Raw genomic sequence first — 103,634 nt, 5'->3', positions numbered from 1 at the left:
TGGCTTAGAATTAAAACATCAGAACAGTTAGGAGTTCCCTAAGAGAGGGCATTTTTGGAAAAGGCACTGTGGTTGGGTGAAAAAAAATGGGCAGCACTGTGCGAGTTTCTGTTTGATTCATTTTTCACAGCTAAAGTAACAGGTCAGGGGAATCTGACAACCTTAGGAAGTTTTTTCACAGTTAAGGGGAATCCCTTTCACCCCTGCGGTCATCAGAGGTCTTGTGACAGCTACTCCACAGTGCTGGAAGCCATACACGAAAGCAATTATCTATTCCTCAGATGTGAATTTACAAAGAAATTCAGTCACCTTCCAGATGATAGAGATATCACTGAAGGCACATTTCTACATTCCTCACGTCCTCAAGCGACAGTACATATTGTCAGCAGAAAAATGGAGGGAACTAAGGTACATCTTTCCATTCTTAAGTAGAATTCTTTGTGCTATACTCTAAAGCTCACTATTTGAACACTGTTAAAGAAAAGGAATTCTAACCTAAATTAGTGTGTTTGTTATTCATGAAAATTTGACAAGTCCTATAGAGTACTGTCATTGTATGGATCATTTGGTCATGTAATTATAGGGATGAATGTTGGTGTGTTAAGGATTTTATTCATGTTGGTTCTGATAAGTTTAGAAATGTCAACATAACTGTTTTGGAAAATAATATGCAGCTGCCCTTTGGGAAACTTAAAATAAATGAAAGACATGCCAAACCCTGAATTTTGTCAAAAGATATACTTTGTCACAATCATCTTCCAAAATGTGCAAAAAGCTAGACTTGAACTCAGAAAATCTGAATTCAAGTTCTGGTTTTGCCACTAACTTGTTACACAATGCTGGCAAGTCACCTGACTTCTTTAAGTTTGTTTCTTCATGTCTAAAATGAGGTGGTCAGATGAACTTAAACATAGATCTAGAATGACAGGTTTCTGTCTGCTCCCCACTTGGGCTCCAGGGTCAGACAGAATGAGTGGTATATGCCTGTCATTTATCAAATATGTCTTGCAGGGACTTAAGGTGACTTATTATATAATTATAGCATTCCATGATTTTATGGTATAAATTTGAAGAATTTCTAAAGAATATGAAATCGTGAAGATACAAATATGTGCGAGCGCATACACACACGCATAAAATGAGATGTCAATTATTAGGTGATTTTTACATAGCTCCCCTGTCAGAAGTGGGGAGAGGGGAGCTTTACAAAACTGCTGTCCTAAATCTATTGGATTAATCTACCTTTCTACTGCAGAATCAAATGTAAGGAAACAGGACTTTTTAGAATTTTCAAAAGCTATTTCCATTGAGATACTTTGTGATAAGCAAAAGCCCAGTCTACATAGCTCTACCCACACATATTTATTCACATTAATGAAGGACTAATCTAAGGCAACTAATTTACAACTCAGATATATATTTCCCTTTACTTTCTTGAAAGATAAAAACACACTTGGACATGTTAGCATTAGACCAACTAGGCTTTTCTTTTTTAAATTAAATTTTATCTTCGCTCACTGGGCTAGCTAAAATTGCTCAATGCAGTCCTGGTTTGCCATTTTCCATCAATGTCTTGTTTTACAACATCTTCCTTTGCACCTCTTTTGAAATCCTCCTTTACTTTTCACTCGGTTCCCTCTTCCCTAACCAAAACAGTTTTTGCTCCGATTCAGCGCCCTTACCTGACGGACTGAATAAATGATTATCTCCTGGAGGCAGTTATATTTGAAGAGAACACCTTTTTCTAAACAAACGTCTAATTGGCCACAGTTCAGGCCATTTAACACTCTCACTAGATTACAGGAGTTGCCCATGTTCCTTACAGCACGTACTAGGTAATAGTCTAGCACAGTGGTCCTTCAAACTTTTAAAGCTATAGAACTCTTGCTTCAAACAAAATCAGACAGCAGTCCAGTATGTAAAAGAGATAAGGACTAAAGTACTCTGGCTGAAACTGGGATAGGGATCCAGAACCTTCTTCTCTCTACCAGTCATTGCTGTAGAGGCACACATCCCAGGACAACCCTGGGAAAAGGCCAGCCCATATTCTCATAGCAGTGCCCACACCAAAAATGAGAGAATGGGTGATATGCAAGCAGATAACACTCTCCAGTCACCTAAAGGTGCCTATAGATGTCTATTGCAATGGTAAATCACATTCATGCTTTTAACACTTTGAGAATGCATCAAAGTGAGAAGTGAACAGAATAAGCAATTTAGATTTTGCCTATTATTCTCTATTTCTATCTCATGGTTGAAACTTTGGCGTGTTACATTGTTGTGTTGTTAAATAAATATGGTCAACTAAATGTCAGTATTACTATAACTAGCTCCTTCAATAGAACTGGTTTTCCCCATATTTGGGTTTTCCCTTACTCAAACTTTGAGTTTAATCCAATCACCAAAACAATTGCTTTCTCCTCTGAAACAAAACTTACAGTGGTATTTTCCCAGCAGAAAAGATTTTGAAGATGGCCTCCAGAAAGACCACCCAGATCTACTTTCTGCATTTCTCACCCTGCAGGCAACTCTAACCCAACACTTCCCAAACTCTTTCCCCTTCCCCCCAAACATGTCCCTCCTCCTGGTTCATGGTTAAAAATTTTGCCATCTCACCATTCACAAAGCTAAAACCCTAGCCACCATAAAAACAGCACCATTAAATTACTAGGGCTCTAAGCGAGGCATGTTATATAAATCAGGATTTTTCAATTTCAGCACTACTGATGTTTGGGGCAGGTTGATTCTTTAATGGGGGGCCGTCCGGTGCATTGTGGGCGTTTAGCAGTATCCCTGGTCTCTACCTACTAGATGCCAGTAGCCCGACTCCACCCCCTTCACGATAGAATTGCCAAATGTCTGCTGGAGGCAAAAATTGAGGCCACTAGAGAACCCCTGATGTGGACTATGTCTTTATTCTTCACAACACCCCACAAAGTAAGTATTGTAACTTCATTGCACACTATGCAGATGTGAAAACTGGGCCTCTGAGAAATGAAGAGACTTGGCCTAGGTCATGTGGATAGGATGTGGCAAACCTGGGTTCAAAGTACCATACATACTGTCTCCCCTTCTCTCTGGCCCTCTGGTGCTCAGTTTCCCTTGTATCTAGTTTGTTATCTAACCATGTTAATGTTTCACTTGGAATGTCTTGATTCTCTCCCTGATTTCTATTTCCCAAGCTATTGCCTTAGCTCAGACCTGTGTTTCTTTCCTAGATTGTAATAACTGGGCTCTTAATTTATCTCCCAGATTTCAGTCTCTTTGTTTTTCAATCTCCCTTTTACATTGCCAGCAGAACTAGCTTTCTCAAACAGATGTTATCACATAAATGCCCTGTTGAAAAACCTCCTGTGACTTCCACATACCTATAGAAGAGGTCATGAAAGATGGTCTTGGGACCAGCAGAATCTCCTGGCAACTTGTTTGAAATGCAGATCCGTGGGCCTCATTACAAACCTATGAATCAAAAACTGAAGGGTTAGGGCTCAGAAGTCTCTGTTAATCCACCCTCCAGGTGGTTCCGTGGCTCAGTGAATTTTGAGAACCCCTGGCCTTCTTGCGAGAGCTCTCAGCCTTGGGTGCTATAGAAACCCTGACTTCCTTCTACCTAGCGCCTTGCCCCTACCTTCTCCCCTCCTGTCCTACGCCACACACTTGCTCTCCCTTTAATTTCACTCTTTCATCGACTCTCAAGCCTGTATTTCTGTTCTAAACACCATACTATAGCGAGACTGTCCAGCTCCTAAGTGGCTCGCTGGCCTGGGGCTTGGGTCCTCCAGTTACACCACCCCGCCTGGAGTTAGTTACACGCCTTGTCATTTTAAGTCAGAAACCACTGCTTGTCCCCTTCCTCGTGAATTCCTGTGCCTTTTGTGGCTCATTCTCCAATGTTCCCTTCCCTTGAATTACTCAGAGGGCTAATCTCTAGTCTGCCTGAGCCTCCACTGGCTTTCCACACCCTCCTGTTATCTCACTCCTCCCATGGAGGTATTAGCATCTGTTTATCTGTTTCCTAGAATACAGCTTATGTGAGAGAAGAGCCGCCTTCTATCATTTTTGGATAGCCAGCATTATGGCAGTGGTGATCAACCCAGCACACATCAGAAGCATCCAGGAGCTTTTGAAAAATACCCCCTAAGCGTACAGACGCAGAATCTTGCAAATCGGTATTCTAAAAGATGCCCCCACTGTAGGCGAACCACTGCACAGTGCCTTGCACAGAGCAGGTATTTAGTCACTCTTTCTTGAATGCCTGATCAGTTGCTTAGCAAGGCTGCCTACCCCTCAGCCTGCTTCTCCAGTTTTGTGTTTTCTCTGCTTTTGATTTCACTTTCCATTTCCGTTCCCTGGGAAGAACTTGCACAACAGTAGTGGGCGGTCATCACTGATACAGGGGAATTTCCGTTTAGATGATTTTAATTATTGACCTAATCTCTGGCATCTGAAAGTGAATGTATTGTTCACAGTCTCAAATGTCCTGCAGTAACCTCAAACTAGGGTTACCTGTTAAACAGCCTCTAAAGTATCTACTATCAGGATCCCTGACACCTCGCGGCTACTCACTGACAAGGTGTCAAGGCTGATCAGTTACCTTTACTATCCTCTGAGGTTGCTTGTGAGATTTTAAACCCACACACCTGTAGAGGCCAAGCCAGCTTAGCCCGGCAGGGGCGGGCGGGGCGGCTGAACCTGCGAACCGGTCAGGGGGCGCCTGCCTGGAGCAGGAACCGGGAAGTCCCCGGGGCGGGAGCAGTCTGCAGCTGGTGACAAGAAATCGAAACTCCGCTGTTAAAACCTCTGCCCCTCTTCTTGAGGATCGCATCTGGAGACTCGCAAAGCGTCCCAGCCCGCAAGCCTCCCGCAGCGGCGGCGGCCGGGACCCGCGGGCTCTGCACCATGTACACGCGCAGTAAGGTGGTGGGTTCCAGGCTCGGCGCCTCCGCCGCCTCCGACCCAGCCCAGGACCCCACTGGGCAGCGCCCCGAGCCGGACCCGCTGCAAGGCCCCAGTCAGGGTTTGGAGGCGGGCCCCAAGCGCCCTTCGCAGGAGAGCCTGGAGCACGCGGGCCCGACGTGGTAAGTGTTTAACACCCCGCGGGGGGTGGGGGCTGGGCCCTGAACATACTCATAGGCACCTCCTTGATCATTAGACTTCGAAACCACAGGGGCCCCAAAACAGGGGTTTTGAGAGAAGGAAGGCTCATTTGCCTTAACAAAAGCGCACTTATAAATTGAGTGTGCCAGTCTGCGTTCCTTTACTAAATATCAGAGCCCCCTTGCCTTTCAAAACCACTGTTCTCCTGATTCTGGGGCCTGGCTACAGGATTGAAAGACGTGGGTGTGTAGAAACTGCCTGGGCCTCTTACTAATTTTCCAGGTATCTCCAGGACTCATACTCTGAAAAGTATCAAAATTTTTTTCCTTCCCCTTTAAAAAAATCGGTGCCTTAAATGGTGTATCCACATCAGCTGCAAGACAGGGGGGAAGAGGGAATCTGATATGGGTAGGTCCGCAGGCTGCCTCTGGGAGCAAGCCTGAGTCCCAACAAAACTCCAGGTGAAGTGAGGACCAGAGGAGTGACCCTGAGAGTGAGGAAGTGACTGAGTTTCCTGTTACTTTCTCATGTTGAGGAGGGCTCCATACAGGTACTATTTACTCTAGATCTTTGACTCAGGGATGACAGTTGGTTTTCAGGAAACGTTTATTATGCAGATTGTCTGGGGTGCTCTGTTTCTGCCCAATGGAATGAGCTTCTGTAACTCAACAGTAGGGTTTGTGGAGACATTCTTGCTTTTGAAGCATTGCCTCTGTGAATTGGGACTTTCCAAATGGTTTGCTTCACTTTTAGTTTCCCTTTTCATCAACTAGTCACATAAAAGACAATGGTTGCTAAGGAACAACATACAACCTTATGACCAATAAACACATTTTCTTTCATAAGTACCAGGCTTTTAATATTATTCAGTTTAAGGTTACCCTTAGTTGGGGTGGATTATCTGGGTGACGTCAGTGAGAGATTGCTGCCCCTCTCTCCCCCTCCGAATAACAGGTACCTTGCCACAACTAGAAGCATATTAATTTCAAGTAACCTACATCTCTATAAGCTGTAGCATTTAATGTAACAGAGGTCGTGGACATACAATTTCAGGTTGATGATAAAAACACTCTACCTGCCTTTTTTCCTATTAAACAGCATCTACTTAGATATAATCATTTAATTACCAGCTCATCTCTCATAAACATTAGCAACTGCATCTATCTTTTTTTTTTTTTATGTGATTGTAAATTGCCCTAGAATCTTGCTGGATCAAATTGCTCAGAAAGGGGCAATTGTCTAATGAGTTATTGAGACCTCAATACCTGAAAACCTCACTGCATACTATTTTGTGATTGCTAGGGTTTGCTAATAGACCATTAGAGAATACCTGGGACAGTTCAGTTATCTTCTACAGGACCCTTTTATTTACGTATTTTCATGTGAACCAGTTGCAATAAGCAGAGTGTTATAAGGTACATTCTCTTTTAGGTGTTTAACATCAAGGTCTTGTTTGGACCACTCTGAATTCTTAGATCTGCATTGGTCACTTATGTCGACTGATTATTCTCATCTGTCTCCTTTAATGGAAGTGGGAAACCAAGGAAAATGGTTGCATCGCAAATAACATCTCAGTAAAAACAACAACAAAAAGCCATTAAGAAGATTTGAGTTATTGCTTTGGAGAGAAATTAGAAGCATTTTCTGATGGAAAATTAAGGAAAGGGGAAGAGAAAATTAAGTGCTGAATCAAGCTTCATTTGCGTACTCTCAATATGAGCTTATTTATATGACAAAGCCTTGAAATCTGACCCGGTATCCTCTCACATGTCCATAAAGGAAGCCCCAGTGTGGGCAGGGAGGATGGGCTTTGATGTCTGGCAATATCTTGCCCTATCGGGGGTCACCTTTCCGGTACCTTGACGTGTTCACTAATCAGGAAGCTCCCCAAACCTTATTGTTCAATAATTTTTATTCACGCGTCATTGCATAGGCATAATTGATTAAACCACTGGCCATTGGTGATTGAATTCAATGCCCCCGAGGTGGAGGCAGGGTGGACCTAAAAGTTCCAACCCTCTGATCATGTGGTTGGTTTTTCAGACCAAACAACTCCCACCCTGAAGCTTTCTAGAGGCCCACATCAGGAATCACCTCGTTAGCATATCATCAACACTCTTATTACTTGGAATTCCAGGGAGTTTAGGAGCTCCAGGGATAAAGACTACTTATTTTTTATTATACCACAGAAGTTTAGCCTCTGTGGCTGCCAAGGAAGCTTGCTCTCAGATCTCCTTCGAAAGAACTCACTGTGAGTTGCATAGTCAACTGACAGCCCAGCTGCCACCCTTTTGGATGCATCACATCTTTTCTTCTGAGAGCACACTTATTCTGCATCTTCCAGCCGGTGTCGGAGCATTCCAGGGTACTCGTGCCAGCCCATTCCTGGCCCATGTGGGACTCCTCTTTGGTCAGCTTTTGCCAGAAGACTCCCCATGGATCTATCTAAGATTTCCTCAGAACAGTGTAGCAGTCTATGGCTCTTCCTTCTCAATCCTGTGTCCCTTTTTCCTGCGCGTATTCTCCAGGCTTTCCCTGCCTACTGCTGTTAGTTTCCCTTTTATCCCTCACTGACATTCCACCCCCCCACCCCACCCCAGTACATCTCTGCAGGTCTAATCCTTGATGCATCTTGATGTCTGCTTCTTGGAGAACCCAGACAGATGACACAGCCCTTAAGATGCACACACACCCCTGACCACACAGCGTAGACACTATGTTCGTGAACTGGGGAAACCCTCTCTTGTTTCTTATTTCCTCCCTTGGGGCTTAGGGGACGTTCCCTAGCTTTCTTACTCTAACTTCAGTACTTTTCACAGCTTGTTGTGCTGCATGTGGGGAAGGAAATGACCCTGGTAACTGACGCTTTTCTTTTCCTTCATCCTCAAACTCTCAAAGAAGAATGAGAGTGGGCTTGGTAAAACCACTTATTAGTAGCCACTCCCTGGTTCTCTCTCTTTTCCCCTTAAAGAACACTGTGGTACATTCGTATTAAACATTTTGTAAATGTAAGATGGGATATAACGTGGGATATATGATAACCTAATTATTAAGCTATAGTACTAGTTCAATTGTTATAAACACCACTATTAAATTGTTGGGTATATTCTGAACCCTGAAGTATAATTTCTTACGTATAAAACAGATGATGAAAAATTTGTTCAGTCATTCTTGACTCACCTTGTTTGAATCCTAGCCACATGAAATAGTCTTAAATGGAGTGCCAGTTTTACAAACTTATGAGAACCTGGAAAAACTGCTTTCACTATTTCTTCTTCACTGCAGTGCTCCAGGTTTCTCTTCTGTCTCTTCTTATGACTGTGAGGAAATAAGCTTTTGCCTGTGGATGCTAAATGGCATGAAAGCATCAGGCCATTACTTCTCCCTGGAGACAGAACTGAATAATGCCAAACCTACTTTCGTGCTATGAAATAATAGTACATAGGAAGGGAAAATCTGTGATTGATTCTGATGAAACTCTTCTTATGACTCAGTATAGATGGCTATTCATTAGGGGACTCTTAAACCCAATCTCCAGGCAAGGCTCATAAGCATTCAGAAAGCTTGTAAAACAACAGATGGTATTTAACACATACTATCCTGTTTCCCTGAAAATAAGACCTAGCCAGACAATCAGCTCTAATGCATCTTTTGGAGCAAAAAGCAATATAAGACCCAGTATTATATTACATTATATTATATTGTATTATAATATTTTATTATATTATATTATATTACATTATATTATATTTTATATTGTATTGTATTATATTATATTATATTATATTATATTATATTATATTATATTATATTATATTATATTATACTTGGTCTTATAGTAAAATAAGACCAGGTCTTATATTTTTGCTCCAAATGACACATTAGAGCTGATGGTCCAGCTAGGTCTTATTTTTGGGGAAACACAGTATTTAATGAATTTCTAACTTAATGATAAGGCTCGATGAGCTGGGTAGGTGCCTCAGTGATTACCAGATTCTATTACCAAATCCTACTACCAAACTAACCAATAGAGCTCTGCCTAGTTGACTTATTTTTGAAATGAGAAATGTAATGAAGTACGGCAATACTGTGGTAGCACCAAGTGAATCAGTTGTGACCTGAGAGAGATTAACTGGGTCCTCCGAGAAATGAAAGCCAAAATAACAATAACTGGAAATAATGTCTAACTCTTAACCATGCTCTAGACCTTGCGCCTATTACATACATTGTTAAATTTTTTCTTCACAATAAATGTGTTGCTACTTTGTAGAAAAAACAAAACAAACAAACAAACAAACAAAAAAAGTCTTGAGAGATTAAATATTTCCCAAGGTCTCAGAACCAGCATTAAATCCAACTAAATCTACCACAGTCTGGATCCTGAATGTGACACGGGGCTGGAGGAGGGAGTGACGGTGCAGGTGGCTAATTTCCTACCAGCAGCCATATTTTCACATCAAGAAAATAGAACTTCTGTTGGCTAGAGGTACTATAGAAGCAGTATACGATATTTGTTTACAGTTTTTAAATGATTGGATAGAGCAGTAGTTCATAGTAAGAGCAAAGTTTCTGTGGGGTCCTCTTTTCTACTTTTCCTAAATGACAGCTCGGTGGGCTTGCATTAGAGCAGTTCTCGAGTGTCACTGTCTCTGAGCAAAACCTAAACCATTTACTGCCTTCCGATGATCTTTCAGACTTCTGACCATTGCCCAGAGTAAATGATTCATTTGATATTCACGACCCATTTCATGTATGGGTATGTATGAGTTTACATATAACTGAAAAAAGTTCGCAAAACAGTTTTCGCTCTTACCATATGTGATAACACTCTTGACATTTTCTCTTCTTATTCACTAAAAATAAACTTTCCATTAGTGGCTTACCACCTACAGTTTGAAAAGCATAATTCTATGCATGGCAGAAGAGATTATTGGAGTGAATGGAAAGAGCAGGCATTTTGGTTTGATTAGATCAAATTTACCCTCCTGTTTATGTAGGAAGGTGTACATTATGGTTGTTTTTAGAATGAATTTCCAAGTCTTCTGCACTAGATTCCTCTCCTTATTATGATATGCATTTGCAGTCTGCCAAGTCTTGGGAAGTAATCATTTTTGTTCAAATACAATATCATCAAAAATGAGCAGGCATTTCTCAAAAAGCCTTTGACAGCTGAAATAGTGAAACAATAAATCAACAGTACGATGAAAGCTTGAAAACACATAATACCTATAATAACCAGTAGACGCATTGCAGAAATGAGAAAAAAAAAAGAAAAAAGAAACTTAGTTCAATTAGGCATTAAGGTTCCTTACTACAAAGTCAGTAGAGTGCTGTAAGGTTATACATATTCTTAAGGTTAATTGCATCTATTCAGGATGTATTTGAATCTGAAACAAAAGCTTAACAGGAAAAAAGAAATCATCAAAGGGAGAAGACTGCATTTGAAGGGTCTATTCTATATCAGAGAATCAACCGATGATGGCTCCTTTGTTCTGTAATGTTTATAATTTCCCCCCCCCCCCAAATATGAACACTTAAAAGACAATCCATTAAAGCCCTGTAGAAAAACGGAAGACATTTACTATCATTAAACCTGAAGAGCTAGTGTCGTACGGTGATTGTTTTAGTATGGAATGAGAGAGCAGAAATGCTGGGCTACCTAACCTTGTAAGAAAATCTCAGCCCCTAAATCTTTAAATATTTCCTCATTTAAAAAATCTTTGGAATATTTTTCCTTGACTGTGAAAGTAAAGCTGTATCTGCTTATTATAAACACTTCAAAGTCCTATAATTCCCATCCTTAGAAATAAACACTTCGAAGAGTTTGATTCAAAGACATTTTTATCTTTAATGTGTAGATTATGCTCTTTGGCTCTTTATGCCAAGTAGAGAGTCTCAAGGTCATTGTGCCCTTTGATTTCCACTGCCAGTAGAAGGCAACGGGTAGAAGAAGATAAGTACTCTTTCTAATCATTATTTTAATATGTAATTGCTCTTTACCATACAGGCAGATACTGGTTTTCACATTGGTTTATTGTCTAGTAGTTGTACAAGGAAACAACTCTTGTTCTAACCACTTAGTGTTTGATAACACCTTTGATGATATACTCTTTCCAAAAAAATGTTTACCTGAATAACCAGTCATGAGGTAAATCATCATTTCCTCAAATTCAGATTGTGAGGCATTCTAAAAATTTCCTAAGTTGATTTACCTGGTGTAATAGTCAGGGTTCTTCAGAGAAATGAAACCAATAGTACATATACCGTGTTTCCCCGAAAATAAGACCTTGCCGGACCATCAGCTCTAATGCATCTTTTGGAGCAAAAATTAATATAAGACCCGGTATTATAATATAATACATTATATTATAATATGATATTATATTATATTTATGATATGATATGATATGATATGATATGATATGATATGATATGATATGATAGACCTAGTCTTACATTATAGTAAAGTAAGACCAGGTCTTATATTAATTTGTGCACTGAAAGACGCATTAGAGCTGATTGTCTGGCTGGGTCTTATTTTCACAGAAACACGGTATGAAAAGACTTAGTATAAGGAATTGGCTCACATGACTATGGAGGCGGAGAAGTCCCACAATCTGCTGTCTGGGAGCTGGAGACCCAGGAAGGCCGCTGGGGTAGTTCAAGGCCTGAAAGCCACAGAACCCCCAGTGTAGAACCTACTCCAAGTCTGAAGGCCTGAGAACCTGGAGCATGGAGGGCAAGTAAAGACCTCGGTCTCAGCTCAACAGTAGGCAGAGTGGTTTCAGCCTTCCTCTGCCTGTTTGTTCTATTCATGAATGTCCTCAGGGGATTGGATGATGCTCACCCACCTTGGGAGTTTATCGATTACTGAGTTTATCGATTCAGTTGCTAGTGTGTTCCAGAAACACCCGCATGAACACATCCAGCAGTAATGCTTAACCTGATATCTGGGCATCTCATGGCCCCATCAAGTTGACACATAAAAATTAATCATCACACCTGGACTCTTCAAAAATGTCACTCATAGAGGCAGGAAGAAAGTCAGGGACACTGTTTAGATTCTAAAGAGACATGTCAAACTACAGGAGGATGTAATCCTTGATTGGCTCCAGGATGAGGTGGGGGGAGGGAAGAATATAAAAAAATTGGAACGTTAGAAATTTGAATATAGACTGAATATTAGACAATATTATATGAATATTAAATTTTGTGGGTGTGACAATGTTATTATGTCTAAGTAGGGGAATGTTTTTGTTCCTAGGCGATACATGCGGAAGTATTTACAGATGATGTGTCACGACTCTGCAGCTTACTTTCATATGCTTCAGAAAAAATAAGAGAGAAAAAGTGAATTTGGCATAAAGTAGCAATTAGCAACTATAGGTCAATAGTATATGGATTTTCATTCTACATAATATTTTAATTTTGCTCGTAGGCTTAAAATTTAAGATAAAAAGTTTAGGGAAAGTAATTTAGATAATATCCTAAAGTTCATTGTGCCTCTCTCTTTTTTTCTTTATTCTGGAATCTGGAGCAGTTAAAAGAAATCTTGTCATGGAACTATAGACTTAAGATTTGTGCAGTTTACTCTAGTAATATTACACTCCAACACATACTTTAAGGAAAAAAGTCTGGGGTCAGAACCTTGCTTGCTTTCTTTTATAGGGGAAAACTATTTAGTGATCTTTAATGAGATGTTATTTATCAATATCATTTTGTTTCATGTCATGGTTCTTGTTACTCTTGTGCACAGAACACAGAAAAGAATCAGGAATCAGGATCTAGATGTTCGAGGGAAGAACCAGGAATGTAAAAAGACAATCTGATAAACTAAATTACACATAGTGTGGAAGGAGATGCAGCAAAGGGTTCAGTCACTGCATGAAAAATGACATGTGCTAGTGAGTCAGGCCTAGGTTCTATGTCCACATATAACTCTTGACTCTACAGTTGGCTTTTTGCATCCGCAGATTCAACCAATCACGGATCGAAACAGTATTTTCAATTCAAGGTGGGAATCCATGCTTGGGAATGCAAAAATACTATTTTGATCCACAGTTGGTTGAGGTTGGTTGAATCCTCGTATGCAAACGGCTGACTGTATTTATTGAAAAAAAACAAAAACAATCTGTATATAAGTGGACCCAGTCCCAACCCATGCCATTCAAGTTTCAACTATGTATACCAAACCGTGTGTCCTACTGTGGAGTTACCTCCACCTGAAAGAAGAGCCACTTTTTTTTTCTAATTTGCATCAAGATACCATGTCTCAGTAAGCCATAGCCCTGCGTGGAGGTCCTGGTATGGATGAGTGTGTACTTCTTTCTCATGTCCATTAAGGCTTCCTATGAACAAAGGCTCTGATGACCTGAAGATCTCTTGTTTATCTTTTCCCTTGGGTATCTACTCAGCCCTCTAACAGAAGCCATAAGTTATAAAACTAGCCAGCTTCCCATCGGCCTCCTGGGTGTGCAGACACTGTTTTGGGCTCTACATGTTCTGAAACCAAAGAGAATTCATGAGCCCTTCCACACTGGAGATTGCAGCGCTAGGTCAAGGCTGGTGCAGCAGGCTTAGGGGTCAAGGATGATTTACTCAGCACGATCTTGTCATTTTATATTTTTCTTGGAAATATGGTCTGTTTGGAAAAGAACTCTTGGAAACCTGAATGCCTCAAAAGTTTTGACTTATGTTGGCTAAAAATGGTAAGTTTCAGATTTCTTCATGAAAGATCATATAGTAAAAACCAATGTAGAAAGTCGTATCTGGAAAATGAATCTCTATCCAGTGTTTTTGATTAGCCAAAAATCCTTTTTTTCAATTTCACTCAAGGATAAGATTTTCTTGAACTATGAAAACCTCAAACCATTTTTTTTTATAGGACAGTAGATGTTATGTGTCTCCTATTCTGCTTGAAATTATGTTAGTACAAACACAATCTACCCCTTTCTGAATTTTGGTTCTTGACTGTGTTTTTCTTTATTCAGTCAAACCAGTGTTGTTCTTAATTAGAAATTTAAATTACATCTGCTGCAGTTTTTGTAGACACCAGGGGATATATCTGTGTAATCCTTTCAGCCAGCCAAGCTATTTTTCATAACTTCAACGTAACATTTTTTTCTAGAGTGCTTATTGATGAGACCTTATAAAAACTGTGCACAAATGTATGCAAGACAAGTAGTTGTGTGGCTCAGGAGAGAGCTCACAAGGAAAACATTTCTTGAATATGTTGTATTTATTTTTTTTATGGAGCAGGAAAACATGTTTCTCTTTGTCTCGTGCTATTCTTTCATACGTTCTCCTTTAGTATCTCGCTGGTATGTGCTGTTGGAAAGTGAAAACAATCTTACAAATTGAGATATTTCATTAAATTTCAATGAGGTAATTAAGGAAACTCATTTTCAAAGATAGACATTTATTTCAGTAGCTGGCGTGTTGCTTAATCAGGAAATGACCAGAATACTAAATCCTAAAAGGCAGGTTGGGCTTTTGTAGGTCAGCAGCCTTGAGAGTCAGGCTGTTGGAAAGGATGGCATGGAGGTGAAAAGAGCAGAGGCCCCTGCTGTGGGTGGAAACTAATTGGCTGAAAACATGAATAAGTTATCTTTGTTATTCATGTCAAGGAAAAGCTAAGAGAGAAGGGACAAATATCTGTACTTACCAAGGACTTATGCTCTGCGTTATGATAATAAAAAATAAAAAGCAGTTCCTTATTTAGACTTAAGCTCTTCTCCCTATAGCAAGGAAGAGGAATAGAAACTCAATTACTTAGCATTGCTTTCTTCTGAATATTATGTGTCAGATTTGGCATTTTCAGCCAATAAAATATTGCTAAGAAGGTGGCTAAGAAAGTCTCTAGCATAAAATATTTATTACTGGGACCACTGTCCTTGAGTCTGGGATTATGTTTAAATGGTTTCAATTAAAAACCTCTGATTTCAGAGCTAGGCAATTCTTCCCCTTTGTTCACGGCCCTGTACTGTGTCTGGGTCTCAGCAGCCCACACACATTGGCCGTAGATTGATTCCTAGGACTAAAGATTCTAGTATGATGTTATCGGACTTTGAAATTAATCAGATTGGATATCGTAGAATAAAATCTTTTACCAACAGATCAATTTTACTTTCCAAACCTTTTCCAAAAGTTTCATAAGAGAGACAGACCCATAGAAAATTCTCTAGGAAACTCATCTCAGCAACGTCCTAGCAAACAAACACTCTGCCATTTTCAGATCCTGTCTTTTAAGCTTCAAGTTGCTATTCTTCTCTGAAGTTTTCTATCCCGGTGGAGTCTCTGACTCTCCTCCATCTTGGATCTGTGGCCACTTCCTTCATATTTTACGCTTTCTACGTGGAGCTGAAAATTTAGCTGCAGACGCCCAGCTGGTCCAAGTCAGAAGTCCTGGGTTTGTGTCTCAGCACTATTGCTTAATCAATCTCATGAGCTTGGGCACAGGACTTAACCCCTGTGTCTTTGTCAGTGGTTTATTAATCCCTAAGCTTCCTTTAGTCCAGATGTTTGACTAAACACCTTGATCTACCTCAGTGGTTCTTGAAGTGGGGTCCCCAGATCAAGCATATCAGCATTACCTGGGACTGTTACAAATGCACGTTATCAGACCCCACCCCTGACCTACTACCTGAGAAGCGGCTCTTACAAACCCTCCAGGTGGTTCTGCTACACACTAAAGTTGAAGAACGACTGATCTGTAGTGTAGTCACATCCCTGGTCTGGTGAGAAGCCCCATACCACAGTCCTAGTGGACACGGAGGATTGTGCAGTCATTTCATGGTTGGCATTTAAATCCAGTATGTCATGTTTCATCTTTAAGGCTCTGCAGAATGGCTCACTATTGCATCATATTCGGGTTTGCAGGGTACTACCTACAGAATCGCAGCTCTCCAGCTCCTATAAAGTGCTGGCAATTTAGTGAAAAATCTTTCTTAGGGTGAACAAAGGATATGCAATGGACAAGGGATTAATTTCCAGCAGCGGCCTCCTAATTTTGTATTCATAACGTTGTATGTATGCTGGGCTACACATGCAACGTCTGCTAATATACATTAGGTAATTGGGCATCCAGCAACCCCATTTGTATGCAAAGGTGGTTGCACACCTCCCATTTACAAGTTTAAAATTAAAGCCCAGTTTGAGGCTGGCTGAAGTTTCGCTGCTGGGAACATAAAGCGATAAGGAAGAAATGGCTTCTGTTCATCAGCACTTTTGGCCTCTACTGTTCAATCTTTGCTAATTTGTCCTTTGAAATTGTACATTCTGTGTTGAAGAGAGAGACTTCTAAGAGTATAGAAAAACCTACATTTATAAGCTGATGTGTTTATCCACAGCATTCCCCCAACACTGCAACCACACATATGCTGCAGTCTGCTGCTGTGTTGTATTTTTGCTCTGGGAACTATTTATGCTGTTGTGGGACCACATGGATCGTCTCAAAGAAGAGACACATGGCACAGACTCACAGCCTGGGTCTCGACATCGTTTCATTTCAAGTCAGCTCATGTTCATCAAGCCGCGACTTTGTGCCAGGCAGTGGGTAGGCACAGATCAATTAAGTTCAGTTTCTGCTCTTAAAATATTTTCTGCCCACAATGTTTTAAAAGCTTCTGGATATCTCTGAGTTGAATACTTTTGCGTAAACGAAGTCTTCCCTGATACCAGTGTCGCAAGGAGAATGAGAGACCCAGTGGGTCCATTCCTGGAAGAGTCAAAGCCCCAAAGCACAAGACTGTGGCCAGTTGGCCCCTCAGATGGGTCATCAAGGAGACGGCTACATTGCAAATGGCTCGGATTCCCAGATTGTGGGAACAAACAATGCATGAGTGTTTCTTGCATTCCCTATGAGGATCACATGGAAGAGAATGCCAGCCTAAAGCCATTTCAAAGGGACTTGCCCATGGGGCCCCTGCAGAGACAGTTTACCAAGAGCTAACTGAAAGGGTCACTTGTCACTCTTCATCAATTGCTTTATGTTCTGTATTTGGCCATGTGCATTTGTTTTATTTTGACAATGAGACTGTAAGCGTCTGGAGAACAGTCCTGGGTCTTAAGGCGATCATCCATAGTACATATTTGATGGTGATGATAGTAAATACAGCCTATTAGTAGACACCCAACTGGTCTAAGTCATATACCACCTCTTTGAGGTGCTTTGTAGGCATTAGTAATTTCTCATGATAATAAGCAATTTTTTTCCTCTCATTCTAGCAGAGGCGCTTACACCTTGATAGCACCAAATAAAGACCGAAGAGATCAGATACAAAGGAGTACGTATATTTATTCATCTAATATTCAGAAAACTTGTCATTTTCTTATAGAGTACAATTGGTTTTCTTTGGTTTGAAGTATTTTATTTTCTGATTTGGATATACTTACCAGGTCTCATTAAGTGTTTTTCTTTATTTAACTTTAGCAGTTTTAATTATAACTTTTAAAACGATTCTATTGTTAATACTTCCAAATTTGTTTCTCTATGTTCATAGCAGAGCTCATAGCACTATTGTACACCTCAGATTTCTGTTGGGCTCAGACAAATTCACGCCTATTGCCAATAGACCCACCTCATTCTTGTAAAGTCGGGCTGACTGCAGATATTTTTACCGGACTATGAATACTTTGGAATAGACAAGTTATATACTTGAAATAATTATGTACTTGAATATGCCCCATTCTTTCTAAATATGCCCCATCCCTTCTGAATGGAATTATTTTTTTAAACCTCTGTGCTCCCATAATTTTATAACTATCAGAGGCTACACTCAGCTATTTTCATTTGTGTACAGTAGGTAAACACACTTAACATTGTTGATAGGTTCTGCGACTTTAAGTGAGGCAACGTATAATGAAACCAATTTTACCATAGGCTGATTGATATAAATCAGAACTAAGTCCCTGTCGTATCCCATCAACGTTATGATGACCCATTATCGGAGGACATGCTATACTTCTCCCACACTGTGCTCATTTTTGTGTTCCTTATAGCAAGTGGGTGTACAACATGTCTAATTGAAATATTACGGTAAAATAAATGCTGTCGTTTCAAGTTACGGCATTATGTACGTTAGAATTGCAAGGGGAACTAAAGATTTAGTTCACAAAGAAGTTATGAGGCTTGTTCAAATCAACTGAGGTTCTGTGCTCCCCTTTATTAGAATTTGGTGGGAAAATTAATTTCGTGACTAATGATGGACTAAGGGCACAAGGAAAGCAACTCTGTAAAGGGTCTCCACCAGACAGGTGCCCCCTGGTGGTAAAACTGGGTCAGTGCAGACTGTGATAAATAGGCAGAGTGGGCACTGCCAGCGGTTGACCAACAGAATACCAAAAATGTTTTGGCATCTCACACGCTTTTGGTTTAAATACTTAAGCCTCAATGTGATCTGCATTTTTAGAGGTGTTTCAGAAAGTTTTTGTTTTTCTCTAATAATGAAAAAATATAAATGGACATTTGGAACAAACAGGTCTCATGGAAGTACAAATCTAGTATCTCTGGCGCCCCCTGCTGTCACTCAGAGTGTATGCTTGGGGACTGAGCACCGCTGTCCCGAGTGCCAGGAACCAGAGCAGGTTGCCCGCCGGCAGTGCAGAAACATCACTCCCTATAGTTTCAGTAAGCTTGGGGGAACATTTGAAATAAAGACTATGGGCATCAGAATTATCTGGGGATATGTATTTACCTATGTGCAGAAAGTTCTTCTTGACACGAGTATTCCAGTTGTGTAAATATTCCCTATAGCAAACTCTTAAAATTAATTTGATAGAGGGTTTTAAGAATGCCAGAATGGGAAGAAAAACTACACGCCTTTATTTTCGTAGGAGTTCAGGTTGTTTTCCAGATTTGAACCTCCTGTGCAGACTCTTGGAGAAAAAGTGTCACGGGGTGAGCCTAGGGTGACTCGGGGGGGGTTAGGGCTGAATGGTGTCTTCCTTTCCGGGGTCTCTCGTGCCCACATGTAGTTAAGTGCCCTCTGACGGTTGTTTCTTATGCTTTAAAGGGACCCTTTTCCTTTCTACGTTCTAATAATTGATGATTTCGTATTTCCCACATGGCTCAGTTGCTGAGGAAGAGCTGGAGAACCTGAAGAAATGGAAGGAGCAGCAGAGAGCGAAGCCGGTGCACCTGGTACCCACGCCGCTAGGTAAGCAGGCCAGCTGGCTCTCTGAACAGGGGAAGACGAGGCCACCCATGGGTCCCGTCAGCACCACGCCTCGGTCTGTCTTTGCATGTAGCTTATACATTGTTGGGTCACTGGGCTGCTATGCATTTAAAGTTGTAAACGCTTAACTACTCCAGTATATTTTTGTTTCTGATTTTCTGCAAGTAGCAAACATATGATGCCACAGTTATACAGGAATAAAGTGATGGCTTAATTGCCAAACAATTTAACGTCCCTTAGATGATCAACTGTGAAGAAAGCTTACCTGGGGCGCTGCATATGCTCTGTCATAGCACTAGTCAGGATGGGAGTAAAAGCTGTCACAAGCATATGAATCACGGTGCTTAAATACTAATGGGGGAAAAATAAATGGAGAGTTGATTTCAAAACTAAGATGGGAGTGAGCTGGGGACCCAGGGGTGGGTATAAAGAAAAACGTCACCTGTGTTTTCATCCTACAGATAGACCTTTGGGTCACTGGAGTACGTGCTGCCTGTGTGATGAATTGTCTGGGCTGCCTTTGCCTGGTGTTTGAATCATTCAACAGGGAGGCCACCTAATGAGAATCATTCAGTCCTTTGTTCCCTTCTCTTAACAGCAGCTAAGGACTTGAAGGGCTGGGTACACAGTTTCCATGGATTTAATACAAATATGTTAGTTAATACAAACACGTCTAGTATCAGGACTCGCTTACTGTCACAATAATTTTAGAGAGAGAGATTTCCAGCCTGTAGGTGAAAATAAGCTAATTTGGAAATCATTCATGAGTGAAAGTAATAGTATTGTCGCCGTCACCTCCCTGTATTTTATGAAAGGGGATTCTCTCAGGTGTCACTTTTATACTCAATAAACCAGATCAGAGGGGTACAACCAGGAAACAGCTTTTTCTGTCCTAACTGCCCCCCCCCCCAAACCAGCTCTGTGGGACTAGTTTTTCCCAAGAAATTAGTTCTGTTTGGTCTTTTCAAATAAGAAAGTTGTTCAGCCAATTTTAGGCATCAGACAGTGTCATTTCAGCAATTACTGTTCAGTCCTAGCTTCTGGTCAAAACTATTACTAAGGGAGATTAAAAGATCTTCCCTACTCTAGCCCAGGTTTATTTGGGAAGAAAGCTAGCGATGGAAACAGGGCATAGCTGAATTCTTCTCGATTGACTCCTCTGTTCCCAGATTCTGACCCCCAACCCCAGGGTCAAAGGGAGAAGGGGAGATAGGAGAGGTAGGGTCTGTAGTGCCCCGATTCCGGTTTCTTCAAATCTAGGTATATGCTTACTGGGCATTCTCCCCGCTGGGGCTCTTGGAGTTCTCACATGCCTCCTTGCCTGCCATTCCTCTTTCACCTGATTTCCCTGGTGATAGACTTTCCTGCTGGCATGCTTGGCTTCAGCATTGGCTCTGGTAGGTAGGCTCTCTTTGTAGGGTTCCATGGTTCCTCTAGGTGGCCCACATGGGTAGGTCCCTTTAAGACAGCTTTCAGTTGGCGTTCTCCAGACTGGGAATACGGGAAACACTGGTTCATCCTGTCTTCCCACAAACTCTGAAAACACAGGCCATTTGCCTTGCAGCTACCTCTTCTCGATGACCCATCTGAGTAGCCAACTGACAAGAGCCTTTAGGTTCTGACTTTTCTAGGCGTGGATCCACTAGGTCCCTCCCTCTCTTGGGGACGTAGATTGACATCGCCAAGTGATTTTCATTAAACCTCTCTTGTTCATCTTGATGTGAAGCTTCCTCCTTCCCCAAACACAGAGAAATGGACACAAAGACATCTTTCCTCTGATTTCTACCTCCCTTTGACTTATTCAATTTCTTTTATAGGCTGAAGGTTGTTGCTAGTTAAGGTTCCCCAAACTGGTTCAGTTATCCCCCTGAAGGTCCTGCTTAGGGATCTTGCTTTGGAATTTGGAACAGTTGGTGCTTATCGTCTTGTGACCTTAGTTAAAAGTGAGCAGTCTCATTTTTGACATATGTAAGAATATCCAAAGAAATATGTGTGGGAAGAGGCTAAAAGGTAGAAAAGAAAATTCTAGAGTGTATTAAACTTTCAGATGATCTTTGAACAAAACCTGTAAATGCTTAGACTTTTGAGTTTCTCCATTTATTTTTATTCTCAACTCTTCCCCTATTCCTCTACCCCTTAAAATATTGGAATAGTGGAAGGAGATACTGAAAGGGGCTGTAACATTAGGTAAAAGCTTCAGTAGCCCTCCCTGTTTCTTTCCCATTCCACATCCCCACAACAGAGACTGAAGGGCTGAAACCAAAGAAACTTTATATGTCTTTTGGGACCCAAGAGAAGTCCCTATGGTGCCTTTATCAGTACAATTATACAAACTATGGTGAATGCAAATTGTTTTAATGTATCTTCTGTGAGAGTGAATCTTTCAGAGAACTGACACTTTTAGTGACCAAAATACCAGAGAACTATTTCAAAGGGATCTTTATAATACACACACCAAGCTTGCATAAACACTGAGGAATCCCTGAACAGCAATTCTTAGATGATTGTCAAGCCGCATGGATTTCTGGCCCAAATTATTTTTGGTTTAAAAGAGAGCAGGCAAATAATCTAACATTCATATTTTTCTACTGACTACCTAAAGAATAATAAATAATGTAGACTGACAGTCAATTACTAACAAGAATATTCCCATTGTATTTTTGAAAACTGAGTTATAAAGACTACATATCTGTCTAGTGTCAAGAGTCCTGAGGGTTTCTTGAGGTTTGCCACTTGAATATAGATAGGGCAATAGAGGAAGAATGATTCCAGCAGCATTGATCATTATCTTTATTAGGTTAAGGAACAGTCAGTCATTAACCTAATAGAATTTCCAAGACAGGCACTATTTCTTATAATTTAGCATGGACCTTCAGGTATGATTTCAATCTAAATGAAAAGTTGAATACCTACACGACCGAAAAACTGACGTAGGATTGTCCTGTTCTTTTAGGAATAGGGTCTTATCTTTCTGTCCAGCTCTGTTTCTCCTTTAGGTAATTACCATTCTTTAATGTCTTATGAAGAAAACTGGTTATAAAACGGGTTATATCCTTATTTCTAGAGGCATGAAAATGTTAAAGAAACTCATGGTGTAGACTTATCATGGATTAATTACTTTTTGATGGCTGACATTTCAGCTTAACATTCATGTTTCACCTCTGTGATGTTTTTTTGCCTTAGGTGGATGCCAATCAGAGACTCAAGTCAGGCAGAAACAGCAACTCCAACTGATGCAATCTAAATACCAGCAAAAGGTCAGAATCTGTCTCTTGGAGTTTAATTTTGGCAAGGAATTTGAGCACCAGCACTTTGTCGTAATCGGGAAATAAATATAGTAACTTAACCAAAAGCATAAAACTTTTAAACCAATTGCAAAAGGAAACTCGCAAAATCAAAGAAATCAGGAAGTGAGAAGTGAAGAGATAAATATCTAGAATTCTCATTCAAGTGATATATTAGGCAGCAGGACCCCTGATTAAGGGATTTTTTTTTTTCTAGTTTAAGTTAACTCGACCATGTTTGAATATTTTGGTTCCAACAACATGGATTTGTTTATCCTGTAACAGTTGAAAGTATTACCAAGGGGAAAAAAAAAAAAGTTAAGATGCTTAGTGAGTTTTATAATCATGAAAAATTATCTGCCCATCTTTCTCCTCCCCAACCCAGAAGGTAGGGGGAAGGGGGAGAGACAGAGAGACAGAGACCAAGGAAGAAATACAAAGAGAAATTTCATGGGCAGGAGAAGTAACCTGACCGTTCTCTGTGATTTGAGTAGCTTGAAGGGCCAACATATAATCATGGCGACATACAGCACAAACTATACTGTAATTCGTGTTCCAGAAAAATAGTAACTGGTTTTTGTCCTCTGTAATCTTCATACAATTTAGCTAAAAAGAGAAGAAGCTGTAAGACTCAAGAAGGAGGCTGAAGAAGCTGAAATCCAAAAAATGAAGGCAATTCAGAGAGAGAAGGTAAGACGGTGGAGAGGATGATTAGGTGACATTCACTGAGGCTTCCTACGTGCCAGGCTTTCTTCTAGACACGGTCCCTTGACAAACTTATTTAAGCCTCATAGTAACCCTGCAAAGTATATGTTATTCTTATTACCCAAGTTCTCAAATGAGGAAACAGAGGGTAGAGTGCTTGCTGAAGGGCTCACAGCCGGTTAATGAAAGTAAGATTCGAATCCAGGCTGACCGGCCTCGGAGCCACAGTTCTTAGTTCCCACACTTTCTTGCCTCCCAGGCCAGGGATCAAAGCAGTTGCTGTATATTTGGCTGTAGGGCAAAGCAGTTAGTGACAATAGCAATTAGTGTGCACCACCATATTTGTATCCAAATATTGACTTTCCCAGGGTGATGTGAGTTAGAACATGCTCTCTTACTGAGAAAAGAGAAAGCATGCATTTGCATTTCCATATTAGTGATATGATCTATTCTAAGCCTCCGAGTGATGTTTTTAGTTTTGATATTCATTCTGGGACTGGGGTGGGGGAATTTCTCAAAATGCTCATCAATTAGAGAAGAAGGAAGAACGCACTGTTACTCTCCCCACCCACTCCGCCTACTGCCATTCCCCACAAAGTCCTAAGTTGCGTAGGTTTTAAGTGTTGGAGGTTTAGGATCAAGGGGTTGACTCATGATACTGACGACCAAGTATGACACGTGCTGTAGGCAGAAGTCATGAAAACACAATTCCTGTTCCTGCTGTCTGTCTGCCCGTCTGTCTGTCTCTGTCTCCCTCCTTCCTTCCTTTTTTCTTCTTTAAAGATTGAGTGTTGGCCAAGATTTAAACCTGGTTACCAAACAATAGATATTTTTATCAGTTAGAATTAATGAAGCCAAAAGCTGATGGCTTATGGGATGCATGAGCGCTATGTGTCTTTTCTTCCCCAGGGGAGCTCTCTACCTACTGTTGAGCAGACTAAGTCTATCGAGGAAGGTGTCCTGCAGTGCTGTGTGACTTTGAGCAGGCCCCACCCCTCTCTGAACTATTCCTGTAAAATGAGTCTGTAAGCCCCACATCCTCTTCTCCCAAGGCCCAGGACTATCTGTAGATTTAGAGATGCTACATCTGTAGAGATGTAGGCTGTGGGGATGGAGATAAGATAAGTTATCCATGTGTAACTAACTGTACTGAAATGCAGGACGTAGAAGAAAAGAAGAGGAGGGATTTGTTTACAAAATTTGATTTAGCAATCCATTTCCGATTGATCAGCTATTACACATTATTGAACACATTTTCATTACAATAGCTTTTTTTAAACCTGTCTTTCTCACGGTACTTCTCTATTCCCCACTGTCTTTTCATCCAACTCTCCACCCAGCACCCCCCCCCCCCCCCCCGCATTTTCTTCTTCAAAGGAAGGTTCATACTTTGGTCTTGTGGTTGTAGAGAAGTGTCCCCTTACATAGAAACATAGTTTGTTTGCACTGCAGGTGGAACTAAGAAAATCATTAAATCATCACCAGGAACTGAATTAAGAGGCTTGCAGATCTGAAGAGTTATTGTGTTGCAACCTCTTAAGCTAAAAGTCATCTGTTAGTTGTCATTTAATACCCACAATTGGCTGGCTTGTGGGTCATTCATAGCTCATTTCTTCATGGATCAAATAACGTACATGACTCAGAAATGTCAGTGGCTGAAACGGTTTCCTTTAACATTGAGTAAAACAGCATTTTTTCCTTTTCCAAGTGATACCATAACTCTGGCTGCATAGCAATCACTAACTATAGAAACGTTAGTTGGGTTGGCTTTTCTAACAAGATAGCTGAAATGATTATTGGTATAAATTTGTCTGATGGGGAGAGATGGGGAGGTAGAGCTGAGGTGTAGCTCCTTTCCCTTCAAACTATGGCCCCTGAACCAGTGGCACTGGCATCATTTGATGCCAATTGGCATCACTTGTTGCAGAATCTCGAGCCCCACCGCAGACCACCTGACCCAGAGTGTGCATTTTAACAGGCGCCCCAGGTGACTGCTGTGCACATAAACGTTTGGGGAGCATTCATCTAAACAACCTTCCAAGAGAACGAGCAGCCTCCCTGCTCTTTCCACAGAGTTGACTTCTCTGGCTAATCGGCCTGCACTGCCCCCCTGACTAGCTCTTCCTGTCATCCGTAAATCTGAGGCTTCTCATACTAAATGCGAGCCTTTTCAGTAGCTTATGTCAGATATAAGAAAAATGGACATTAACCATCGAGAAATGACATACTTCCCATTGCCATGGTGAAAGCAGCCAGGAGAAGCAGTAATGGCGGTGCTTATGGAGCGTTTAGTCTTTAAAATGCACAGCAAACACACACAGGGACACTGGCCTGCGAAGTACTGCCCTCCTCCCCAGGCAAATGGCTGCTGTCCAGGACTGTTATATTTTGACGATTTTTTTTTAACTAGTTGACTTCATGTCGGTAGCTTGGAACTGACCATGTGGGAGTATTTTCACCATGGAAATCAGCAAAGGCTACAAATCGTCCTCCCTGCTCCTCCCTGCCAGAGCCGGTTGTTAAGTTTACCAGCACACAACTGCTTAGCCCTAAAGGAAGGAGGTCTTCCCTCACCCTCCTCTACCACCTTATTCCAAAGCCAAGAGTCAGAGGGCTAAGGAGCGCACGGATGTAGTGAAGTATCTGCCATTTGTGTGTCTGTCTGATCCTTATTGACTTAAAAATAGATTTAACCCATGTGGTAGGCAGAATAACGCCCTCGCCCCATCCCTCCACGTTCCAATCCCTGGAATCTAGGAATATGATATGTTACGTGGCCAGGGAAGGGGGGATTAAGTTTGCAGGTGGAATTAAGATTGCTAATTGAATGACCTTAAAATAGGGAAAGTGTCCTGCATTATTCAGATGGGTCCAACAGAATCACAAGGGTCCTTAAATTGGAAGATGGAGAGCATGAAAAGATGGTAGCAGGAGGAAGGTTCAGCCTGCCATCACTGGCTTTGAAGATGAAGGAAGGAGCCATTGGCTAAGGAATGGGGAGGGCTCCAGGAGGTAGAAAAGGCAAGGAAACAGAGTCTCCCTTGAAGCCTCCAGAAGAAACCAGCCCTGCTGACAAATGGATTGTAGCACAGGGAGACCCATTTCGGACTTCCGGCCTCCAGAACTACGACTGTTAATACATTTGTGTTTTAAGCCACCGAGTTTGTGGTAATTTGGTACAGCAGCAACAGGAAGCGAATACAACATGTGTGGTTTTATAATGATGTATTAATGTCTCTTCCTTGAAATCTATAAAGCAGAGAAAATATCTCTATAATATTTAGAACACCAGAGTGAAATAAAGTTGCTAAAAAAAAAAAAGTGAAACGGCAGCATACCAGATGCAAGTACGTTCTTTGCCACTGGATTTTACAGCATAAGTCGACACGTTTTCATACATCCTCACAGCACACCTTTCCCCGGAATTTAGTGCTGGGGGAGTGAACCTCCACCGTGCTTTCCCCTTATAATCACATCGATGAATTAAGCAATAATTTGGCTTTTTTCAAACTTTCATAATACCCACAAACTTAAAAAACGAAAATCTTCCAATTTCACGTCAAAGGCCTTGCCCACCTCCTGGATTCATTTTATTCTGCCTTTGATCTACAGTGCTATGTATATATAGTTTACAAATACTTTCATCTAATTCCCCCAGCCTCTTGGAGTATCCGAAACTTAGGGCAGGGAAACGGCTAGAGATCTGAGTGGCATCCAAAGCCTTTCCTTGCTCTTTCCAATAAGCAATCAAGTCATAAAGCTGATAAAGTTCTTTGGAGCACTGGTGGTCACGGTGTTTTATGCAGACACTGAGAAGCATTGTTCGTTTTTTTTAATGCTGTCAAGTGAAGTAGGAACTCACCAGTAGGAAATAAGATACGCATATTAGATGCACAGATGCATACACATACATATTTTTAAGGAATCACACTTGTTACTTATTTCTAGGAAACTGATAACCAGGGCTAAAAGTTTAAGAACAATTTTAGGGATAAAACTCAACATGGAGGAAATTATTTCAATATTGTTTTTATACACTAGGAAAAATGTCCCTTTCTGAAAACTTCCAAGGAACACGAGTATTTCCCAGAAATATGGTTCCTACATCGTGCCTTTCTTTGTGGATGTATCTGTGTGGGCATTAAGCCTCTGGTTTTTGAAATGCAATAGGATCCCATTAATTAATCCTGTAGTGATGGGGTTAATATTTCTGCAATGCAGATATGGTACTAAAAGGGTAAGCTGTTAGATTCTCTATGCTTTACTTTCCTTATCTGTGAAATGGATATAATAATATAATAATGGAACTAGCAGCCTTAAAGGATGTAATTTGTGCAAAGCCCTCAGTACATTGCCTGGCTAGCACTTAGTAAGCTCTCAATAAGGATACCCTAACCTAATTAATTATGCATGTAAAGAAGTGCCTTAACTCTGCTGTGTTTCCCTGAAAATAAGACCTAGCCAGACCATCAGCTCTAATGTGTCTTTTGGAGCAAAAATTAATATAAGATCGGGTCTTATTTTAATATGAGACCCAGTCTTATATAATATAATATATAATATATAATGTAATACCAGGTCTTATATTAATTTTTGCTCCAAAAGATGCATTAGAGCTGATGGTCTGAGTAGGTCTTATTTTCGGATAAACATGGTATTAGGTTTGTCATGCAGGGTGTCTTGCAGGGTCTCTGGTACCGCTCCCTGCACAAGAACGCAGGATATGGTGAGGCCAAAAAGGAACACCCATGGAGCCACAAATAGGGGAGTCATACTACTATAGTCTCTCGGGCAGCTGAGTTGGAGACACAGGAAGCAGGAGCCACACGACCTGCAACCTGCCGTGCACTTCTCTCTGCCAACCAATACCACTTGCTAGCTGCAATCCGCTGTGCTAACTGCAATCCATGCTTGCTAGCTCAGCCACCATCTCCTTGCTAGCTCCCATTTGCTGCTAGCCTAGCCACGGCAGTTATATTAGTGGCCAATGGCTCACTGGTTACAGCTGACGGCCAACTAGCCACAGCTGATGGCCATGCAATCACAGTTGATGGCCATTTACTACCTCAGCCAGCACCTTTCTATGTGAGGCCAAGAGCCTGGAAACTGCACCCCTGGCTCTGTCCCCACAAGGTTGGTGTAAAAGTAATTGTGGTTTGGAAGGCGAATAATTGCAAGAACCGCAAATACTTTTGCACCAACCTAATAATAATCAACCTCTTGTGTGGAAGGCAGAGAGGGGGATTATTCGTATTTTACACACAGATTAATTTTTTCATTTCCACCAAACCACCATGAATCAGGTTGCTGGAGAGGAAAAAAAAGCACACACTGCTTTTTTTTGCCACACGGCATGTCTGGGCTTCTCAGTTGGGTCTTTACAATGCCTAATGGCTGGCATTTTTCCTTCGCAGTCTAGGCCCATCTCTAATTACCAAGGTTTTCCTCCTTTTCTTTCATTTTCACCTATCTCATCTCTCACCTTCTAGGAAGTAAAGGCCCTCAGGCCATAAGTACCTTTATTTGTCTGTTTCCTTACTCTTCCTTTGCTGTTTCTACCTTTGTCTGTCTCAGGAATAAGAAAGAGCTTTTCCTTATTGCTGTTATATGATGAATGCTGCCACCTGTGCTTACCATCGCATCTGCCCTTTGGTTTTAGGAACCTTGCTGCTCTGTTAGTTAAGACCCCTTTTCTCCCGTCACTTTCTTGTTTTTGATTTTTTTGCAATCTCGGGATATAATTATACCCAAGTCTCTCATCTTAAAAACAAAGGTTTCTCTCTATTCTGGTTTGCTTTTGCCTCCTCCATCCCAAGCTTCGTGGATCAACTTCTCAAAGCCTCTCTACCATATGTGGCTGCGCACGTCAGTTTGTGGACTGACTCAGCACCTGAACCACAGAATCTCTGTTTTAGAAAATGTTCCCCAGGTGATGCGGAGCTCAGCTGGCGTAGGAATTTGGCTCTTGTGAGTCCTTACCCTGTGAGTCTTTCTCGGTGGGTTGAGTTTGCCTTCTGTCACTAGTACGTCACTGGTATTGATTAGCCAAGATCACCAGTGGTGCTCTTCATTGAAAAATCCAAGGGAGACTCTTTAATTCCTAACTTATTTAAACTCTTTGTAATATCATAACCATCAAGTACTCTGCCATTTATTTTTTTATTTTTCAGTGATAGTTGACATTCAGTATTGTTAGTTTCAGGTGTATAGCATAATGGTTAGACATTTATACAACTTCTAAAGTTGTCCCTCAATAAGTCGAGTATCCACCTGGCCCCACACATAGTTACTACAATATTATTGACTCTGTTCCTATGCTGTTCTTTACATCCCCTTGACTATTTTGTGACGGCCAATTTGTACCGAAACCTTTCTCCTTTTTCACCCAGACTCTAAATCCCCTCTCATCTGGCAACCATCAGTTTGTTCTCTGTATCTGTGATATCTATGAGTTTGTTTTCTGTTTTGTTTGTTCATTTATTTTGTCCTTTAGATTCCACATATAAGTAAAATCATACGGTATTTGTCTTTCCCTGTCTGACTTATTTCACTAAGGATAACACCCTCTACATCCATCCATGTTGTCACAAATAGTAAGATTACATTCTTTTTCATGGCTGAATAATATTCCATTATATATATATATATATATATATATATATATATATATATATATATATATATATCACCTCATCCTTATCCAGTCATCTATTGATGGGCACTTAGGTTGCTTCCATATCTTGGCTGTTGTAAATAACGCTGCAGTGAACATAGGGATGCACATATCTTCTTGAATTAGTGTTTTGGATTTCTTTGGATAAATACTCAGAAATGGAATTGCTAGGTCATAAGGCGGTTCTATTTTTAATTTTTTGAGGAACCTCCATACTGTTTTCTATAGTGGCTGCACTAATTTACAATCCCACCAACATTGTGTGAGAGTTCCCTTTTCTCCACATCCTCACCATTTGTTGCTTGTTGATTTATTAATGATAGCCATTCTGATGGGTGTTGTGGGGACAGAGCCAGGAGTCCAGTTTCCAGGCTCCTGGCCTCACATGGAAAGGTGCTGGCTCAGGTAGTAAATGGCCATCAACTGTGATTGGATGGCCATCAGCTGTGGCTAGTTGGCCGTCAGCTGTGACCAGTGAGCCATTGGCCAATAATATAACTGCCATGGCTACACTAGCAGAAAATGGGGGCTAGCAAGAAGATGGTGGCTGAGTTAGCAAGCGGTGGAGTGTGGATTGCGGATTGCAGAGAGGCGGATTGCAGCTAGCAAGTGGGGAGTCAGTTGGTTCGCAGAAAAGCAGACAGCAGGTCGCACGTCATGTGAATCCAGCCTCCAGTGAGACTATAGTGGTATGACTCCCCTACCTATGGCTCCTTGGGTGTTCCTTTTTGGCCTCACCATGTCCTGCATTCTTATGTGGGGAGTGGGACCAGAGACCCCGCCTGACACCCTGCATGACAGGTGTGAGGTGATATCTCATTGTGGTTTTTATTTGCATTTCTCTGATGATTAGTGATGTTGAGCATCTTCTTATGTCTGTTAGCCATCTGTATGTCCCCTTTGGAGAGAGATCTATTCAGGTCCTCTGCCCATTTTTTAATTGGATTTTTGAATTTTTTGGTGTTAAGTTGTATGAGTTGTTTATATTTTTTGGAGATTAACCCCTTATTGGATTTATCATTGGTGAATATCTTTGCCCATTCAAAGGTTGTCTTTTTGTTTTCTTGATGGCTTTTTTGCTGTGCAAGAACTTTTTAGTGCGATGTAGTCCCATTTGTTTATTTTTTCTTTTGTCTTCCTTGCTCAGGGAGACATATCCAAAAGTATATATATTACTAAGAGTGCTATCAAAGAGTTTACTTCCTGTATTTACTTCTAGGAGTTCTATGGTTCTAGGTCTTACATTTAAGTCTTTCATCCATTTTGAGTTTATTCTTGTACATGGTGTAAGAAAGCCGTCTAGTTTCATTTTTTGCATGTATCTGTCCAGTTTCCCCACCGTTTATTGAAGGGACTGTCTTTACCTCATTGTATATCATTGCTTCCTTTGTCGTAGATGAATTGACCATATAGGTGTGAGTTTATTTCTGGGTTCTCCATTCTGTTCCATTGATCTATGTCTCTATTGATATGCCAGTACCATGCTGTTTTGATTATTATAGCCTTGTAGTATAATTTCATATGAGGTAACGTGATACCTTCAGTTTTGTTCTTTCTCTGGCTAGTCGGGGTCTTTTGTAGTTCCATATAAATTTTAGAGTTATTTGTTCTAGTTCTGTGAAAAAAATGCCGTTGGTATTTTGATAGGGATTGCATCGAATCTATAGATTGCCTTGGGTAGTAGGGACATTTTAACAATGTTGAGTCTTCCTGTCCATGAGCACAGTGTATGCTACCATTTATTTGTATCTTCTTCAGTTTCTTTCTTCAATGCCTTATAATTTTCCAGTCAAGTACTCTGCCCTTTAAATTCCACCCCTCTGTTTCATTGGGTCCCATCCCTGGTCTTTTCTAATAACGCTGTGCCTATGCCACCCTATCCTTGAAAGGTCCCATATTTCCACATTTAAGGATTTAGTTATTGCTTGTGCTGGTGATTTCTGAAATCCGTATCTCCAGACTAGGCCATATGCTTGAATTCCAGGACAATGTATTTTATTGTATGCTTGATGTTTCTCTCTATGTGTTCTGCATGTATATCTCAAACCCAATAGGTTCAAATCTGAACTCATATATTCCTTCTGATGCTCTTACATGAGACTCATCCTGTGCTCTTGCTTCTTTTCTTACTCAACCCACATCAACATAGTCATACCTCCTATTACTTCATTTTTCCCCTCCTGTTATATCTGTGCCCTGCATGTTTCTAGAGTTTGTCCTTTCTTCTCTGTCCTGCTGCTTTAATTTGGGAGTCATAATTTATTGCCTGGATTACTGTGAGAATCACTCATTGGTTTTGATATTTGTATATTTGTGGTTCATCCTCCGTGATGTTTTCAGAATGAGCTGCCTACTATCCTGCTTAAAATAACATAGTGGCTCACCATGGCCACTAATGAAGTCCAACCTCCTTTACTTGGCGTATACATTCCTTTATAATTGCCCCTTTGTACTTTCTCAACCTTACCTTCCACCCGTCTCAGTACAAACACCTTTCAATGGATCCAGGAGCTTCCTGTGGCTCCCTGAACTGACATATTCTCTTGCGCCTTTGTTCATTGAAAATATTGTGAGCTGTGGGAATGCCCTTTCCCCGTCCTGGGCCACTGCTAGCCTATTATTACCTTTGTGTGAGTTAGAAATGATTCTCCATCCATGCAGTCGGTTCTGAGGGTGCTCAGATTGGTGATTGATTGTACCTTTGTGAGAAATAGGAAAGGGACGCCTCTGCTGTGCTGAAGCTCCCATTGCTGGGATGCAAGGCTTGGTGAGCTGAACACTGGCTCTGTTTCAGCCTTTCCAGACCCCTCTGCTCGGCCCCCGGGGGCAGTGAGCAGTAGCCCTACTCCCGTCATCCCATCTCCCCCTGGAAAACTCTTGCTTGTTTATGATTGGTCTCTATCTAGAATTTCTACCTCTCATTAGACCCACGGTTCTCATCCTCCTTTTTGATCGTCAGTCCCTTGGGGAATCTGAAGAAAGTTGTGAGCCCACTCTGTAAAAATGAGCATATGCCTAACACACAGCTTATCCATGAACCTGAGTCTAGAAAGCACATTCTGAGGATCGTTCAACTACTTGGCTCCCGTGCCCAGGATGGGGTCCTCCACTCAGTAGGCTCTGAATGAATGTTTGCGGCACTGTTGAGAGCATTTCCAGACTACCAACTTCTGTGCTTTTTCTGTGTTTGTATTACATTATTTGCAAACCTCTGTCTTCTAACATACGTACTGCCATCATTGCTTTCTTGCCTATGTCCCTTGCTAGCTTCTGAAATATTCCAGAGTAGGCACTGCTCTGTTCATAGCTGTATTCCCAGCATCTAATATTGTACAAGAATATCATAGGCATTTGAGAAATGTTTGTTGAGATTCAGTGATATTAAACGATTTAAGGTCACTCAGGCAGTGATAATGGACTTAAGGGTGATTGAATAATGGTTTCTTCTGGATCACATGATCTTAGGCATTCTACGTTCTGCATTTGTACATATATGTGTAAGTATATTTGGGTGACTCCATAACTGATTGTTAAATGGAAAGAAATAAACAGTCTGACCAGGTCCAAGTATTTGGGTACCTAGGTGTTGCATATAATTTCTTAAATACGCCAGTATTTTGCAAAATACATCTCCATCAACTTCTGAGTGATAAACAGACCTTTGATGGGTAGAATTTCGTTGTTATTTTTGTGAGATGAATTCAATGATAATCTATTAGTGACAAGATTAAAATCATTTTTTTTTTTTTTTTAGTTTCTGACCTTGCTAAAGGAACCCAGTCTTGGTCTCTCGTTGCTTGTGCATTTTTTTTCCCCCTCACTATTTTCTAAGTAGCATTCCTACTACTGGTTTAATCAGTATCTCCCTTGCTTACTTGCTGTTTTTTACCTTTTTTTCCCCCTCTGCAATGGAGGGAGCTCATCACAATTGAGCACTGTTGGTTTCATGAGGCAGGATTCTTTCTAGATTGGGATCATATTTACTCGGTTTTATAATTCTCTGTTAGTTTGCTTCCCAGAACTGTGTTTCATTGATAATCTAGTTGCTTTATATTATGATTGATTCATGCTGACTGTAGTAAATTTTCTTTGTTTTTTTCTGAAACTGAAGTCATCCACTTTATCTTTCAAAATGGGACCAATAAATAGTTCTGAATGAAAATTTCCATGGAAATGAACAATATGAATAATTTCTTCCCTTCTTTGAAAGATGGAGCTAAACTTACATCAGGGTTTGGAAGTGATGATTTCCATTAGTCTTCCTGTTGGTCAAATCCAGTTTTTTGTTTTTTGAGAAAAAAAAAAAATTATTAAAGCAAATTCAGCTGCTCACGTCTCCCTCGATTCATTTAAAACTTCAAGTCTCTCCTGTGTTGTAGAACTTGTTTCAACTCCCCATTACATTTGTGGTCTAGGAAATTTTTTTGTTTTTCACAGGCGAGTTAAAAAAAAAAAAGACAACTGTCATATTGAACAAAAAGCAAGTATTCCTGGGTTATTAAAGTTGGATTAAAATATGCCAGAGCCATGGTGACAGTAACATCAAATGTGAAGTCTTTTGTCCCTAGACACTCCAAACAACTAATTAAAAAAAATGGGAGAACTCTTTTCTGTTCAAGTGGATGGCTTTTTTATGACATTTGCTGCTCAGTCTCTCCACAGCGTTAAGTGTCTGGTTCTAAGTCAGAAGGGAGTTGGGTTGGCTTATTAAAAATCTTTCCCTGAATGCTTTAGTGGAATGTGAGTGTATATATAAATTCCATATGAACTATTTAACCATTTATTATAATTTTCATTCAACATATTTGTGGAAATTTCATATTTCTCTTAGAACATTTTGAAAACACTGCTTAAAATATAAATGTTGCTGTGTTTGTACTAAGGAATCAAAATGTGGAGTACTGATTGTGCCAATTGAACTGTAAAAGGGGAGCCATGAGAGAACTTGGGGCTCCTGGCTTTCAGTGTAGTGTCCCCGGGCTGTAAGGGGGCCACCATCTTGGAAGCCTTGATAGGTTCCATTGACACCACTTAAGCCAAAGGATTTTGGACCTTGGGTAACTTTAACAGCATGATTCTGTTTAAGCTTCCCTAGTAGATTACATTTTGATATTTGCAATTTCAGAGCAATAAACTCGAGGAGAAAAAAAGACTTCAAGAAAACCTCAGAAGACAAGCATTTAGAGAGCATCAGCAACTGTGAGTTTTTATGTTTTCAGAGCGTTGTCCCTTCGTAGGCATATTATTCATTCAGCTTTTAAATTCTAGGTGATGGTGACTTTTCAAAACCTCTGGTATTGGACTATTGACTGTTACATTAATTATGTAATTGGACTCTGTCGTTATGGAAGTGAGGTTCTAAGGTCAGAGACATCTACACTCACCAACGCGTTCTTTAGTTGTCAATTGATTAGAAATAATACTGTTAAATTTGAAGACTTCCTTGTTATAAATAACTGGGAGAGCTTGATTCTTCAGTGGGTCACGCTGCTTCTGATTGCGTTGACTGCCAGAACACTGACATAGGAAGAAGGCGTTTGAAAAGAAGAACCCAAGCGGAACCTACACTAACTAGGGATTTATCTGATGGACTGACGGCCATTATACATGGGTATTTTTGTAGACAAGAACAAGAAGTCATTTAGTAATTATTGGCAAAAGTGCCAACTGGTCGTCTTACACCGAGGTACTTTTTCCAGTGTGATTTGTGAATAACAGCAGCTAATATATGTAGGGCAGCTACTGTGTGCTTTATGATGTAGAGAATCTACTCTGTTATACGGTCTTTAAAGATAAGCTCGTGTCCTAACTCTAAGTAGCTAGGTTACCTGTACACTGCTTAGAAGAATAGACAAAACCAAAGAGACATATTTCTAGCCCTAGGTTAATTCCAAATGTGGTAGCGTTAGAACCAAGCAGATCTGGGTTCAAAGTCGTTACTCCATTTCACAGATGTGACCTTGGACAAACTACTAAAGCTCTTTGAACTTCGGTTTTTATTTTTAAATAGGGATGACAATCTTCCCCTATAGGCTAGTTGTAAGAATTAAATAAAATATCTTCTGTAAATGGCATAAAGGTGCCTGAATATTATAAGGACCTGACATGAAAGTTCCTACAGAGGTCCTTGTTGAATGGTATCAGATAACTTTTGTTTTGTAGACACTGTATGGAGATTTCTGGCCCACAAGATGAGTCACTGACCTCCCACTCTTAGATGGAGTGTTCTTTGATTGCCTCCTCTTTCCTCTTTTCATTGTTGCACCTCATTTGCAGAATTTAAGATTATTCTGATTTTGGAGAGAGTATATGTGATACCCTAAAGCATATTCCTTCTTTAAGTATAGTGTGTTCTGGTTTTCTCATTCCACTGACATTATCACACCTCTATCGTAAGCAGCTCATCCTTGCTTTAAGACTCAAGTAGGAATTGGCAAAGAAGTTTCTCTCGGCTTCACTTTGTCCCTTAGCAAGTTAGGTACTTGGCCTCTGCCACCCAGGCCAGAAAATGGGTGGGAATTAAATGGGGTTGGGTGGGAGGGCTAATGAGAGACATTATCTTCTTTAAGTTAAAATAAGCATTATCTGTGTTTGAGTCATAGGCTCCATAGCCTGTCTTTCCCCCACTGTTCTTCTAAGGCTGGGATGGGGAGTGAGGGAGCTGGTGGGAAGCTAAACACCTGGAGAAAGTTTCTGTCTTAGAGAGAGAGATAGCAGGAGGGCAGAAGTAGTTTAAGGCTGTTAATATATTATTGCCCCTCCCCTATTCATGGGTAGAGAAGGATGAGAGTTTATTTCTAGGCTAACCAGAGAAGCTGAAAGAGAGAAGCAGATGCCATGGGGGCAATTGTAGCCTAGAGATACAGTAAGAATAAATGTGTTTATCCTGTGGCATCTTAATTTTACACTGGAAGAAGGGAGGACTTGCTTACCAATGAGGGGTCTTCGGTACAGGACTGGGAAGTTCCGTGAGTCCATTTTCTGGAGAGTTTTAAATGTGTTAAGGTGAAGGATGAGAGACCCTTGGAGGTTTAAAGGACATGAGAGGTCTTTCACCTCCTTGAGTTTCTGTTTTATTAAATGCTAGAGATCAAGCATCCTTTTTCTGTGAAGGAAAAAGAAGCTTTACCCTCAGCCACCTCGCACACCATCAGTGGAGCTGAATTCAATTACATGCACATTTCACTCTTGGTCTTTCTTCTTCTTATCGTGAAAGTCCCAGTTAACCAGGAGAGAGAGAAGTTGGCTGAAAATGAGAAGTATCTCAAATTGATTTTTAAAGCCTATTGAGAAACACAAGAAGTATATATGTGAGTTTTTTCAAAGAGTATATTTTGAACTACTTTTGAAATTAAAAGGCCAATAGCTCATGAAATGAATGACCATTATATAGCTAGAAATATGAAAGGGGTTTCTTAGAAAAGATGGACCCTCTGTATAATAGGCCTTTATCATACCTCCTTAGAGTCAGTTTATGGTGGAAAATTTGTCTAGGAGAGCTTTTAGAATTTTAATAGCACAAAGATTTCACCAGACCAAGTACGCTGTTCCCCATCTCCTGCCCCCCCCACACACAAAAATTAGATTCTCCTGCAGCTGTCAAACCAAGAAACACAAAATAGAAACACAACTAAGAAATTCTTTCAAACTAGTCAATACCTCACGTCCTTGCCGGATGCGGCATGCCATAACATGTGGTTCAAATAGCAGACCAGGAACAGTGTTTTGTTCTGGAGAGAAGGGTAACCACCGACTTGAACAGACTGTAAATCCAAGTTGCTAGAGAAAAAACTCAGGATGGCATCCCAGGGCACCACCACGAGAATCGTAATGTGCTCTTTCTTAACACCTCATTCCTGACTTTGTTCATTTGCTTCTGATTATTTTTAGTGTTGTCAATTATTTAGCTAACAGGCAGAAAACTAGGCTTTTATTGACATCCAGAGGGACTCTCCTGAGTGTAATAACAGAGGCAGTTTATTGAATGCCTGTGAGGTTGCTTCCTAATTGTACGCATTAATCTACCCGGGCAAGCTGGCTGCAAATACCCCAGCAGATTGTGCATGCAGATGGAGCACACAGGATGGTGTTTGTGAAAGGACCTCTGGAATGTACTTCTGGAGTATTGTCTTTTCCTTAAAATATCCAATACTGTTACTCTTTCAATTGGTGGCTGAGAGCAGACCTGATAAATGGGGCATTAAGTCTGTTTCTCTAGCTGGGGACAGATTCAAATTTCACAATTTAGAGTTAGTTTTAGGATTATTGAGCATAAAAGCAAAGGGTAGAAGTAGACCTCTAACCTCGGTGTAGTTTTCAGTATTATTTTTACTCTCTGTAATTATTTACTACTTACAGAACGGCAAATGTGATACTTTTTAGGATGGCCTTTTCTTGGAATCAATATTATTGGTAGATTTGAAGATTTGAAGTAACAGTTAACAAGTCTTTTGTGGGTTTTTTAAAAATATGTCAAAGAGAGGATATGATTTATGTTATTTAAAACATTGAGTAAAATCTCAGCATTTAAAATTTTAAATGGTAGTTTATTTTCAGGCTTATAATCTCTTTCTAATCATGCTTTTTGGTTGGATGTAGAGATAGGTTTAACTTTTGAACCTATTTAACCAGTGGTGGGGGGTGGGGTGGGATGTGTGTGTGGGGCCAATCAGATGCACTTTGTGTGTGGGTGTTAAGAAAAATAATGTTCTCTTAAGGATTTGCTGGAGATCAGAAATGGGTACCTTTTAACATTAAAATGTGAATTCATATCTAATAACCATTTATATTTGCAGAATTTTAAAAAACTATAAAGTGCTTGGCTCTTGTAAATTAAATAACCTAAGTAATAATAAGCGGCTGTATATTTGAGAACCTGTGGCCTGTCAGGAGGATTATGCATGCTATGTACATTTTTTCACTGAATTTTCACATCATGCCTGTCAGGGCTGTATCATCCTTATTTTACAGGTGTGGGGTGGAGTAATTTAAATTGCCTAAGTCACAGAGACAATAAACGATGCAGCCAAATCTTGGTTAGAGATTTGAAGGGTTAGGGACAATAGGTAATTTAGAAACATGATGTACTTAGAAGGTCAGGAAGTTCTGCCTGGGATGGGATGGTAAGTGCTGCAGTGACATGAGGGACCTGTGGCAAAGGCTATTGGGTAGAGCAGTTCAGAGAGAAACACTTGGGCAAAGACGACTCCTGTTTCTTCCCACCAAGATCTAAGTTTTGTGTAGCAAAAGGAAAACGTCTGCTTTCTCTGATTTTCATCATACAGGAATGACATCCCCTTCCAGGTCCAACGCTGGCTTAGGACCACGATTCAAGTTACTTGTAGGATGCATGGACTTTTGTGACCTTCCCTGGCTGTACTCTACTCCTAGGCGGAGTTTCCAATGTATCTAGCAGAGAAGACGCTCAGTTCTTCAAACCCCACTTTGAAAAGCTCTCGGAACCCAGCTCATTTCAAAATAGGGCCTTCCCGTTCCTAGACTGTCAAGCGCCATCTCATGCTCGGCCTGTCAATTGTAATGTCGCGAAGTTTCCTGCGTTTCTGCCATGCATCTCTTTTATTTCCGTTTGAGTAATAGCATGATTAGTTCCTAGGAGGCACATCTCCATCTATTTTCGTTTCTTAGAGCTGAGGATCTAGACAGGTCTGCTGAATATGCATACCTAGCCCTCAAGTTTGCCTTCTAATATGCTCACAGAACTTCTAATGCCCTTCACGGGAGCTTCCAAAAGACACTTAAGGTCTAAATTGATCCCTTATCCATATGGTCGGCTTAAATCCAGCTTCACATTTTATAATTCAGGGAAGGTGAATCGAAAGTCATCCTAGTCATAACTTTCTATCTTATGCTAATGAAGTGAACTTACAGACGCAAAAATCCCCTGTCTATTTTGTTCAGAGAAATCTGATCTGAGAGAGTCTCTGCCTACTGAATCTTAAATCATGTTGATGGTTAAGACCGTATCAAAATTTTCACCCATACCTACCATCTCAAAACACCTGTTATGTTATTTTTCCCCAAGTTTGATTCACTTGCTCTGGTACAGACCCAGACAAGGCAGATGGTTCACTCTATCTGGCTTGGGTTTTTCCAGGCAAATATGATTGAAGGAGAGAGAGGAGGGGGAGAGAAATGAAGCCATTTGTAGAGGGAAGATTGTAAGAACACACTGTGGTATGTAGCTGTACAATGAGTAAAGATAGGTGGAAGCTGATGGTGAGAAAGGGGGAAACAGTGGCTTGGAAATCCCAAACCGGCTGGAAGATTGTAGTAGTGAGGCTGTTTGTGCAAAGAAGAGGGAATGATAAAAAGTTTTGTCCCCGGGAAAGATTTGTCATTTCCTATTTTGCAGGGAGGACATTTGTTAATGACAATAAAGTATGACTCTAGGGGTATGACTGAGGCCGAATGAGGAGCTATTGGAGATAAAAAAAAGTCAGGAAATAGCCTGGGGGCTGGAAGGCGGGAGGACGCAGGGGGCATCCATATTGATGGCAGCAGTCAAGATAGGGAGGGAGGTCTTAAACAAAATAGAGGCACTTGACCAGAGGATGGGAAGATGATGGTAGCAAAGAGGGTACCAGGCAGGTATATACAGAAGTCAGGAATGCTACAGGCACAGACTTTTTTTTTTCCAAGTGAAGGGGAGACAGATAATGGTCTGGAAGTAGCTTGGGGAGCAAAGAGGATGTCTGCTTCATCCCTAGACACCGAGGAATATGTAGTGTGAGAAATAAAATAGCTCCATTTAGGGAACTCAGGGGAACGCCCTGTCTTCAAGGTGAAGTCTTGCTTTCAGGTAACGCAGAGAGCTGAAGGAGATTTGTTTTTCCTTTTTCTTTTGAAATAATTTTCAGCTTAGAGAAATTGTTGCAAAATAGAACAGACTTTTTAAGTTGATTCTTAACTTAGCTAGCCCTCATGTTAGTATCTCACATAACCATCGTACAATGATCAAAACCAGGAAATGACCATTGATAAAACACTATCAACTACAGGCTTTATTAGAAACTCACGAGTTTCTCCCCAGTGCTCCTTTTCTGTTTCAGGAGCACAGAATTATAGTGGTCATGACTCCTTAGTCTCTTCCAGTCTATCACGGTGCCTCATTTCCCCCTTATCTTCCCTGACCTTGACACATTCGGTGGGTACTGGTTAGTTACTTTGTAGAATGTCCTTCAAATTTGGGTTTGTCTGATGTTTTCTCATGATTAGACTGAGGTTTTCATTTGCAGAATACTGAGAAGTGGTGCCATGTCCTAAAGCATTATATCGGAGGGTACATGGTGTTGATATCCTCATTACTGGTGATGTTAACTTTGATTCATTGGTTAAGCTCATCTCTACTGTACAGTTGTTGTTTCCCCTTGTAATCGGTACTTTGTAATTGGGGGTGATGCTTTCTGACTATTCTCATATCCTGCGATCCTCAAACTTTTCCCATGGATTTTAGCATCCAAAAGATTTTGCCCACAACAATTTTGATCTTGGTGTTTGCCTAATAGTGATTTTGTATTTGAGGAAGACTTTCTGAAATGAGGTGAAAGACACAGAATTGTTGGCTCGTCTCATATCAAGAATTTGCTGCCACTGTGGAGGAATTCAGGAGGGTAGATGAGGTTTGCAGAGTGGCAAATGTACAGGGGAGTGTGGGATTGAAAGACGGAATGATAATGGCTCATGGGTCAGGTGGCCCACTTGGAGGTGACTGAGATAAACAGAAATGTGTGAGACAGGAGGGGACTAATACTCAGAGGAGGCAGGCTGTAGTTCTGAATTGCACCTTCAGATGGTTAATTTTGGGTGAGAATATGAATTTGTATAGAGCAGCTTGGCACTATCCAGCATAGTTTAAACATATATATATATATATATATACATATATATATATATATATATGTATATATATATATATATATATATATATATATATATATATATATATATATATATGTATATATATATATACACACACACACACATTTATAAGTACATATACTAGAAATAGCTACATTGTAGTTATGTATCCTAGAAAATTATCCATACATGTACACAAAGATGTATGCCAGGATATTCACTGAAAACAATATAACTATCCATCAATAGGAGTGGTTAAATGTATTATTTTTATCTATATTATACAATGCTATCCAGCTGCCAAAGGAACAAGATAGCTACCGTGTTTCCCTGAAAATAAGACCTAGCTGGACCATCAGCTCTAATGCATCTTTTGGAGCAAAAATTAATATAAGACCCAGTCTTATAGTAAAATAAGTTATATTTTTGCTCCAAAAGACGCATTAGAGCTGATGGTCCAGCTAGGTCTTATTTTTGGGGAAACATGGTATATAGTAATATGGAAAAATCTCAAGGGTATTGTTAAATGAGAAAAGCAATTTCGCAGAACAAAATATTATAATATTCCACTTATGAAAAGAAAAATGTCTATTAGGGTGGGAAAGGCTATGGTTAAAAAGAAGAAGAAGAAGAAAAAGTGGACATCACATTTTAAGTAACTTAAAGAGTAAGAAGTTCATATCTTTCTGTGGGATGGTCCAAGAATAATGTTTGAGCCAGCAGGCTAGCAATCCTCTCCAGCCATTAAACAACTCAAAATGTGGCTCTTCCATCTTTAGCAAGTAACTTCCAAGCTCACTTCAGGAGCTGTCATCAGACAGAAAGAGGAAAGAGCATTAAGAATCATGTGGGAAGTTATTGACGTGTGTCACTTCAGGCTTGGCCCGTACTTTTGCTTACATTCTGATAGCCGGAACTCAGATCTATGGCCACATCTAATTGCAAGGGAGTCTGGGAAATGTAGTCTAGCTATGTCCAGCAAGTTGAGAAACACATTTTAGAGAATAGCTGGCAGTCTCTGCCTCACCTTAATTACCTCTGCCCCAATCCAAAGTAAACCACTGTTCATCATTCTAAATAAATATTTGTCAATTAATAGATGAGAGTCTGGAAGAATACATACCTGATAACTCATGGTGTTCTCCTCTGGGGAAAGGAGTAAGATTAAGAGGAATGTTAAGCAGGACTTTTCCTTTTTATTCTTCACACTTTTCTACTTTCTGACTCATAATTCTATTCATGTATTACTTTTATAATTAAAAATTAAAGCATTGAAGACCAGTTAAATGAGGGGAAAGAGTTGTTTAAAGTTCTAATTTGATTACTATCTCAAGTACAAATTTAGGTCTCCCGATGTTACTACGTCACATTCATGTTTTGTTTTATATCTCTCATTCTTGTGATCTTCTAAGTGGAACTTGTACATCTGCCTATTACATTTGCTGGGTCATTCTGTTCCTTAAATAGGCTCTGTGAGTGCTTATAGGTGTGTGACGGTCTTCTGTTCACATCCAGTTATTTGAAAGTGACTCAGGCAAAGTACTACCAGTTTAGATGACTCTGTGACACGTATGGTTAAGCAGCAAGTGGAGACTGAGGAGATGCTTGTTGCCTGCCTGAATGCGTGAGTGAATGTCAGAAGCATTACTAGCTCACCTGAGCCTAAGCACAGGTTTGTGAAGCTTTGTGAAATACAGGAAGAACTCACACGGAAGGCTCCTGAGATACACTGAGGTTTCGTTTCCAAATATGATGTAGTAAGAATTATTCTAAGTCAGAATAGTGTAGACCAGAGATGCTCATGCATATTAAATAGCCATCTGTACTACTGTAGTCATTCTTAGGATCACCAGGGGTGCTTTTAAGAAACACAGGTTCTCAGATCCAGATACACTGAAGCACAAAGTCCAAGTCTTGAGTCCAGTAATTTCTAAGAAGCAACACGGATAATTCTCACAGTGCCAGCCCCACACCAGTCTTCCTACTGGCATTTTGGAGGTTATTGTTCTACAGAATCCAAGATGGTGAATGCCAAGCCTTTCCCTAGTCCACACCACAGTTATTAGTGAGACTGAATATCTTTTCACATGGATATTGCTCATGAGAAGCTATGAAGTGTCGTGACGAGAAGCACGGACTCTGGGGCCAGCCTGCCGAGGTCTGCTCTTGGCTTTCACATTTGTAGCTGCACAACCTTGAGCAAGTTACTTTCATAAATTGCAGATAATAATAGTACCCTCACGAGGTTGTCATGCAGGTAACACATATCATGTGATTGCAACAGGGCTTGGCACACAATAAGCACGATGTCAGTCCTAGGCTATCATTTTTGTTATTGTTCTTTTTTATTATTACTATCAAAGGGGCTTCTTTCTCTGTGAATTACATGTTTCTCCCTTCTGCCTCCTTTTCTATTGGGTTGTCTCTTTCTAATTGATTTATTAGATCTTTATATATTTTCACACTAATCCTTTTATTTTCCCTTTGGTTATAAACATTTTTGTGGGTTTTTTGATCTTATAGTGTCTTACCATTGATTTTCATGCATAGCACAAATGTATATAGTTATAAACTATACATGAAATAATATACTTTAATGTTTGATATAAATATGAAATATGACATACCTTCCCTTTCTTGCTATTAGCTGATGTACATAAACCAGCATAACAGGTGTTTCTGAACCATCTCTTCAATACTAGAATTCAAACTTGCTTGTGCTTTTCTTTTTTCCTGAATATAAAGGATATATTGTTAAGAAATACACAAGTCTGAACAGGCAGAAACAAAATCACCTGGTCATAATCAGGTGACCTTTGGGGCCACATTTGACCTGCAGAAGTTTTTGTTTGTTTGTTTTGTTTGTTTATTTTTGGCCAGCACAGTGTTAGCTCACAGTGTTTCAAAATTTTTTGAATTCTTTGCCAATCTATCCACATTGAAAGTGTTTAGCATTTTGGTTATACCTATGAAAACTAGGACACCTGGCAATGCTGGCCTGTGTCCCCATGGGGCAGTGATGGCCTGGAGCTGAGCAGCAGATGACCCCTTTGCACAGATGATCACTCTCTAGTTTGTCAAAACCCTCTCTGCTCTCTCTGGTCTCTTCAACACTGACCTGAGTGGCGACGTCATTTTATCACTGAGTCCGAGCTCCTGTTGCCCTCACGCCAGGCCCGCTTCACCTCCTACATCACCTGTTTACACCCTGCAGTCATGTGAGTTTGCAGGTTAGCTAACAGGAGGTGAGAGAAAGTAAAACTCCCAGCAAGACACAAAGTACCAGGGTCTGTAACTGGTATTTTCTTCAGTGAGGGAACCTTCCTAATGATGACTGTTTCACTTTAAAAGCTGTAGTATAACATTTTTGTTCAAATGTTCTTATGTGTCGTGTCATGGTGCAAAGTTGGCAGGTCCGAGTGACCAAGTAGAGAAAGATGCTCAACACCCATAGCTGCGGTGTGATGAGTGGTAAAGGCCTAACTCATAAGCTCCTAAGAGTCTAACTTAACTTTTTAGCTCATTCTTCCTTGAACACTAAAAACCCTGGTGTTCTTTTCTAAGAAAAGCCTTTTAGGAACTGTCCTTTACAATTCTGGGCTATTCAAATAAGCCAACAGACACACATTTCACTCTGGCCTTTCCTATATTTTTGTCTTTTCAAAAAGGTCAAGTTTTTTTTTTTGTTTTTTTTTTGATGAATCGCCATTAACAGATTTCAAATATGCCAACCCGCCCCTTTCCTTCCTTGACTTTCTCACAGTGCAGCTTCTCTTCCAGAACCCCTGCCTGTTCTCAAACTAGACAAGATTAATATTATTAATTGGGATTAATATGATTGGTGGCATTGGGACACTTTTATACTCTGGGCCTAGATAGCTCCTAGACCTGACAAGAATAGGCTCTTCCCTTTTCTCACTTCCCTTCCCCCCACTAAGGTTCTGAAAAAGCTGAGAAGCCTGGATGAATCCTTGAGAATTCTTTGTGCTCTTCCTCAACAACTCTTGGCCTCTTCTTATGTACTTTTGGAATTGATCACCTAAATTGAGAAATTATTCTCTTTTGGATATTACCTTCTGTTGTATTATTTGGGTAGGCTAGTTGCTAAAAATCTGTAATAGCTTGAGTACTATATGTTTTTTTTTCTTGCTCATTTAAGGTCTGGGTGAACAGGTTTGAGAGGAGGCCCCCTCCACTCGGATATCCAGGCACCAAAACCAGTATAGGCTCTCCCATCTTCAATATACTCCTTTCTAGTTTGTGCTGGGGGTTGTCTCTCTTCCATCAGCCAGAAGGAGAAAACTGGAGGTGAACATTTATGATTAGTCAGTCCTGAAAGTAGTGGTGTCCATCACTTCCTGTCACATTCCGTTAGTCAAGACTCAACCACGCGGCACTGTACTAGTGGTAGAAAAATACCAGTTAGTTTGTAACTTGGAACTTGTTTGTATAGTTCATTATGTGAGAGTAATCCACATTCTCCATAGGCTCCTCATATTCCTGTGACAGTCCTGTGGCCCTGTCATTATGATATAATCCTGTGGCACAGGTGGGGCAGTGATGATTGGAGCAGGGGCCACGCTGGTGGTTAACCACCCAACCAGCTTTGTGCTGGAATCTGCAGGTAAGAAGCAACCATCAGAATGCAATGCACAGCTGCCAGTCAGCTGGGTCTGAAGTTCATTCTGTGTTTGTCATGGCGTTTCTTTTTCACTGCTGTCTCCTATGGTTTGCACTCAGCTAAGGATATTTAGAAATCTCATCCAAACCTCTGGCAACTCGCTTCTCTTTACACTTTTGACTGATGACTTCATAAAGCCCTAGACAGTGGGGCAGCTTCCAGACTCTGTGGCTTCATTAGTCTCCTTGTCTATTCTTGGCAAGATAAGCAATCCTAGACAAATGGAAAGGCTGCTCGTCTGAGCTGCTGGAGCCTTGTGTTTCTCAGGGTTATGTATATCACTTAACTTTTCGCTCCTTCCTTTCCCAGCTCAAGCTTCTGACCTTGTTCAAATGCCATGTTCTACTTAAGTAATTATTTGAAGTGATGTTGGCATCTCGGTTTAATTTCTAATTCCTTGTTTTGATTTTCGCCCCACTGGATATCATTTATTTTTACCAGGCTATTTGTGATTCCTTTGATGCCCATGCCCTACGGCTTGATGAATTGGATCTTACTTAGCATTAGGCCTGAAATATTAGCGGGAACAGAGGGATAACAGAAGGAAGGAAGCAGATGGGGAGCATGCTGCAAGGGTCTAGTGCAATATAAAATAGGCCTCAGTGAGGTATTTGGTTGTGAATGTGTAATTAAGGGATAAAAAAACCCCACAGGTTACATGGAGAAAGGAAAAAGGAATGGAAATTAATCAATGGTAGGCAGAATGGGGCAGTCATTGCAGTAAGAGCCAGGAAGCAATTCCAGTGTTCTATGTTTGACATACGTGAGAGGAGAAATTGGGGTGCTGATTTGTATTTGTAAGGGGAAGTCAAGGAACTTCTTTTTAACTCTGTCTAGGCTAATATTTCACAATGTCAGAGCTAAAAAGAGATGTCAGAAATGCAGACTAGAACTGCAGCATTTCTTATCTTCCATGGAAGGATTAAATCAAACACAAAGGTTGTGTGTGTGTGTGTGTGTGTGTGTGTCTAGAGGCAGAGTGTCCATTTCTGCTTTCAGAATCCCACCGGGGTCCATGATCCATAGCGGCTAAGACAGAGTTACTGGATTAGAGTGTCTCTGTGTATCCTGAGAGTGGTCAAAGCTATGAAGGAAATGAGATGGCCAGGAGAAAGAAAGTGAAGCATCTAATGCAAAACCAGTGTGGAGGGAGATGTTGTGGGGTGCTTCACTCTACAGTGACGTCTGAGTGTCAAGCTTTAAGTGTTCAGGTAGGAAATTAGGGCCCCACACTGTGGGATCTGAGAGAGCATTTATCTCCATGTCAAAGTATATGAAGTAGAAAAATGAAATCATAGGCTCACATTCCACAAACCTAGTCCTCTATTTTTCAAACTAATGTTCTTCAAGAATGCAGTCTGGCGATCGCATTTGGTTTTGATTTTCTACTGTACTCAGGCTAACCTTTTGTTCTATCTAAGACTCTTCTAGCCATCACCCAAATACAAGCCTAGGCTACTAGCCAAAGGCCCAATAAATAATGACATTTCTGCTTTCGTAAAGGCACTAACATCGATTTGTGTTCCTGCCAGCAAAACTGCCGAGTTCTTGAGCAGACTGGAGACAGAGCGGCCAAACAGAAGTACCTGTCAATTTCCTCCCCGTGACCCACACTCCTCGACTTGGGTGAGTGCAATGCATGCAGGTTGCTCGCAGGCAGTTTTTAAAGAGGTGTTTAGTGAGTGAAGATTAAGGGCACAGAGTGACCTTTACAACACAGAATATTGGATAAAGGTAGATGGCCTGACCTGAAGCTTCAGTTGTTGCCTTAGCCCTAAAACAATGTTCGTACTTGTTACCTGCATTATGGGCACCTAGACTAAACAAACATCAGCCTGAGGAAAGCCTTTGATGCCACCCAGTCATCCAACCATCTGGCCATCCCTCAAAGGTCTATGTTTACATAAGGTGTACCCAGCTCATACAGTTCTGCGCGGAAGGGCCTTAGTTAAGGGAAGGAGAAAACCACAGTTATAAAGCAAATTTGTGAGTGTAGAGCACATAGCAGTTAGAAAGTTGAAAGTTTAAAAGATGAATCAGTCAAGTAAAGAGAGTCATTCCAGCTGCCAAATTAATCAAGACACAGAAAGAAGAATTGAGGTATAATGTCCAGAGACAGCACGGTTTGTGTTAGGGAAGAAGAGTCTTGTGTGCTGCAGTCTACAAGAGTGTAATGCTGGGAGAGCTGAGGACTAGGGGCCTGGAGACGTAGGCAGGGCCATGCAGAGAGTGGCATCCTGAGTGGGCTGTCCGGGACACTACAGGATGGGCAGCATTCCTGACCCCTGGGCACTAGATGCCAGTAACATCGCCCAGACATTGAAGTGCACCCCCATGGCAGGAACTGGTGGGGCTGCTGAAATCTGTGTGGCACATGGGAGAACTGGGACCTCGTTCTGTGCAAACTGAAGGTCCTGCAAAATGTTAAACAGGGAAGGGCCAAGGTCAGATGTGTACTTAGCTGTATTACACTGGTGACCACGCAGAGGCTCGATGAAAGGAACAGTGAGGCAGAGAAGCCTCTAAGATGCTTCCCTGTTAGTCAAGGTGAGGAGCGATGAAAACGTGAAGTAGGATGGTGGGTGAAAGGATGGGAATGAGAGTGCAGGTCAGAGAAGAGCTCAGAAGGTGAAACTGGCAGGGCTTGGTTACGGACTGGCCAACTGGAGACAGCAAAGCAAGTACAAGGAAGGATTGTAGTAAGAATCCTGGGGAAGGACTGTAGTTGAAAGAAAAGATAGATATAAATTTCAAAGACTTAGTGTTGCCAGGATTTGAGTAGGTAAATGGTAAGTTGTTGGAGAAACCCGATCTTCACTTTCTCCCAGCCTCCCCCCTTCTCTTTAGTGACCACATTTTAAAATGTCATGAAGACACTATGACACTTTTTGGCAAAAGGTCATTTTGCTCTTACCTACAAACCCTTAAATGTTTTTCTTTTTTTTTTTTTTTTTTGCTTGATGTTCCAAAGTCTAAATTTGCCAGTGTGGGCTCCTGAAGTCACATGGAATCTGTCATCTCTGTCCCGTTGTTGCAGGGCTCTGGAGGACGGAGTTTAGGAGCTAAGTAGTGGAGCTAAGTCATGTGTGGGGACAGTCCTGGACTTCTGTCCAGATGCCCTGAGGCCTTGAGGGAGGGAAGGAGCACAGGAGAGTGACGGCCTCACTAGCTGGGTGCTTGGCTGCCAGAAAGGTCTTGATTTACGTTTCCGGGCTTCCTGACGCCCATGGTTTGATGCACCTGGCAGAACTGTGTGAGCTTGTTCTATTGATTTTGGCTCGATTCTTCAATCTAACAAGATCCTCCTGAATTTGAATACTGTCATCTAAAGCATTAGTAACGTCTCCCAGAGCTGCGTTTTTTGCGGATTGATGGATGCCTTATTCACGCAATCATCAGGGTTATTTATAGAAAATGTGGAGCAGGATTGGACCCAGGATGGTTCCTTATGAACTGCATTCAAGATTTGCTACCATTCTGACACCAAACTATTAATAATTTGTTGGTGTTCGATATATTTAACTGACTTTTTGCCTATGTTACCCTCTTCTCATTCAGTCTAATCCATATGCCTAGACTTCCTCTGAGAATGCTTTGCAGAACCATTTCTAATGCTTTAGGAAAATCAAAGACATACATTGCACTTTTGCAAAGTTAATGCACCTGCCATTTGCTTTGACTACAGTTAGTGTATAGGACACGACTACTGTGTGCTAGGCATCCACATGGGGCGTGTGAGCAGCAAGGTTTCGAGCTTTTGTAAGAAACAATTTTAATTTCGCTACATAATGCACTTTTCCTGAGAAAATTGTTTTTCTTGTACTTATTGAAATGTGGCTCTGCCACGGGCAAGTAGGAATTGAATAAATACTGAATAATTATGTCAATGAAAAAGGCTTCCTCCTTCCTTCCTTCCTTCCTTCCTTCCTTCCTTCCTTCCTTCCTTCCTTCCTTCCTTCCTTCCTTCCTTCCTTCCTTTTTGTTTGGTGGAGCATATTATTTAGTAGCTGCTCCAGAGAAGGTGTACTTGTATGTCCAGGTCCTTGCATGTCTGAAACTATCTTTATTCAGCCTTCATACTTAGCTCGCAATTTTCTGGTAAATATTCCAAATTAGACATAATTTTCGTTCAGAATTTTGAAGGCATTGCTCTTCTAACCTTGAGGATTGGCTCCTGAGAAATTCAAGGCCATCTGAATTTCTATTCTTATGTGAGGGCTTGTTCCTGCTTCCGCTGGAAATATTTTAATATCTTTTATTGTTTTTGGTATCCTGCAATTTCATAGTGATGTACCTTAGCGTAAGGGTCATTTTCATTCCTTTTCTGTCTGGAAACTCATCTCTCGTTCTAGATGATTTTCTTGTGTTATTTCTCTGATTTATTTCCTTTCATTTTCTCTCTATGGAATTCTTATTATTCAAGTCCTAGGCTTCCTGGATTTATCTTCTAGCTTTTTTTGTAAAAAATACTTTTCTCCTCTAATTTATCTCTGGCGCACTTCCCCCCCCCCCCCCCTTCTTCCTAGCATATTGAGTTAGAAACAAACAAAAACAAAAACCCCAGTCCTTCCCCTCCTGAGTGTCTCCGTCTCTCTTAAACTACTGCCACACTCATAATACTTCTGACACCAGCTATATGGGGGCTTTTCCCACACTAAGCAATTCTGTGACACCAGCTAGGTGACCTGCAGTTTAACTTAATCGTGACACTATCAGCCGCCTGGAGATAGTGTCAGACCCCGCAGGTGAAGGGCTCAGTTCCGTGAGACTGAGGCCACTGCAGATGGCAATCTCAAGTAGTAGGTCCCAGGTTACTCACAACTTCTGTCCAAGCTGGCGACAAATCAGAGGGTCCATGACCCCTCCTTGGGTTTGATTAATTTGCTATTGAGACTTACAGAAGTCAGGGTAACACTTAACTTACATTTACGAGTTTATTGAAGGCTGTGATGAACAGTCAGATGAAGAGGTACTAAGGCAAGCTGTGCGAGGGTCCCAATGGCAGGAGCTTCGGTCTCCGTGAAGTTGGAGTGCGACCACCCTCCCAGTGTATGGATATGTTCACCTACTTGGAAGTCCTCTGAACCCCTGAACGTTTGGGATTTTTATAGCGGCTTCCACACAAAGGCACGACCAATTAACTCCATCTCCAGCCCCACTCCCCTCTCTGGAGGATGGGGTGGGATGGGAATGAAAATTCCAAACTTCTAATCATGGTTGGGTCTTTCTGGTGACCAGACCCATTTGGAGCCACCCAGAGTCACCTCATTAGGACAAAAGATGCTCCTCGTACTCTTATCACTTATTAAATTAATACGAAGATTTTAGGAGCTCGCTGCCAGAAACTGGGAATATTTACATATAGAGATATATAGATATAGATTGTTATATATCTATAGATAGAGAGAGCCAAAAAAATGTATACACATTCTAAGAAAGGAGAAAAGTATTAACACAAATTTTAACTCTCGATATATACTGATAGAAAAAGATGAATACAAGTCACGTCTGACTTCTGCAATTACAAGAGGTGCTCAGAGTGGTTCCCATCAGCATCCAGACACTTCTGATTATGGTGAACTACTGCTTGAGTAACGTTGACCAAAGTGTCCACTTGTATACATTTTTTGGTACCCTCTGTATAACAATTTAATACTAATATTATATTACGATTTAATGATAAAACATGATGTGAATACAATGACATGGAAATTTCTGGGGTTTAAACTAAGAAAAATATGATGAAAAGTTTTTTCTCCCCTATTTTGACCAGGAACTTCTGTCCGCAGCTGGATAAGCACACAGTAGGATTTGCAAGTAACTTTGCCGTCTTCATCGTTAAGGTGCCATGTGACTTCCCAGTTTCTCTGGCCTTTTCAGTGACACTTTATCCGTCCAACTTTTTTTTTTTTTTCTGAGTCAAAATCTAGGACCCATGTTCTGATGAAAGAATAAGAGGTTACATTTAAAAGGAAGGTACACAAATAGAATTTAGGTTCCTCACTCAACTCATCGTACCTGATTTAACTAAATATTTTATTCCTTCTTTCAATCTCTTGAATAGAAGATGTGCACCCTTGCTCCCTCCCCCCATCCCTTTTAGGTTTTATGGGGAATATATGTGATGAAGACCAGCCTTCTCTTAAAAGAAGGGGTCATTAGAGAACCACTTACCACAGTCCCATTGTGTGTAGGATATAAATAAGAGCAAGTCATAGGATGTGTATGCTTGTCTCATGGAGCAGGGTTTGGATATATGAGGGTTTTCCGAACACATCTGGACACATCTGGAGCTTCACTATTCTGATTAGTAGTGCTATAGATGATACAGTCCCTTTCTGGCAAACGCTTCTTATTGTTGGATAGTGACAGAAATGGAGGGATGAATTAACAGTGCTTGAGAACAATTATAGTAAGAGAAAAGGGGGGGCCCAGCCCACATCAGCTTTATGGATTCTTAGTCCAAAGAACTAGGCCTGAAATAGGCTGCTGCTGCTGGTTGTGTTATGAGAAAAATGGAATTTCCTCACATTAGCTTAACAGGCTGGCCTCTCTGCCTTGCAGAGACCGGGCTACAAATCAATGTGTGAGAGGGAAAGTGCATGACAAATGAACAGACAGAATACTTGAAATCTCCTAAATTCTAGAATATATGGTCACTCTGCTAGCGTGTGGGACCCTAATGCGGCGGCTCAGTTGGACTAAAGACGTGCCCCTGTGTGCGCCAGCTCTCCTAAGACCCCCCCTGAGGTCCTAATTCCACCAGAAATGACGATTCCTATGCCTCTACACAGGCCTTGTTTTCCCACTCAGAAATAGAAATAAGCGATAGGGACAGGTTAAGGATGCAACGACGTGAAAGAAATACATCTCTAAGGTCATGTGGTATCAGTCCCCTGTGGACAGGCTGTTTAATAGTAAACCATTAGTGAGCAGTAGACACGTCAGTGCTTCTAAAGTCAACGTCACTGACCATTGCTTGTCTCTGATAGACTGACCAGCTCGTTGGAGTCTTGAAATATATATAATGTTCCTCTATTTGAAATCCTTCTCACTAGAAAGAGTACACAATGGGGACTCTCTCTGAGGGGATATTTTTAAAGCTAAGTTAAATAAATATTTACATTATCCTTTAAAATGCACTTATATTAGCCTTCTTTTATATATATATCCCAAGGGACATCTTCCAGCACATGCAAAAATCACTCAATAGGCAAGTGTGTATGGAGAGCTTGCTGTATGCTCAGCATAGAGGTTGGTTTATTAAAACCAGACCCATGGTTGGAAGACTAGTAGTACATTGTGGTGATGCTTTTTCCTATGATTTTTTCCCCCCTATGCATTTACAGGCTAGAAGCCAGACTTATAAGGATTCTCTAAAGGAAGAGGAAAATCGAAAATTGCAAAAGATGAAGGAAGAACAACATCAGAAGGTATTTACAAGACCGTCTCTATTAGTCATTGCTAATTATTTACTTGTAGTACTAGATAATTTTGAAGGGTTTCTAAACAAATATTTACATACCTGAAAAAAACAACACAAGCATTAAAAATAAAAGGTGAACTGTGGGTATGTTTTCAGAGTATGGTGATGGTGATGGCTAATTCGGGTCAAAACCCTCACGGTACTTCACCTTAGATGGGCTGCATTATGTCTGCTCTCATGGGTGCCAGAAGTTCATGGAGACGTTAGCACACTTGTGAACTTCTCATCTACAAAACACGACTGATGTCAGTGCCATTTTTTAAACCAATGTTGTATAATATTACAAATAGTGTCCAGAAATTACGATAATGCATAACAAAGTGGTATGTGCATAACACATTCATGAAACAACTGGCTTAGTCACCTAAAAGTACCCATATAGTAAAATGTAAAGATATTCTACACATGTATTCAAATATATGAGTCATTCCCAAAGTTTTGAGTGATAGAAATCAGTGCAATGAATGCAGAGCCTCCTAAGAAAAGTGCTTAAAGGGGTAGTTCTCACTAGAATATAAAATTTCTGTCATAGGAACTGAAAACAGTCGGTGTTTTGCCTTGATGGACACAGCTGCCTTTCATGCATAGGCTCAGGTAGGGCCTCAAGTGCCTGAGAATGAGAATCATGAGGAATACCAGCAGTTAGCTCTAAGGTATCACTTCATCCCAAATCCTTTAAAAAAGCAAAATAAATTATGCAACTACTTGGAGACCATTATCGTCCCCATAATTCGTATTTCCCAACTTTTCTTCTTGCCATATTGGTTGTTGATATATCCTGTCACTTCCTCTAGCATATCTCTCAAATCTTATTTCTTAAGCAATTAACTTGAATTCTAGCTCCCATGTTGATTTCCTTGATTGGGCTTAATTTGTTTTTACCCTTACAGCTTTGCTGTCCAAGGTAATTCATTATAGCAATTGTGTGTGAACATTACATTATGAAATGGACTATATGTATTAATGGCTTTTGCTATAATTTGACCCTTTTGAGTGCTACCCACCTTCCAACAGTGGTCAATCCCATACTTGTTCAAAGCTTCACCTAGCATATAGTATAAATGAGTGTCACTAAACTGTTTTGCCCATAGTAGGTAGTCAATAAATTGTGGAAACAATAATGTCAATTGTAAATTTAGTTATTAAGCTACTGCATAAGCCATGAAGAAACCATAAAACGTTTCTATCCCTTGGTGTTTTTATTTTTTTTAAAAAAGCAAATATCTTTTTATTTTGACAAAGGCTTTCATATTGAAACCCATAATGAAATAAGCGATGTTACGGTAATATTCTAGTAATTAGCAAGTAGAAGCTAAATCTGGTATATACTTTTATTTTCAGTAATGTCTGTCAAATAACATGGAAGTGTTGATTTGTTTCTGTGATTTTTTTAAAAGATTTTTATTAAAATATAGCCAACATACAATATTATAGCATTTCAAGTGTACATCATAGTTATTCAACATTTATATACCTAAAGAAGTGATCACCATGATATTATCTTGATAAAAATAGCATACTGTCACGATAAGAAATCTGGCAAGTAAAGAAAATATTTAAAAAAGAGAAAAATGTCACTCCTAATTCCACTGAAGCAGACTTTTTATTTTGTTTGTCAGAAATGTAACATTTTATTAGTCTCAAAAACAAGATCCTCTTTATTGTTTCATTGTCTTAAAAATCACTATTGTATCATATTTCTTTGGTTCTACTTCTTCCTTTTTTCTTTTTTTTTATTAGTTTCAGGTGTACAAAACAACATAACGATTAGACAGTTAACACCCCTGACAAAGTGATAAGCTCAACAGTCTGGTACCCATCTGACACTGTCTATAACTGTTACAATATGTTTTTGTGACTTTTTCACTTAATACCGAGTCCTGAGGTACATAGACACTGAGGAGAAAGTTGTGAAGTCAGTATCGATAGGATTGCTTTTAAAGTAACTTCTAGTGAATTTTAAATAGCGTTTTGTAAAGTTTGATGTGTATATTTGGAACGTAAAAACCATTAAAAGTAGGACATTTCACAAAGCAGATGCTCAACAGATGAGAAAATCAGATCTGAGATTTAATTTTCAGGTTGAGCAGTTGTTTTAAACAGTGAAAATTAAGCTTTTTTATTTCTTAATCTTGCTTTTCTTCTGGAGTTAGACAAATATTGATACATACATATTTTCTGGTGATTGATTAAACATATTTTTTATTTTACTTACTTAAATTATTTCCCTTTACTTACTATAGCTTTAAGGAAAATGAATAATGTTAGTGTATAGAGAATTCCATCATTAGGGATTTCAATGGGATACATAAAGGTTTTTATTAGGTTTTTGTTCAGTCTGTTAGAAAATGTCCACTGAAGGCATTCCCTGATTGGTAGAATCTGTCATTCCTTATCATGTCAATGGTTTAGCATAAGAAAACAAGAAGAATCATGCCTATGACAAGAAGATACAGAAAACAACACATATCTGTCATTGTGTCTATTCATGCAGATATTTATTGAATACCTGCTATGGAGTAACTTACAAATAGATCACCTAGGTTAAGTTGAGGTGGCAGCACATTTATTTTGCTCTCTCTGTTTCTGACATTCACGTTCTTCCATTACTGTGATCTCTGGGGGCAGTAGGTTCTTCCTTAAGTTTACATTTGATGCAGTTCTCTCTTCTAGAAATTTATTTATAATTCTCTTCCCGCCATACCTCTAATATATTCTTGCTGCTGCTTGTATTTTGTCAACATGTATATTCTCTCTTGCCATTCGAAAATAAACACACCAACTAACCCCTTCCTTGATTCTTCTGTCCTCAGAGATATCAACTTTTCTGCTTCCACCAAATTAATAAAGACAAAAGTAATCTTACTGTAACCATATCTTTATTACCCACTTCCTCCTTAATTCCTTATATTGTGGTTTATATTCACAAATGCTCTTACTGAAACTGCTCTCTAAAGGTAAAATCCCCCTGAACATTCAACTCAGTGATCTTTTTGGAATCCCTATTTCCCTGTACTTCTGTAATACTATTTAACACCACTTTAAAGTTTTCCTTTTCTGGATTGTTCTAGCTAAATTATCTCAGAATAATATATTTCAGTATTCATTTATTCACTTATTCTATTAACATTCATTCTATCGACAAACATATTGAGCTCCTAATATATGCCAAGCCTTCTGTGAGAACCTTGGGCTTCAGTTAAGAACAGAATAGATAAGGTTCCTGCCCTCTTGAAGTTTATTTTGATGGAGGAGATACTATTTAAAGGAAATGAAGAAATAAAATATTGCACATTTTATTTTATAGCAATTAATCACTTTGTAGGAATGCTGCAAAAGTAATAAATTGTGTGTTGTGATAACTTTAGACTGGTGTATAAAATATTGTTGATTGCCTACCTCTCTCCTAAAACCCTAAGTTTTTCTTCAGGTTTCCATCCTACTTAGCATGGCCTGTGTTTCAGAGAAGGCTGACATCACCCTGGTCCCAGGGATTTAATCCGAAATGGTCTAACTGTTCATGGGAATTCCTTTGTCCTTGACTGTGATTGGTTCAGCCATGGATATGGGAAGTAGTTCCAACCAATGAGACTTGTGGGAATCAGTACAGATTTTTATCAATATGAAATATACTGCTCTTCCCATTTAAAGATTTTTCAGCTTGATTCATTTTTTGTGTGATTCTAATATTTCCTCTGCTTGCTATTTTGTTAGAATTTATATGGCAATTACTTTTTCCATCGCTTAATTTTAACCTCTCTGCGTCACTTGGCTTAAATTAGATTTCTAATGACAAAAATGACTGATTTTTCGTTTATCCCATTTCACAATCCCTTTTAATAGGTAAATTTTATATAGTCTCATTTATTGTGATTACCAGTGTATTTGCACATATTCTTGCTACATAGTTTACTCTAATTATGTTTTCTGCTCTTTATTTTCTTGACTCCTTGAATTTTTTCTGTTCCATTTAATTTATTTTGCTCTTCTCTCTCTTCTCTCCTCCCTTCGAAAATGTTTTTATCCTATATGACCTTTGCTTGACCCATTAGATCTCAAAATATATGTCTCACTCAAGATGGGAAGAAAGTTAAGGGAAATTTCTATTTTCCTTTTACAGTTTTTCCTCTATACTGTCTCTGCTCTCCATTTCTGGGATAGCTATCAAATAGATTTTCAAAATTCTAGTATCTGTTTTCTGTATCTCTTCATTGTTTTTTCTTGTACTTCTTGTCTCTTTGGCCTTTTTTATTGCACTCTGGGAGAAACCTGTAGGTAGATCATCCTGCTTACTAAATGGTTTCATAAGTTTTCATTCTGCTTATTAGGCACATTTATTGAATTTGTTTATTTCCCAAGATTGCTGATTTACTTTTTCATAGCAATGTTCTGCTTCATAAGTGCAGTATTCTTACTTATTTCTTCATTGATGGCAATTATACAAACGTTATCATTTTCTGTGTACTATTTTTAACAGTACTTTTTCCTTTCCATTGTAAATTTTATCTCCGGTGGTTTTCTCTCAAGTGCTTGGTGGTTCCTGGTTATCTTGTCACATTTCTTTGATGTGCTGCTAAGTAAACTAAGCAAGAGCTTATCTTCTGGGTGTGGTAGAAAAACCTCCTGTTCTCCTACAGTCAGTAGGTACCCAGATGTCGTCCTGTTTCTTTGAGCCCAGACACCCCTCCACAATTCTGTTTACCCTGTACTGCAAGTGTGGAGAAGCAAGAGCCCGATGCTTTTAGTGCGCTTCTCCAGCTGATTATCTTAATGACAACATCAGTATTCCCTCTTAGGCAGAGCTCCTTCGGAAGCACTGCTAACTCAGCTCCAGTTTATCCCACACATTTGTTTCTTTGTATAATTTATCCTGTCTCCTTTCTACCTGTCAGGAATTTTTAAAAAACATTCTGATTGGCTGATTGCACTTACTGATTTCACATGCTTATTGATTTTATATAGTCGTTTGGAAAGTAAAAACAAACCAAAAAACAAATACTGAAATTATTGGGTGACAGAGGAAATTATTACAGAATACTGATGGTGGCAAGAGCACTTCATGGAGTATGCCTGCAAAGCTGGACTCTGAGACCTTGTGCTCTGTGAGATCATAACTGTAAATCCAATGAGTAGTAACAAAAGAAAGGAATTAAGTATCCAATCCCGGAATTGAGAGGCACTAGAAGCATAGATTTAGAAAAGATTATTTATATTACTATAGATAATACTGTGCTAATAAATTGAATATGTGGATTAAGTGAATGATTTTATAGAAAAATGTAAAACTCCAAAATAACTCAAAGAATTAAAATACATAAAAATGAATGAAAATGCAAGTGATTTCTAAAGTTTTCTGAGAATTATTTCCCCCTAATAAGCTAAACTTGGATTAGTGTACAGGTAAGTTCATTGGAATTTATGAGAAACAGATTTGTTTCCCATGCTTTAAAAATTGTTTAATAGGAAAAAGATGAAATAATTTGGAATTAATATTAACTGTCATCCCCTTGGTATCACAGCCTAGTAAAGGTAACACACACACACACACACAAACTTATAGAGATTAACATCTGAAAGGCAATTCTAGTTATGGAGTTTTTCTCTTAAATAATTTTCTCTTAAATAATCACAGCAAAAGTTTATTCTAGGAACGCAAAGATTACTAGCTATATATTATGACTTTTTATATTGTATAACTACAATAGGATAGGTCATGAGAGAAAAAGCATTTGACCACCTCTTTAGTAGTAAACAAACAAACAAACAAACAAGCAAACAAAGTACTGATAAATTTTAACCTCTACTGTCAATTAAAAAAAAAAAACTATACTGAACTAGAAATAAAATTTTTTTCTTAGCATACGTTTCGTCTTCCAAACCAATAATCAACATCATACTCAGTAGTGAACTACTGGAACACCAATATGAGGATATCTGCAACCCCTACCACCAACCAGTATTGTTCTGGAAACTCTAACCTAGTGCCTCTCAAACTTATTTGATGAAAAACTTTTCAGTTAAAAACAAACAAACAAAAACGTCTTAATATAACATGGAACAAATGTTTGGGAATTGTTTTACCCAATGTGATAAGACAAAAATTAAAAAGGAGCTTTTCTTTTCTTTTCTTTTTTTATTTTTTAAGATTTTATTGGGGAAGGGGAACAGGACTTTATTGGGGAACTGTGTGTACTTCCAGGCCTTTTTTCCAAGTCAACTTGTCCTTTCAGTCTTAGTTGTGGAGGGTGCAGCTCAGCTCCAGGTCCAGTTGCTATATTTTCTAGTTGCAGGGGGCGCAGCCCACCATCCCTTACAGGAGTCGAACCAGCAACCTTGTGGTTGAGAGCGCACTGCCCATGTGGGAATCGAACTAGCAGCCTTTGGAGTTAGGAGCATGGAGCTCTAACCGCCTGAGCCACCAGGCCAGCCCAAAAAGGAGTTTTTCTAATGATTAGGAATAAGTAAAGTTATTTATGGATGAGAGCAATTTGCCTGTACAACCCAAGAGAATCAACTGAAAAATGATAACAACAAATGGAGTTAAATGAAAGTTGGTTATAAAACATATATACAAGAATCAACAATTTTCTCACATAGCAATAATTAATTAAAATGTATAGAACAAAAAGTTCTCATCAACAAGCAACTATGTAAAATATTGCTCAATTCCTTAAAAAACACACACACACACAAAAAACCCCTAAACTTTCCTGTGATCAATTTGTCAAATTGATAAATGTCAATTTGAATAAAGTAGAATGGATGATGCACCTAAAATTCAATATTGTAATAACTACATTTCTATCCAAATTAATTTGTGGGTTTAATGCAATTCCAATAAAAAATTGCAATGTAGTTTGAGGTAGTTGGAAAAACTCTACATTTCAAGTGGGAGAATAATCATGAGATTAAAGAAGGGGCTTTAGACAAATATGGATAATAATTTGTGTGTTTGCTGGAGCGAGGAGAACTTACACTATTAGTTATTAAAAATACTTCAAACTCTCTCTTCTGGTGAGAGGCGACTGAAATGCTTTGGCATTATCAAATTCTAAAGAGCTTCCTAAAAGTGAAAGTATTAGATCTCAAAGGTGTACATTTATTCTAAGGAAATAATCAAGGCTGCACACAAGATGTAAGTACAAGGTTGTTTATTTTTAAAATGATATTCATGGAAAGTTTGAAGGCATTTGGTCAGCAATAGAGGATTTGAAGATTTTAAAGTTTAGACGATCGTGCAGGAATCACTGACATATTTTAATGGTGTGGAATCGTCTCACCTATATGAAAATGAAAAAACTAAAGATGATAAAACAGTCTGGGTGAGTTTTGAAACCTACCGATTCTTATTGTACTTTGTGCAAATTACTTTCTCTCGCTAAGCCTCCCTCGTCTGTTACGTATGACAGTGATGTTATTTACCCCGTGACATCGTTTCTAGGATTACGTGGGAGGAAGCGTGTGGAGGGTTTATGCTAATGCCTGGGACACAGTAGGCTTGTACATGTGACCTGAAGTGGTGATAAGTTATTAGGTTGGTGCAAAAGTAGTTGCGGTTTTTGCAATTATTTTGAACCTCTTAAACAGCAATTACTTTTGCACCCACCTAATACAATCTATGTGTATATCCCAAGAAATTAGGAAATATACTGACATGTTAAAGGAGCTTATCTTTGGGTGGAGAATTTTTATGTGATCATTATGTTGTCTTTATAGTTTCTGTACTTTATATATACATTATCCACAATGAATAACTTCTGTGAGAAAAAAATGTTTTTTAAAAGAATGAAGTTGAGAGGAAGTATTCCTGGGTGGTATATATAGAGATGTGTGATTCAATGATTATTGTAACTAGAAGTCCGTTTCCCTGTATATTAAAATGATAGAACTAACAATAGTAAGAGGAAAATACACATTATTAGTGCTATTGTTTTACTCCCCTACTTTACCCATTACTATTTACTTCCTTTGACTTAGTTGGTCTTCTCAGTTTGGGGGTCTTTGTCCTTTTGGGCAAAGCCATTACTGTGAGGAGCCACGGAACCTGGACTTCTCTAAACTGTCCCCTCCCCCCCCCAAACTCTCCTGTATTCACAAGCATTCAAAGGAGGGGTTCTTGAGCTGCTGCAGCATTGCCCTCCTGCTCTCACTGTCCTTTTGCCCTTGTTCGGAGGACAGGAAGGACATCCTGCCTTTCCCAGGCGGATAGTGCTTTAACGCTTACGGAAAGCCATCAAGCTGAACCTTGTCGGGACATGTGTCACTGGGGTTCAGACATGATTTTAAAATGGCCCTATGCGAGTCTTCAGTAATTCCACCACAGCCTCGCTTTGGGGCCTGCTTTTCACTCCAGCCTCATCCTGTGTCTCAAGCGTCCAGCCGTGGCACTCCTGTCTGCGGTGTAGTTGACCTTTTGGTTAATAGGAACACAGAGGAGACTTCTACACCCGCTGACAGGGAATGGTGACCCCTTTACTTGTGGCTGCTAGCTGGGGCCCCCAGCACTGGCTCGTTGTACTCACCTGCAGCTCTCCAGCAGAGTGGGCGAGAGCAGCGTGGGGGCGCGGCAGGTGAGTACAAAGAGCCAGTGCTGGGGGCCCCAGCTAGCACCCAGAAGAGCGTGGGGCACACTCAGGCCATGGCACCATTTGCAGGGTTGTCCTCGTTTATCATCATTGTCACTTGGCCAAAGTTTACCGGAACTCCTGCTCTTGGTGTCTCTAAGGTGATGGTCTGCTCATCATTTCACTTAAGTACCTTCTTTGAATGGAGCTCTGTCTCAAGGTAGGGAGTTGTGTAGAGCAGTAAGAAAACGTGCTGCCTTCTGGGAGCCTTCATGGACCCACTTAAAATTACAAACAACACCCAGAAACATTTGCTCCCTGTTTCTCTTGTTTGCGTCCCTTCCTTTGTAGTCCTGTGTCATGCACGGTGCTTCAGATCGTGTTCAGCAATGCATTTCTTTCTGCTTTGCATCACGGCTGTTTCTTGGTCCATCTCCCTCGTTAAAGTGTGATGTCCTTCAGGGTGGAGCTGCGTCTATTTGCATCTGTACCTGTAGCATGAATCCTGGTGCTCATGATTGGTGCGCAGCAAGCATATGTTGAGTGGGAAAGCACCAATGCCGTGCACCATGTCGCTCCTGCTTGGAGCATTTTGATTTCCTTATTTCCAAAGTGCAGTCTGTGGGACAGAGACCACTTACTTTATATCTGTCCAAGGAGGTAGTGCACTTGTGTGTGAGAACCAGTGAGTGAACCGGTATATGCTTGTAAGAGGAGTGGATGCAGCACCCGCAGTGGCTGTCAGCTCAGCAGAACACATTAATTAGTTGTTGAAATTTTCCTTTGTGGATAATTTCAAAGGAAATTTCCAAAGGAAAGCCAGCCTATCCCTCGTTAATACGCTTTGCTAGTTATAGAATAATGACCCTGAGAGCAGTGATGCCAGAGTGTCCCCTCCCTCCATCTGGAGCAGGGTCCTTGCATGGCGCGGCTTCATCAGCTGCCCGTCCCTGTTTTTCTCCCGCTCTGGGGTTTCTCCTCTCCCCGTTGTCGCCTCTGGAACAGGGTGCTGCGTGTTTCTCTGTCCCTGTCCTCTTTGCGTCCTCCTGGATGGATAGTTCTTGGCCTCATAATGTAGTGTTTTGCTGTTTTACATTTTTAAGTATTAAAAATTATACTCATTGGGATTTTTAAACAAAGAAAGTATAAGGAAACAGAAATAGAGGACATAATATACTTTACATGGCTCAAAAGTTAAAAACCTAAAGCGATATATGATGTTTGAACTTCCTACCCTGCCCAGCCACCCTCTGTGTGCCTCTTCCCAGTGATAATTACAGTTAATGTGTTAGTGTGTGTTTTTCCATAAAGTGTTTTAAATATGATGTACAACAGCATATACCAAATGGAAATGGATACAAGTGTATCTTTTCTATTTACATGGAGAAGTCCCAGAAAACTGCTCTGAACCTATCTCTTGTCATTTAATGTATCTTAACGGATGTCTCCACTGCCACTTCCCTCTCTCCCCCATCTGCTTTATTCTTTGTAACTATTGCATAGTATTCCATTGTGTAGATAATCTAACTTGTTGTGTCACTTCCTAATTAATGGGCGTTATCACTTTTCTCTTGAACTTTTACTGTTTCAGTAACACAACTGTGACTATACAGACCTCTTTGAACACTTCTGCAAAGGATGTACACATTTTACATGTTGATCTTATTGCTAAATTGTCCTGCAAAAACTAAATTACTTTTCCCTAACTTAGACACTCCCCCAAAGTGCTTGACTGTACCTGAATCTCTGTCAGACTTTTCTACTTTTTGTCAGTATGATAGGAGAAAATTTTTATCTCGTTTCAATTTCTGTTTCCTTGATTATGTGTGAAGATGGTGACCATTTTGAATTTATAAGCAATATGTAGTTTTTCTGTGAACTGCTTCTTCCTAGTCTTTGGCCCTTTTTCTGTCTGGTGGTGGCTTTTCCTTAACTGGTTTGTATGAGGTTGTTGGCTACCTCCTCAGGCCTTCTTTCAGCCTCTGTCTAATAGTAGCTGAACCAATAGCCTCACTCAGCATGTTTAATCCTCTACATAGGATTACCATCAGATAATTTTTCTCACTAGTTTATGGTTGCCTTTATTCTAGAATATAAACTCTTGAGGAGCAAGGATATCATGTCTTCTTCATTATTATATCTCCAGCATGTAGATCCAAGCCAGACTCATAAGCCCTAAGTTATTGTTGAATGAATGAATGAAAGAATAATTGAATCAGCCTATGTGTACCATAAAAATTTAAATTTTTTTCGAGTTTGTTTATGGTATTTTTTTCCCCAGTGGAAGCTTTGCATTTTCTTTCAGTGAAATGTATTAATCTTTTTCCTTTATGTTTTCTAGATCTTTCTCACTCCAAGTTTATAAATAAGTCTACCCAAGCCTCCTTTGAAAATGTCTATGGTTGCATCTTCTAGATTCAAATCTTAGACCTCCATAACATTTATTTTAATATAAAAAATAAATTGTTAGCTAATCTATCAGCATTCATTGAACTCTCCTTTGTGGGTTTAGCACAACAACTTTATGGTAAACTATATTTCCATGGATTAGGTCTTTTCCTGGAGTCAAAGTGTTTTAATTACTGTAGTTTTATAATATATTTTAATAGTTGTTGAAGGTAGTTCTCCCTCATTTTCTTTCTTTCTTTTTTTTTTAAGGTTTTTTGTTTGTTTGTTTGTTTGTTTGTTTTTTAATGACTATGATCTCACATTTATTTTTTCCAGATAAATTTCAGGATCATTTTTGCTGAGGCTGAAAAAATTATCTTAAAAATTATTTTAAAGAAATATGTCGAACTATGTATATACTATATACATATTATATGTATTTTACAGCTTTTAAAAAAATCATTATCTCATGTCTAGAACTGATAACAATTCAATTTGTTCAACTTGATGTTATTAAACTTACGATGGGCTGGATGCCAGAAGTTGCTCCTTAGAGAAATGAGTTGATGCATGTGAAAAGAATTAGCATCCTTTGACCAGAGGGATTTATGTTCTGCTAGAACTTTTGAGGGTAAATGGGTCCTCTAATTCTAGACATGGCTGTTATAATTGACTATGACAAATTATTGAAAAATTATCCTCAATCTTAATCACCTATTTTGGATGTGTCTTACAGAAGATTAGATACAAGAAAATCAAAACCCTAGTCTTTATTGTGCTACTAATGAGCTGTTTAGTTCTTGACAATTTAATTAAACTGAGTTTCTGACCCTGTGTTTCATCACCTGTAAAAGCATAATAATGCTCATTCATTCATTCCTTCCTTCATCAAATGGTACTTTATTTACCTGCCTACTTTTGAGAATTGTGAGGATTCAGTAACAGAATTGTAGTAAAATTCCTGTTTGAAAATATTAAGGTCTTATCGTTAAACATTGCGCCTTCAAAGCATTTCATTTGCTTATCTCAGTGCCTCTCTCCCCAAATCCCACTGAAAACACAGTAAAGGAAAATTCTATTTCAAAAAGCCACTAAGAACAAAAGAACAGGCCAGGAGACTGCAACAAAGAAAAAGATACAGCAACATTTGGAAGCTATAAAGTAGAGAAGGAGAAGCCAGAAATCGTTTGCAAATAGTCCCGAAGAAAGAGTCAAGAATCGGAGGCAGCGGATCCCTCTGAAGCCTAGGGTTGAAAGGAGGAGGGTGAATTAGAAGTCTAAAAAAGATGCTGTGAGACCCCCGGCACCACACTGAGAGCCGGAAAAAAAAGAAAAAAGTTTTAAGGATAAGGGAGGAGGTGGAGGTGTACTAGGAGGGCAGCTGGAATTAGGTGGAGATGGTAATGGAAACATAAATCGTCTTCCATGCTAGGAAGTCAAAAGAGAATGCATTTTTTAAAATATTAAGAATTGAAGATATGCATGCTACTAAGGGGGAGGTATAATAATTGACAGATGAAACCACACACAGGGACTGACGGTGATTGTGGTGGGAGCAAGCCGGAGGACTGCAGCTTCTTTCATTTTGGTGTAAAGCTTGATAGTTCTAACAAGTAGCACTGTTACTTGGTGGACTCTTACAACTATGTACATACATTATAGTGAAAAACATGAAAATGATTTAAAGACTTCATACTATTGTGGGAAAGTGAGTCTCTAGCACAAAGCTTGGCATTTGGTGTTTAAGAAATGCTTTTGGAATGTTTGAATGAATATCATTCAGTTATTTAGAAAACTCTAATTTCTTCCTTGTTGGTGCTGGATAAGAATTAGAATTGAATAATGCACCTTAGCGATTAACAACTAGTATATTTGAACTATCACAGTTTAAGAAACCAGTATTTTTATTTTGGTACTATAGACTGTCAGAAGGCCTTTGAATAAAGTTAAAAAAATAAATGTCAATCTGAACTTTGAATTCATTTTATGCTTTTCATGAACAACGTTTTGGGGTTAAAAAAAAAAATACATGTGTTGGATTGCACTGATCAAGACATGACAGTATTTTCCCTGCTAAAAAATCTCTGATTCAGGCACTAACTTATGAATATGGCACAGGCCTGATACCTCTTCCCTCTGCCTTTTTCTGCCTTTGAAATGAGGTTAAAACTCAGTCTGCCTCAAGGGAGGTAGTTGACTATTAGAGAAATCCTGGCTCCTAGTTCTTTGTTTTAACATAGTAACAATAGTTTGGAACTCAAGTTGCCTCTTCGAAGAGGATAATCAGAATGTCAGAAGCTAGAGATTTAGTGGTAGTAATTGATCTCCTATTTGAAGCAAAATATCCCACCCCCGCTCCCAGGGAGTTCAAGTTCTGCTAATATTAGAAGTTACTAGTTAATAATAGGTTGAGTGATTATTCTCCAGGATGGAAAATGTTTTATAAATGGAATTGAACTACAGAATTGAATCCAGTATTTATTTGTAAGTGGCTACGAATTTGTTGGGAAAGAAATGCTAGAGAAATGACCGAAAAATAGTGCTGTGTAACATTCTTTCTGCACTTCATTTTATTTGTTTTTCTTTGCAAGACACGGGTAAGTTTGACTCACATTGTGTTTCCCTCTGTGTGTGTTGTAACTCTTGATCTAATATCTTGAACATGCATTTTAATCTCACAATTTCAAACTCACAGAGCTTTTATTTGATGAAGGTACAATTATTTTTGATATATATATATATATATATATATATATATATATATATATATATATATATATATGAAAATAATTTTACATAGAAATGGTACTTAAGTAAAAGTTTCAAAAATGGAATATTGCACCAACTAAGGTTAAATACGTAATTAACTTGGATGTTTTCTGTACTACCATGTTAACTGACAACTATGTTTTAAAACTCTCATTGTTCCTAGAGTGAGTTACTGGAATTTAAGCGACAGCAACAGGAGGAAAAAAGAACCAACACCCGCCAGGCAGAACAAAGGAGGTATAAAAGGCTAATAAAATAAACATGCTTCGTTAAGACAATTCCCTATAAAGTGTTTACAATGTTTTAGGAAAACACTAGGGTAATATTGAATATAGTTCTGGAATCTGTATTATCTTTTTAATATTTTTATTATTGGGGTACGGTATCTGTGTGAAGATGCCAACTGCTACATACACACATACATACACATACAATATCCAATTTTTCTGACTAGATAGCATACATTTACACTAGAAAACTGAATCAGGCTCATAAGCTATGCATTTATTTAGGCTATATTTAATTTGCCTCCCATGGAAGAAAAGTATAAACCTTCATCTTTTGAGATGACGCTCTGCCATTTTTAGACCACTTTAGAATAATTGAACTGGTGTAGGTGGTGGACCATCCACCCTTGTATACTAAAGCTCAGACAAAAATCCCCATGAAGTGATTTCATATTGACTAACATATCAGGAAAAAAAAATTTAATAGAACCATTCTGGACTTTTTAATAGTACAAGTATTCTCTATCCTGTTCCTATAAGCAGACACTGAGTACCGAGTTCAATATCATGTTGATGTGGGGACAGTGCTAATAGCCACCACATCTGTCATTATTGTGTTAGGATTTTTCTGAGCGGCACTTGGGTTATTTGCGTTTATGGCGGTGTGCTTGAGTACCTCAGGAGAATACTTTAATGTAAAGGCTCTCACGATTTAAAGGAGCAAATTCTTCTTTTGAAACTGCGTGGCTTCTTTTATATGTTTAATCTTCCCACTATCACTAACATAGATTTTTAAATTCTGGTGGTTACGTTTTGTCGTTGAGACTTTAAACGGTATTAACAGAAGCTCTTAGTGCGGCTGGAGCCACTAATGGTGGATGGATGTTCATATTCTTTGACTAGAGTATGCTGCTTCCATAGTCCAGTCAAAATAGTTTCAAAATGTCGAGTGTGAATTTATGTGTTCTCTTCTGATGATACAGAAACATCAAAACTCTGACACACACGTTAGACTCTTTGGTTGGGTAAGGGGACCCCATTACTACTACCTATTTTTTTGTTGTTGTTTTAATAAAACAGACCATAAATTAATTTACTCTTCTATTGGATTTTCTCAGGATGTGTTTAGTGGGTAGAACTAAGACTTCTAGTGGTTTGGATGTGAGATGGGATGGGGACATCGAGGGAAAGCCCATCTTTGTTACTGACACAAAGGCTGGATAAAAGCAGCCCTCGGTGTGTGAGCAGTCCAGAATACCCTCGGTTGTGTTGTTTAAGGGGCAGTAAAGTCAGCTTTCTTTTCCTTAATATGCAAGTCTCCAGTAAGGTACTGTTCAATTTGCATGCTGAGAGGTCCTGTAAAGGGGACTTAAATATTGAACTGTGCAGTGAAGCAGGCTGACCAGGATATGGCACTTGGGTAGAATTTACGGTGGGAGGAGGGGGGAGCTTTACTAAGATGTAACCACTGCCTGATGGGACTTGAACTTGTTGAGAAAACAGCAACCCAATAAGCTAGAGATCCAACTGGGTCAACAGGCAGTTGGCATTTTAGCCCCGAGCAAGTACGGACAGGCATAAAACAAACCCAGTATCTGGCTCTGCCACCCAGCAGTCCGAGTTCCCAAACCTGCCCTAGCCGCCGCCTGACAGCCACATTCCGTGACCACATTCTGCTCGTCTGCCCGACTGACAGAAGGCCAGTGTGACGGGGTCCAGCTTACCCTTCCTCCCTTAAACGTGTGCTGAGTAGCTGCCGTGCACCAGGCACTGTGCTGCAGCCAGGAAGCTTCTAGTCTTAACTACTGTTTTTCAGTAATCTGTTGACGTCACGGGGTACCTATTTTAATGCTCTCTCTCCATCCTTCACCTCCCCGATGCGATTCAGGTATACCAAGGCAACTCAAAGCGTGCTGTTGCCTTTCATTTATTTGCCCTTTTAAATTAAGGGATTTAAAGTTAAAATTCCGTAGTACGACAGGCATATGCAAGTCCATGAAACAAATATTTAGAGTGATTAATTATGAAGCAATCACCCAGGTGAGCCAGCTCCAGGAAGAGAATATAACTGCCTCCCTACAGTTAGCCCTTATTCTGACCTTTATGATAATCACTTTCTTACCTTTCGTTATGGTTTTACGTCCTGTGCATTATACTTAATTTCTGAAATTGGTTGCTGCAGTATGACCTACCATCATACTTAGGAAAGTAAGGGAAAGACGTACCCATTCCTTCTTTTAGAAGTTCAGGGCTCCCTCTTCTGATATTTCCTCTTTCCCAAGCACTCTTCCATTTTCCTTCTATTTTTCATTTCTGGGATTTACTTTAGCAAGACTGGCACATGGGAGGGGCATCTAGCTTGCAACAACAGTGCCACATTGCTCTTTTTGTTTTCTCATCATGGTTTAGGTCTTGCTGAAGCTTCCATCTTCCGTCAGCCTCTGGGGTTCATGCCTGGCATGGCTGTAGGGTATGGTTGCTTGAGAAGACAGGCAAGAAATCTCAGAAGTTAAGAATTGTGCCCCCTCTGGCCTCAGCCTCAAATGGCACCTGCTCCAGCAAAGGGCTGTTAACAACATGTCACATGGTTAATGTGAAAAGAAGTTTCCGTAGATTTCTTCTAAGCTGGAGGGAGGAAGCAATCCCACAGTCAGTCATACAGCACATTAGGTTCTCAAAAATCTCTCAGCCTTGCAGCAAGCTTTTCACTTACACACATTTCTCATTGTTTTAAAGGGTAAATAATGCTTTTCTGGACCGACTCCAAGGCAGTCAACCAGGTGGCCTGGAGAACTTTGGAGGCGATTGGAATATGAATAGTGGTAACAGCTGGGTGAGTTGTTTTTTTTTTTTCCTTTTTCTCTTAAAAAACAATCTTTCAGAGTTGAAGAATAAAAACAATGAGAATTTTAAAAATATGTTGTGGCCTTCTCTCCAGATATTTGTTTGGTGTGCTGTTCAGCTGTGTGGTGGGCAGTCAGCCAGGGTGATTACTGTAAATGCCACAATAGCTTCTGAAAGGGAGGAAATCCTGATTTCAGCTCTGGCCAATCACAGTAAAACAATGACACCTGCCCTTTGTTCTCAGTGTGCTCGTCTGGACTGTGAGGCTTTTTATTCCCCCTGGCCCGGACCTAGCACACAAAAAATGAACGTTTTTTTTGTGTGTGTTTTTTTTTCAGGAAAATTTTTAGTGAAATATGGTTATAAAAATAGTAAGTATTCTCTAGTAATACATTTTTTTTCAGTGAAACTAGCATATCAAAGAAACCAGTATTTAGTTTTTCACTACAAAATGATTTTTTTAGAAACCCTATAGCAAAAGGCGGTTTGGGAAAATGAAATGTCCTTGTAGATTTCTGTGAAGAAAACCTCGCAACTTGCAATGTGTATTTAATGTGTTTTGCGTGCCCTGTATATTATTGAGCCAGCACTGAGTCTGTGGCATGATGTGATTGTGGGGTTTGCAATGTGTACAGAATCAAAACGAACTACAGTGGCTTTACAATTTAATTGAAGCCCAAGTGCATATGTGTCTACTCAAAAAAAAAAAAAAAAAGCAGATAGAAATCTTTAAACTGGTTAAATGCAACAAAATAATCAAGGGTTTGCCAACCTGGAAACTCAATAGAGAAGATCACTCTATAATAAATAGTCAGTGGACAAAAGATCATTTTTGAGAAGACAATCTGTTAGAAATCTTATATGCATGTTTCCTTAAAAGGCTTCCAGTGGTTAAAATTGGTCAATTTCACAGATTCGTCTATAGGAAGATAACAGAATATACGCAACTCTGCAGAGAATGCATAGTGGATGTGTGTATTCGTCCATAGCATATGGTCATGTGTATCACTATTGCATTCAGAAAAGAGACAACATGGAAGGGACAGAAAAGACTCTCAACACAGGGTTTTTTTGCATCATGTGTTACAATTTATAAAGTATTGATGTGCTCATAAGAATCTGTGAGTAGGAGTCATGTGAGTTTATTGTCCAAGTTCATGGAATTTATAAGTTAATGAAACGTGATTGAAACTCAGATTTTGTACAGGACTTGCAAACTGGGTGTACATTTTGCTCTCTACTTATCCACGCTCCAAATTTTGAAAGTACCTAGAAAAACACCTGGGATTGGGGGAAAGCTGATGGGAGAGAGTAAATGAATTAACTAAATGGGAGGCTGCTAAGGGAATGGGGAATTCAGCTCACTAGTGATGGCTGGCAGGCCTTACGTAAGCAAATTGTAAATCTTTGCTTAGGTTCCTCACGGATTGAAAAGAGGGGAACATTGTGTCCTCATGATACGATGTGAGGGAGGGTGATTGAAGTTTCCTTAGTAGGACAGGCATGTCCAAGTCCAAAGTGGTTATTGGCTCTTCCTTTACTTGAAAGAAATGTGACAGAAAGGTGAGAACTTAGGCTCCCACTTCCACCTCCATCTCTACTTACCTACAGGCATCCCTACCTGTATGCCTGCCCTTCCTTGTGGACCAGTTTCTGTCTCCACTGACTGGGGGACTTTGTTCCATCTCAACTAGAAAATTCCCATCAGCATAAAATATTAATAAATATAACTATATTGTTACCACCTTTCCCTCTTGCTGTGTCTTTGTTCCGTTTTGAGCAAAACTTCAAGAGGTGTCTATCCTTGCTGTCTCTAATTTCTTCCCTCCCATTGCTCTTAAACTCACTCTAATCAAGTTTCAGACTTTACCAGTCAACAGAAATGCTCTTGTCATGCTCACTAACGACGTACATATTGCAAATCCTGTGGCTATTTCTCAGTGTTCATTTTTTAACCTATTAGCATCATTTGTCATAGTGAATCACTCCCTTCTCTTTGAAACTGTTTCTCTACTTGACTTCTGGGACCCTGTACTCTCTTGGGTTTCTACCTACTTCAGTGGCCACACCTTTGCTGAATCCCCTGCATCTTTTTGTCCTCTCAACTTTCGGGTGCCTTAGGGATCCACCTTGGACCACCTTCTGAATTTTATGTTTACTTGATACCTTGGTGGCCCCAAATATTCTCATGAAATTAAATACTATCTATATGCTTATTACTCCCAAATTTCTATTACCAGCCTAGACCTCTTTCTCCAAACTTTAGGCTTGCAAATGCATTTGTCTACCCAGCATCTCTACTTGTGTATCTAGTAGACATTTCAATCTTAGCATGTCTAAAATTTAACCTTTAGTCCCTTTACCCCAATGCTCTATCTGGACTTTTTCCTGTTTGCACAATAGCACAACCCATCTCTCACGTCCTTCCATAGCCGATCAATCAAGAAATATTTTTGACTCATCCTTCAAAATACATCCAAGCCAACAGTTTCTCTTCCCCACTCCTGCCTCCATTACTGATAATCTGGATTCTTGAAATGATCTCCCAGGTGGTTTCGTTGCTTCCACGCTTCCCCACCTAGAGTCTGTTCTCCATACGAGAATTAGCCCTTTGAAACAGAAGTCAGATCCTGTCAGTCTTCTGCTCAAAACCCTCTAATGGCTCCAACAACTCTCCAAATCACTTGGAGTAAAAGCCAAAGTCCGTACAGTAGCCTAGCAGGTGCTATGTGATCTGCCTCCACCTTACCCCTCGGGCACCCTATTTCTGCTGTGCCCCTCATTCCTCCCAACCACACTTGCTTTCTTACTGTTGAAACCTTGAGGAACCAGCTGCTCTCACCTTGTGGCTTTTGTACTGGCTGCTCCCTCTAACGCTCTTCTCCAAAATATCCATAGGATTTGTTCTCCTTCAAGTATTTCCTTGAATTCCCCCTTAGCGAGGGTTCCTTGGTCATCTGGTTACTGCTGCCACCTGTGCCTTCACCCCTGGCACTTGTCATTCTCTTTCTGGGCTCCACTTCTTTTCTCTATAGCACTCAGCAACTTCTGACGTCATTTTATGTATATGTTTTGTTAACTATTTACTCAGTCTCTCCCTGTGGTAATGTATGCTCCATGTGTTATCAGAGCAGGGCTGTTTGGTTGTATCCCAAGCATGAAAAAGCACTGACGGGAACTTAACACATGTACAAGGAAACAGGTGGCTGTGATTGGTTCACCCAAACAACAGAGATTTAGAACTAAATGATGTGATATACTGAAGTGACTAGATGCTGAACTTAAAATAGCTGTGTATAAGACATTTGATGAAATAGACACTGGATTTAAAACAATGAGCACAAATAAGAGGCAAAAACAACCAAGAAGATTTGAAAAAAGAATAATACAGAACTTTTAGAGATTAAAAAAAACCCTATAATCATTGAAATTAAAGCACTAAATGAACTTATCATAATAAAAGGAATAAAAATTAAGAACTAAACCAAAATACTATTCTCATCTATTAGTATTTGGAAAAAACAAAACAAAAACCAGAAAACAGAAGATTGGCAATATACTTTGTTGACAAGGCTGAGGAGAAACAGGTTGTTTTACACGTTGTTGGTGGGAATTAAAAATGATACAAACACGATGTAGGTTGATTTGTTACTATCTCCCCGTAAATTAAAAACCAGGCCTAGACATAGTACAGAAAAGTTCCACCAAATGTTTTTGGAACAGATGATTCCAAATGTCTAGAGAGTTTTTTTAGATAAATGAAAAGGAGGACATGTACCCCAAAAGGATTAAGCAGGTGAATGTACCTTTCTATCAAAATTAGACAAAGACTCTACAGGAAAAAACAAACAAACAAAAGAACCAAAAAAGATCATCTTACAAACATAGAGTCAAAAAAATTCACAAAATTTTGATAGAGTCAATAATGAATATTTTAAAAAGGCAAAATATGTCCTTATCAGATTGCATTTATCCCAAAATGTAAGCTTGGCTTATTGTAAATGAATGAAAAAAACAAAATAAAACAGAAAATTGAGATAATTCACCTCATAAATTATAGGACAAACACCATATGATTATCTCAATAGATACAGAGAAAGTATTTAATAATTTTTAATACTTGTTTGTGGTAAAAGTTCTAGCAAACTAGGAATAGAATGGAAATTTCTTTATAAAAAAAAAAAAGACATCAAAAACCTAAACCTATAAACAAAATGTATCAAAAGCATTTCCTTTAAATCAGATATAAGGATGAAAAAAAAGTTTATAAATCACACACGATACAGTTATCTACCTGGAAAATACAAAAGAATTTGTATTCAAATTATTCAAATAAATAAGCACCCGGCATTGTTGGTAGATGTAAGATCAGTATATACAAACCAACTTTGTTTCTACACATTGGGAATACACAAAACAATCTAATAAAAAGATCTAATAAAAATGTACAAAACCTTTTTAAAATATGTAAAATTTTATAGAAAAACATTAAGGAATAAGTAAATGGAGAGTTATACCTTAGTAATGGATAGGGATGAGCTCTCAGATAATCCATAGATTGACTTAAGCTCTAATCAAAGCAGAGAACCAAGAACAGCCAATTCACTCCTGAAGATAAAGAAGTGTATGTAGGGACTTAGTAAAATATTTACTATGATATAGAATTGGCACAGGCAGACCCCACCATTTCTAGAATGTTGATGTATGACAAAAGGCAGAACATGTCACTGGGGGGAAATGGACTTACCTAATTGTTGAGACAAGTGGGTACATTTACCCACATGAAAATCAGTCCCTTCCTAACACTGTTCATAAGAAGTCAATTCCAGGTGGATTAAACCATTTAAATAGAAAGTATTTTTAAATTTTAGAATAGACTATTTATAAAATTGAGCTAGGGAAAATTTCATAAGACCCAAAGTATAAACCAACAAGAAATGGCAAGTATACATTAAAATAAAACATCTATTCATCAAAGGGCAACATGCAAAAGTAAGAGGCCATACACTTTTATCCTGAATGTTTTGTAAATAACAAGTTAATAAACGGTTAGTAGACAGAAAATATTAAAAGTGTGTTATTTATTTAGATAGGTGATGATTGAGCTCCCCTAAGCAATGAGAGAGGAGAGCAAGTCCCAACTCACAGATGGGGCTTAGAAGAAATATTGGAACCAGTAAAAAGCCAAAGACAAAAGGAAAGGGAGAAGGCAGAACATATGATAAAACTAAGATGAAAGCCAAGGAAAATAAAAGTAGTTTCTTAAAACATGTTATAGAAACTTCAGCAGCAGGTCTCTGAAAAATATGAGTTGGGTGGACAAATTCGATTGATCTTTATTTTAAAACCTGTTAAAATTTAAATCACATTCTTCTCATATTATTTAATATATATTTATTTGATGATTTAAAATTGCTTTTGTATTTTTTAAAAATGTGTTTTCGTTTTCGAGAGTCTGTTAGTTTTCACGATGCACCTAGGGGGAACACTGGAAAAATCAATTCAGATGGTCTTTCTCTGATACCAGTAGGAGAGACCCTTTGGGATACTATAGAAACTCTAAATCCTTTTTCTTTAAGGGCAGCTAAACATTTGCCTTGACCTCTGAGACAACCTGAGATTTCAGTTTTCCAGAGTGTGAGAACAACAGCAGTCTGAATCCCGAGTGTAACTTGGTCCAGCATTCTGGGCGGCTTAGTGGATATTTCCTGACCTTTGCTCATGGTTTGGGGCAGACTCATTTAGTCTATCTCTCTTCTTCAGGGTCCGCTTAGATGTCACCTTCCTGCTGCCTAATACAATGCATCTATACTCCATGTATTTCCATTTAAATGGCTCTGCTCCACACTGTGTTAGTCCTGTCCTTGCTGTAACTGTGGAGGTGGGTGACAATATTTGTGAACATTATTATTTGTGACCCATGTCAGCCTATCTCTAAGAACACAGCTGATGAGCCGTCGTCACTCAACAAGCCATTACTTTGTTGACAGGGACTATTTTGTGAGTCAAATGCCACAGGACTTGAAAATTCAATCACTTCACTGGGACTTTAAATCATTAACAAATAGTCACTTAAGCCTGATGTAGTAAGAGTGTTCTTTGAAGGAACCTTATTGTGGACTTACAAAGGCTTTGCATTTTGTTTTGCTGCTTGTAGTAATTTTGTTTTCCTTTTCTTCCAGGATATGTGAGAAATACTTTCTTACATCTGGCCTTTGTCAACTGACCTTGAAAACGCTCGTGAGACGCTTTTCTTTCTAATGTGCTTGACTTCAGCTGCCTATCCTCTCAGCTGAGCAGCCGGGAGGACAGGTTTCTTCTCCCTGTCATTATTCGTGCAAGTTTGCAGGAGCTGATCACTGAATTTATATTTAATCTCTACTGCCAGTGAAATGTTACAGTATCTTTCTAATTAGTTTTGCCTCTTTTATTGGAAGTATAATTACAGCAATGGCAGTAAGATAGAAAATGAGGGAATCATTTGATGCTTTCCTGTTAGTGAGAGCGGAGATGCTGCATGCTTGTCGCTCTAAGCAGCTAATTCTCAGGTCAGGTTTGGGGAAGCTTCAGCATCTTTTTAGATTTTCAACCCCTACTTTCTTGATCCAGTGTATAAATGTGAGCAGAAGAAAAAAAATATTTTGTACTCTTTTAAACAAATATATAAATAAATATTAAACTGCCTTCATAAACATGGTTGGCTTTTATTTATTTTTATTATTAATAGCTACTGAGTTTTTCTCTCTTGGTGGGGGTGTCTAATTTTTATAGTCTCCTTTGCAGTCCACATAGGTCAAATATCTGTAATCACTATGGGATCTGGCTTTGCTCTTGATGGACTTACTAATTCTTTTCCTCTGGTTTTTCAGAGTGGGATTCCCGAAAGGCCAATGTCTCTCCAAAAATCAACTAGACACAAAGGTAGACACCAAATATGGTTGGTAGGTATTTTAGAAACTTGTCTCCAGTGCATGCAGCCTACTTCCTATTGCTAATTCAGTAGGCTTTTCAGTTCCACGCTTATAACCTTGAACCGGTTTGCAGACCCTCGAGTGCAAGAGCATTGGTTTCCCCAGGCCTTATGGTCCAGCCCCCAGTACCCCATGTTATATAGGGGAAACAATGCATTAGGTCTTAGAGTGAAGGTTGGAGGAATGAATAATTTTTGCGGCTGGACAACTAATAATATTTCGCAGCATTAAGAGATCTTTTGTGTTACCACAAAAGATCTTTTGTGGCTCTTTTGTGGCTCTGTTGAAATGAACTTGCCATATCTCTGTATTCATGGAAACACTGGGATTCAGGTTCTTGGGCCGAGGCTGGGGGGAGGGCCTCACAGAAGCTGGTCAGGGGTGACGTATAGAAAAGGCCGGATTGGGTGGGAGTGGTCCTAGCTGAGGACAGATGATTCGCAGCCAGTTTCTCTGGAGGAACTAAATGCAGATATTCTTGGTTTCTCTCGTTTCTGCCAGCTGAAGCTGTGTTAGTGCTGTTAACACGAATATAAAATGTTTGGTCCATTTGAAATCCTTGCCATTGCCTAATACGATGAAAACACATCCTTCAGCCGGGGTTGGAAACAGCGCCAAACTGAGTGTCCGTGTGTGGCTGTTGCGGGCATACATGGCTGTGTTTACTGCTGTGGCGGGCAGCTAGGGCTTCTCTAGGCCTGCCAGTGTGGCCACCTCAAGGCTGTCGGGGTTCTGCATCTAGGCTCACCACCCCTCACTTGCTGCCATTTTCCAGTGTGTCACCAGGACGTGTTGTAGGGAACACGGACGCTTTCTTACTTTGGGGGCTCTCGGGAAAGTTGGAGTCAATTTCTCTTCCACCACCTGCTGTATCCTGCGTTCCCAAACAAAGATATTTTGTTCAGGTACCTGGTCTCATTAAAACAAAAAAAATCATTGTGCAGGTATGGTCTTCATGGCCAAACTTATCTAGAATTTGTATGGGGTGGTAACCATCTTCCTTGAACAATTCTCTGTGCAGGTGGAAGTAACCAGAAAAGAAGTAAGAATTTTGCTGCGTGAGGGAGCAACCGTTTCATTTTTCACATTTAATCTGCCTTGTTGAATCGATTAAAATAAAATTTGTTTTGTAGGTAACGGTGGGTAGGAATCTCAACATTCCACCCACCATCTTTATGCTTTCAAAGTTCCTTCTTTTTCTGAAGAAGAAAATAAAAACAAGACAAATTGTGACTAAAGTAATAGGTGTTTATTATAGAAACTTTAGACATCTGAATAGAATGAGTAATAAAAAAGGGAAAAAAACCTAGTGATTTTTTTAGGTTTTTATCTGGTAGATAATCAGAGTTGGCATTTTGGTATGTGTCCTAGCAGATGTTCTTCTGTGTGCGTGTGTTTCAACATCCCTGCAACAAACATCCTTATAGACACCTGTCTAATGATCAGATGAGGACACACCTAGACTTCGAAGTGGTAGTTTAAGGGAACCCCCATTCATGGGGGTTTTGATATATGTAGGCGAATTACTTTCCCCAAAGCTGGCACCAATACTAATTACCACCAGAAGGACGCTCTATGCCAGGGGTGTCCAAACTGCGGCCCGCGGGCCAACTGCAGCCCATGATCCATTGTTAATTGGCCTGCAGCAAATTCCAAAAATATATTTAGTTTACTTAAATAAACTAGGTGAGGCAATAACGTACTTCACCTCGAGTGAGTGGCCCGGCTGTTTGTGTATTTTACCGCATATGGCCCTTGGTGAAAAACGTTGAAAAAAGTTTGGACACCCCTGCTCTATACTCTCCCCAACTAGTGGTTTTTAAATCTTCGCTTATATACTCGGTGAAAAATGTCACTTGGAGAGGTTAACTCCCTTTTTTCCATAGGTGTACTAGTCCCGATTTACCTTGTGTCCCTCTCTGTGTGTATAGCTGATTGTAAAAGATCTCTCTGTGTTAAGATATGCTGCAAATACTCTAATTTTTATGTATCATTTAAATTTAGTATTATTTAATTTAATATTGTAGTTTTAAATATTTGAGTATTTGGACCAATCCATTTTTTTTCTTTGTGGTTTCTTCTCAGTATTATGCTGATAGATTTTAAACTGTGCAAAGCAGCCACCCACCCCAGTGCTCCAGCCGAAGAAAATTGAAGGCCTTCAAATGTCGGCTACAGTTATGAGTGATACAGGGCAGGAGACCCCATTCCATTCATAGCAGAGACCTGAGGACCCACGTGTGTTTCACAATAGAGAAATATTCCCTGTGGTCCCTAAACACTTTGTTTAAGTTGAAAAACAACATTGGATGTTTTTCCTTTAGATTGATTGTGTTAGGGAAAAAATCATGGAAAGGTCTACTACAAGCCGATTTTTTAAGCTGAAGATGTGGTCACCTTTCAGAAAGTATCTTTAGGAAGTTACATTGTAGTTATACTAAATGTAGACAGACACACTTCCCTCCAAAATAAAACACTTGGCCTTTATAAAACTGAAAACTTCAAGTTAAAATTCAAGGTTTTGTGATAATTCGAGCTGAAAATTTGAAATTGAGTATAGAAAATGTATAACCATTGAGACAGTGCCTATGTGTTTAATTTTAATTTCCAGGATTTAAACAGATGGGTCACGGTTAGTTGGACCTTTTCTTATGAAAGAGTGTCTTTGGAGGTGTGGCCACCTGAAGAGGTAACAGGCATTGTGTTAGAACTGTTCACAGGGGCAAGAAAATAGTAAGGCTGTGGGGTTTTTGTTTATAACTCTGTGAACTAGTGCATACAGTAGCTGGCTCTCTGCCCATGTGCATGAAATAAGATTAGAGTCTATAATACATTTACGTGGGGAAGAAAAAAATCGGCTTTTCAAGTTACCATAAGGATTACAGAGAGAGTAAGTACATTAGTCATTTCTTTCAGGAAGAGCCTCTCTTTGCGTTGGAACTCTTTCTTTTTTAATATTACATTGTTTAACAATGCAGTTTACAGTGGATCATAGAAAGAGGATTTATTTTCCCTCCAGAATTATACGCTCAAAAGTGAGGGTTTTATTTTTTTTAAAGGCGTATCAAGGCAAATGGAAGAAACTTCCATTACCTTTATTGCCGTGTCATTGTGCCAGAGGATGCAGGGAGACCTGTGCTGCAACACTCACGTCCCCTGGTCAGCTGATTGTTCCAAGCCCTTTGCTTTGTCAAGGGCTGCACGCATGAGCTGCAGCGTCCCTCGTCTGGCTCCCTGAGGAACAGGGCCTACAGCTGTGCTGTGGGATTTGTTCTGTCATCATAAGGCAGACATTTTGTTCTACACAAAATGGTATCTGAGTGAGCAACACTGGATTATGAACTGATTAGAAATTTTAATTGTTGTATTTTAAAAACCATAATGGTGCCAAAATGAAAGCGAAATTGTGCTTTAGTAATGACACAGAAGAAACAGATAAGAGAGGAGTATTTGAAATTGGACACTATGAATTAGGAAAAGTCCGACATAAAAATTTAAATACAATGTTTTATTCTAGTCAGTTTTGAAGATGGCACCACGGAGAGAAATATCAGTGGTACAGTGCCTGTTCTCAGGGAACAGAGCGGTCAGGACCTGCAAGGGTATGTGACCACAATAAATAATCCCCACATCTCAGTGGATGGTCATATTTGTTTCTTGCTTATGCTACACTTTTCAAGCACAGGTCAACAGGGGCTGTGCTCGCCTCTGTCACTCACGGACCCAGGCTGAGGAAGGCTCCCTTTCCTCTCGTGTTTTCACTCTCGCAAGGGGAGCAGATGGTGACAGGATCTTGCTCTGGTAATTCAATGCTTTCTCCAGGAAATGACACATGTTATTCCTATTCACATTTCATTGGCCAAGACAAATCACACAGCTCTCCCTAACTTTAAAGGGAGTGGGAAGTACAATTCTACAGGGTTCCCAGTAGGAAGAAGGGTACTGGAATGTTTGTAAACAGCCCTAACGACTACCCAAAGAAATGCCCTGTCAGGTTGAAGGAGCAAGACTCAGGCACATGAAAGCTTAAGATTAAAGATGTATATGAACACAAAGCAATAGCAGAAACCCAGTTCAGTTTAGAATTCATTAAGGAGCTAGTCCACGCCAGGCTCTGTGCTAGAACATGGAGACCAGAAAGATATAAAAGCCAGCCATGGAAGAACTCTAAGTTGACTTAGGAACACACACGCACACACACCACACCCCAGTAAAATGATGAGACAGGAAGCATGCAGAGCAATGAGGCAAGAAATGACAGGCAGATCACAGAGGGCTTTGTGCATATCAAGTAGCATGGGCTCTTGAAGGGTTATGAGCAAGGAATGGACCTGATTAGATTTTTGTTTTAAATAAATCCTGAGTGATCCCATGGAGGATGGATTTGGGGAAGGCAAGGCCAGAGGCAGAGCACCCGTTAGAGGTGGTTACATCAGCCCTGGTGACCCAGGACGAGAGTTCTAAGTCAGAGCGTTGAGTAGAGATGGGAGAAAAGAAGGGCTTTGGAGTCTTAGGATATGAAAAAGCAGGACTTTGTAAGTAACTGTAGGTGGAGAGTAAAAAGTCAGCTAGGACATTTTGTATTTCTAGCCACGATGAATGTGTAGATGGTGATATGATCACAAGCACAAAGTTTGTGGTATTTCAGAGGAAGGGGAGCCCTGGTGTGGTCGGGAAAGACTTGTGAAGACTACTGAATTAAACTCTGAGCTCAGGGACCTCGCCATGTTCAGTGCTGCATTCCCTGGGCCTTGAACGTTGCCTGGCACCCAATAGTGGTTCAGTGAACATGTGAAAATGGAGGGACTTGATGGAGGAGTAAGATTTGCATAGATGAAGAGAAATGAGCATGCTGGTGGTTGGTAGGGGGTTGGCCTCAACTGGCGGGACCTTTGCAGTCACACCTTGTGCTCGCTGTACTGCCCTCAGCCGGGCAGTATGTCCTTCTTTGAACAGGCATCTGGCCTCGCATTGTCTACCTCAGGTTGTGTCTAGATAAGACCAGAAAATGCGAGATAGGTTATCTCTGGGCATCCTCTGACCTAAGCACAGTGAGGACGCGGTATTTATGGCTCGTTCACCACTGGACAAGTCCAATGTAGAAAGTGAAAGCACCAAATGATGATTGTCAGAGGCTCTGGCCTGCAGGGATGGAGAATAGAATGCAGGGGCTCATTGGAGAGTGCTTGTGGGATCTGCAGCTCAGGAAGGGGAAAGAGGAGGCAGCTAGGCAGGAGCAGCTGGCCTGTGGGGCAGCCTCACCACCAGCCAACCCCATGGGGAGCTCTGAAGCTAGGCAAGGAGGCCACACCTTTGTACCTCCACATAAACCCGTCATTTGAGTTGGGGACCTTGGGAAGCGGGTGTGGCTATGGTTGAGATGACACTTCACCTGAAGCAATTCTGATGAGGGCTGGCAGCTGGGGCCTCCTGCCAGAAGCCCTTCAGTCCTGACAGGGACTCTGAGAGGCACATTACAGCCTCACATTGGAAGTCTACCAGAGCCCATCCTGGCTGACTTTAATGCCAATAATAATAATAGTAATAATAATAATAAATAAATAAATACTTTGCTTTAAAAAATCCTGAAGAAATGCTAAAAGCATTAAGACCTGAGACAATAGGTATAAACTAAGACTGTCCCCAAGCAAATCAGAAAGTCGCCCTCTCCATAGTGGAGTTCAAGGCAAGATTTCTAGGGAGGAAGCATAGCTATATTTGACTGCCTTGAAGGTGAGGTGCTGACCCAGAAATCTTTATCTTTTGAGCTGACTGAACTTGAGTTTTCTCTTAGGTTTCATTCAAATGCGAGAGGATGTAAATGGATTTAGTCCATGTTTTTTCTGGAGTGCAGTATAGCCACACTTTTTTTATTTTTGCAGTGTCTTCCTTCATGTTCAACAGTCTCCATTTAATCATTGTGTCTACTGCCCTGTTGATTACTCGGCAGACCTTGCTGACGGCCAGGGCTCTCTGGCTGCAGGTTCCCGTGAGCCCCGTGCCTGATTACTTGGCCCCCACTCTGCACACAGCCTTGCTCTCCCTTAGGCTGTGAGCAGAGGATTTTTCACAATTGCAAAACATAGAAACTCATTGGCACCAGCCTTCACAAAGAACCCAGGGAGCCCAAGCCGTTCCAAACGAGGCGCTTCTGCCAGAAGAGCACGGCGAGAGCGACTCTGGCTCCCAGAGGGAGGCTGGTGCATTTCGTTTCATTATGAGTTCAAATCAGGGTCGAGAGGAGGTTAAAATACCTCTATTTAGCTCTCAATCACTGTCACGGCTGGTGCACATTGCTCCAGAATTAGGAAGGGAGAAGGAGCCCTGGACTAGACATCAGGGGGCCTGGGTTTCCGCCTCTCTCAGCCCCTGACATCAGGTTCTCGGCAATCAGGTCTCATGGATCTTATCACTCCCACTTCCCAGGGAAGGAGCCAGCTCACCGTGGGCTCTCAGGAGTGTGTGCTTCTGTTTTCAGGTGTGTTTTTTTTCTGTGTGTTTTTTTTTTCCCCATCCTGGATATAGCTTGTACAAAGAAAGAATAAAATTGGTGTGAAAAATACTACGGAGCTATAACGGTTTTTCATCCCAGGCTGCACGTTCCTCTACCCCCATCACCCAAAGCACAATACCTTCTTCCTAACACTGTAATCTTGCAACCCAGTGGAAAGATCTTATGTCTCCCAACATTATATAGTATCTACCCAGGGAAATGTTCCATCTGGACTTGTTTGGACACGTGCTCATATTTGGACCAAACTTTATGTCCAAGAAAGTAGAATCCTGTGATGAGTCAGACCTAACTATTGCTTTTTCACCACTCTCTACTTCTTGTTATCTATCTTACTATTATAGATACATGTTGAATCTTTCCTTCTAGTCTTCATGTTTCTTCATCCATCCTGCATAATTTGTATTCCTTTGTAGTTGATGGTGCTGCATTTTGTGTAATGCCCTCAAATATATTTGTAGTTTACTAATATTTTTCCCGAGCTGGTCTCATCTGCTATAACCTACTCATTGCATTTTTAAAATTTTAATGAACAATTTTTTGAAATAAAATAGTTTATTAAGATGTAAAGTTGTCCCTAATACTTTTTATTGTGGTAAAAACAAATCACAAATCATATGAAATCTACCTTCTTAGCAAAATTTTAAGTGGACAGTATTGGTCATTAGAGGCACATCGCTATACAGCCGCTCTAGAATATTTTCATCTGGAACAGCTGAAACTATACCCTCTGAACAGTAGCTCCCTATTTCTCCCTCCCCCAACAGAAGCAGCATTCCTCTCTACTTCCATGAGTGTGACAACTTTAGATATCTCATGTAAGTGGAATTATGTATTTGTCCTAATGTGACTGGCTTGTTTCACTTAGCATTATGATCTCAAGATTGTAGCATGTGGCAGGATTTCCTTCTTTTTAAAGGCTGAATAATATACATTGTATTTTTATCCATTTTCTTTATCCATTCGTCTGCTATTGGGACACAGGTTGTTTCCACTTTTTGGCTATTGTGATTAATGTTGCAATGAACCTAAGAGTGTGGACATCTCTTTGAGATCCCGATTTCTTTGTTTTTTGTTTTTGTTTTGTTTCTGATAAATGACTTGAAGTGGTATTTCTGAAGTGGATACCTAGATATGCTGGATCATGTGGTAGTTCTATTTTTAATTTTGTTGAGGAACCTCTGTACTGTTTTCCACAGTGACTGTACCAATTTACATTCCCTCCAGTATTGCACAGGGGTCTAGTTTCTCCACACTGTCGCCAGCACTTGTTAGTTTCTGTTGTTTTATTTTGTTGTTTTTGAGACTGACCATCCTAACAAGTGTGAGATGATATCTCATTGTGGTTTTGATTTGCATTTCTCTGATGATTAGTGATATTTGAGAATCTTTTCATATATTCGTTGGCCATTTGTATATTGCCTTTGGAGAAATGTTTATTCAAGTCCTTTGCCCATTTTTTAATCGGGTTATTTGTTGTTGGTTTTTTGTTATTGAATTGTAGGAGCTTCTTATATATTTTGGATATTAACCCTTTACTAGATAGGTGGTTTAGAAATATTTTCTCCCATTCTGTGGATTGCCTTTTTACTCTGTTGATGGTTTCCTTTGCTGTCAGAAGATTTTTAGTTTCATGTAGTCGCACGTCAGTTTTTCTTTTTGTTGCCAAATCCAACAAATCATTGCTAAGACCGATGTAATGAAGATTTTCTTTACAATGTAATGAAGATTGTCTTCTAGGAGTTTTATAGTTTCAGATCTTATATTTAAGTCTGTCATCCATTTTGAGTTGATTTTTGTGTGTGCTGTAGGAGGAGGGTCCAATCTCATTCTTTTGCATGCAGATGTCCAGTTTTCCAGCAGCATTGGTTGGAGACGGTCCTTTCCTCATTGTATAGTCTTGGCACGTTTGTCAAAGATCATTAGGCCATACATACATGGGGTTATTTCTGGGCTTTCTATTCTGTTTCTTTAACTATATTTCTGTCTTTATGCCAGTGTCATACTATTTTGATTACTGTCACTTTGTGATATCATTGTCACTTTGAAGTCAGAAAGTGAGGCCTCTAGCTTTGTTCTTTTTTCTCAAGATTGTTTGGAATAGCTTTTTTTTTTTAATGTTCAAAAGTCGTATGTGGGTTTTTTTGTTTGTTTTCAACTTCTCTCCTTTTTTCCTAGTGTCCAGCTCTTTCCTTTTAGTTTCTATTCTTATTTTATAATCTCTTCCATGTTTTGTTTTGTTTTTTATCAACTACTCTATAACATGTAGTGTTAAATCTACTGAGGATCTTGTGTACTGATTCTCCTTCAAGTGGTTCCATTTCTGGGATGGTTTGTAATTTTTTTTACCATAAGCTCCTGTTAAACTGGCATTGGTTTTCCTATGTAAGTCATACACTCCTTTGTAGCTCAATTGTGTATATGTTTGCCTGGGTTTCAGGGACTCACTAGTAATAAAGAAGGTTTTATAATCTCTTAGTTTGCATTTATGACACTCCTTGGGCATTGTAACTTCTGATACTATATCTGTGTTGGGCTTCAATTTCATGGAATTTGTTGTTCATTTTCCACTCAGATTCCCAGCAACCTGAAAGCTTTGTATGCTCTTCCCTGCATTGTGGGTGGAGTTTTCTTCCTCCTCTTTCTCCAGCCAGGGAAGTCCTTTCAGGAACTGTCAGGAAGGTAGCATTCTCATTTTCATCTTCTCGTCTCACTTCGCATGCTTCAAGGCACTGTCTCCTTGTCCTACCTGCCAGATAAGCCCGTTGTAGCATCCAGGGCTGAGCTCCATGCCCGTGTCCCTTTGAGCTTTCTTCTCATCAGTTGTCAGAATTAGCACTCTCTGAGTTCTTTTCTTCATCCTGGTTTCTTATGGTTTTTCTCTCTTGCTTGCTCTCTCCTCCTTCCTCCAAGTTGACTATGTGTTCTATATTATTGCTCTGTGCGGCTAACCAGCATTCCTATTTTTTTCAATAGGCTCAATGGGATCTGTGTCTGGTGGTGGTGGTGGTAGAAGGATGCAAATGAATTCATTTCATGCTGCCCAAGGACCTTGAGTGACGCTTTAAGAATGAAATAGTTCTTGTCACTTCTCAAGTTAAAGTCTGTCCATGATTCACGATTGCTCTTAGATAAATAAACTCAAGCTCCTTATTTTGGCTTAAAATATTCTATATGCGTCCACTCCTATCTCCCTTTGTAACCAGAGCTCATGGTACATTCTTCCTCTTCCAAATCAGTCTTATTTCTTGCCTCAGAGTCATTGGCCTAACTGTTCCTTCTGCCTGAATGGCCTGTCCCGGGATCTTTGCATGAACATCTCCATCCAGACATTAGATGACAGAATTGTCGCCTTCCTAAAAACGATTTCCCTGACTACGACTTCCCTCTCATCTCACCCTGTTTTGTAGTCTTCATGACACGTATCACTATGTTAATTAATATTTTAATTTGCATTTTTATTTTTTTTATTGTTTATTTTGGAGACCAGTCTGGCAGAGATTACTAATGAATAAGGAAAGAAATAATCAAGGACGAATCCCAGATCTGGGACTTGAACAAGTGAGTAGATGCCTGTGAGAGAAATAGGTGTGGGAGGAAAATCAAGAGTTCTGTTTTAAATATGCGTATGTTTGAGCTCGCCATTCTTCATCCTAATGGACAAATCAAGTGAGAAGTTGGGAATAAGAGTCTGGAACTCAAGCACAAGTCAGGGAATGAGATACAAGTTTGAGCGTCATCAACATGTAGATAATATTTAAAGGTATACGAGTAGCTGCAAGTACCCAGGGGGACTAGAAAGTGTTGCTTGAAAAGAGAAGGCAATACATATTTTGAAACAATCAACAGTGTGGTGTTGTCAGAGCTGCAAGGTAATGTCATTGAACAAATATACACAATATGAGGGAGGGTCTTTTCATTGAGAAAATTAAGCAGCATGATCCAAACTTTATTTAATTAGCTTAATTCTTGCTCCTATCAGTTGGAGGTTTAATGCATGGAATCTCCAGTGGTGGATTTTCAGAAGAGGAGAAATAAATTTTTTTGGATTCTCTCTCCAACATGCCTTGATCTCCCCAAACAAGTGTACACAAAGATTTCATAAATATTGATTATTTCCTTCTTTTCCATAGGGATGGATGTGAAGGGTTCTGACAGAGAAGACGCATAGGTATTGTCCAATACAAACAGCTATGTTAGAAATCTCTGGAAAGCTTTATCTTGGCAGTCTCCCTGAAGCCCAGAAGAGAATTTTCTACCCCCCACCCCTTTGTTTGGGGAAATTAAGTTATAAAATCAAGCAACTTATTTGTACTACAGAGGAACAGGACAATCTTGTTAAATTTCTTCAGATGATTTAGTTCAAGGTGGGAATTATGCTCAGATATTTTGATACAAGCGATAAGATTGAAAAATAGTCAACTGTGGTCCTGGTAATAGAATGAACAAGCTCTCTGTCTGCTTCGACTTCCTTGAGCTACAGATCACCATCTCGCTTTTAAATCTCACTTACATACTGTTTTTATTGTCTTCTAGACTTATTTAGGCTATAAAAGTTTGCCTGGAGATATGAATTGTTTATGCAGATGGTGTGGCTGCAACTGCAATATATCCATGTCTTCGCTTTATGATTTCAGTCTAAACAAAATTAAAGTTTCATAATCACCCTTGTTCAGGAAGCAATGATGGATATTTTAACATTCACATTTTCACTGATATTTTGTCAAGAATAGATCTGAAGATCCAAACATGATGCATTTTCTGTGCTACACGTACACCCTGAAATAACTATTTTCTTTGTCATTCTGATTTGCTGGGCAGACCATTGGAAATTAAACAATAAAAAATAAGTTTTTTAAATGACATTTCATTTTTGGATAACCAGCCACCCAAATTCCTAGACATTGGGATTAGTATATTTATCTCCAGGTATCTGGAAAGGAAATGAAATGTCACCTAAAGCAATGGGCCCACTTCATTGCTATTACACCCCAAACTTCCCTCCAGTAAAATACTTTGTTAAAATTAAATGAAAAATCTAAAACTGCACGATGGTTGTTCAAGCAGTTTTAATGGGTTTTAGGATGGAGCACACCCTGACAATTCTTTGGAGGATATTTTATGATGCACAAGATATTGTTCAAAGAATATTATACTATTCTTCCTCATCTTTTTGGCTGTGTGTTGAATCAATTAAATTGCAACTTATAAATATATGCTTAAAATCTCTGAGAAAATAGCTCTTGTTTCTATTTATAGGTACAGTATGTACTTATATATGTTATTTCTAAATCAGAAATAACATCTAACAGCTATGAATGAGACTTATCTATATCTATATCTATGTCTATAGCTATACTATAGACAGATATTTAGATAGATAATATTTTCCAACAGCATCATACCAGTCTCCACGTGGCTTGTTCTGTATATTCTTAGTTATAGGCTTTCTGTTCAGCTAGACTTCAGGTGATTCTCGATGGTTATTTGATGTGGCAGGAGGTGAGCACAGCATCTACCTATTCTGCCATCCTGCCTGGAACCTGACCATGAGCTTTTCAAGGCCTTTCAGCTTTGATTTTTCTATCAATAAGTTGGGAGGAGAGTTTTGTTGCTCTTATGCATCTATAGCATTTCTGGGAATGAATGGTGTGCCTTTCTATAATTGAATGTACATGTGAATAGTGAGGTGTGCAGATACGTGTTTGAGGGATACTCAGCAATCTTTTTTTTTACACTTTCCTATGTGCAGCACTTTTTAAAGTAAGAACTTTCAAAAGCACTATGTAAAGTAGATGTGTTTTGTCTTATGTGATCATCACGGGCAAGCTGTTGTTTTCAGTATTATTTTTACATGTGTAGAAATTGAGGCCAAGAGGTTAAGTTTATTTCCCAGGGCTATGCAGTTGGTATGTGGCCAAGCCAGGGTGAGGCATAAACCTCAAACTTCCAATTCCTGGGTCCTGCTTTTCCTTCGCCCCAGAGCTGCCTGGCGCGGCTGCACAATCTGACTGATACTTTGCCTCTGAAACAGATATTCATTCATTCTCTGTTGGACGCTCAACTGACATTTCATTTTATTTTCCTTGCCATCCATGACTACCCCACAGTGGTGAGTGTTTCAGCATTTTTGAAGTATTGATTTCTAGTCAGTCCCATCCGAAAGCCTACCACACAGCCATTCCTATTTGCCTCACTTCAGCTCACACATGCTGCTACCAACAGCTCCTGGTTTGTTCTTGCTCAGCTCACGTGCGGATTTGCATTGTTTTACTGCAGCTACCAGGCTACAGTGCTAGGGGAACAGCTGAGTTTCAGAAGTGTGAGCAGGTTTTGCTATTTTTTTAAGTTAAAAATAATCTTCTTTCAACATGTAGAAATATATGTATTTATATTACTTCATGTAAATCCACACATTACATCATATGACAATGCTTTTTTAAAGTGAAATATCTTGTTTATTTATATTTGTCCACTCTTTCTCCACCCATAGCACCCTCTGCCCCCAGCTAGTCCATGCTTATAACCCAGCATGTGCCTTTCCAAATAATTATCAGTGCTCATAAAGTCGTATATGTCTATGTATGATATATATATATATATATATATATATATATATATATATATATATATATGTATATATATATATGTATGTATATATGTATGTGTGTGTGTGTGTGTATTTTATAAGAACAGGTCATTGTTTTAGAAAACTGGGTTTATGTAATTATTGTTATACAGTATATATTTTACTTCATCTTGCTTTTTCACTCAACAAGAAATCATGGATGTTGCTCCAGGTCACCTGGCAGAGTTCTAATTTATTCTTTTATTATTTTTAAATTAAAAATGGAAAATTTAAAGCATACACAAAGATGGAGAAAATAATATGATGAATCCCTATTACCCATCACCTGGCTTCAACAACTATTGGCATTCTGTCAGTCTTCTTTCATCTATTCCACTTAACTTTTTAAATTTTTCGATGGAATATTTTTAAGCAAGCCCCAGACTTTATGTTGCTTTTATCCAGTAGCAACTTCAGTATATATCACTAATAGATATTTAAAAAAAGAACATAACCATAATAACATTGTCACTTCAAACAAAATTTATAGTACATCTTTAAAACCATATAACATCTTTTTCATGTTCAAATCCCCCTCATTGCCTCAAAAATGAATTTTTTTATGGTTGGTTTGTTTTATGAGAATTCAAATGCCAAACATTGCATTTTCCTGATGTGTCTTATAAGTGTGTTTTAAATTGACACAGTTTCCCCTCCCTCTTAAATGCCTCTATTTATTGAAGAAACCAGGATATTTTCCTTGTAGAATTTTCTGCCTTCTAGATTTGGCTCCTTGTATCCCTTATGGTATCATTTAACACATTCTCTACCTTGTGTTTCCTTTACATACATAGTTGAATATAGAAGATTGACTAGATTCAGGTTCAATCCTATTAGCAGGAATACTTAACGGTTGGTTCTGTGTATTTCCTGTTGCATCACGTTGGGGAAATTAGAACGCGGTTTGCCTGCTTTCAGTGACGCTGAAATTGATCAGTGGGTTCAGGTGTGGTCAGTTTCGCTTCCCCAGTTTAAACTTCCCACCAGCATTTCCCTAATGGGGTTAGCATTCAGTATTGAACATTATCTACATAGATTATTTCACTGAGAATCGAAAAATGATTTTATTAATCTTTTGATCGTTTTGTATTTATTAGCTAGAATTCTTCTACGAAGAACTCTGCCTTGTCAACCATTGGCAACCTTGAAAAGCAGGTTGTATAGGAAAGGCAGAATAAAGGCTTGCTTCTTTCCTTTTATTTTTCAATTTTCTGCATAATGAATTGGTGCTATAATAACACCCAGTGGTAATCTGTTACATTTTTGGACTTCAGATTTTTATTTCTCTGTTTTAGTTTTATTGAAGTTATTATTCTATTTAAGGCCCAAATGGTCCCATCCTTGGCTAATGGAAACCCCTTTTTCCTTCTTTTGTCTTCTTTTGACAAAACCTCAGTAGTTCATGCTGTTTTCCTTGCTTTCTGTCACAATAAGCCATAACAGACATACCTACTACATTTTCTACACCAGCCCTACACTGAAACATTTCTATAAGAAGGAATGGACCCTCTCACTGGTGAATGATATTTGGAGACCATAATCTTGATTCTAGAAATTAATCTATTATTGTTTTATTCCATGTCTATGGTATTCCATGACATATCACGATATATTTAATTATCCATTCCCTCTTGCTGGCATTCACTTTACCCCCAATTTTGCCAGATCCTCCTTTTCAATTGTAAAGCCATATAGAAGACATGAGAAAATTGTTCATGAAGCTTGCTACGACCCTTGTATCATTAGCAGAAATTGTAAGATTAAAAACCAATACTAGGATAATTGGAATTCTTTTTTTTTAATTTATTGGGGTGACAATTGTTAGTAAAATTACATAGATTTCAGGGGTACAATTCTATATTACATCATCTATAAATCCCATTGTGTTCTTAATAGAAATTTTGGTAACCCAACAGTTCTTGGGCATTATGTGAAGACGAAAGGAAAATAATAACTCCTTCAGCTGGACAGAAAATTTCTCCTCTGCTTCCTGGACTTCATCTGTAACAAAGGAAAAGCTGATACTCTTCCCTCCTTTCATCTCTTGGTTGGAGAAAAATTTTCCTTCCTTCCTTTGGGGATCTTAGTGGAAACATATTTTTTGTTTGCTTTTTTAAACTGTGCTTCTGGCAAATGGTTGCACACTAGGTCTCCAAGTCATATAGCAGCTTGGACCTCACATCAGTGCCACACAACTTTGGATGGAGGTGTAGTGTGCGCCGTATTGACAGTACATTGTATTCTCCCAGAGGGGATTCTGGCCTTCTTGATTCTACATTTTATTTCTTTGCCAGTCATCAGATGGTGTGCAATGGAGGAAACAAAATTTACCAAGAGCTTTCAGCTCTGTGACTAGCAATAACCATTCCTGGCTGGTTACAAAGTTCTCCAGGTGCAACACACCATACAACCCGGACTTTCTAGTTCATTGTAAATTCAAAACGCTATACGAACTCTGCCAACTGGCCCTCTTCTCAGTATCTACATGAAAAAGAAAGCTCCTGGTAACACTCTTAAAGCTTCTGATAATGATTATTGACTTTACAGAAAGCTCTTACTGTAGTGCAATCTACATTAGAGAAAAGCACACAAACGTATACAGCTTGATGAATTTCTACAAAATGAACACACTCATATAACCAGCATTTGGATCATTAAATAGTACATTATAAGCAACCCAGAAGCTCTTTATGCTCCTTTCAGTATCTCTTCTGTCTCCCACAACAACTATTATTCTGATCCCTAAAAGTGTATATTAATTTTGCCTGGCTTTGTACTTATATAAATTGAATTTTATAGTATTAATATATACTCTTTTCATCTGGTTTAGTTCTGTCAACATTTGTGAGATTCAACCATATGGATACGTATAATTGTAGATTTTTCATTCTAATTGTGGTATAAGATTCTATAGTGTGTCTCTACACAACTTATTTATCCATTCTTTGCTGAGGAGAATTTAGGTAGTTTCTAGTTTGGGGCTATTACAAATAATGCTGCTATCAACATTCTAGTAAATGCCTTTGCTCAACAAACATGTGCATTTCTGTTGGGAATACACCTAGAAAGGGGATTTATAGTCATAGTATATGCAGTATATTATGCTTTATTAGATAATGCCAAATAGTTTTCCAAAGTGGTTGTAATAATTCAAATACCTATAAGCAGTGCATGAGACCTCACCAACACTTGTTTTTATCCATCTTTTTAATTTATATGTATATATAAGTGAAATAAGTTTTTCAGAGTAGAGATGACTTTCTAATACCAGCCTTTAGATTCTGTCTAAGTATAGCAAGACTTGGTAGATTAGGGTGGACCTCTGACAACATCCTAATTTATTTCACTGATGATAGAGAATGGATCAGATGGATACGCACAGCTTTGCATATCATCAAGGAAAAAAGCCTATGAGTTCAATGACTTTAGAGCAACCAATTGTTTCCTCCTGGTGTTTATTGTTGTACACATTTTATAACACAAATATAACAAAAGAGAAATATCATTCACAATTCCATAACTATAACACACTATTAATTTTTGAGTTCCCTCATCCATAAACATATCTGAATTTCATATGGTTGCAATCATAATCTAGACATAATTTCATATTGTGCTTTTTAGAACTGAATGTTATAGCTGAAGTTCTGTCTCATGTATCACTATTTCCTTATTATATATTTAGGTTTCTTCCAAAGTTCTATTCTAGAGAGGTCTGTAGAAAATATATTTACCAGCTTATCTTTTTTTTTTATTTACAAAATTACTTCTTTAGGTTAAATTCCTAAGAATGGGATTACTGAATAGAAAATTATCATTTTTTGGCTCTTGATTTATCATGCATCTTTTTTTCCAAAAGGCTTTCCACCACTTATACCAGTGGGATCAAACCTTTTTGGAAACCACAAGAGCCTCGTTTTACTTACAGCAACAAATACTTTGTTACTTCATGAACAAATAAAATATATAGCCTATAGTACATGTAAGATTCCTTGCACTTGGAAGATTTAAAAGTTCTTTCTTAGCTTTATTTTTAATAACCAAATCTGGAAACAATCCATTTCTACCAGTAGGCCTACAGATAAATTGTGCCACATCCATACAATGGACTACTACTAGGCAATGAAAAGGAAAGAATCTGATACATGTGACAACATGAATGAATCCCAGAATAGTTATGCTGAGTGAAAGAAGCCAGACCAAAACAAGTATATACCGTGTGATTCCACTATATAAAACTCTATGAAATGTTAACTAATCACAGTGACAGAAAGGAGACCAGTGCTTGCCTGAGGGCCTGAGGTGAGGGTGGACAGGGGAAAGAAGGAAGGATTACAAAGGCGCACATGGAAGCTTTGTTGGGTGATGGCTATATTTACTATCTTGATTGTGGTGATAGTTTCATGGGTATATACATATGTCAAAACTTACCAAATTTTGCAGTGTAAATATATGCAGTTTATTGCGTATCAATTATACCTTGATTAAGCTAATTCAAGAAATAAAGTTTCTTGCTCAATATCTCCATCTCCTTGAAGATCAGTGAAGAGCATGCGTTGCGGTTAATTCATTGTTGTTATGTAGTATTGTGGGTTTATAGGGCACAATTAAACCCATTACACTACATAATAATAGCAAATCAATACCAACTCATGCCCCTCATTTTTGTCCCTCAAAAAGATATGTTCGAGTCCTAACCCTCAGTTCCTATGAATGTGATCTTATTTGAACATAGGGACTTTGCAAATGTAATCAAGTTAAGATGAGGTGATACTAGATTAGGGTGGACGTCAAATCTAATGATTGGTGTTTTATGGGAAGAGAGGATGCACAGACATACATGTAGAAGGAAGAACGCTCTGTGGATGGAGGCAGAGTTGGGAGTGATGTAGCTACAAGCCAGGGAACACTAAAGATTGCAGCAGCAGGGAAGAGGCAAGGAAGGATATTTTCCTAGAGCTTTCAGATGGTGAATAGCCCTGCTCACTCCTGGATTTCAGACTGTTAGCCTCTAGAACTGTGAGAGAATAAATTTCTGTTGTTTTGAAATGACTAGAAATGGTAATTTCTTTCATCAGCCTTTGGAAACTAATACATATAGCAATATGCTTTTATTAATTAGTATATTCTGATTTTTTTAAATGTTGATGATAATACCAAGTGAAAAAAGCAAGGTATCTATTCCATAGAACCAGACATCTGACTATTAGGCCCTGTGACGAAACTTTGTATTTTAAAAAACGGATGCCCCTTTGCTGTCTCCTTGTTTCTGTCTGCTGTCTCCTGAAGCCGAATGTATTTCCATCATGACTTTATATTAATATGCAAACACTGTGATTATCAAAGCATTGTCTGTGGATGGTTGGTGATCCCTGAGACACTTCCAAGGGGTCTCTGAGGTCAAAACAATTCTGTTTTGTGTTTTGCACTGTTAGGTAAGGTTTGCAGTGAGAGTACAAAAGCAGTGGTCGGTAAGACTGCTGACATCTTAGCACAAGGCAGTACCACCCACTGTACTAGGAGACATTTTATTCTTGAGTACATGTTTTGTTTATTTTTAACATTCTATGTTATGATATGGGAAGTACAAATACAGTCCTTCTGTTACATACAAAAGTACAAGCAAAAAAACATTAAAACACCAACACTTGTGTGGTAGAGTTATGAGCTGTAGTAGCAGATTTTCCCATGAACACTATTTTTATTTGATAAACTCTGGCTATTCAGATTATTCAGATTTGGACGTTTGGTACACATGCCCTTCCATGTCCAGAGAGTCTTCAGAGACAACAGCCTTAGAGGGTCTGTTTCCTTTACTGAGAATGACATTTCCTGAAAAAGCATAAACACAGGTAAGGCCCGGGAAGTCACAGGGATATGCTAAGGCCTGGGCTTAGAAACCAGACTCCCTTCCTCCCAGCCCACGACCCTTCCCATTTCATTAAACAAAAGAGGTGGCTTTCCATATTTCGTGCACCCTCTCCTTGAGACAGTGAGCGTTAATGCTGCAAAAGAAAGAAATGCCAGGTGGAAAAAGTGACAAGTCAGATATTACACAGCCACTTGATTTTTATTTTGTAATTTTCACGATCTGAGCAACCAAGTAGAATACATAAAGAAGACACTAAAACATGGCATAATAAAATTCATTTGACCAGGAATACAGGCGTCCATGTTTTTGTCTCCAGCTCAGGTTTTTTGTTTTGTTTTTGTTTTTGTAATTTTAATGTCTACTGTTTTCTGGGTCCAGCATTCACTTTGGCAAAAGCCACATTTAGTTGCAAATTGAAACATGGTGCATAGCTGCTATGATTAAGGAATTCAAAATCTTATCCAATGTAGGGCCTTGAGGGCAGAAAGAAACGCTGAGGGGAAAACATTCTGACATTGCCATGTACAGAAGAATGCCTGAAATAAATATTAACTGTTATTTCTGCAAACTTTCCCACTGTTTTGCATACTTCATTTACCCCCATTTGTGAGTCTACAACATCTTCCGGAAACGTTATGGATTTCTGCTCACAATGAGTGTTCTCAGGAGGGCGGGGTCAGTGTTTGCAGCTCAGCTGGCTGGTGCCAGAGTGGAGAGCTCCTCTGATTTGATTCCACCCCAGGCACTGAAGGATTTTCAAGATTTTCCTCTTAATATCTGGCCCTACTTGATAATCCTAGAGCATGCTGGGAAATCTCAGCAAGAGGAAATGTTTAGTAACCACAGGGAGGCCTACTTGGAGGGTTGTGGGTAAGTATGAAAGCTTCTGAGTGTGAGCACTCGTGAGTTTTGAATGTTCTGCTTTTCACAAGGTTTTCCTTCCACAGAACATGTATAGGCTTAAGAGGACAGAGGGTTTTTAGAAAACGCAGCCATCCTCAGAAAGACAAACACATGATTGAGTTATTTCCCAAGAGAGGAGTCTCTAGTCAGTGAGGTATGTGGAACCATATGGTCCAGCTTGCAGTTCAGAATTCCAAAAGCGGGAATTGGCAAAGGGTTGCATGGGGCGTTGGCCTCACATTTTTATCATCGTTTTTCTTACTTATTTGTTGAGCGCTGACATTGCCCTTGGCAGATGCAGGATAGGAGACATGCTGTCTACTTCTGATCAACATTGGAGAAAGCGTTCCATTCAGAAACAGGTGACGGAGCCCAGAAGGTGGCCACGTCCCAACGGCTTGAAGGTTGTTATTGTGCAAACCAATCTCTCCTGCGTTTTCTTTTTTTATGGTTTCTCCTTTTTTGTGTGGTTGTTGTTGTTTATATATGGTCACTAAGACTCTCTGTCTTGGAAATGTTTAGCAACAGGCTCAATTCTCATTTAGTCTGGGTGCCCCAAATGTGAGCCGGTCCCAAAGAGGAGAGGGCGGGCATGGGACCTTTGCAGTGTGTCCTGGGGGAGAGTAGATTTCATTGAGTGGGTGATAAGGCCCTGAGGGAGTTTGCACTCAGAACTCGCTTTTCGGAACGTGCGGCTGGTGTATGGGGCATCTGACAGGTGTGTGGCTAATCTTGACATCCAAGGCATCCAGCCAGAGGTGGTCTGTGTATAACATGTCCTGCAGAACTACAAGGAGGCTTCCTCACCGCTGTGCAGCGCTAAGATGACATGACAGCTGGGGGGCTCTGTGGTCCTCTGTATACTGGAAGTAACTACACCTTAATTTAATTGATTCAGTTCACTTTATTAGGTTCCTACTAAGAAAAATGCATGAGGCTTGAACATAATTAATTCTTGTGATTTAGATACTATTATCATCATTTGAAATTGTAGGAAACAGGATTATTGACAGTAAGTGGCTTATCCCAGAGCATCCAACTGGTTCTTCTTGCTACATTATTTTTATGAGAAATGACTTTCCTTTCTGTGACAAAAAAGAGGAATATATATATATATATATATATATATATATATATATATATATATATATATATATATTCCTCAATCTCATGCCCTGATTAGTGAGTCTATGACTTAAAAAATAATTCTTTATCTTTCTGCATCGCTTTTATGTTCATAGCAAAATTGAGAAGAAGGTACGTCCTGCCTCCCACCCGTGCATAGCTTCCCCCATTGTTAACGTCCCCTTCCAGAGTGGTCCATTTGTCACAACTGATGAACCTACATAAACATGTCATTATCCCTCAAAGTCCATAGTTTAGATTAGGAGATCTTCTTGGTGTCGTACATTCTATGGGTTTGAACACGTATGAATAGCGACATGTATCCGTCACTATGGTACCACATGGAGTACTTTCACTGCCCTAGACATCCGCTGTGCTCTGCCTGTTCATCTCTCCCCCTTACCCTCCCCACTCCATGCCTGGCATCCCTGATCTGTTTGCTGTCTCCATAGTTGTGCCATTTCCAGAATATCATATAGTTGGAATCATACACTATGCAGCCTTGTCAGATGGGCTTCTTTCACTCAGTCATATGCATTTCAGGCTCCTCCGTGTCTTCTCATGGCTCGATAGCTCCTTTCTTTTAGTGCTGAATAATATTCCATTGTCTGGATGGACCCCAGTTTATTTGTCCACTCATTCGCTGAAGAACGTCTTGGTTGCTTCCAAATTTTAGCAACCTTGCATAAAGCTGCGATGAACAGCTATGTGCAGGCTTTGGTGGACAGATGTTTTCAACTCCTTTGGGTAAATGCCAAGGAGCACAATTGATGGATCTTATAGAAAGAATGTGTTTAGTTTTGTAAGCAACCTGCAGACTGTCTTCCAAAATTTCTACACCCCTTCGCATTCCCACCAGCAATGTTCCACATCCTCACCAGCATTTGATGTTGTCACTGTTCTGGATTTTTGACTGTTCTGAGAGTGTATAGTGGTTTCATTGTTGTTTTCATATGCACTTCTCCAATGACATAGGATGTGATGCATTTTTTCATATGCTCATTTGCCATCTTCTTTAGTGATGTGTCTATAAAGGTCTTTGCCTATTTATTAATTGGGTTGTTTGTTTTCTTATTGTTGAGTTTTAAGAGTTCTTTGTATACTTTGGATGACTATTCTTTTTTTCTTTTTTCTTTTTTTTTTAAGTTTATTGGGGTGACAATTTTTAGTAAAGTTACATAGATTTCAGGAGTACAATTCTGTATTACATCATCAATATCTCACATTGTGTGTTCATCACCCAGAGTCAGTTCTCCTTCCATCACCATATATTTGATCCCCCTTACCTTCATCTCCCACCCCCCGCCCCCCTTACAATTCTTTATCAGATGTGTCTTTTGAAAATATTATCTCCCAGTCTGTAGCTTGTTTTCTCATTCTCTTGACATTGTCCTTGACGGAGCAAGAGTTTTAAATTTTAATGAAGTCCAGCTTATCTATTCCTTCTTGCATGAATTGTGTCTTTGGTGTTGTATCTAAAGATAATCTAGATAATCTAGGTTTTCTCCCATGTTTTCTTCTAGGAGTTTTACACTTTCGCATTTCATATTTAAGCCTATGATCCTTTTTGAGTTAATTTTTGTGAATGGTGTAAAGTCTGTCTAGATTCACATTTCTGCATGTAGAAATGCTTGTTGCACTACCATTTGTTGAATAGACTACCGGCTCCATTGTGTTGCCATTGCTTCTTTGTCAAAGATCATTTGACTGTACTTATGGGGGGGGGGGTCTATTTCTTGGTTTTCTACTCTTTTCCATGGATCTATTTGTCTATACTTTCACCAATATCACATGATCTTGATTACTGTAGCTTTATAGTAAATCTTGAAGTTGGGAAGGGTTACTTCTCCAACTTTGTTCTTCTTCTTCAGTGTTGTGTTGGTTATTCTGAGTCTTTTGCCTCTCCACGTAACCTTTATAGTTAGTTTGTCAATATCCACAGAAGAACTTGCTGAGATTATAGTTGGGATTGCATTTAACCTATAGACCAAGTTGGGAAGAGCAGACATCCTGTCAATACTGAGTCTTCCTATTCGTGAACATGGAATATCCTTCAGTTTATTTAGTTCTTTGATTCTCTTCATCAGAGTTTTGTCGTTTTCCTCATACAGATCTTGTGCATATTTTATTAGATTTGTTTCATGTTTTGGGTGCTAATGTAAATGGTGTTGTGCTTTTAATTTCAAGTTCCACACGTTGATTGCTGGTAGATAGGCGAGCAATTTACTTTTGTATGTTAATGTTATATCCTGCAACTTTGTAGTAATCACATGTTAGTTTCAGGAATATTTTTGTCAGTTCTTTTGGATTTTCTACACCAATGATCATGTCACCTGAGAACAAAGACAGTTTTATTTCTCTCTTCCCAATCTGTATACCTTCAATTTCATTTTGTGTCTTACTGCATTTGCTAGAACTTTCAGTACAATGTTGAAAAGGAGTGGTGAGAGGGAACATTGCCTTGTACGTGATCTTAATGGAAATGCTTTGAGTTTCTTACCATTGAGTATGATGCTGGCTATTGTTTTTTTGTCGATATTCTTTATCAAGTTACGAAAGTTTCCCTTTGTTCCTTATTAACTGAGAGTTTTTATCATTAATGGGTGTTGGATTTTTCTCAAGTGCTTTTCAGTATCTATTAATATAATCACGTGGTTTTTCTTTGTGAGCCTGAAGGATTACATTAATTAATTTTTGAGTTTATGACTTCTTGATGATATTTGACAGTTTTATATATTTTTTTCTTGGTGGGATATTGAATGAGGCATATTATTCCATTGATTCTAAATTCATGAAAACTTTGGAAAATATATTTGCGTGTGTGTGTGTGCAAAACAGAATTTATTATAATTGTCCCAGAGTAGATGTTCATTTGCTTACCTAAAGTCAGTGGATCTTTTAAAAAAAATCTAAATTATTTTGCCCTGAATACTACTGTGAGGGTCATTAGGTTTTGAATAAGTAAGCAGTACTAGAAAAGTAGCTACAAACTGCTAACTATAATACTATCTAATTTGAATCCAGTAATTTGCATCCTGATGTCACAATATGGTGCTGTATCTGTTTTCTTTTACTTAATTCCATCACCAGATAGATTTATTTAATAGCATAAACTTTATATAAATCTTTTTCCAATGTGCTTTTATTCTATATTCATTCAGGAGGACTATGACATGTGATACAAATTGTGAAATTTTTCTCTTAAACATATTTCTGGAAATTTCTTGCTAATTAAACCTGATATTTTATTTGAAAAAACAAACAAAAACTTTAATTCATGTTTATCTTTGGGCATCTGTAGTACTCTTTTTACTCTCTGCCTGATGCTGGTTTTCTACTGAAGGTTCATCGCTTTCAAAAGCCTATAGCTATCACCACATAATTGTTTGGAACTCTCAGTGTTGATATAACATTAGATTTGTTCAGAGACAAATAACAATTGTCATTTTTTATTAAATTTAAGACAGCTTGATTCTCTATCTCAACACAGTAAGAGTGTCTTCTTTTCTGTAAATAAGCTCAAGTCCTCAGGATGCTTCTTCAGATTGTTTTAGGTAATAAATGTAGAAGGACTATTTCTGCTTCATTTTATGATGCTGGCTGTGACAGACAGGGTAGATTGGCTTGGACCACATCCACACCAACTTCATTACCATCTCCTATTCTGTGCTGCCTTGCCTAGACACCCTTGCTGTGAAGGATCTGGAGGTGGTTTAAGTTCTACCAACCAGATACAAATTCTAGTGGCAGTGATGCTGAAGATACCATTTCCTTACAAGAATCGAACAGAAACAAAGTGGCTTTAGAGCCAATGCTCTTAGCAGCTTCCCAATTCCCAGACTACAGATAGTTCAAGTAAGACTGTTGTATTCCTGAAGTGATTTCCCAATTCCAATTTATCAGTGAGGTTTCTCCCAAGAAAAAGAACAAATAGGACATATATGTGTACATATGTATACATATGTATATACACACATGTATGTATATACACACAGACAGACAAATATATGCATACAAGTATATACACATACATACATATATATGTACCTTCTGGAAGGTATACATAAATATATATATATATATATATATATATATATATATATCTATAAAATATGTTATTTATAAAAATACAGATTATATATTTATATATTTTTTAAGAAATTGAGTCATGTGATTGTGGGGGCTGGCAGGTACAAAATTTGTAGGGCAGGCCAATAGGCTGGAAACTCAGACAGGAGGTGATATTGTACTCTTAGGTATGAAATCCATAGGGCATGCTAGAAACTCAGGCAGGATATATACAATACAGTGTTGAGGTAGAATATTTTCCTCTCTAGAAAAACCTCAGTTTCTGCTCTTAAGGCCGTCAACTGATTAGGCGAGGCTCACCCACATTGTTGAGTGTGATTTTTTTTTTTACTTAAAGGCAGCTGATTGTAGATGTTAATCATGTCTACAAAATAACTTCACAGCAGCACCTAGTGTCTGACCAAGCAACTTGACCCCAAAGCCTAGCCTACATAAAATTTAACCATTATACCTTGTTTCCTTATTGTAACAGAGATAACAATTAACTTGGTGGACCACTTAGGTCAGATTTTTCTAGGAGTCTATCTTGGCGTCTCAGCCTATAACCTGCTTTGACAGTCCTTCTAAAAAATTTCTAAGGACCTGATCTTCCTTCTGCTTAAAATAGAGAAGTTTTTGTTGTTTGCAACTGAATTTCATTGTGATTCTAGCAAAGTCTTGATATAAAAACATAACCAGGAGAATATGAGAAAGAATAGGCTAGTTATACTCATGAGTATAGATGCAAAATTAGTAACTAAAATATTAGTAATAGATTGCAGGAATC

General features: G+C 39.3%; 1 protein-coding gene across 3 annotated transcripts; it reads left to right on the top strand.

Moving 5' to 3' along the window:
* Nucleotides 1-4,464: 4,464 nt before the first annotated feature.
* Nucleotides 4,465-77,709, top strand: EPSTI1 (epithelial stromal interaction 1). Of its 3 annotated transcripts, XM_088793013.1 has the most exons (12): nucleotides 4,466-5,078; nucleotides 17,323-17,381; nucleotides 19,170-19,253; nucleotides 22,455-22,528; nucleotides 23,162-23,245; nucleotides 35,059-35,132; nucleotides 48,024-48,117; nucleotides 53,841-53,924; nucleotides 67,862-67,935; nucleotides 70,662-70,758; nucleotides 76,952-77,009; nucleotides 77,639-77,709. In XM_088793013.1, the coding sequence occupies exons 1-11, from the start codon at nucleotides 4,900-4,902 to the stop codon at nucleotides 76,958-76,960; spliced, it is 912 nt and encodes a 303-aa protein (XP_088649139.1). In that variant the 5' UTR covers nucleotides 4,466-4,899; the 3' UTR covers nucleotides 76,961-77,009; nucleotides 77,639-77,709. The 3 variants fall into 3 exon arrangements, 2 of the variants coding, with proteins under 2 accessions (XP_088649139.1, XP_019605374.3); XM_019749815.3 differs by lacking the exon at nucleotides 77,639-77,709 and having other exon boundaries at nucleotides 4,468-5,078; nucleotides 76,952-77,459; XR_016019240.1 differs by lacking the exons at nucleotides 67,862-67,935; nucleotides 77,639-77,709 and having other exon boundaries at nucleotides 4,465-5,078; nucleotides 76,952-77,459.
* The last annotated feature ends 25,925 nt before the right edge of the window (nucleotides 77,710-103,634 follow it).

Source organism: Rhinolophus sinicus, chromosome 16, assembly GCF_057876585.1.
Source record: "Rhinolophus sinicus isolate RSI-liver-muscle chromosome 16, RSI-T2T, whole genome shotgun sequence".
Classification (NCBI taxonomy): Eukaryota; Metazoa; Chordata; class Mammalia; order Chiroptera; family Rhinolophidae; genus Rhinolophus; species Rhinolophus sinicus.
The sequence above is the reverse complement of the archived record's forward strand: the minus strand, read 5'-3'. Positions and strand labels throughout refer to the sequence as shown.

What these genes read in the sequence shown, in the direction of transcription:
- EPSTI1 (XM_088793013.1), top strand. Translation starts at nt 4,900, where the DNA reads ATGTACACGCGCAGTAAGGTGGTGGGTTCCAGGCTCGGCGCCTCCGCC. An exon ending in ACCCACACTCCTCGACTTGG is followed by an intron (nt 48,118 to 53,840) that starts GTGAGTGCAATG and finishes ATGCATTTACAG; the next exon opens with GCTAGAAGCCAGACTTATAA. An exon ending in AGGAAGAACAACATCAGAAG is followed by an intron (nt 53,925 to 67,861) that starts GTATTTACAAGA and finishes CATTGTTCCTAG; the next exon opens with AGTGAGTTACTGGAATTTAA.